The sequence below is a fragment of the Equus przewalskii genome, chromosome 11 (assembly GCF_037783145.1).
Source record: "Equus przewalskii isolate Varuska chromosome 11, EquPr2, whole genome shotgun sequence".
Classification (NCBI taxonomy): Eukaryota; Metazoa; Chordata; class Mammalia; order Perissodactyla; family Equidae; genus Equus; species Equus przewalskii.
The window spans coordinates 8,925,351-9,027,613 of record NC_091841.1 but is presented as its reverse complement, the minus strand read 5'-3'; the positions used below and the strand labels follow the sequence as shown (position 1 = coordinate 9,027,613).

Here is a 102,263-nt window from a genome sequence, read left to right as displayed (position 1 = left end):
TTGAACAACACCGGCGGGCAGCCTGGCAGACTGGAAACGCCCATCAATACGAGATCCAGTATAATGGACGCTCTTTCAAATGGATGGCCGAGCTCACCGAAAAAAGGAAAGAAAATATACTGGGGCCGAAATGAAGCTGAAGTGAGAAATCTGAGAGTCGAAGCTACAACCCGGGCATACGAGGTGGGGAGTTGATACGGAGAAACCCACGGTAAAGCTAGGATATTGAAATGGAAGACTGGGAAACTTCGCTCGACATCAGTAACAATAAACAACAAAAAAACTCGTCTGTCTTGTCCAGAGAGTGGAAGAAGAAGAGACTCATCAGGCTTCACAACGATGTGGGATTTGAATATATGTACCACCAGGATGGCCCAGGAAGCTCCAAGACTAGAGAGAGTAACGTGATGAGTTACCAGCCCAGGTTGTAGCACCCCAACGCCCTGGGAGAAGGAAACATAAATTCCCCTCTGGAGGGTCATGCCCTCAGCACAAGCTGCCCAGGACTGCACAGATAGAACCCTGACAAACATAGGCTCATGATCCAGAAGTACAAAGCACACGAAAAATAAACCAGTCGGCAGAAACTACAAACAGCAGAAATTTAACCCCCAAGAGCTACAGATGATTGGTTCATGAGAAGTAAATATAAAATAAGTAAGTTTATGGTGATCAAAGACTTAAAAGATGCAACTGTCAGCATTAGAAAGAAACAAGATATGTTTTCAAAAGACAGAGGAGATTGAAAAAGTACTAAATATAAAACTTAAAATTAAAAACGCAATGCATAAGTTAAACAATAGATTAGCCACAATTCATAAACTGGGGTGTCGATCTAAATAAATTACCCAGAATGCAGATTAAAGAGGAAACAAAGAGATGGACTATAGGACTGGGAAGTTAAGAGAGAGGATGCAGGAAGAAAGCTCAGGCTACATCCAGAAGGCGGGAATGGAGAGAATGACGTTGAAGCAGCTTCCGAGGAAAGAGTAGCTAAGAATTTGTTGGGCAGAGATGATCACCTGTAATAAATGGGTAATAAGACTAGCAGCAGACTTCTAAACAACAACAACAAAATAGAAGTCACAAGAGAATGGTCAATGTGCCAGGAGAAGCTAGCAGTCAGTGTACAGTTGCATACCTAGTGAAACCATCTTTCAAGAATAAGAAAGAAAGACATTTTCAGATCAACACAAATAGAAAGAATTTACCATCAACAAACCCTTCCCAACAGAATTTCTTAAAGATGCATTTCAAGAAATAGAATATTAAAACCAGAAGAAAGTACTGAGATCGAGTAGGGATGGCAAACGATGAAACTGATAAACTCCCGGCTAAATCAGAACAAATACCGACTTGCATGAAACTATAAAAATAAAAATAACAAATTTGGAGATTAAAAACTAGGCCTTCACTCCCCATGTTCATTGCAGCATTATTTACAATAGCTAAGATATGGAAACAACCTAAGTGTCCATTGATGGATGAATGGTATATACCACAATTTCATATATATGTACGTACACACACACACATGCGCGCATACACACATGCATACACACAATGGAATATTATTCAGCCATAAAAAAAATGAAATCTTGCCATTTGCGACAACATGGATGGACCTTGGGGGCATTATGCTAAGTGAAATAAGTCAGACAGGGAAAAACAAATACCGTATGATCTCACTTATATGTGGGATCTAAAACAAACCGAAAACAAGCTTATAGATAGAACAGATTGGTGGTTGCTGGGGGGTGAGGGGAGAAATAGATGAAAGGGGTCAAACGTAAAAAGAAAAAATGTTGAAAGAATTTTGCAGTGAATACCCATATATCTGGCCATCTTTATTATGCAATTAATATTTTACAGTACTTATCACGTATCGATCTATCCATTTGTTGATCCATCATTTTTTGCTGCATTTCAAGTAAGTTGCAGATATCAGTAGTCACATCTGAATATTTTATTGAATGCATATCATTAACTAGAGACCAATATCTTGCAGTTCCATGTTTCTTATGAGATAAAAGTTGTGCACAATAAGGTGCACACATTTTGTATTTTTTCTTTACAGCAGGGAATAACGACGGTTTTGGCAGGTGATGGGGCAAAAGTCGTGGCAGAAGAAAGGAGCAAAAAATAATGATTTTTCCTTTATACAAAAGCATAGTTCACATATATTCATATAAGCACCTAAAAAAAGAGAAATGAACAAGGTAGAAAGCAAATATACAATAGAAAGAATTAACAAAAGTAATAGTTCATTGTAAAAAACTAATAAAAGTAGTAAAATTGATAAACACCGTTACCAGACTGACTGTTCATGACAGAAAGAAAAGTACAGAGAGCGAAGTTACCAATATCGGGAATGAAAAAGGGGATATTACTACGCGGAAGAAAAAAGAAAGAAAAAGAACGTACCACTGGTATATGCAACAATGGAAATGAATCTCAAAACATTAAGTTGAGCTATAGAACCCAAACCCAAAAGTGAATAACTGTATGACTCCTGATTGGGAAATTTTATGCATGGAGCTAGAAATCAGGGTAGTGGTTGCCCATAGGGGATTGGGGCCGACTCAGGAGTGTGAAGGAACTTTCTGGGGTAATGCAAGTGTTCTACACCTTGAGGGGAATATTGGTTACACAGATGTCTGTATTCATCAAAGCCATTGAATCCTACGATTAAGATCTGTGCCGTTCGTTGTATGTAAACTTTACCTCCATTTTTAAAAATTAATAGAAATCAGTGTTTTAGCAGAAGATCCAAAGACGTCTGAGGCCAGCACTAGACCTTGATGGTATTTGTGACTCTCCTAGGGATTTACCCTAAATAGAATTTTTTATATTTTTTTTACATTCATATGGTTTAAAAAACAAAAAGCATTTAAAAAAACGAACCTAGGAAAACAAAAAATTAGAAAGAAACAGTAAAAATCCTCACTCTTGTCCTCGCTTCCCCTCCTCCCAGTTGCCCTACCCTGTAGGCAACTGCTATGCTCCATTTCTTATGAATTCCTCAGACTCTTGATGCAGAAACTAATGCCCTAAATTTCCACTTACAGTGATGGAGTCCAGGAAAACATGGTATTAAACATTAAATATGCTATCGATAGTCTCATTAGAACTGTTATTAGAAAAGTTAACATTAGAACTGGGGGTTCTGGGGCCGGCCCGGTGGCGCAGTGGTTAAATTCACATGTTCCACTTCTCAGCGGCCCAGGGTTCACCGGTTCAGATCCTGGGTGTGGACATGGCACCGCTTGGCACACCATGCTGTGGTAGGCGTCCCACATATAAAGTAGAGGAAGATGGGCATCGATGTTAGCTCAGGGCCAGGCTTCCTCAGCAGAAAGAGGAGAACTGGCAGTAGTTAGCTCAGGGCTAATCTTCCTCAAAAAAAAAAAGAACTGGGGCTTCTTTTTTTTTTCCACCCAAAGCCCCAGTACATAGTTGTATATTCTAGTTGTAAGTCCTTCCAGTTCTTCTCTGTGGGACACCGCCACAGCATGGCTTGATGAGAGGTGTATAGGTCCGTGCCCAGGATCCAAACTGGCAAACCCCGGGCCGCTGAAGCAGACTATGCGAACTTAACTGCCGCACCACTGGGCTGGCCCCACAACTGGAGGTTCTATTTGACCGGGAGGTCTTCACCCAAACTGGGGTTGTCCTGACTTCTCAAAGCACAATTTCTGGAGGAAGGAAAAAAAAAGAAAAACTAGCCATTAACTAAAATACTAGTCGATAATATCACCTGAGATGAAGATAAAGAAAGGAGTGAGAGTTAAACGTTCTAAGGGCTTTTCCATTTTCAGGAAGAGGATAAAGAAAACGATAAAAGTATGAATGTTAATAATTTAAGAGTATCTGGCAAAGTACTCATTTCCAGAATATATAATGAATTCTTGGGGCCGGCCCCATGGCTGAGTGGTTGAATTCGCGCACTCTACTTCGGCAGCCCAGGGTTTCACCAGTTTGGATCCTGGACGTGGACCTACCATCACTCATCAAGCCATGCTGAGACGGCGTCCCAGGTGGCACAACTAGAAGGACCCCCATAACTAGAATATACGACTGTGTACTCCAGGGCTTTGGGGAGAAGAAGAAAAAAAAAAGAAGATTGGTTACAGATGTTAGCTCAGGACCAATCTTAAAAAAAAAAAAAGAATTCCTTCAAATCTGAGGCTTAACAAATATTTTTTCAATGAACAAGTGAGTAAATGAATGAAATTCAATGAGAACGAAGCACCAGAAAAGCACATTCTCTTTTCTGTCTCTGGAAGTGGTTGGTGAGGTGGTGATGTCTGGAGCTTCAGTAGCCATATTGGGACCATGAGGAAATAAGCTTGAAGGGGAAAAGCCAACACACTAGGGATGGTAAAGTGGACAGATGAGTAGAACCTGGGTTCCGGGTACCACATTCCCCCGGATGGGCGGATAATGGAGCATGTCTGAAAAGGAAACCATATAGAGGAAATGAGAAGGAGAGAGCACAAAATCTGATGGCATCATTTGAACTTCTGGCCAGAGCCATGCTTGAAACCTCTGTCCTTCTCTTTCCTAGTTATGTCAATTCAATAAACCCTCTCCCCCTTTTTCTTTAAATGTGAGCTATGTCTACTATTTTGGGTCATTTGTAAACAAACGAGTCTGAAGTAATATAGTAGCTTAGGCGTTCTCATTGATTGAAAAAAAGAAACATTATTTCCCTAAGAAAAACAAAAAATTGAAAACTTTTGTAATTGTGACGACAGAGGAGTCTTGCGAGGATTCACAGAAATCCATAGGAAAGCGTCCAGTCACTTTGTGCACAAACCTAGACCAGCCTCCCAGCGTTATCGGGGAAAGTAGCTGGAGCTCAGAGAACAAATGGTGGATGTTGTTCATTTGTTGTTTATACTCCATCTTCTTGGTTCCCTAAGAAAGAGAGCCGTGAGAGCAGGTAGCTATTCTGGGAAGCAAGCTTAGGGAAAGGTGAGAAGACTGGAATGAGCAAACCAGGAGGAAAGAGAAAGCCCATCCAGAAGTGCATTATAGAGTGGGACCCTGCTGTGGGCACCCGGGGAGTCCCGTTGGGGTCTCTCTGAGGAGCCGTGCAGAATGTCAGCAGCGTGTGCTGCGTGACTGTCCACCCGCACGGAGGAGAGGAATAGTTACCCACTGCTTCCTGTCCCCCATTGCTCAAGGATCACCCCAGAAGCGGTAATTCCCTCGAGTTCCTGGTTTACAAGTGCCCTGTGGGGTGGCAAGAGAGAAGCTTGGGAGAGAAAGTGACATGTGGTGCATGCAGCTGAGGTGCCGTGGAGCTGCGCGCGCGCGCACACACACACACACCCCACTGGCTGGCTGCAGTAACGGGCAAAGCAGAAAGGTCAGCAGAGAGGATGTGAGCTGGGTTTAGCATGTGTCCTACCCATACGCCATAAAGGGGTCCCTCTGGAGCACCCCCATTAGCAGAGCACAAGCCGGCCAGGGTCGTAGGCCCCTTCTATCTACTCAAACACAAGCTCAGTTCAGACCCAGATTCCCGTTCAACCAGCCTCTGCTGGGAAGGCAGCCTGGCTTGCCTTTAAAGAAGGAGTCATTCTTCAGAGATTCCTATTTCTTCCATTTCTAAATGGAATTTATCACACCCTCCCAAGGGGGGACCTGAACAACAAGGCAATGTCACAACAGAAGTTTTTGGAGAGGATGAACAGAGCTGTCGATATGGCCATTCTTATTTTGACCCTCTGTAAAAGCTGAAGGCATTCCAGTGAAACAAATCCCAGTACCAACATTTCCTGGAAGTGGGAATGGAAAAAAGTGCTACTGAGGGGCTGGCCCCGTGGCACAGCAGTTAAGTGTGCATGTTCCACTTCAGCAGCCCAGGGTTCGCCAGTTCAGATCCCCAGTGCGGACATGGCACCACTTGGCAAGCCATGCTGTGGTAGCGTCCCACATATAAAGTAGAGGAAGATGGGCATGGATGTTAGTGCAGGGCCAATCTTCCTCAAAAACAGAAAAAAGAAAGGAGTGCTACTGAGCCAACGACATTAAAAAATAATTGAAGATGATGATGATGACAACATGAAGCCAGGTTCACAAGACTGGAAAGAGTCAAAGAATCTGGTTGGGAGCTGGTTTGGCAGAGTGGAAAGAGCACAGGATTTTGAACCAAACCAAGCTGACTCTGAATCCTGGTTCTGATACTTTTTAGCTAGGTGACTTTGGGAACGTCATCCCATCTCTTTGAGACTCAGTTTCCTCATCTGTAAAATGGGGGCTAATAACATCAGCTTCCCAGGGTCGTTAGAGCTGGCAATAATGCATGTAAATTACCCAGCTGAGTGTGTGGCACATGGAGAGTGTTCAAGAAAAGACAGGGAGGAAGAACGAATGAATGAAAGGCAGAAAGAAAGAGGAAAACGAATCTAAAGCAAGTAGCATCGTCTACGGAAAGGAAACGCTGATTTCACCGATATGCTCTTAAAAGAGGAACAAGGAAACAGACTTTCTAAACAGGAGTGTCAGCACCAGAGCAGGGTCCTCAGCACACAGCTTATAGGTCAGATCAGAATGCTCCTTTGGGCTCTGAACTAAAGCACCCTTGGGGATGGGGTGGGTGGCCCTTTGCATGCTTGGGGTGGAAAGGCCAGCCTCGGTCAGAACATCCCCACAGCAGCCTGGGTCCAAGAGCCAGCCCAGTCATAGCTGGGACACTGCAGTTTGAGATCATCAGTGAAGGCGACTTCTCGTCAGGAAGGAGGAGGATGGGGAGGAAGAGCATGCTGGAGACAGAGAAGCCCCTCCTGACTCCCACCAAGGAGTCCTCTTCACCATGTCCCAAGCAGGGCCTGTCCTGGGTCCCGGGTCCCCAGTGTGCTATGGGCTCAACATCCTAAGTGTGTGGGAAAGCAACCTGAACATGTACAATTAACTCCATTCTCCTGGTACTTCGCAAATTAGCACTCTTTAATTTGGGGGGCGTACTCTCTCTTATATGCGTTGTTCCTCTGACTTGTTTCCATGGCAACAAAGGAGGCATGAAGGCGCCATCAGAGGAAGGTACAGGCTGTTTGTTTTCTTTTCACATCCCCTGGGGGCTCAGGGCTGTGGATGGGAGCAGTCACGACTCCTCCATTCCATAAATTACTCACAACAGACACTTCCAGTTTCTCCCAGCTTTGTTTAATAGAGGGGGAGAGGGTGGGCCGGATGGAACCACAGCCTAAGGAGCTTCACACTGCCACCAAGAGAGGCAAGAAGAGTTCTCCTTCACAGTCAAGGCCAAGTTGCGTATCTTCCTGGCAAACAGCTCCCCCACCATCAGTCTTCACAGCCCCAAACGGCCCGGGTCGGCAGCGGCTGCCAGGCCCTGCGGCCACGAGGCAACAGTCCGCTCACCTGTGCCGATCCCTCGGCTCCTGGGTCTGACAGGCTGGGGGGTCTTCTGCCACCTGGGATTTGCCCTCGAGTACCTGCCGGACCCTCTGCATCCCTGGGAAGGGCAAGTCATGGCCAGTCAGCGCTGATGGCTGGGTGGGTGGGGACAGACAAGCGGAGGTTGCTGGGGCCACTTGTGGGGCCAGAAGAGGGAAGCAGAATGCAGGATGCAGTCAGGAAGGGGGCTGGGAAGGCAGGCCGCTCACCCAGGCAAAGCCGGTGGGCCTTGTCCGAGAAGACCAGGCGGAACCAGCCGGGCTCTTTACACTCGAAGGCCTTGCCAAAGGACACCAGCACCTTGTGGTCCAAAAAGCGGCGCCAGAGCCGCCTTTCCTCCTCGAAGCTGCCCTCGGGTAGGTACTGGGAGGGTGGAGGGGGGTCAGGATGCAAATGAGACATCCTTGCCCCTCACCTGCTGGAAGGAGGCCTGAACTCTCTCCCCACCCGCCCCTCCACCTGCATACCTTCCTCAAGTCAGCCCAGATGAAGAAGCCTGCCCCACGACTCAGGAAGGGGATCCCCAGGGCCCTGAGCTCTCCCGCGACATAGGTGTGGGCAGCCTTGAGCCGGGCGTGGTTCTCTGGCAGGTACACCTGGTTGATCCAGTCTGTTTGGGCGAAAGAGAAGCCAAAAGATAAATCTCCCGTCAACCCTCCACTCCATCCTGTGAATCTAAGTGCTGAAAAGAAAAACGCCAAGAGCTGCCGAGACGGGTCCTCTAGCTGGGTGACTGGGGGCCCCGGGCATATTCATTATTCGGTATAAAGCATCTTAAATCCAGACACGTGGCCTGACAGCGCCAGGTCCCGCAGACACCAAGTCCCCCGGGAGACAGCCCTCACCAGAGGCCGATCCACTCACAGAGGGATGCTCCCAAGTCACGAGGCTGAGGTTCGGATCCCAGCGCGGGCCCTGACAAGGTGCGGGGCCTTGGGCAACTTCGCCTCGCCGATCCTCTTTTTTTTAATTGATCTTTTTTTGGTATCCAGTTCGATGAATTTTAACACACGGAGAGATCTAAGTAACCCCTACCATAGTCAGGACACCGAACAGGTCCCTCACCCCAAAGAGCCCCCTCCCACTGCGTCTAGCCACATCGTCTCCTTCCTCAGAACCGCTGGCCTGTTCTCTGCCATTACAGCTGTGCCTCTTCCAGAACGCCATGTAAGTGGAATCATACAGTGACGTAATCTTTTGAGAGTGGCTTCTTTCACTCAGCACAATGCCCTTGAGATCCCTCCTGCAGCTGTGGATTTTATTGCTCAGGAGAAGTCTACTGCGTGGACACACCATAGAGGGCTTCTCCATTCATCTACGGAAGGAAATCTGGGGTGTTTCCAGTTCTGGGTGGTTATGATTAAAGCAACTATAAACATTCACATAGTGGTCGTTAGGAGACCATCAGGGTAAGTGTCTAGGAGCAGCACGGCTGGGCCATTTGGTAAGAGTGTGTCTAACTTTATAAGCAACTGCCAAATTGTTTTCAACGTGGCTGCACCATCTTGCAGTCCCACTAGCAGTGTGTGACAGTTCCAGCTGCTCTGTCTCCTGGCCAACGCTTGATGCTGTCACTACTTTTTTTTTTTTGAGGAAGATTAGCCCTGAGCTAACATCTGCTGCCAATCCTCCTCTTTTTTGCTGAGGAAGACTGGCCCTGAGCTAACAACTGTGCCCATCTTCCTCTACTTTATGTGTGGGATGCCTGCCACAGCATGGCTTGACAAGCGGTGCCATGTCCGCACCCAGGATCTGAACCAGCGAACCCCGGGCCACTGAAGCGGAACGTGCGCACTTAACTACTGAGCCACCGGGCCAACCCCTGTCACTATTTCTTTTAATTTAGCTATTAAAGCAGGTGTGTGGTATCTGATCCTCATTTTCCTTATCTATAAAATAATATGGAAAATACAGAAATATTTGCTTCCTAGGATTCTAGGGAGGGACAAGCAAGATGGTGCAATGAGAGCATCTAGCAGGGCTCAATAAATGGTGGCAGTTACAGGTAACCTTTGCCATCTAACCCGCTGTCTGAGCCTGGGAACAGAACAGACCTGCATAGAGAGACTTCCATCAGGAAAATTTCCCCTAGTAGCTTCCACTCTTTCTTCAAGTGCGCACAGCTCATAATAATGAGTTCACATTGAGCAACTGTCAATTATATGCCAGGCACTATTCTAATTGAATGACAAATAATACTAACCCCACAAGACAGGTACCAAGGTGATCCCTGTTTTACAGATGAAGAAACTGAGGCCGGGGGAGGTGAAGGGATGTGTCGTGCAGCCAGGAAGTGACCAAGTAGGGTATGAAGCCAGTTTGAGGCCAGAGCCAACTCTCAACACCATCCTAAATCTTCTCATTGGAGAACCAGCCATGATTCCCGGCCAGTCCCAGACTGGCTACGACCCTCCCCCATCCTCAGGTGACCAGGCCCAGGTAGTCACCACGATCCCGGAGCAGCTGTGCCATCTGGTGCTGGACCAAGCCACTGAGGCCGTGGTAGCGGCAGAGGGAAGCCACCGCAGTGGCCACGTCGCGGTTTTCTGTGTACAGCGTGCCAAAGCGGAGCCCGGACATCCCGAAGTCCTGCAGGAGAAAAGCACCCTAGGCCGTGGCCAGCCCTCCAGGGAGGAAGCGGGTCCCCCCGCCTCTCTGCCCACCCACCTCCTGACACCCCGAGGCCAGCCAGGAACCCACCTTGCTGGTGGCCCACATCACGTGGGTCCTCTGGGGGTCAGGCAGCCTGCGGAGAACACAAGTCCTGGTTTCATCTCTTGAATCACCAACTCCTACGCAAGCTTTAAAGCAGGGTCAGCAAATTATAGCCTGCAGGCCAAGTCTGGCCCACTGCCTGTTTTTGTGAATAAAGCTTTATCGGGACACAGCCACGCTCTTTCATGTACCTACTGTCGATGGCTGCTTTTGTGCTGTGACGGCAGAGTCGAATGAGAGACCACACGGCCCAAAAAGCCTAAAATATTTGCCATCTGATCTAAAAATATTCACTGGCCCCTGATCTAGAGCATAGCTCAGGTGTCACCTCCTCAAACCGATCTCTGAACACCTGCCAGTAGACCAGGCCAACGGGGCTCCCAGACAGATCTTCTCGAGGCTCCCAGACTTCTCCTTTTTAGCACAGATCACGGCCATCATCAAATGACGAGCTGTGTATTTAGCTGCTAAAACGGGGGGTTTTTTGGCTAGAAATACAAGCGTCACATAGAAAGCCTGCGTCTTTCTTGTTCATGGTGGTGTCCTGAGCACCTCACATAGTGTCTGGCACACAGGTGATGGCAAGTCACTATTTCTCTGTGTCTCACTTTCCTAATCCGTGGAAGGGGAGAAACAACCCCTGCTCCAGGAAAGGTGCAGAGCTTTGCGAGGACCAGCTAAAAGAACCAACAGGAGGGCTCAGCAGGGTTGGGAGGTCTGAACCATATCTCTGAATTGAATCTCTGAATGTCAGATTTACAGACATCACAGATGTCTGGCCCAAGTGTTTCCAAAGGTGTTCTTGGCTCAAACTCAATCTAATGCAAAAGCCCAAACAGCCAGAAGTACTTAGCACATGCAAGGGGCACATGAACGAATGAATGAAACTGGAACTACTCAGGGGATGAAAGAAACAGCAAAGGAGGCCAGTTTCTCACCCACCCAGCCCTCTGTCAAGGAATCCTAAGGCCCCTCCTCGTTGCTCTCAGAAACCCCACAGAACAATTGGAAAACCACTGATCTGGCCCAGACCTCCCATCCTCTCATTAGGGGATCTGAGAACAGTGGGATCAGCTGGATGGAAGAGGGATCACCCTGGGGCAGGCCATGCCCTGTGGGCCGAGCCACAGAGGGGCCAGGGCACCGCGGGGGAGTGGGGGCTGGCAGAGTCAGCTCTGTGGGGCAGCCTCACCTTTCCAGGCTTAGGACACTGCGGTACCCAACTGACTCCTCAAACACGGAGAGCATGTAGACTTCATCCACCATCACGTGCAGCTCGTGCCTGGCGGGCAGGTGGCGGGGAGGACAGAGCTTGGTTCGCAAGCCAAACGCATCCCCCAGGATGGGGTGGCAGCGAGTCAGAAATCCAGAGGGATCACGGTCAAGCCCAGGGTTACCAAATTTGTTTTTTCCAGGAACACCCTTCTTTTGTCTACTTTTTTCAAACACACAGGAAGCCGCACACACAAAGCAGGTGACAACGGGGCTTTGAAGCGCATGGGGGAGAGGCAGAGCCCTCGGGCACCACCAGGAGGATGGGTGCAGTTAGTGCAAGACAGTTAAGTACCAGCAGACCCAGATTCAAGTCTGGCTCCACCCCTCTCTCCACGGCTCAGTAAACCGGGATAACGAGAGCATCTATACCTAACCGGGATGTTGGGAGGATTACATGAAATAGAACACATCAAGTGCTCAGCAGGGGGCCAGGCCCCTAGAGCATGCCATAGATGACAGCTGTTGTTAAAAAAGAAAGAGAGAACCAGTATCCCACAGACCCCCACCTCCCCACCCCACTGCCTGGGAGGGGCCAAAGCAGGGAGAAGCCCACAGTGGAGCCAAGAGGGTAGGACCAGTCCCAAAGCCCACATCAGAACCCCGATCCACCCTGACGCTTTGTGGGGTGAGGGTGGGGTGCCTCACCTCTTGGCAAACTCCAGGAAGTTCTGCAGCTCAGCTGGGGAGTAGATGTCGCCCAGAGGGTTCTGGGGGTTGATGAGGATGAGGCCTTTGACCTTTATACCCTGAAACCATTGGTGGGGCGGGAGACGCTCAGCTCCTCCCGAAGGCCAGAGCCGGGCCCCACTGGACAGGGCTGGTCACCGAGCCGGCTCCCAGGGAGTGTGATGGAAACGTGTTCACCACCCACAGGAGGCGAACAAGGACAGAGAATTACATCTGCAGCATCGTGAGGACTATGAAAGAAAACAAACGCAGGAACAGAGCCCAGGGGAAACATGCCCACACGCCAGCAGAGGTCAACTTTGTTGGTGGAATTATGGCAGGGGGCGGGAGTTGCGCTTTTAAAATTCCTACAGTGGACATGAACAGACCACGTAAAAGAAAATTAGGTTGATGGATTTCTGAAAAGTGGACTGGAAAGCAAGCCCTGGAGTACACTGGTCTCTGCCAGTCTGCAGGAGGCCTCAGATCCCCTCGGAGTGAGGGGGACCACCTCCTCAAATCACCACCGAGACTGTGGAACTACAGGCTTCCAAGTCCACCCTTGACCCACTGAATCAGCATCGGGCGGAGCGGGGGAGTGGTGTTTCCAATCAAGCGCCCGGTTGATTCTCTGAACACTGAGGTCTCAGAGTCTTTCTCCAGTGGGAGGACCCTCCATGGGCAGGCTCCTGCTTGACCCCAGAACAGTCCCGCGCTACCACCCTACCCCTCTCCCCCACCCCCATCACAGAGTGCCAACCCTACTCCCCGGAGGAGATCAGCCACAGGACAAGGGGTCCATGCCTCGCTCAGACCCCCCACTCCCAGCCTTGGATTTTGATCCTCAGACCTGAGAATTAGCTCCTTGCAGGGCCATCTCCAGCTTCTCCACTGTGAGCTGGAAGGGGCGTGTATCTGGCCCAGTGACCTGGAGAAATAGCCACAAATAGCACCAGCCAAATTCAGTGACCCCCAAACCTGAACTCTGGGGGTCTCTCCCACCACTGTCATCTCCAGCCTCCTTTCCCCGCCCCATCACTCAGGGACACCCTTTACACTCAGGTTTTGGGAAGAGCCCCAGAGGTCCTCTGACTGGGGTCCAAGGATGTCCATGTTGAGGTCTGCTCTGCCCCATCTCACCCTCCTTTTTCGGTCCAGTTGCCCAGGGGCCGCCCTTGGCTTCTACATGGACCCCAGGGCTCTCAGAACAGGGATCCTAGGAGCCCCCGGGGAAACACAGGCAATGGCAACCGTGGGCAACAGAAGCCTCCACTCCCCTTTCACCTGTAACCCCATATCCCTCAGCGTGGACTTCCACCCATGTCCACCCTCAAATTCAGATGCAGGAAAGTCTTGACCTCCAGGAAGACCCCGTCCTCCCTGGGGCCCCAGGAATTCTTACCTCACTGTCCAGATAGACAGAGACCAGTCGGACGTTGCCATAGAGACAGACGTGCTGTGTGATGGCTCCATAGTAAGGGGCAGGGATCAGGAAAGCCTCTGGGGGCAGGAGTGGGCCAGGGGCTGTCACTCTCTGGCCAGAACACCCCAGACCCCCATCCATGGGCCCCACACCTCTCCAAGCCTTCAATGTCCTTGGGGAACATTCGGGCATGCGCCCTCTCTCAACTCCCGAAAGTCTTTCTGAAGCTTGGATCCACTGAGATCAGTCCCTCTTCTAATAACCAGTAAGTGACATTTACTGATCACTTAGTACATCGTGGGAACTGTGCTAAACATTAAAGTGCATTTTCTCTCATTGGATCCTTACAATCGCTCTGTGAGGGAGGTACTGCGATCATCCTAACTTTACCGACGAGGAAACTGCAGCTCAGAGGGTCCCTCTGAAGCGCCTGACATGTGGGCTCACTCCAAGATAGGCTTGGACGCATGAGTCAAAGCTGCAGGATGATGATCTGGGCTCAAGAAACGGAAAAACCGGACAACACAGAGAACCGCCTAGAGAGAAACCATGCTGCTTCAGGAGGAGCGGGTTCTCTGCCCCCGGTGGCATCAGACAAAAGGCTGAGACCGTCTGGGGATGCCATGCAGGGGTCTCTAGCTGTGCATAGGGGGTTGATGAGATGCTGGTTCCCCCTCCAAGGTCAAGGGGAAAAGGCATTCTTCCAGTTCTGAAGAGGATGCAGGGGTCCAGCTGCCCTCCTTCTCAACCATCCTTTAGCAGCATCCCCCCACTCGCAGCTCTGGAGGGGGCAGCCTTTGTCCCACATTGTTCCCTCCCCCGGCCATGGGGATTGGACCAAAGGTAGACAAACGACCCAAGGGCACCAATCCACTGGCCGGTCAGAACCCCATCAAGTGCTCTCTCTCTCTCAGGCCTTTGCTCTAAGAAGCACAGACGTTGTGAGAGAGAATGCGCACTTGAATGGAAAGGCCATGCGGCATCCGAGCTGGGGCAACAACACTGGGCCACACAAGAGCTGAAGAAGGTCCAGAGAGAGGCCAAACAAAGGGGAGAGACTGCATACCCCGGTAAGAGATGGAGTGTGACGTTGATCCTGTTCCTGATTGTTCTGGAATGGGTAGGAACTCGCCTACTACGTCCTTGCAATGCATCTTCCTTTTATGGTTCAAATCCTGGTCACTATCTCTCTGTGTGATTTTGACCAGTTACTTAACCCATGTGCCTTAATCTCCTCATCTGTGAAGTGGGCGTAACCATTGAAACCACTGCATTGGGTGAGGGTCGAATTCTCAGGCCAGGCCTGGAACGTGGTATGTGGTCAATAAATGTTACCAATATTATGACTGGGCCTCCGTTCCTGGCAACCAATGACCGCTGACCATGGCCAGTTCTCGCCATGACCATGGCTCTTACAGCACGCACCACTGGCGGCTGCTCACTAGCCATTCCGACGTGCTTCCTCGCTACTGAGCACCAGATTTTTTAGATATGATCAGCAGGAAGTCTACAGAAGATGGGCCTTCCCCCAGCCCCAGGAGATGAACCAAGTTTGATTTAGGCCAACCATGGTCCCCTTAGTCCCCTTTGCCAGGGACACCTTTCAGAATGGGTTTATGAGCCTGTTCTGGGCACTAAGATCTAAGAGGGGCTCTGGTGGGACTCTTCTGGCAAAGAGAAGTCCCATTCGCACCTCCCGATAAGGAAGAGACAGGCAAGGCACCACCTCATCCTTTTTCCTGCTTTGGACACGCTGTCGTGCGAGGATGTGACAGCCATCTGTGAGCATGAGGGAAACGCCAAGGTCATCGCAAGAGACAGCCCAGAACTCTGGCATCACACTGACCTCTCCTGATCTGCTGACCACTGGGTTTCCTGTTGAGCCACTTATTTAAGGCCCCTGTAGTCTATTAGGGTCGAAAGCATCCTGATGCAGCCCTCGAGGACAGGCCACTGGGGACACTGCAGGCCCAGGGCAGCCCCAGTGCTGAGGGGCAAAGCCCACTTACCCCCGACCTCACACAGCACCGTGGCCAGAGCAGAGAAGACAGAGGCACAGCCGTTCAGAACAACCACCTGAGGGCGACATATCCATGGGACAAAGATGAATCTGCCCCAGGAGGGAGCAAGGACCTGCAGCCTCTATCCCAGGATGGCACAGAGGGGAGTGTTAGGTCGCAGTTCGACGCCCTCAAGGCTCTGTCACAGCAAAGCCGCAGGAGGTCCCCAAAGGCCCCCACTGACTAAGAGCGGGGCTCATTCATGTGGCTCATTCTTGGGGAACCTCCTTGAGGCCAACTGAGCAAGGAAGAGGGAGCTGGTCACTCAGAGAGTCTTGCCCGAAGGTGTGGAGGCAAAGTGGGGCCACAGAACACAGGGGGCAGAAATTATACCCCAACCCGACGTACCTAGGATGAGGGAGAAAGAAGGAGGGGTATCTCTAATTCCACTCAGAAACAGATCAGAACGGAGTGAAAGGCAGATCGCAACCCACCTCCCCTCTGGCCCGCCAGAAGCTGGGGGACGAGGGCAGAGGGGCGGGGGAGGGCAGAGGAGGGGCTGCTCACATTCTCCGCTTGAAGGGGCACCGGGCTCTTGCAGTAGAAAGACAGGAACCTGGCCACTTCCTCCCGGAGGCTGGAGGGAAGACAGACAGACGGACAGCGCCTGTCAGACACACAGGCCATCCCAAGGCTCCTGTGGGGAATCTTCAGGCAGCTGCCATCACCCTTCCCTGGATCCCCACAAGGGGACAGTGGTCAGCGTCTGTCTCCACCCCCCAGGGCCCGCCTTCCCCTCCCCCCACCGTCACTACCCCCACAAATCAAAACTCTCATTCTCAGTCGTTCTAGAACACCCAACCCCACCTAACTAGCAGACTTCAGGAACATCGAAAGTATACTCTATATGTATACATAGCTAATAATAATAATAATGAAACAGTATTATTATAAGAATAGCTATTATCATAGTTATTATTGCTAATATTTATTGAACATTTACCTTATGCAGGTACTATTGGGAGAGTTTTAGGCATCTAATCTCCAAAACAACCCTATGATGCAACTACTGTTATTATCATTTCCATTCTACAGACAAAGAAACTGAGGCTTGCAGGAATTAAGTCACTTGCTCGTAAGTGGCAGAGTCCACACTCAGGCCCGGGGGTCTGCCTCCAGGGCTCAGCATCTAAATTACCACAAGAACATGCACTTTGGAATCAAGTCCCGCCCGGTCACTAAGCGCTTAGAACAGCATGTGGCTCCTAGTAAGCGCTCATTAGGTATAAACTCTTATTAGCCTTATTTACCACCTCCTATATCAGCAGCAGGAAAAGGCCCCAGCCAACTCCCCCGAAACTGATTCTGGCTCCTTTAAAACTACTGAGAAACTTGGGACAAAGATTCCTCGCCTGAAGGTGCCGCCCTGCCTCAGACCCAAATAAACCAAGCCAGGGAGCTCCCGAGCTGGGGTGGGACCGGCAGACGCCCCAGCTCCCTCGAGATGCTCCAGGAGAGCCCCCCGTTGCCTGGTCTCCAGGACGAGGCCCTCAGCCTACGGCGGGCTTCCTCCACCCGCCACTATGACATTTGAGACCAGATAATTCTTTGTTGCGGGGGACTATCCTGGGCTCTGCAGGAAGTTTAGCACCCTCTCTTGCCAATAAATGTCAGTAGCACCCCCGTCCCAGTGATGACAAGCCAAAATGTCTCCAGACATTGCCATATGTCCCCTGGGGAGCAAAGCCACCCTGTGTTGAGAGCCACAGGCCCATGGCAACTACTCACAAGAGATGCCCCCTCCAGTCAGGGTACTGCAGCAGGGCCGGCTCCACCCGCAGCATGTCGCTCTGACTCAGCTGGGGACAGAGAGGGACGAGCAGGGCTGAGGGCGGCACACCCTCACTGTGAGAGCTGGCACCGCCACCCACGTCCACACAGCACCAGGGCCTCTAAAGCCAGGGCTGGGTCTGCTCATCAGAGAAACCAGGGGACAGGCAGCACAGGAACAGCATCCTCGTGCCCATTTTACAGATGAGGAAACCGAGGCTCAAAAAAGTGAAGTGACTCAGGCAAGTTCCCAGCTAGCAAGTGGCAGAGCTGAGACAAAATCCAAAACTTTGGACTCCTAGTCCAGTGCTCTTTATACAACACTGCCACCTGAAAAACCAGAGGGGTGCATTTGTGGAGGCAGCGACAGGAGACCGTGGTACTCGATTTCTCCACGGGGTGACGGAAGAGGTCCCAGAATTGGGTGCCATCATCTCGGTCTTGGCTCCAGCTCTTGGAGAGACTCAGGCCATTGTGTTCGCAGGCTCAGCTCAACCTCACACTTTGGAAAAGGTGGCCATTTCTAGACCAGCCCCCGCTGCCCAGGCGCTGGGTTAGTGTCTCGCAGAGCATCACACACACAACGTCAAGAAAAGGCAAGGGCCTTGGGCAGTGGGACCAAAAGGAAGAGGGGTGACCAGCCACCTGTCTATAGGCCCGGCCTTTCCCCGCTCTCTTTCATCCCTCGGGGCTGCGCTGTCCAATACGGAAGCCGCCAGCCCCGTGTGGCCACTGAGCAGTGGGGTGCAGCCCGTCTGAACTGAGACCCAGTGGATCTTGAAGACTTGATCCGAACAAAGGATGCAAAACATCTCATTGATAACTTTTTATATTGATTACATGTAGAAATGGTCATATTTTAGATCTATGGGGCTAAATGCAATATATTAGTAAAGTGAATTTTACCAGTTTCTTTTTACTTATTTAATAGAAAATTTTAAATTACATGGGCGGCTCACGTTTTATTTCTGTTGGACGGTGCTGAGCTGCCTGAGCCGGGGCAGCTTTCGGTAGAACCGGCCTTTCAAGCCCATTTCCTACACCCTTCCCCCCAGGGCTTGCGTACTTCACCCTGGGAAACGCGTCCCTTTGGATTAAGGACCGCCCTCTCTACAGGCCCAAACTCTGACCCCAAGGCCCGGGAAGATACATTTATCAGGTGTTTCCAGTGGTTTGCTGGAGATGGCTTGTGCCAGCTCAAGAAATCTGCTTACTAAATTTCAGGAGTTTTGCAAGCAGTGTTAAAACAGCCATTTAAAAAACTAAACTATAGGCGGCCGGCCCCATGGCCTAGTGGTTAAGTTCGGCTCCCTCTGCTTCGGCGATCTGGATTTGCGGGTTCGGTTCTAGGGCACAGACCTACACCACTTGTCAGCCATGCTGTGGCGGCAACCCACACACAAAATAGAGGAAGATGGGCACAGATGTTAGCTCAGGGTTGATCTTCCTCACCAAAAAAAAAAAAAGGAAGCAGGCTCAGAGGAGGGAAGTGACTTGCCCAAGATCACATAGAAAGTTGTCCCCAAGGCAGATGTGGAATCTGGGTCTCCTGATACCCAGGCCAGGGCTGCTGAGGCCAGCAGCTGGCTCTTGTGGGGGAACTTTCCAGGGACATACAAGAGAAGACAGCCCCTCAGAGCTGGAGATGCCACCCGCAGGCGCACCAGGACTTACCCTCTTGGACAGCAGGTCAAAGCAGAGTTTGTTCTCACTGGTGCCCAAGTTAATGATGCCCTGGAGACGAGAGGCACAGAGGCAGTGTGAGCACAGCAGAGGGGGCACCGAAAGGCCAGAGGAGCCCACTGAGGCAGCCAAGACAAGGAGGAGCTCCCCACAACCCAGGCCTTCCAACTGCCCCTGCTCACCTTTGCTCAAGCTCCACCCTCCACTCAGCTCCCTGAACCCAACCTCCCATTTCTAAGGTTCTATTCCAACACCATCTCCTCCAGGAAGCTTTCCTCAACACCCCACCTGGAAGGGATCCTTTCTTCTTCTGGAGTCTGAGCTCTTTATCTCTCCCCCTTTAGAGCACTGGTCGGTTTCTGCCCCAGGTCACAGGGACTGATGTACATTCCTTCTCTCCCCCACTAGATGGTGAGGTCCCTGAAGGCCGGATGCATGCCTGAGACACCACTGCATCTCAAGGGGCTCAGAAGGACTCCATACATGGTTAGGGGACGAAAGGATGCACAAAGTAAATGGATGCTCCAGCTGGAGCAGAAACAAGGGTGCCTCAGAGCAAGAAGAACGCCCGTGCTGGTGGAAACGCTCCCCCGGGAGATCCGGGCGACACCACACGACACCTGATCCCCACCGCACAGGCACGCATTCTCACAGGGGAGGGGCGGGGGAAGGCACAGCTCAAGCTGTCCCTTATCGAGTCCCCAGAGAGACGCACGCACTATAACTCCTGGCCCCTGAGCTACTGGGGGAATGAGCAAGGAGGGAGGATGAACAAGGAGAGCTTGGATGAGCTAAGATTACGACAAATAAAACGCACTGCTCCTGCACGCTCCTCCACCCACCTTCAACTCACCCGCAAATCCTGCCGCTTCTACCTGCAAAGTATGTGCACAGTCTCAGCACTTCTCATCCTCCTTAGGTCTGCTAAGACCCTGGTCCCAGCCACCAGCCTTTCCCATCCACATTATCGCAATAGCTCCCCTGCTTCTTTTCTTACCCACCCTCTCCCCATCACTCCTGTCGGGAGGGGCCTGGCTGAGGCTTGGGAGAGCCCAGCTAGTTGGGGGAGGATCCCAGAGAAGACTTATGGCTGTTCCCTCTGCCTGGAATGCTCTTCCCCCAGAGGTAATTTGTTACACAGCAATGGATAGCTAATACAATCCCTCTTTTTTCAGGTCTCTGCTCAAATGTCACCTTATTAAAGTGGCCTTCTGTGACCACCTCACATAAAACAGCAATATCCCCAGCCCACTCCATCATTCTCTATCCTCTTTACCCTGCTCTATTTCCCTCTACAGCACTTATCACCACACATCATATGATTTTTCGTCTGTTCACTGTCTGTCTCCTCCACTAGACGATAAACTCCATGAGGGCAGGAATCTTAGTTTTGTCCACAGCTGTAACCCTGGCACCTAGAACAGGGCCCAGGACCTGGTACATGCTCAACAAATAAAGATTATTAATGGGTTGTTTGTGTGAGCTCCGCCCTCTGAAGGTGTTGCTAGTAACAACTTACAACAGTCCGGACAGAAAACATTAATAACAATAGCAGCTCCCATTTACTGATGCTCTAGGTGGATGCCCTGTGCTAATAACACCCCAGATCTCGTTTCACTGTGACCCTTCTACACAGCAGGTATCATTAGCCCACTTTAGAGAGGATCTGAGGTTCCAAGAGGTTAAGTAGCTCAAGAACACACGACCCATCCCACTTTGCAGCCTAGTCTTGCAAAGGAAACATTTGCAAGCCTAGTCCTGTCCCAGCTCTAAAGTTGGAGAGCTGACGGGCTGTGGGTCAGAATCCATCTAAGAGCGTTCCACGGTTCTTGAATGCCTCCCTCACAAATCAGGGCCCCCTTAGTGAAAAATGGGCTATTTTCTGATCCAGGTAATAAACTGGGGCCTCCCTGAGCTACGTCAGAAGACCTCTTAGAGGTCCGAGGACCACAACTGCAACCTGACAAGAGCCAGCTGGCGCTGCCCCATCCGGCAGCCTTGTCTTGAGTCCCGTGGGGAGGGGGCTTCACTCACACTGGGGTTCTTATCCTCATCGTACTCATCCATGTGGTAGGTCCTGTAGCCGGCCTCAGCTGAGTCCCAGAACCATTTAATGATGCCTCCTCTAGAGGACAGGTGGGAGCTATTGGAGGAGAACCCGGCGGTGGGATCACCCACTCCGTAGAGCTCCGGCAGCTTCTGGTCTGGCTTTCTAGAACATTCTCTTTCCAGACCATCCCCACAGTTACTGTCCAGGTCCTGTGTGGAGGCTGGGCCCGGACAGGTGGATGGTGCCCTGGATTCCTTCTCAGGGAGGGCAAACATCTACAAAAAGACAAAAGCACTCAATGCAGCAAGCACCAGAAATGAATTGGGAGTCATGGGGTCCCCGCCTTCTCTATCTGCCCGTTCCTTTAAGTTTATATGCTCAGTGCTTTCTGTGTCCCTCACTACTGTAACCATGTGCAATCACCTCAACAAGCAAATTTCATTAAGGATATACTCCGTGCCAGGGGCTGTACTCGCTATCTTTATATGACTTTAATGTATAGGTGCTTTAGCTTGTTTTACTCCTGTGAAGTTTTTCATTCTGCAGCCTAAGGGGTGACCAACGTCCTTTTTCCATGCTTACTGACCTCAATTTCAAAAAGCCAGGTTAAAATTTTCCAACTTGAAGCAGAAAGAGCCTGGAGTCCCAGAAGGTCCCGTGGTAACTGATGTAAACAGGGGTGAAGGGTACAATGAGACTATTTGGTGCTCCGGAGCAGAGATGGGTGGGGACTGAGGGGAGCGGGGTCTCCGCAAGTGTAGACACCCCAGGCAGAGCTCCAGGGGCCGTCTTCACTCCTGAGGGAGGGAGACGGGGGCACCAGGAGCCCGTGGTCTCATCCTGCAAGCCGGGTGTGAGTTCCTCCACTTTCCCAGCCAGTTTCTTCTGCTGCACTGTGGGTACCACCGTAACTACCACACAGAGGAGCAGCGAGGATATAAACACATGAGTTCATGCAGACAAGCCTTAGAGCAAATCCTGGCTCACAGTCAGGATTCTGTCACAACTCCTTCCCGATTTTCCCATGCACAAGCCCCACACACCAAATGACGAGTGACAGCCAGCGGCCCAGAAACCCAGGGCCCCCCCCCTCCCCACCCCCGATTAAATTTTGCTCCGTAAGTCTTCTCTGGGATCCTCCCCCAACTAGCTGGGCTCTCCCAAGCCTCAGCCAGGCCCCTCCCGACAGGCCAGGCCAAGGAAGGGCAGCCCGGTGGAAGCGCGGGGGTGGGAGGCGAAGCCTGGGGTCGCGGTGGGGGCGGCGGGGCTCGGCTCAGCGCTGCGCGGGAGCCAAGGGCGGGCTCGGGGCGTCCAGCCGGGCGGCGACGAGTCCCCAGCCAGACACCCTCGCCCGATCAGGCCTGGGAACTCCAAAATGCAGCAGATCTGGCGGATAATAAAGCGAAAGGGCCTCTGCAGGGCCGCGAGCCGTCCGCGAGAGACGCTCCTGCTGTCCAGGAGGAGGAAGTCTGAGTGGGGCAAAGGGCTGGGAGACGGAAGAGCCGAGACGTTTACAGAGAATCCTCCAGCCGGTGCACATAGCGGGGCGCCGAGGCCCCCCTTCTCTGCAAAGCGGGGATCGCACCTACTTGGCCGAGCTGGCGGGGACGGGCGCTGGCAGTCCTGGACGCGCGTTGTGTCGGTTTCCCTCGCCCGCGCACGCTTTACGCGCGGGCGCCCGACGCCAGGGCACCCGGACTCGGGGACCGCGGGCCTTCCCGGACTGTTCGGGCGCAGCCCGCCCCCTCGCGCCCGCAGCCGCAGGACGCCTCGGTGTGGCCCGCGCGTTAGGGGGCGCGCTCACGGTCGCACCCCGGGGACGGGGGCTCCTCCGATCCTCCCAGTGCCCGGTCCCCCGCCACTGGCCGCTCAGGCCGGAGGAGAAGCCGGAGGAGAAGGGCCCAGGGCGGAGACCTCCACGAGGAAGGGGCGGGCCGCCCGCTGCCACCTCTGTGCTCCCTGGCCTGAACATTCCGGCGTCTCCTCCCTCCCACGTTGGCACGTGGCGGCGCCTCCCCCTGCCTCCCGGGCTTCGTTCTCCGATTTTGAGGCTGGTAGAGCCATAGAGTTTTCTGGGCAAATGTATGCCTGGTGTCGCCCACGGGAAAGCCTTTTCGGATTAAGGCGAGGGCACTCTTAAAACATCCTTCTTCTAGGAGAGTTTTTCACGGGGGGTTGTTAATTTCTCCCTCTTTCCTTCTAGGCATCGTTTGCTGAACTCTGCCGCGGACCCTACACATTCCGGGGCTTGGGCAATGAGTTAGTTCCCCCGTGAGTTAGTTCCTAATGCTCTCCGAGGTGCCTTGAGTAGGAAAATTTTCCTCCCCGCCCCCCCCCCCCCCCCCAGAGGAAATAAGCAGGATCCCAGGATACAAGTATGGCTGGGGAGGTTTGGCTGGCTTCTGACCACTCCACTTGTTATCTTCACTTTGGCCTTGCCACTAACATTGTCACCTTGAGCAGCTCTCGGGACATTTTGGCCCTCGCCTTATGTTCTGTGAAATAAGCCAGTTCTCCCGTTTAAGTCCCATCATTCTATATAATTCAGATAACTAGGCTTATCGAATGCCTGTTTTGAGCCAGATCTCTGCAAAGGGCTGGGATACAGGGATGAGCAAAACAAACAGCTGACTTGCTTAATTGCTTGGGAAGGCGGACATATGGATGTGGTGACTGTTCCCAAAGGGATTGGGGGGTGCTGTGGAAGAAGCATGCAGCCCGGGGTTTAACCCTACGCCCACTTATTATGCACTGGCTCACGCAGAAAGCCCCTACATACACATACATTCACCCTAAACACTTAGGAAGCGATGGTTGAGTTCCGGGGGTCGAGTCCTGGTTAATTAGCTGGCAGGCGGGGTGTTGGAAGCAGAAGGAAGGGTTCGGGGTTAGAGTCAGCGTGGAACATGAATGAACTGCGACACATCCAGCAGCGCCGGAGCTTGCTGGGTCCGGAAGGGAGGCTGCAGATACCGGCAGGGGGCAGTCATGAGCCTTTGTAAATCGTGAAACGGAGTGTGGACTTCTCACTGAGGGCGCTGGATAAATATATTGTAATTCCCAAAGCAAACAAGTTTTTGCAAAATCTAGAGATATAACTCAGAAGCCAAAAAAGGCAATAAAATGTGATAGTAAATAATGCTTGATTAATCTGAAAGAAGGCAAACAGGAAGGAGAAAAATGAATAAAGAGTATATGGCACAAATAGAAAAAAAATAGCGAGGCAGTTGACTTAAATCCAACCGCATCTATAATGACGTTAAACGGAGTGACTAGGACCGATTAAAAGATCATCAGACTGGATACAACAGCAAGATTCAAGTATGTATGGTGTTTGCAAGACATATGTTAAATAAAAAGACAAACGGTTAAAAGTAAGATGGGAAAAAGTGTATCACGCAAATGATAAGAGGATGGTTATTATTCAAAAACCAAAAAAGCAAGTGTTGGCAAGGATGTGGAGAAATCGGAGCCCTTGTGCACCGTTGGTGGGAGTGTAAAATGCTAACAGCCTCTGTGGGAAACAATATGGAGATTCCTCAAAAAATTAAAACTAGAATTACCACGTGACCCAGCAATTCCACTTCTGGATATATTCTCGAAAGAACTGAAAGCAGGGTCCTGAAGAAATACTTGTATACCTGTGTTCACAGCAGCATTATTCACAACAGCTAAAACATGGAAGCAACCCAAGTGTCCAGCGGCGGATGAATGCATAAGCAAAATGCTGTATATACATGCAAAGAAATATTAGTCTTTAAAAGGGAGGAAATTCTGACATGCTACAACATGGATGACTCTTGAGGACATTATGCTAAGTGAAATAAGCCAGTCACAAAAAGACAAATACTGTACGAGTCCACATAAGAGATACTTAGAGAGGTCAAAATCTAAAGACAGAAAGTAGAATGGTGGTTGCCAGGGGCTGGGGGAAGCAGGGAAGGAGGGAATGGAGAGTTATTGTTTAATAGGCATAGATTTTCAGTTTTAGAAGATGAAAAGAGCCATGGGGATAGGTGGTGGTGATGGAAGCCCAGCAATGTGGATGTGTTTAATACCACTGAACTATAGTCTTAACAATGGTTAAGATGGTAAATTGCATGTGTATTTTAACACAAAAAAAGAATCATAAGCTAAACCTTTCGTAATAATATCTGACATAGACTTCAAAACAAAAAGAATTACCAAAAATTCAAAACATTTCATAATGATAAAATCATCAACTAATCAGGATGACAATTTTAAACAGTTAGACCCCTAATAACAAAGCTTCAAAATACATGAAGCAGAAACTGACAGAACAAAAGGGAGAAATAGACAAATCAAGAATTATAGTTGGAAACTTTAGCACCCCTTTCTAAGTAAGAGAATGGATCAAGGGACAGTAAGGATGGGGAGATATAAACATTATGAAACAATTAAACCTAATTGATATTTATAGACCACCACACCCAATAAGTTCAAAATCCACATCTTTTCAAGTGCACCTGAAACATTGACCAGGATAGACCAAATACTTGGCCGTCAGCAAATCTCAGTAAATTTCAAAGGACTGAAATCATAGTTTATACTCTCTAGTCATTAGAAAACTAAAGTAGATATCATTAACAAAGATACCTGAACAATCCCCAAATATTTAGAAACTAACACATGCTAAATAAATCATTGATAAAAAGAAATTACAGGGAAATTAGAAAATCTAATGATTGTACAAACCAACATGTCAAAATTATATATGGCTAAAGCAATGCTTGGAGAGAAATCAATAGCTTTAAATGCTTATATTTTGGGGGAAAAATGCAGCTTAAAACCATTCACCCAAGCTTCCACATTAAGAAGCTAGAAAAAGAGCAAATTAATCCCAAAGTAAATAAAAGGATGTAAAGATAAGAATGGAAGTGAAACAGAAAAGAAACAGTAGAGAAAAAAATCAATAAAACCAAATTTGGCTCTTCGAAAAGATTAATACAATTAATAAACATTTAGATTAACTGATTAAAAAACATTTCAATATTAGGAAAGAAAGAGGAGATAACACTGTGCATCCTACAGATATTAAAGAGATAAGAAGAGAATATTATGAACAATTTTATGTCAATAATAAACTTAGATAAAATGGATTTTCTCAAAAGACACAAATTGCCAAAACTGACACAAGAATTAGAAAATGTGACTAGCCCTATATCTGTTGCGGAAACTGAATTCATGAGTAAAAACCTCCCCGCAAAGAAAACTCCAGGTACAGATGGCCTTACAGGTGAATTTTACCAAACATTTAAAGATTTTTTTAAAAAAGCAATTTGACACAAACTTTCAGAAAATTGAGGAAAACTTCCCCAAACATTTACGAGGTCAGTACTACCCTGAGACCAAAACAATGCATTACAAAAAAGAATATCATAGCACAATGTCCCTCATGAAAATAGATGTAAAATTCCCCAAATTCAACACTATATAAAAGGATGATGCATCGATGACTTTATGGGGCTTATCACAGGCATATGACATTGGTTTAATTTTTTAAATCAACGTAATTTACCACATTAATAATTAAAAGAGAATTATATCATCTCTAGAGGTACAGATCAAAACATCTGACAAAAGCTGAACCCCCATTCCTAGTAAAACTCTCAGAAAACTAAGAATTGAAGGAAATTCTTCTATCTGGTCAAGGCAGCGTGACAAATACTTACAGAAACATTATATTTAAGTGAGACACTGAACTCAATCCTGCTAGGATGGAGAACAAGGCAAGAACGTCCCCTCTCACCACGTTCATTCAACATTGTCCTGGAGGTTCTAGGCAACGCAATTAAAACAAAAAAATAAATGGGCTGTAAATATTCAAAAGGAAGAAGGAAAATCATCTTTATTCACAAGCAACATGATTGCATACATTGAAAATTCAAAAAAATCCCCCCCAAACGACTAGGGCTAATAAAGTGAGTTTAGCAGGGACACAAGATGCTGGCAGGAGATGCATCTTCCCGGGGCCTCGCGTTTCTGCCTTTCTGGCAAGCAGGGACACTGACTGCTCCGTTCCAGGCTATCTTCAAGGAGATACATAGATGATAAGTGAGTGTCTCCCTCCAGAGCAAAGGGTAGGTTTGTTTACTACTCAGTAAAATAAAGATAACATCTCCCTCCAGACCAAATTTCAGGCAGACCTACTGCTCGTTATAAAAGAATCAGCTTCCTTAAGCTCGGCTTTCCTTTGAAAAGCCTTTTGGAGAGGCAAGAAGGGAAAGAACTTGTATTTGGAAGCAGGAACATTTGGAATTGTACCCCCCACCCTGCCACTTAGCCACTCCTGTGTAAGGTGGGTGTGACATGTAAGGATCCTACAGGACGCTGCCTCCAACACCTGGCAAGTGCTCCATTCATTAGGGATCACTTTTTGCCTGCCTTTCTGACCTGCCCCAGACAGTATTCTGCACATATAACCTGCCATAGAATTTAAAAGGAAGAAAAAAATCGAAGAATGTGAGCAAAAAATAAAACAGATCTAGAATTTAAAAGAATATGGAATTCATTAGATATGGAATACAAAAAATAAGCCCATCTAAATAGGGAGCCAGAGAGCTCCCTTTATGCCTTTCTAGGCTTTCCGACCTCCACACCCATAAAAACATTTTGCAAAGACACAATGGCTACCAAAGACTAAAAAGATGCAAAGCTTCCAAAAATGACAGATGCTCAGCTTAAGGACGTTGATGACTGGGTCTCACGAGCCCATTCCTGGAGGAAGCCACTGTTCAGTCACAGCATCAAGCCAATACGCCAGCCTTCTGGACCAGGGACTGAGCATGTGGGACTCCCTGAGCACGTGACTGGCGGAGCCGCTGGTTGGGAGGCAGACGGATTACTCCTTCTGTGGATCCTCCAGTTGCTTCACTCTCAGATCCCGCTTCTGCTCCGCGAGCACCTCATAGAACCGATGCATGGCTACAAGGTTCAAATGGGGACAGAGAACCATTTAGTGGGTTTGCAGCTGAGCCCCAGAAATACCCAGTCATGGTGGACCCCCAGAGCCTAACTCGTTCAGAGATGCTGGCCTTCAACCCTCCCTTCGTCAGGACAGATTTCCAAGTCGACCTGTCGCATCCCCCAGGGCTCTTTCTGAGCTTCATTGTCACAGCAGCTGCCTGCCAGACACCTTCATGACTCTTATCCAATCCCATAGAATGTCTTATGGCCTTGGCCTCAAGTTTTCTATCTGCCTCTAGGGACCCTTTGCTCAGTCTATTCTCCGTGTTAGCCCAAAAGATATTTCTGTAACATAAACGTTTTCTCATTCACTGCTATGTTCCCAGCAGGTAGAATGGTGTCCAGCACATGGTGAGATGTGATAGTTGTTGAAAGGAAGGTCATGTTTCTATAACCTTCAGATGGGAATCTGAACTCTGTTGTATAACATACAGGGCCTTCCACGGTCATCCGTCTGTCTGTCTCATCTACTAGACTGCAGGCCCCACAAGGGCAGAGCACCACTCCCTATTAGCCTATAGTCCCCAGTGCCATGCTCAATAGGCACAGAACAGACACTCAAAAGGTGGAATATACCTCAAGCACCTATCAGTTCCTGTTTACAAAGGAACTTAAAGACAGGAAAGTGGAAAGAGATGGCAGAGAATGGCTGGAGCTATAGGAGGCTAAAGGCCAAAGAGGGGACAACTGAAGCATTGGGTTGGGTTATAGAGGAGCTGATGGGGCATCTTTGAAGGATGCCAGGCTTGGGACGTCAGCATCACTCACCAAGTTTTAACGGGAGGGGTTTATCCGAAAAGATGAGGCGGAACCAGCCAGGCTCCTTACACATGTAGGTCTTGCCAGGGGACAGTATCAGCTTGTTGCCCAAGAAACGGTGATGGAGGAGCAGCTCTTCCTCAAAGGTACATGGTTGCAGGTACTAGGGAGGGCAGAGGGGCGGAGCTAAGCCCAAGACCCATCCAGCAGGTCTTGCCCAAGAACACGTGTCTTCACTCCCAGAGCTCACCTCTTTCAAGTTCATCCAGACATAGAGGCCCGAACCACGATTGAGAAAGGGGATCTTCAACGCCTTCAACTTGTTGGTGATGTACCTGTGAGCTGCCTTCAGCCGAGAGTGATTAGTGGGCAGGTACACTTTGTCAATCCATTCTGGAGGGTGGGGGGAGAGAGCTGTCACAGATTCACAGCAGAGATCTGCCAGAGGGTTCCTTGCCAAGCTCCCTCCACCTGGGCTTCTGGCCAGCTGTTTCTATCCAAGATTGACCCTGTATTATAGTTGAGCTCAGGGCATCCACACCCAGCACACCCACCTCTTACCTATGACTCTGGGGAAGACTGAGCTTCTCACTAGTCTAGTAGGAATATTCTGAGTTTACACCCGTGAGGCAAGGAGCTGGGATATCCCCTGAACACGGTTGATGCTGCTGTTGTCAACTGAGCAAGTAGCAGGTACGCACAGCTCCCCTTACCTCCTGCCCCAGAGCCTCACGTAGTGGACTTTGAGGAACCTAGACACGCATGGGGACGACCTTAGTCCAATTGCTCTCGGCATTGGCGGCACATTAGCACCACCTGGGAACCTTTTAAAAGTCCTGATGTCCAGATTATACCCCCAGATCATCTAAATCAGAATCTCTGGGGATGGAGCCCACACATCAGTATTGAAACTCCCCAGGTCATGCCCATGTGCACCCGAGGTTGAGAACTAGTGTTCAAGGAGCTGGAAATCTGGTTTCTGCCAAAAGCCACGGGCCTGGCACCATGTAGGGAAGCAGCCAGTCAGATTTCTCATATCCACCCCTTTCCCCATCCAAAGCTGAAAGCAAATTGTTTTCTAGACTAGATTCTCTTATATTAGTTTCTTTCATTCTCTCCCAGTTTTTAATTTAAATCCTCTAGCCTGGCAGCTGCTCTGTTACAGGGAGCTAAAGAAAAGGGGCCTTATCTAAGTTTGGGCAATGGCATTAACGGGAGAAGTGCCCTCGGAAGCCAGCATTCACTGGAGACCCACAGAGGAGTGGGGATCCAGGGGCCGCGGACGTAGCCACACACCTTGCCCAAATGGCAGCTCTCCTTCGGCCACCTTGGAAGATGATGTTAAGTCATATTCGAGGAATTGAGGCATTTCTTTGTAATCTTTGGCTGAAGCAATCAGGGCGTTGGGAAGGGAAAACTGACCTTCACATAAAGATTGATTTCTGAAGTGCCCACCTTCAAGTCTTAGGATACAGCTGGCCATCCCTGTTCTAGGCAGAACCCCGTGAGCTGCCAGACAGCCAGAAATGAAAGCCCATCCTACGTTTTAGACCAGCACCTTCTCTTCTAGCCACACCCTCCTGCACCATCTGAGTTGCATCCTGCTCTCCAGCAAACTTTCTGTCTTGCCACCATTAAGCCTGAGACAGTGAACAGGGCCTCAGTGTGTCGAAGGCATGTCAGAGGCCTAAGAAGACCCAGGAATTCCCACTGGCCAAGAGATCTGGTCAAGAGGCCAGCCCCAGGGATGGGGCTCAGTACCTCTGTCCTGGAGCAGCCGACACAGCTTGTACTGGGTGATCCCAGAGATGCCATTGAGGAAGCCAAAAGAGCTCACAGCGGAGGCCACCTCCTTGTTGTGGGTGTACAGAGCACCAAAGCGGAAGCCAGAGATGCCAAAATCCTAGAGGAAGAGAATAGCTGGTGTCTGCCTTCTGCTCCTGGCTCCCCTCCCCTCCCTACCCAAGGACAGGCAGCTGGGGCTCACCTTACTGGTGCCCCAGATCATGTGGGTTCTGTTGGGGTCAGGCAAACTGGGGAGCAGACAGAACAATCAAGATTACAGAGAAACATTTGAAGGGTGAAGACTTGGGGTCTATGAGGGGAAAAGAGGAATGTGGACTTGATGTCCTTCCCAGACAAAGGGCCTGTGGGGCCCAAAGTTCAAGAAACAGTTGTCCCAGTTAAGCCAGGAAGTCAACAAAAGGTATCCTCAGGGGACTAGAGGGGACAGCTCCAAAGTGCCCACTAAATGAAGTCCCGGACCCTCAGCCTGGCTCAGGGCCTTCTTATAGCTGGTCCAAAGCCACCTTCTTAGCAGCTGGCTCTTCACGCAGTGGGCCACCCATGGTTTCTAAAATGAGCTCACCTACTCATTACTCCCCTGCCTTTGGTGAGGCAGTCCCTTCTGCCAAGCATGCGCTTGCTCTGTTTGGCTGCTGGGATCCTATCCTAGGGCCAAATACCCTTAAGAAAGTTCCACCCTATTTCTGTCCTTTCCCTGTGCACTGCTTATCAAGACGTTCCCATCCCAACCTTTGGAAGGGCTTTGTCTTGACTTTGACAGTGCACGTTGTACGCTGCCCTCAAGTCATCTTGTGTACAAATGGCTCTTAGAGAAGACACTTGGGAGGAAAGATGATGCTTTGCTCGTTTTCACACTCCCAGTGGCACTTAGCTGAGGTCCTAGCATGTAGCCAATTAGGTTTATGGCACATGAGCTCACCCTGCAAAAGCAGAAACCTCGTGGTTCTCATTCCCAACTCCAGCTGAGACCAACTCACCTTTCCATGCTCAGAACACTGTGGAAGGTGACGGAGTCATCAAACACAGACAGCATGTACAGCTCATCTATGATCACATGTAGGTTGTACCTGCAGGTTGGACGGAAGAGCGAGGACAATATCCGGTTCTCTCTGATCTTAACTCACTTTCTTTAGGCTCTTCTCTAGATACAGATCAGAGACGCCTGCTACCTCAGCAGCCCATCCAACCCTTCCAAGGGCCATGATAAGGCAAAAGGGGCAGCACACCAGAAGGGACCTTTCGACCTGGTGTGGGGGTACTAGGAAGGAACAGGACCCCAAAGATCCACATGAGAACATCCTACCTAACCCTCAACCATCAAGCAGAGACCAATGAGAAGGGGCTTGGGGGTCCAACGGAGTTTTGGTCTATTATGCTCAGGAGCTCTCACCCAAGGTCTGAATTGAAGTGCTTATCACATCATCCCATTTATTCTCCCAGCAGCCCTCTGGAGCAGGAGTGTTACCTCCATTTCACAGATGAGGAAACTAAGTCTGAGACATAAAATTAATCCCCTGAATTAGCAAGTAGGATGTGACTCTCATCCTGTCGAATTCCAGCGTTCTTCCTCTCGTCTCCGTGCTCTGCCGTTCATTGGTCTGGATTAGTTATGAAGTTTGAATAAATGTGTTTCTTCTAGAAAGTGGAAGATTATCTACCCTAACGATTCGGGCTATTTCAAGACTCCAGAGATAACTGATGATAACGTGTTCTTAGGAATGTGACATGAAAACTCTCTGGGGACACGTCTGCAACCCACAAGGCCTGAGAGTCTGTCTCCCTCGACACCTCAGGCCAAGCAGTTTGAGAAATGGATGCTGGGAGAAGTGGAAAAGCAACAAAACCATATCATGATTGTTATGTAGGCGTCTGTAGCTGGGCAAGGGCTAGGTAGGAAATGGCAAAGGGTTGGGTTGAAGTGGCAAGCATGTGGGTGCATTTTCCTTCATTTCAATTTCACTTCATTGTACACAACTTTCAAAGTATACTCTGCAGCAAGAATATTTAGGGTGAATTATTTCTGGGTAAGGGGTAAATGACTTCTTGACCAGGAGTGACGGGAACCGTTTTTAGGGACTTTGTGTAGTCTCAAGCGGTGGACTCATACCTCTTGGCAAATTCCAGGTATTCCTCCAGTGAGTCTCTAGAGTAGACATCTCCCAGGGGATTCTGAGGATTGATTAGCAAAAGGCCTCTGACCTTTTTCCCCTAAAAAACCCAAACATAACCGAGTAAACACAAGTCCTTCCCATCTACATCAAGTCCAGCCAAGGATCAGGTCAGGACGCCCAACATAGGTCACCCGATAAGGCCTAGGTAGGCTCTCGAAGCATCAACCACCACACTGCCCATAGAGGGGGAGGAGGTGGGGGCGCCATAGACAGGGCTCAGGGCTCCTAGGGGACAGGCCCCTGGGCTCGCTCACTGCCTCTTCTGAAGGATCCCACACCATCTTGGGGAGCAGGTTGTACCAGAGTCTCAGTACTCAGCTCCTGTCAGGGGCAGCAGCGCCCATCAGGACACATGGTACCCTCCTTACCTTAAGCGTGGCCTCAAGCAGGGCCTGCTCCAACTTGTCCACAGTGAGCTGGAATGGACGGGCGCTCCCATCAGTGATCTGGAAGACCAACACTGCCTGAGAGCTGCCCATCCGAAAGCTTCTAAGCCCTGACTCCCCGTTCCCATAACCCCCGAGCAAGCCTTCACCTCCATACCCAGAGCGCCAGGCCCACGTGCCCTCTTCGACCTGATTTCTCCATCCTTCCCCTACCATCACTTACACGGGAAGAAAGCAAAGCCCCCTACACCTTCCAGATGCCCCTAGAACATTCCATTGCCTAGGTGGGCTGAGCAGGGGAAAGGGCCCCATTCTGACCTCACTGTCCAGGTGGACAGGCATCAGCTCAACTTTCGAATACAGGTACGAACCCATGACGAGGCCACCAAAGAAGGGGGTGGGGGTCAGCAAGGCCTCTGGAAGCACAGGGAGACAAAGCTGTCCGTCCAGGGTCTCTCAGCTAGAAGCTGCCAGGCTCTCCAGACCAGCAGCAACACCACAGATGGCGAAGCTTAGGTTGACAGTCCCTCCTACTTGGAGATTAAGTAGGGGCTCTTAATCTTGCTTTGACTTAAACCTTAAACTTGCTTTCCGGCTCAGGCTCTCTGGAAGTTATCCATTCTTAGAAACGTTATTTGGGGAAAACACTCAAGTTTCCTCTTTGGGAGTACACCAGAGAGGGAGGAAAGGAAAAGATAATGTTGTGAATGGCTCGGGATCCAGGGTGCAAATCAAGCCAGGCTTGTTAGCAGCTGGAGCACTGGTCGTTCAGCGAGTCTTGTCTGCTCCAGGCCAAGCCCTGGAGGCTAAGGTCCATGCACAGGGCGCCTCTGGTCTCTCTGTGTGGCTTGGGTTCCCTGGACTGGGTGATCTAGCTTCTGCCCTTCCCATCCATTTGGCCTCATCGATGAGCTAACCAAGGAGCCCCTCCTTTGAATGAAACTGGCCATCCTGGTAACTTCCTCCCACACAGCCAGAGCTCATGAAGACCTGAGACTCTCGTTTGGGCATTGTTAAGAGGGAGGTTGAGGACAGATCTCTCCCCCTTATTTGATCTAGAACTAATTAGCCTTTCTTTTTTTGAGGAGGAGGAGGAAAGAGAAAATCTATATAGTCTAAGCCAATTGACCAGGACTTTCTGTACTGGAGTTGAGACCAAAAGCACAGCTAATAATAAGTTGGCTCCTATTGTCACCATTCCTGAGGCATACCTCCTTGAGGACCGTCACTTGTTCCTTCCATATTAAATGAGGACCCAAATCCCTTGCTCCTACAGAAATAGTAGGAAGAAGTTCTAATCAGGGTAGAGGTCCCAGCGCTTGCGAGGAAGGGCCTTGAGTCAAGATGCTCTTCTTCCCGAAGGCCTAGTGCCCTCGTGCTGCTATTCCCCTGAGGGAAAGCAGCGCGCATTGACTTACCACCTGGATCACACAGAACCGTGGCCAGCGCGGAGAAGACAGAGCAGCAGCCACTTAGAACAACCACCTGAAGAAGTCATGCAGAAATAAACAAACCGGTCCCCAGGTAAGAAGGGGTGACCCTCATCTCCCTCCCCCTGGGAGGGGCAGGCCCCAGGAACCGCCTCAGCTGGGAGCCAGTGGCCCTCACTCTGCCCTGGCCATGAGGGTCTCTGCTGATTCCCCCTGTACCTTCTAGAAAATGCAGAGTCCCCAGCCATCCAGCCCTTGCCCAGGGGGGCAGCAAGGCTGGGAAACTGACTCACGTTTTCCGGATCAAGGCGGGCAGGTGACTTGCAATAGTAGGTCAAGAAGCGGGCCACTTCTTCCCGCAGGCTGTGGACAGACCCAGAGGGAGCTCGTGGTTCCAAGGCCCAGGGCCCCTTCTCGTTCAGGGTTAGACTTCAGTCTTTTCCAAAGGGCAAAGTGTCCAACCTTATTTTACGGGGCTGCCGACCGAGGCTGTCAACTCCCCAGGTGACACAGACAGCACGTGTGAGAGTTTGGACAAGAACTCAGGCCTTTTGGGTAACAGGGCAGGGCTATTTCTACTACGCCAGGCTGCCTCCTGACGATGTTTTGCTCTAGGCATTTTCTAGAAGTCATTACCCAAAGAGACAGACAGGCGGCCAATGAAGAATCTGGCGCTAGGAGTGCTTCCCCGGATGAGGACAGGTGCCTATGGACCAGGAGACCACAGATCTGGAAATTACTTACAATGGTTGCCCTCTCTGGTCAGAATATTGCAGCAGGGCATCCTCAAGGTGGTTCATGTCACTCCGACTCAACTGTTGACAAATAGAGCATGAGGACAGCCAGACCAGAGGAGCCCAACATGCCTCATCCTACTTCTAGGATGCATACGGGTGTTTGCCCTGCAACACGGCCTCCGAGAAGGGCAGTGGGGCTACATGCTGTATGCTCCTCGGGGGTGGAGGCCCCAGTCTTCTTGGCACACGTTACACAAATACATAACTCACTCTGAAGTGTTTGAAAACCTACACTTGGGCCAGAGGCTCCCTTGGCAGCCTACCCACCATAGCCCCATCTAGAGAATAGCTCTGAACACAGTCAGCAAGGCCAGGAGGTTAGATGTGTTGTTCTAGAAGCTTTTTCCCCGCTCCCTTCCCCCAAACCCCTAAGTCCCATTGGTGCAGCTACCACATGCTGAGGAACCTTCTAGCGGGACCGGGCCGGAAGGTGGGGCCCAGCACAGCCCAGAACTTGGCTTACCCTTTCGGTCATCAGATCAGTGCACAGCTTGTTCTCACTGACACCGAGGTTGATGAAGCCCTGGAGATGGAAGGAACCTGAGGTCAGTCCTCTTGCCCTGCCCGATACGGACCCCTTTAAACGTGCCAATAAGGACTCATCCTGTGAAACAGAGATCTCTCAGCCCCGTGAGGCAATTCCATCCACATTTGGGCAGAACTCCACCTGCCTGACCCAAGAGCCTGGATCCTTAAGCCGCAGGCCCTGCCTCGCACCCATCTCTACTATTTCTGCTTCCTTGTAAGGGCCCTTCAAGTCCATGGAGGAGGAAGGGTCCCTCCGAGTCCGGTGGAGGTATCTGACTGACCGGGCCCCGAGAAAAGCAGACGGCCACCGAGCCCACGTCACTTAGCTGGAAACAGAAGGGAAGCTGTGAGTCATGCTGTCCTCTATCCTCCGGCTGGAGAGCTGTTGTGAACCTCCCTTGCTGGAAGCTTTTTGTTGGTTCCCTATCACCCTTAGGATAACATCCTGATACCTCGCAACGGACTACCCCCATCTACACCTCTTGTTACAGCGCTCGTTGTCCCTACTCTAGCCACACGGGCCTCCTTTCCCAATAACTCTAAGCCCTTCCCGTCTCAGAGCTTTCACACATGCTGTTCCTCCATTCTGGAGGACCCCCCTCCCACCATCACCGTATGGCTGGCTGATCCAGCCTTTAAGACACCTTCCCAGGCCACCCAGTGCAGGCATCCCCTTAGTGCTCTTGGGGACATTATTAATGTTCATTTCCCAGTGGCGGACTACATTCATCGCTAGACGGAGTTCCATGAGGGCAGGCTGACTTACCACTGTGACCACAGTGACTCCTAGTGGGTAAGAGCTGGGGTTTAGATAAAGCATGCTGGGTGGGGAGGTGGACCCAGACCCAGCTCTTTAACTTTCTTGGGCATGTCACCTTGTTTCTGGGCCCATTTCCTTATCTATAAGAAGACGATAGCACCTACTTCACGGAGCTGGGAAGAGTAAGTGCAAGAACACAGTGCTTGGCACAGGACTCAGTAAATCCTGGCCACTGGGGCCCTCAAGTATGTCCCCCCCCAATCCTCACCATGGTGTTCTTGTCCTCATGGTATTTGTCTCCTTGGTAGGTCTTGAAGTCCTGGAATTTGGAGCGCTCGAAGGCAGAGATGTCAATCCCACGGTTGGACAGGTCATGGCTGACAAATGCAACTTCCAGATGACTCAGTTGGTGAACTAGCTGGTCAAGCTGCCTGGACAGCTGTGCCTGCTGCCCGCCTCCAGCATCATCCCTAGGGCCCAGGGTAGGGCGAGGCGCTTGGAGCCCCAGGCCCCACATGGCCCCAGACTGGAGGAGGTTGACCACCCGGCGCAGGAAGGCTTCCTGCTCGCCGGTGGCCTGATTGTGCCTCTGCTCCTCCAGCGGCAGGTCCAGCTGTGGGGGCCTGGTCGTCAGCTGTGTGATACAATCGTCTACGGTCTGCCGCAGGTGCAGCAGCGTCTCCATCAGCTGGGTGTGGCTGCTCTGGTTTCCGATGACCTGGTCCCTCAGCTGGTCACAGGGCAGGACGTCTGATTGGTGACTCATACCCTGGGCCTTTGTTTTGGCCTCGACAGGCTGGCTGGAACCTGCAGAGAAAGAGGGAGACCATGCATTGCAACAAAAAGGCTGACCCCTCCTGACCCTGAGGTCCGGGCCTCATCTCAGGCTGGTCACTGCCTCCCCCAACCTCCACACCTTTGTTATGGGCCCAAATTCGTTCAGGACAAGTTACCTACTCGTTCAAGGGCGATGCCTAAGGGACCCCAAGCCCAGACACTGGAGCACTGTCGTTAAATGACATTAAAATGAGTTCTCAGGAAGAGCCTTAGGGCCCACTTTGAGAAAAAGGGGGAACTGGACAGGCAGGCTCTGGTTCTCCAGCCCCTGCTTCCACAGAGCAATCCCTGCTTTAGATGGCTCTAAGAAGGAAAAGGGATCAGCTGCGTAAAAAATAAAGAAGCCTGAGTAACTCATTCTGCTGGAATAGGGATTAGTAAACGGCTGCCCGGGGCCAAATCCAGCCTGTCGCCTCTTTTTGTAAATAAAGTTTTATTGGAACACGGTCATGTTTGTTTGTGTGTTATCTGTGGCTGCATTTGTACTATGAGAGCGGAGTTGAATCACTGAGACAGAGACCGTATGACCCAGAAGGCCTGAAATGTTCACTAGCTGGTCCTTTACAGAAACAGGCTGCCAGGCCCTGTTCTAAAACATCAGTCCTTCTTTCACCCCATTTTTCCCGAGTTGGCCGCGCCAGATGTTCAAATCTCAGTCCTTCCGTCCTCCTTCCTTGCATCGCTTCCTGCAAACGCTTTCAACCTGCTCTCTGTGACAGCGGCCTTAGACTTCCATCACTAGGAACCACGGGCTAGACGCGTGGTGCTTGAACTTTATTGTCACCAGAAACACTGGGAGGGCTTGTTCGGCCAGATGGCTGGGCCTCACCGCCAGACTTCGATTCAGTAGGTCTGGGGTGGGGCCTGAGAATTTTCAGTTCTAACAAGTTCCCAGGACTACACTTTGAGAACCTCTGACTATTCAGACCAACCTTCCATCTGAAAAGAAGTCGAAATGCTGCATAAGAGCTAAGAGACACCTCTTTAAAGCCTCAAAAACAAAAAAGAATCAAACAAAAATCAGGTAGCAAGTAGCCACAAGGTAAGAAAACCTGAGGCCAACAACTGCCTCTAATTCTCTGTAAGACAATCCTCACACCCCCAGACACTGGCCCTCTTTTCCTAAAAATCTAGATTTATACGTCTTCCACCAAACACCATGTTCTAAGTCACACGCCTCCCTTACTTCTTTCACAGTCCTGTGGCACCACCATTTCAACGTGCTGGACACTCTGCCCAACCCTTCAAACCATGCTCAGTTCGCTTTTGACGTTCTCACAGCAACCTATGCTTCTCCTCCGGTCACACTGAATATTGTTACTTGTTCCGTATCCGCCCGGGTCAGCCTTCATCATTCCATCCTTAGCACAGCACCTGGCATATAGGAATCAGCAGGAGGGACACAATCCTGAGGATATTGCCAAGACAGTGAAGAGATCAGCCATGACTGAGAACTGGCCGTGGAAGATGGAGCAATGGCGACATCAAGCCCTCCGGCCTTCCTGCTCCTTGACACGTGCCAGCCCCCCTGGTGTCTCATACTCTGACCTAATTCAGATTCTTCCTTCTCGGTATGGTGAGTATGATAAGGATGGTAGAGCCTTCTTTATGTGCATAGGAAGGAAGGTGTTTGGGGATCGAGATCTCTAAGTACAAGTCGCGAAATTGAAAGCTCAGGTAAGAGGAGCCTTGAGAAGCCTGGATTCTATTCTGTAGTTGCTACTGACCAGTTGTAGGATGTGGCAAGAATTATCTCCCGCCTGGGTATCAGTTTTTCCATACGTAAGATGAGAAGCTACCTCAACTCAAGGTGATAAAACTGAAGCTCGAGGATGACAAGTAACTTCTGGGGTCCCACAGATTTAAACCGAAGACCTCCCATGTTAGCCCAGAAGCAGGAAGAAGACGGAACTAGCAGAAACCCAGCCCCGGTGTGGACGGCAGCCTGGCTTCGCATTGCGTAACGCCTGGGAAGTCTCAAGTTCTGACGATGGATTAACTTCCTCCAACGATACTGCCATCCTGTATTGTTGGTGACTCAACGTCCCTGGGCAGAAGCAAACAAATACTCTGCAAGGGGTTACCTTAGACTTTGGATTTCTCAAAGGATTATTTTCCAGATACAGTGTTCCAGCACACAGAAAATCCAGACACATGAATAAAGAGCGCGAGCTGAAACCAGCACAGAGAACACAAAGACCAACTGGACTCCAGCTACGAGGAGTAGATCGTAGCCGCCCTTTACAGATGAGAAAACCAGACTCAAAGGAAGGAGGTGAACGCGTGAGCGCACAAGTGGGATGGAAAAGGAGCTTTAAAACCAGTCTGCTCACCCCAGGCCCCGCCACCCTCTTAACCATCCCTCCGTGAGGCCTCTTCCTGGAAGGGTGCACATGCCCTCAAAGCTTGGCATTCTCTTTTGGGGATCCATAAATCCATCAGTGGTCCCACCCCCCTGGGAGTCTAGGAGCCCAGGTGAAGTCTAAGTGTTTGGTCCAAAGCCCCCTCCTCACTCCACATCTCTCAGCTCCCCCGACCCTGCCACCCGCACATACCTGTGTCTCTCTTTCCACTCATCCTTTCTCCAGTCTAAGATCCTATGCCGGATGAAATTGTCCTTGACCATCAGGGCTCAGAGACCTCTCCAGAACCCTTCTCTCCTCACTAGCTTGCTTACTGCTTGGAGCCTGTAGGCTCCGCTTTTAAGCACAAAGTGCTTTCAAGGGCAATAACAAGATCCACCTTTTCCTGTCCCAGGGCATCTCCCCCGGGAGTTCCTTATTCCCTAAAATGGCCTTTCTTTGCACCATGACAGAGAAAGGCTCAGCAACACCCACACCTGGGAGAGCCACGCATTGGAGCTGTGGTCCTCAAACTTGAAGGACATTGGCATCACCCAGAGAGCTAATAAAGAGCAAGAGGCTCTCGGAAGCAGGCGAGGACCTGGGCCTGCGTGCTTGCTCAACGTCTGAGAACCACTGGAGCGAGCGACTCCCAATTAAAGCCCTCATGAGCCCCTGACTTTCCCCATTTCTGGGGAGACCACGATTGACAGCAGGTTGAAGTGTGTTAACGACAACTTGACAAGGAAGCCCTGGAGCAATGGCCAGGAGGACTGGTCCCAATGCCCCTAGCTCTACTTGTGTGTCCTTGGCAAACCCACCCAGCCTTTCTGGTCTTCAGTCAGTTTCTCCTTGTTCCAGGCGGAGGTCATGAAAGCTGCTTCTTGGAGGGCAGTGTGAAGGCTCAGTGGGAGGATGGACGCCCAGATGGGGCAGCAGGTAGAATTGCACGTGACTGCGCGTTCGAGCTTGTCAGTTTCACGCTGGGCCCCTCCTGTCCTGCCTTCCCTGGGGGTCAACAAACAGGAGCAAGGCCAGAGGCAGCCTGTGGTCCAAGAATAAATACCTGTCTTGTGACTGTTCTCCAACTTTAGTTTGCTTAAAATACGCATGCCTGGGCTCCACTCAGGGATGCTGACCCAGTTGGTCTATAATTGCGCCCAGGAGTCCGTATTTTACAGCATAATGGCAGGTGATCCTGGACTAGTCATGGAGAGACGTTGCCCCCGTGGACCCCACAGGGAGGGGAACCATGAGCTGTGGGCGGGCACTTCACCCCAGAGGGCTAGGACCTCACATACGCCCCAGCCTGCACTGCATGGACAGCCCATCTCTTCTGTCATTTATTTGTTCATTCCCCATTCGTTAAAAAACCTAAAAACCATTCACCAGAGATATACTGATGGCCAATAGGCACATGAAAAGATGCTCATCATCGCTGATCATGAGGGAAATGCAAATCAAAACTACACTAAGATATCACCTTACACCCGTTAGAATGACAAAAATATCTAAAACTAACAGCAACAAATGTTGAAGAGGTTGCGGAGAAAAAGGAACCCTCATACACTGCTGGTGGGAATGCAAACTGGTGCAGCCACTATGGAAAACAGTATGGAGATTCCTCAAAAAACTAAAAATAGAACTACCATACGATCCAGCCATCCCACTACTGGGTATTTATCCAAAGAGCCTGAAGTCAGCAATCCCAAAAGTCCTGTGCACCCCAATGTTTATTGCAGCACTGTTTACAATAGCCAAGACGTGGAAGCAACCTAAGTGTCCAGCAACAGACGAATGGATAAAGAAGATGTGGTACGTATATACAATGGAATACTACTCAGCTGCAAAACAGAACAAAATCATTCCATTTGCAATAACATGGATGGACCTTGAGAGAATTATGTTAAGTGAAATAAGCCAGCGAGAGAAAGATAATCTGTGTATGACTCCACTCATACGAGGAATTTAAAATTAGGGACTAAGAACAGTTTAGTGGATACCAGGGGAAAGGTGGGGTGGGGGGTGGGCACAAAGGGTGAAGTGGTGCACCTACAACACGAATGACAAACATTAACGTACAGCTGAAATTTCACAAGATTGTAACCTATCAATAACTCAATAAAAAAAATAAAAATAAAAAATAAAAAACCATTCACCAGGTGCCTCTGATGTACCAAGCACTGTGTTAGACCTGGGACTATCAAAATGAAGGAAGAGCTCCCTCACTTCAATGAGCCCCAGGACACACTTTCCAACGGAGAAGTCTGATCACATCTTTCATTTGCTCAAGATCCTTTAATCCCCTTGACCTTATGGGGTTGTAAACTCAAATACCTCCAGGGACACGACGGTAGCAAACATACAAAGCTGGCTTAGGGACTGGGGAGGCTGTCGGCTAACTGAGCCTGCATGCCCTCCTACATGCATTCAGGCAAAAAAAATAACAGTAAGCACTGTTGGGCAAAATGGTTTTACCAGTTAATTTCAGCCCTCCAGCCATCAATTTGCAAAGTCTGAATCCACACTCCTTTATGCGGCATATCAGACCTCTAGAATAATCCATCACAGCCTACCTCCCTGATCTCATTCTTTGCATACCTTTCCCACCCTCTCCCCTCCAACAAGCCCAAACACTGAGCCTCCCAGAACACCACGACCTCTAATTCTTCCAGGCCTTGGAACATGCTGTTCCCTCCACTTGGAAAGCAGACTAGTGCTTCTCCTTCACGTCTGTGCTTGCATGTCACCTCCTCCAAGGAGCCCTCCCCCCTGACCCCTCAGGCAGGGATAGGGGCCCAGGCCTTATGACCCAAAGCCCTTGGCTCCTGCCTACGGTGTAAAGCACACTGGGCAGCCGTGCTGCCAGCCCCCTGCTCTAGTGGGGCTCCCGTGCCTAGACCACCCCACCTCAGGTCTCTGCTTGCCCACCCCCCACCTCCTTCAAGTCTTTGCTCAAATCTCACCACCTCCCGGGGCCCACTGTGACCATCACCTAATTCCACCCCCCCCCCCACCCTCCTGTATTGCGGTTCCCTCTCCTTCATTCTACCTTTCATTTTTTATAGCACTTTCTCCTTCAAACATGCTATACAACTTATTTGTTACATGCATTGTTTATTTGAAGTCCCCTCTTCTAGAATGTAAACTCCACGAGGGCAAGGGTCTTCGGCTGTTTCGTTCCCTGAAGTTTCTCAAATGCAAAGAACCATGCTTGGTCCATAGGGCAGCTCAGTGACATTGGTGAATGAATGAATGGATGGATGGATGAATGAAGGAATGAAGACCATCTTGCAATCATCTGACGTCTGCGTCTCCCTCTGGACTGTAGGTTCCTCAGGTTCTACCCTAGTTTCAAGACTCAGAGGGGGTTCTTGGTTAACGTCTGTCGAAGGTTCCTTTTGTAACTAATCCATGAGTGACCGGGGACGGAATGGAGGAATCATCAGCGGTGGGCACCAGGCGGACGCTGATGGTGGAATGAAGGTTTGCCCACAGGAAACCCTCGGTTCCCACAACCTGCCTCAGCCGGAGCCTCTCCTAACAGCGGGCCCCCTCCCACCACAGCAGCTGTGACACGGCTTCGCCAAGAGGGGTCGCTCCGCCCTCACTTTCCTTCCTGGTGCGGACCGGCAGTAACTGCAGATGCAGAAGCCGTGGGCGCGAGGAAGAAAGGGACGGCCCGCCACGGCCCGGTCCCCCTTCGAGGGCCGTCCGCGTGGGGCGCGACCGAGGCAGGGCTGGGGACCCAGCCGCTGGCGCTGACGCGGGACGCAGCCCGCCACGGTCCCCTTCCGACTCCCTGCGAGCCCCGTGCTCCTAGGGCTCCCAGGATCTCCCTCTTACACACAGGACCCCAGGCTCAGAGAGGTTGGGTGTCTTGACCAAGGTGGCACAACTGGAAAACATCAGGGGTAGGATTAGCATCCAGATTTGGCAACGCTATTGTCTGTTCCGTGTCGTCGTCGTCGTCCCCCCACGCCCCCCCCCAACCCCCCAGCCCCCACCCCCAGCTCCTTTTGGCTTCTCTGCTCCAAAAGCAAAGCTCTGACGATGATCCTTCGAGGTTCTGGAAAGTCGCCCACCTAGGTGCCCTCTGACCTTAACACCCGTACCCACCTAGATTATAAAGACCTTGAAGAGGTCTTTCTAACCTCTTTATTTGTGCCACCTTTAGCCTATGGGGGTTGAGCATACAGTAAGTGTCAAATAGCTACATTTTGTTTACTTATTTACTGTTTACATGGGAAAACAGATCCAAAAAGCAGCTCTCTGCTTCCAGGGATCTTTAAAGCAAACTTGAAAACAACATCTGTGTCCTGTTGGGCAACAGAGACTAATGAATTAACATTATTCATTCATTGAACAAATATTTATTAAGCACCTGCCATGCGTTAGACACCGTGCTAGGTGTTGGCGACACAGAAAGCATCAAAATAGGTACCGCCCTCTTGCCATTTACCTTCTAAAGCTCGTGACAGAAAATGAACAATATATACAATAAATATAGTTCAATAAGTGCTATGAAGAAAATTCAAGTTAGGCAATGTTATTGTTATATTGTTATTATATAACAAGGGGGTGTTGTTTAGATGGAGTAGGAAGGCAAATACCCACAGGAAGTGAAGGAGCAAGCTATGTGGTTCTCTGAGGGAACGGTGTTCCAGCAGAGGGAACAGCAAGTGCAAAGGCCCTGAGGTGGGAGCGTGCACTTCCTGTATTTGAGGAAAGAGTCTCGTAAGAGTTTGTAAACCTTGATAAGGACCTTAGCTTTTATTGTGAGCATGATGGGAAGATAGTATACCCAGTACAGAGCTGGGATGTGAGGTAGTAACTGCCTTGTGGAGCTGGCTGGGCGTCCCCACAGCAGTCAGGATGCCTCAGGCTGTGTGATGTACATTCCTGGCTTGGATTCACTTGTTCTCATTGCTGGAGTAGAACACCTTGGCTCCTTGAAAGCCCAGGGTCTTCATCTGGGGTTCCTGGAGCCCCAGAACAACATTCTCAACCAGGGGCCACATCAGAGTCACCTCAGAAGCTTTTCCCCAACCGATGCCAAGTTCCACCTCTGCCTTGCTGACCAGTCTCTGGGGTGGGCCACGGGGATGAACGCTGCTCATGAAGAACCACCGTCTCCCAGGGGCTGGGGCTGGGCCTCAGGGGCCCTCTCCTCCCAGCCCAGATCTTATCCGCATGTACATTTGGTGTTAGAGGGATGGTAAGGACCACAGCTTTCATGAGACTCCCCCAAAGATGGAGAATCTTATTCTAAAGCAGACAAGGTGGGTCTGCCAGGGAAATCACAGCCCACAGCCCCGTGTGTTCACTGCCCCCCTCACCCTCCCGTTTTTCCCCTCGCGCACCCAACCCAGCGATCCCGCCAGTGCCTTCCTTTCTGGCTCCTCATCTCATTGCTTTGTGAGATTCATTTTGATGGCAGCGTCTCCCTTCCCTCCAGCTCTCGGTGGCTGCCAGCATTCACTCCCTCTTTAAATATGAATAAGCCGTTCTCGCCAGGGCTGTGGCTCCCTGAAGTCAATCTTTTCTGGGCTCTTTCTGTTTGCTTTTCCCCAAGGTCTTCCTGCTTCGGCTGTCAAAGAGGAGTTTGTTCCAGCCGCTCTGCTCCCCGCTCCCCCCCCCCCCTGCCCAGGCCCGGGACCCGGCATTTGGTACTGCTTAGGGCACAAAGAAAACATTACTGTTTCCTTTTCCATGGACACTATCTACTCTTGGCAGCCACACTTCAAAGCCGAGGGGCCCCTTTCAAGAGCCCTGGTCCTGGGAAGGAACCTGAGGGACGTAGGCCCTGGGTGTGCTGGGGGAGGGCGGGCAGGAGACGGCAGCAGTGGGGTGACTCAGTGGCCTGGCCCCCAGGGGGCAGTGCTGCCCGGCTTTGGCAGGCACTGAACTCATCTGCTTGTTGTCTGGACCTGTTCGCCGTGATCCCTGGAGATGTCCCTTTCTCCGTATGGGGTGTGGTGTGAACTGTATAGAGTTGTTGTCGAGGGTCTGGGGTTCAAGTCACAAGTTCAAGTCCCAGTGTGGCCACTTACAAACGGGGTGGCTATAAGTAAATCATTAAGAGTTTCTCGGCATCAACTTCTCGTTTATGAAGAGGCCGAGGGAGGATGGGTTGAGAGGATTATGTGAAATAACAACTATAAAGTTGAGCTTTCCTCTTCCAACTTGTGTCCAGCCATCCACCAAACCATTCCTCCACCTGGTCATTTGCATTTTCTTTCTTTCCATTTTTATGGAGCCCTACTGTGCGCTCGCCAGCCTCCCGAGACTGCAGCAGTTATGAGGAATATTCTGGAGGGAGTCGACTTCTCACACTCCCACCCAGGAGACCTCGGTCATGACGAGTTGAGAGTTTCCAGAGGACTTTTTCTTCCCGTCACACATTTGCGAGTTCCTTCCAGCTGGGAAACTTCCCGTCAGGGCGTCTTCTCCTTGTCCCCTGAGAGGCTGCTCTGACTTGTTGGGCTTCTGTTGACCTGGGTCTTCTCCAGACCCAGAATCTGCAGACTTGTCCCCACCACTTCCCTTCTTCCTAAGAATTCTTGAGTAGGGACAAGGTCCAAGTATCCCCCCTACCAACCCACTCTGCTAAGTTCTCCTGGAGGCCAGAGAGGGCTCCTTTCACCCCCAGAGCCTTTCCGAGGGCAATTTCATCACCCCCAGCCACTGTTTATCGGGCACGTGTATTAAGGGACATCAGACACTATCCTGAGCTCTTAGCAAGGTTATCATTTCACCGGCCGCAGCCCTGTGGCAGCTGGTAACACTGCTGGCCACAATGAATGCCCTGGTGTGGTCCCCTCCCACGCCGACTCAGGGCTTGGCCATGTGACATGCTTCGGCCAATGGGACACCAGCAAGCATGATGCAGGCAGAGTCTGGACAACTGCTTGGGCTCGGGGGTTTGCCCTCTTGGAAGGCTTGCCCTCAGAAGCCAGCTGCCCTGCTGGAGGGAAGCTCAGGCTGGACTATGGAGCGGTGAGAGGCCACGTGGAGGGAGAGCCTGGAGGACGCCAGGCATCTTCACATTCCAGTCCCAGCAGAGAGCCTGTCTGATTTCAGCCACATGAATATCCTCGCAGTAACATGCAAAGCTGAAGAACCGCCTCACTGAGCCCATTAACCCACAAGATCGTGAGAAATAATAAATTCTTGTTTTAAGCCCAGAAGTTCAGGGGATGGTCAGTTACACAGCTATAGAAAAATGGAACAAACCCCAAGACCTGCAGACTATTACTATCATGCCCATTTTACAGAGGCTGAATCTGAGGTTCAGAGAGCTTGAGTGCATTTTCCAAGGGTTCCCAGTAAGCAAATGTGGTGGCTGTGAAAATGAACCACTTGGATCTCCTGCTGGAGGAACCTGCATGGACTGGCATGCAGCTTGGCATGGATCCAGCTACTGTTCCCTGGATCCACCACTGCTTTCTCACTGTCGTTCGCTTCCTGCATCCCCAGCTGCTCCCAGCTAATGATCGTGCACTGAGGCTGCTCCCAGCCAATGACGGGCACCTAGACCTTCCAGCCAATGACTGGGCACCTAGACCTCCCAGCCAATGACTGGGCGCCCAGGCTGCTGCTCCCAGCCAATGATTGGGCACCCAGGCCTCTCAGCCAATGATTGGGCGCCCAGGGGGACCGCGCAGGCCTATTCCTGGGGGATGCAGAATTCCTCCATCAGCCTACTTTGGCTTAAGGAGTCCCCACCGGCCTGGCTGACCTTTTTCGGAATTGTGTTGAGGCACAAGACTATTCGTGCTCCAGTCTCCCTTCTCTCTCCTCCACCATGATCACATGTTCTGAAAGCGCTCCCTGCCGCCTCCTGCTCCTCCCGTTGATCCCTCACAGGTGTTTCCTCCAATAAATATGTTGCGGTTTGAATCCCATTCGGCGTCTGCTTATCAGAGGACACGAACCAAGCTAGCGAGAAGGCCCAGACTGAAGCCGTGGAGCCTCTGCCCGATGATTTCCTTCATTTGTCTCCAGACACTTTTCCTCTCAGGAAGAAGAGCCATCTTCAAAGGTCGCTACCATCCCGACGTCAGAAGCTCTAAGGCCACAGATGAGGAAAGTCCCAAGACAAGGCAAACAAGGGGCAGGAACCTCCCCAGACACACCTGGGGTTGGGGGCTGGGGGGTGGCAGACAGACTCCTGGCTCTTCAGGAACTGACACGACCCAGGAGCCCCCCACCCCCCACCCCGCCCCCGCCCCCGGGAGGAACAGCGGGAGGAAGTGGACATGTTCACGTTTATTTTCTTCTCTGCCCCAAGCCCGTTACACACAGTATCTCATTGAATCCTCCCAAATACTGGTAAGGCCAGTATTACCATCCCTACTTTACAGCTGAGGACACGAGCTCAGAGAGGTGAAGCCACTGGCCTAGCATCACACAGCTCCCACGTGGCAGGGCTGAGACGTAAACCAAGTGGAGGGAAGCTGAGCAGTCAGAAGCTTTCCAAATCCTGGGTGTAAATCCCTGCTCTTTCAGGTGTCCAGAAAGACTTTGGGCAAGTTACTTAACCTCTCTGAGCCTCGGTTTCCCCATGTGTAACACCCGGACACTAATGGTCCCTTCTTCCTGGGGACCTTGTAAGCAGAGAGAACGGAGTCTGCTGCTAATGCTGTTCTGCCCCCTACCCCCATCCCCACACCTGCCTCCAGGCCAGCCAGTTTTCCATTACACCCCACTATTTCCATCGTGCTGTTGACACAAACAAGATAAGGACTTTTTATAAAAACCCAAACCTGAGTCAATGTCCAGGACTGATTCATAATCGGGTGTTGCCTTCATCCCTATAAAAAAACCAACACATCAACAACCAAAAACCCTGATAAATTAGCAAGGGATATGAAAAACTTGAAGGCTCCAAGCCAGGACCCAAAAAAAATTCCCCTGGATTCTTTCCCCATGAGGGGAGGTTTTCCATAGGGACAAAGCCGCGTGCTTTGGCTCAGGGATCATGCTGCTTTCTCCTTGAGAAAGTTCCTGGGATAAAAATAGCCAAGCAGCAGACAGCCCGTCTGGGGGCTCGGTGAGGAGGAGTGGAGGGATGGGGGGAGGGATGGGGGAGGGATGGAGCAGAGGGGTGGGGGAGGGATGCAGCAGAGGGGTGGGGGAGGGATGGAGCAGAGGGGTGGGGGAGGGATGCAGCAGAGGGGTGGGGGGGAGGGATGGAGCAGAGGGGTGGGGGAGGGATGGAGCAGAGGGGTGGGGGGAGGGACGGAGGCGAGGGATGGAGTCGAGGGATGGGGGGAGGGATGGGGGAGGGATGGAGCAGAGGGGTGGGGGAGAGATGGAGCAGAGGGGTGGGGGGGAGGGATGGAGCAGAGGGGTGGGGGGAGGGATGGAGCAGAGGGGTGGGGGAGGGATGGAGCAGAGGGGTGGGGGGGAGGGATGCAGCAGAGGGGTGGGGGGGAGGGATGGAGCAGAGGGGTGGGGGGAGGGATGGAGCAGAGGGGTGGGGGAGGGATGGAGCAGAGGGGTGGGGGAGGGATGGAGCAGAGGGGTGGGGGGAGGGATGGAGCAGAGGGGTGGGGGGAGGGATGGAGCAGAGGGGTGGGGGAGGGATGCAGCAGAGGGGTGGGGGGAGGGATGGAGCAGAGGAGTGGGGGGAGGGATGGAGCAGAGGGGTGGGGGAGGGATGGAGCAGAGGGGTGGGGGGAGGGATGGAGCAGAGGGGTGGGGGAGGGATGCAGCAGAGGGGTGGGGGAGGGATGGAGCAGAGGAGTGGCGGGGAGGGATGGAGCAGAGGGGTGGGGGGAGGGATGGAGCAGAGGGGTGGGGGGAGGGATGGAGCAGAGGAGTGGGGGGGAGGGATGGAGCAGAGGGGTGGGGGAGGGATGGAGCAGAGGGGTGGAGGGGAGGGATGGGGGAGGGATGGAGCAGAGGGGTGGAGGGGAGGGATGGGGGAGGGTTGGAGCAGAGGGGTGGGGGAGGGATGGAGCAGAGGGGTGGGGGAGGGATGGAGCAGAGGCGTGGGGGAGGGATGGAGCAGAGGGGTGGGGGGGAGGGATGGAGCAGAGGGGTGGGGGAGGGATGGAGCAGAGGGGTGGGGGCAGGGATGGGGGAGGGATGGGGGAGAGGGGTGGAGAGGAGGGGGCCTTGGCTGCCAGATACCTGTGTCCTTGAGAAACGGCAGGGGGAGTGGGGGTCTGCATTTTGGGGTCTGAGGGGTGGCGGGGAGATGGGACTTCCTGGTGAAGAAGAGGAAGGAATGGCATGTCAGGACTCCCCAGGTCCATCCAGCCAGAGAACCCTCAGGAAATACCGTTCAGGGAGCGAGGAAAGGAAGGGCAGGGGCTAGACTTTGATAGACCAGGAGGAGAGAGCAGGGCCACCAGGCCACCAAGCATGAAAGACTAGGAGGAGCACCTTAGAGCATAAAACAAACAGACAGACAAAACCCCGCCAAGGCCCAGGGGACCTTGGTTTGAGGGTCTGACATGAACCCAGGCCAATGGAGGCACTTCCAAGAGGCCCATGTTCCACAGAAATTGTCCCCTTGCCCTCTCAGTCCCTGCCCCAGGGACCCCAGTTTAGACTCCGTCCTTCTCCTTCCTAAGTGGTCCCTTGGCCAGCCCAGGATCCGATGCTCCCTGGATGGTCGCTGCACCGAGCCGCCAGCAAGCAGGCAAGTGGAATCAGGAGGCTCAGAGGAGCTTGGGGTCACAGACTCTCTGAAACTAGGAGGAATCTTCAAGATCCTCCAGTCTCTTCCTTAGGACTCATTGTGCAGATGGGACGTCTGAAGTCCCAAGAGGACAAGCAGCTTGTCCAAGTCATACAGCGAGTGTGCCAACTCCCAGTCCAGTGCTGCTGCACTGCAGAGTGGCCACTGATCCCGGCTTCCCAGAATGTCATCGGTCCAGGAAGAATGACTGAGTACCGACTGTGCACCAGGCACTGTGGCGGGTAGGTGGCAATGGCTCTTTTATGTCAGGTGCTCACAGAAAGCCTCTCTGATAAGGTGACACGGGCAGATCTGAAGGCAGTAAAGGTAAACCACAAGGATATCTGACAGGAGAGCATTCCAGGCAGGGGGAACAGCCAGTGCAAAGGCCCTGAGGTTTAGCATGTTCAAGGACGAGCGAGAGGCTAGACAGCTGGAGTGGTGTATTTGGAGATGAGGTCAGAGGTGGAATAGGATGGCTCTGTAGGCCACTGGATGGACGCTGGCTTTCCCCCATGAGGCAGGAAGGCTTTGCAGGGTTTGGAGCAAGACTTGATCTGATTTAGCATTTAAAACAATCCCTTTGATTATAATGTGGGGAAGATGCTGCTGTAGAGGGTCAAGGGTGGGACCAGATAGGAGGATACTGTACTAACCCCAGGGTGAGGTGACAACGTGGCTCAGGGTGGTCCTGCGAGGATGATGAGAAGTGGGTGGATTCTGGGTAGACGTCAAGCCCACGGGACTGGATCAGACGAGGGGTGGGAGAGGAAGAGAGGCATCAAGAAGAATGCAGGACCTTGGCCTGAGCAACTAGAAAGATCAAGTTACCATTTACTGAGGTGAGGAAACCATGGGAGGGGTAAATTTGTGGGGAGATCAGGACTGAACATGTGGATCCAGCCTCAGAGCAGCACCAGTTCCCTGGGGGCCTCTCATCAGATCACCTGATGCATTTCTTCTGAAACAGCCCACACCCGAGTTCAGCCCCAGGCTGTGTGGCTGAGAGGGACATATTCCATTGGCCCAAATTCCCTCATATCGGATCTCCACGCCCCAACCTAGCCTGAACATGCCTGTTCCAAGTGATTCACCCATTTCAAAAGTGTTTTTTAAACAAATTCCTTCATTTCTCTTCTGCTTCTTGGTTTACAAAACATTCTTTCCTGCATTATTCCACATGACCTACATCACAAGCCTATGAGATATGTAGAGTGGGCGTTATTATTCCTACTTTATAGATGAGGAAACTGAGGCACAGAAGGGCTAAGTCCCTTGAGCAAGGCTGCACAGCCGCACTATCCAGCAGTTGGGGGCAGAACCCTTGCCCGCTGCCCCCTGGGTGTGGGCTCCTTGTGCCACATTCTCTGCTCTCTGAAGCTGGACTCAAGGATAACCACAGAATGCTGGCAGACCTTTGGAGCAGCTGTGATGAATTTGGTCTATGGCTGAACCGGATGATACAGTAGCCACTAGTCACATGTGGCTGTTTAAATTCAAATTTTAATTAGTTAAAATTAAATACAGTTAAAAATTTAGTTCTTCAGTCATACTAGCCATATTTCAAGTGCTCAGTGTGGTTGGTGGCTCCTGTATTGGACGGCACAGACAGTAGAGCATTTCCACTATTGCAGAAAATTCTACTGGACAGTGCTAGCCAGACAAGCCTTCCCGCCCTCCCTCACCCTAAATCCCGGTGTCAGAGTGGAGAGCGTGTGGGTAGAATGTGGTGTCATGCCGACTTCCATCACCCCAACTTTTGCCCTGAGAACATACTACCTGTACCACATCCTACTTAATCTTTGTTTTTATATTGACTGACATTTTCAAGTTGAATGTTGATTTATGCCTTGTCCTAAGCACAAAGTCATGGGTTTGGTATCCAAAGATACACACACACATAAACATGCAATGAAAGTCATTGAGCGATTGTCTACGTATTACCTCCCATCACCTTGTGATTGGGAAGCACTGGTATGGTAGAGCGGCATGGGCTATGGCAACAGAAAAGGACTGTTTTCACCATTTCAACTTCACCATCTAACCAGCTGTGTGCCCTGGGGCAGGTTTCTTCACCTCTCTGAGCTTCAACTTTTTCACCTGTAAAGTAAATGTTCCAGTAAAGGACCAACTGAGTTCTTATAAGAATCAGGTAAAGAGGTTTATGGTGAGAGCCAGCACTGAGCCTGGCACATAGTAACTGCTCACCAAATGTTAGTTCCTTTTCCCACCTCCTTCTTTTCCCTCCCGCAGGCTGGCCCACTCAGGGCCAAAAACTTAAAGTAAAAACAGGAATGGAATGTTCAGAGGGGGCTATGAAAAGTGCCAATATATTCCTGGGAACCTAGAATTCCACATGCATGCACAGGGCTGGGAGCATATCCTGGAAAGATCTAAGACGGCATAAATCTCTCCTCTGGCTGACCTGACCTGCTGCACAAGAAGGAAGTGAAGGCTAAGGTCAACTTGTATACTCTCTGCCAGAACATTGAACACACACCCCAACATGCACATGCAGAGCCCCTTGGCAAAGGCTGAGAGACTTAATGATCCAGGCATTTAAGGAAATCTTTGTCCAATTGTTAGCTGACGAGCAGGCTAACAAGCAGAGACTTCAAGGGCCACACATGGTAGAGATTACAGACTTTACAGAATTGGTCCAGCAAAGCCACTCAGCAAACAAACAGCAGCAATAACAAACCCTAGTGAGGGGACAGAATCTGATTTCCAGAGTTGTCACGTTATATTACTTTAAATGTCTACATTTCAACAACAACAACAAAATTACAAGAACGCTACGAAATACGAAAGTATGGCCCATACACAAGAACCAAAAGCAGTCAATGAAAACTCTCTCTAAAGAAGCCCAGATATTGGATTTACTAGATGTTGTAGTCTGTTCAGGCTGTTATAACAAAATGCCATAAACTGAGTCGCTTATGAACAGCAAACATTTATTCCTCATAGTTGTGGAGGCTGGGAGTCCACGATCAGGGTACCAGCACCGTGGGGTCCTCTTCCAGGTTGCAGACTTCTTGTTGCATCTTCACATGGCCCAAAGGGGTAGGGAGCCCTGTGGGGTCTCTTTTATAAGAGCACTAATCCCACTCATGAGAGCTCCACCCTCCTGACCTACGCACCTCCCAAAGGCCCCAGACCCTAATACCATCACACTGGGGACTAGGATGTCAACGTATGAATTTTAGGAGGACACAAACATTCCTACCATAGCACTGGACAAAGACTTTAAGTTAGCTATTATAAATACGGTCAAAGAAATAAGGGAAGCCAAGTATAAAGAACCGAAAGAAAGTTTGAGAATAATGTCTCACCAAATAGAGAATATCAATAAAGAGATAGAAATTATATATATTTTTAAAAAGAACCAAATAGGAATTCTGAAGTTGAAAACATAACTGAAATGAAAAATTCATTAGAGAGGCTCAACAGTATATTTGAACTGACAAAATAAAGAATCAGCCAACTTGAAGACACATAAATTGAGATCATCCAGTCTGATTAGCAGAAAGGAAAAAGAATGAAGGAAATTGAACAGAACCGCTGAGATGTGTGGAACAGCATCAAGTAAGCCAATACGTGCATAATGGGGATCCAAGAGGAGAGAAGAGAGACAAAGAGGCAAAAGGAATACTTGAACAGATAATGGCCCCAAAATACCCAAATTTGTTGAAAACCTTAATCTGCACATCCAAGAAGTTCAACAAACTCAAAGTAGAATCACTCAAAGAGTTCCACACCTAGACACATTATTGTCAAACAATCAAAAGACAAAGAGAAGATCTTGAAAGAGAAGGTGATTCATCATAGACAAGGAATCCTCAATAAGATTGACAGTTGACTCCACATCAGGAACCGTGGAGGTTAGGAGGCAGGGGAATGACACATCAAAGTGCTGAAAGAAAAAAGTAGTTGAACTTGAATTCTATGTCTGACAAAACTATCCTTCAGAAATGAAGGAGAAATTAAGACATTCCTAGATTCAAAACAAAACAAAACAGAATTTGTTGCTAATAGACCTGCCCTAGAAGAAATGCTAAAGGGAATCCTTCAGGCTGAAATGAAAGTGTACCAGCCAGTAGCTCAAATCCACGTGAAGAAATATAGAGCACCAGTAACTATATAGGTAAATAGAAAAACAATATAAAAATTTTTTTTCGTTAAACTGTTTTCTTTCACTATCTGATTTAAAAGATCTTTCTGCTTTGTGCAGTTGCATACAGCAATAATTACAAAACTGTTGGTGGTCTTATAATGTATAAAGATGTAAGTTGTATGACAATAACAGTAGAAAGGAGTGGGGAGGTAATGAAGCTATATTGGAGCAGAGTTTTGTAGGCTATTGAAATTAAGTTAGTACTAATCCAAACTAGATTGTTTTAATTAAGGTGTTCATTGTAATCCCCAGGGCAACCACTAAGAAAATAACTCAGATATATAGTAAAAGAAACAACAAGGAAATTAAAATTGTATGCTGGGAAATATTTATTTAACACAATAGAAAGCAGTAATAGAGGAATACAGAAAGAAAACAACATAAGACACCTAGGAAACAGATAGAAAAATGGTAGGTGTAAATCCTGCCTTATCAGTAATTACGATATGTAAATGGATTAAACACTCAAAAGGATAAAAATCTTGATCCAATTCTATGCTGCCTACAAGAGACACACTTTAGATTCAAAGACACAAATAGGTTGAAAGTAAAAAGATGTAAGAAGACATCTCATACAAGAGTACCTACAAGACAGCTGGAGTGCCTATGCTGAAATAAGACAAAACAGACTTAATGACAAAATTGTTATTGGAGACAAAGAAGGGCATTGTATAATGATAAAAGGATGAATCCATCACAAGAATAACAATTACACGCACTCGTGCATCTCACAATGAAGCCCCAAGATACACAAAACAAAAAGCGACAGAAAAGAAGGGGGAAACAGGCAATTGAAGAATGACAGGTGGAGACGTCAATAATGGACATGCCGACTAGGTAGTGATGAGCAATGGAAGTGAAGACTCGACAAAGACTATAAACTAGTTAGACCTGAGACAGCTACGGAACTCTCCACCCAAAAGGAGCAGCATACGCGTTCTTCTCAAGTCCACATGGAACATTCTCTAGGACAGATCCTGCTTCAGGCCATAAAACACATTTCAGTAAATTTAAAATGATTGAAATCGTACAAAGTACATTCTCTGAACACAATGAAATGGAATTAGAAATTAATAACAGAAAAAAATTCGGGAAATCCACAAATATGTGGAAATTAAACAACACATTCCTAAATAATCAACGGATTAAAGAAGAAATCACAAGGAAAATTAGAAATGCTTTGATGTGAAAACACAGCATACCAAAACTTATGAGATGCAGCTAAGCAGAGCTTAGAGGGAAATCTACATTTGTAAACATCTATATTAAAAAAGAAAAAAGATGTCAAATAAATAACCTAACTTTCCACCTGAAGAAATTAGAAAAAGAACAAACTAAACCCAAAGCAAGCAGGAGGAGAGAAACAATAAAAACTAGAGCAGAGGGGCTGGCCCCATGGTCGAGTGGTTGAGTTCGTGTGCTCCACTTCCGCAGCTCAGGGTTTCACCTGTTCGGATCCCGAGCGCAGACCTAGCACCACTCATCAGGCCGTGCTGAGGTGGCGTCCCACATAGCACAACCAGAAGGACCTACAACTAGAATATACAACTATGTCCTGGCGGGGGGGGGGGGGGTGGGTTTGGGGAGACAAAGAAGGAAAAAGAAGAAGAAGAAGAAGAAGATTGGCGACAGATGTTAGCTCAGGAGCCGATCTTTAAAAGAAAAAAACCCATAAAACTAGAGCAGGAATAAATGAACTAGAGAACAGAAAAACAAAAGAGAAAATCTAAAAAACCAAAACCTGATTCTTTGAAAAGATAACAAAATTATAAGGGAATACTGTGAACCATTGTATGCCAACAAATTAGATAAATTAAACTAAATGGACATATTCCTAGAAAGACACAAACTACTAAAAGTGACTCAAGAAGAAATACAAAATCTGAACAGACCTATAATAAGTAAAGAGATTAAATTAGAAATCAAAAAACTTCCCACAAAGAAAAAAGCCCAGGCCCAGATGGCTTCACTGGTAAATTATACTAAACACTTGAAGAAGAACATTACAAAGTTTCCCAAAAAATAGAAGAGGAGGAAACACTTCTTGACTCATTCTATGAGGCCAATATTACCTTGATCCCCAAACCAGACAAAAATAGCATGAGGAAAAAAACTACAGACGAATATTCCTTATGAATATAGATGTAAAAATCCTAAACCAACACTAGCAAACTGAACCCAGCAACATATAAAAAGAATTACACACCATAACCAAGCGGGATTTATCCCGGAAATGCAAGGTTGTGATAACATCCAAAAACATAGATCAATGTAATATACCATATTAATAGACTAAAAGACAAAAGCCACATGATCATCCTAATAAAAACAAAAAAGCATTGACAGAATCCAACACCCATTCAGGATAAAAACACTTGATTAACTAGGAATAGAAGGAAACTTCCCCAACCTGATAAAGGGCATCTCTGAAAAACCCACAGTTAACATCATTCTTGATGATGAAACACTGAGAGCTGTCCTCCCGAGAACAGGAACAAAAAAAAGGATGCCCGCTCTCACTATTTCTATTCAATATTGTACTGGAGGTTCTAGTCAGGACAACTGAGGAAGAAAAAGAAATAAAGGCATTCGTATTATTTTTTAAAAAAGAAGCAAAACTATTTCTATTTGTAGGTGATATGATCTTATATATAGAAAATATGAGGAAAATGCATGCACACACACACACAATTAGAGCTAACAAAAGAATTCAGCAGGGTTGCAGGATACAAGATGAATATACAAAAATCAATTGTATATCTACAAGCTAGCAATGAACAATTCAAAATGATGTTAAGAAGACAGTTCCATGGTTATTTTGCAATTCAAAAGAATAAAATATTTACAAATAAATTTAACAAAAGGAGGGTGAGACTTACGCACTAAAAGCTACAAAACATCACTGAAAGAAATTTAAAAAGACCTAAATAAACGGAAAGACATCTCATGTTCACGGATTGGAAGACAAATTGTTCAGACGTCAACCATCCCCAAATTGAACTACATGTTCAACACAATCCTTATCAAAATCCCGGATGCCTTTTTTTTTGCAGATATCGACAAGCTGATCCTAAAATTCATTTGGGAACACAAAGGGCCTCACAGAGCCAAAACAATCTTGAAAAAGGAACAAACATGGAGGACTCACATTTCCCAGTGTCAAAATTTACTAAAAAGCTGCAGTTATCAAGACAGTGTGGTACTGGAGTAAAGTTAGATGTATACATCAAGGGAACAAATTTGAGAGTCCAGCAATAAATCCTTGTATTTATGGTCAATTGATTTTCAATGAGAATGCCAAGACAACTTAATGCGGCAAGAATACTCTTTTCAACAAAAGATGTGGAACAACTGGATAATCACCTGCAAAAGGATGAAATTGGACCCCTACCTTACACCATATGCAAAAATTAACACAACATAGATCAGAGACCAAAATGTAAGAGCTAAAACTATAAAAGTCCTAGAAGAAAACTTAGAAGAAAATCTTTATGTGCTTAGGATAGGCAATGGTTTCTTAGATACAGCTCCAAAAATATAAGTAACAAAATTTATTGGACTTCGTCAAGATTAAAAACTTTCTGCTTCAAAGGACACTACCAAGAAAGAGAAAAAACAGTCTTCACGATGGGAGACAATATTTGCAAATCACATATCTGATAGGAGTGTAGTATTTAGAATATGTATATAAAGAACTTTCACAACTCAATAATAAAAGAGAAGTTATCCAATTTTAAAAATGGGCAAATAATTTAAATAGACATTTCTCCAAAGAAGATTAAAAATGGGCAATAAGCACATAAAAAATGATCAACTTTATTAGTCATTAGGGAAATGCAAATCAAAACCACAGTAAGACACCACCTCACACTCACTAAGAGGGGTAGAGTAAAAAAGACAGACAATAGTTGGTAAGGATGGAGAGAAGCTGGAACCCTGATACTTTGCTAGATTGTAAAATGGTGCAACCACTTTGGGAAATAATTTGGTAGTTCCTCAAAAAGTTAAATTTGGAGTCACCATATCCATACGCCCCAACAATTCCACTCCTAGGTATGCACCCAAGGGAATTTAAAACATATGTGAAGACAAAAAGTTGTAGACAAAGGTTTATAATGGTATCACTCATAATAGCCAAAGAGTGGAAACAACCCAATTCATCAACTGATAAATGGATTTTAAAATTGTGGTATATCTAGAAAATAGAATGTTAGTCAACACTAAAAAGGAGTGAAGGACAGCCACGTACTGCGGCATGGATGAACCTTGAAAACACTAAGCTAAGTGGAAGACTGCCATAAAAGACCACATATTGTATGATTCCATTTATGTGAAATGCCCAGAATAATCAAATTCATAAGGACAGAAAGTAGATTCGGGGTTGCCAGGGGCTGGGGGAGGCGGGAACGGAGAGTGACTATTAACGGCTACTAGTTTCTTTCTGGAGTGACGAAAATGTTCTGGAATTAGATAATGGTGACTGATGGTTACATGGCTTTGTGAATATACTTAAAACTGCTGAATTGCATACTTTTAGAGGGTAAATTTTAAGATCTGTGACTTATATCTCAATAAAACTGTTTTATTAAAAAAGGAGTAGTTATTTTTTTATTATTATCCTGGCCCCAAGCCTGGAAACCCTTCTAAAATGGGTCTCAAAAGACTGAGGTTGCTGGTGTCCCCCACCAGGCGAAGGACCCGTGCGCTCCGGCCTCACATGCCAACGCGAAGAGGAACTTGAGTCTGGGCTGGGTGCAAGCCAGTGGGAGAAGCTCCTGTCCCGATTGCCAGTAGACTCCTGGGTCTGGAGGGCAGCCCTGAGTGGGGGCGGGGTAAGTCGGGGCCTGCTGCCACCCAGCTCTGTGTCTGCAAAGCTGGTGTGAGCAGGAGGAAGCTAACACTGGCTGTTCCAGACCCCCCCTGCCGTGAATTCACATCCCAGTGTGGCTGAACTGACTGCGTGGAGTCGCGATGGTCCCTGGGAGCTCAGCTCCTCCCAGGTACCTGCGTCTTCGGTCTCCTTAACCAGGTCTGGGGTGGCCCAGGGAATCCAAGGGCCGGCCACTGTCAGGTTGTTTCCGCTAATGGGGCGGGGGACAGGCAGAGGCCCGGATGCAGGGAGTGGCCCAAGGCCCCCGGTGGGTGAGCCCCTTGAGTCCCTGATTCTAATGTTTTTCACGAAATGTTTTTCCTAAAACAGCTCTCCCAGGAGACCCTGCTGGCGCCCTGGGAGCCACCCAAAGCTTTAAGGCAACATCATCGCTCTGCGGCAGTGGCTCATACCCAGCCCGACCACAAGCTGCAGCCCCGCCCCTCCCTCCCCTCCCCAGCTCCCAGGAGCTTCCAGAAACCACTGCACCCACCCTCTCGCTTTCTGTCCCCTGAGTCAGTCATCATGACATGCACCCTTTATCAAGCTCAGAGGCAGGCCCTTTACGTAGGTGATTGGCTTTCATCTCCTCCACGACCCAGGAGGACAGAACTCTCATGATGCCCACTTTCAAGGAGGAAACTGAGTTCTGGAGAGGTTGTCACTTGCTCAGGACCCCACGAAGCAGTGGAGGGAGCAGCTCAACCCGATCCCTTTACACTCTCTTCCTGACACTTGGAGCCTTGCTCAGAGAAAGCAGAGCTGATGCCCCAAGGCCGGGAGAATAGTACAACCTCCCTGGCCAGGGGGCAATGGGCAGCCCAGGGGCTTGCCCCCGCTCCTGCAGCCCTGGCACACACCTATCCCAGCATTGTTTCTGGGGCTTTTGCAATAGGCTATGTAGGTTGGAAACAGGGAGTGCTAGTCAGGTGGACCACAATGTGAATGGTGCCTCCTGGAGTTGTGCAATGCACATCTCACAGAGCTGTATGTGTGAGCCCTGACTTTTGATCAGGACACCCTACTCCCTTCTTCTAATCTAGTGAATTCTGCGCATCTTGCAAGGCCTGACTCAAATTCTCCCTCCTCCAGGAAGCCCTCCTGGACCAGTCCAAGCCACTTTGATCTCCCTTCCTCGGGTCCCCTACAGATAGACGCCTTCCCCTGGATATTAGGTAGCTACTTCTACGTGTGTGTGCCTGTGTATATCTGAACATCCTTGATGAGCTCCAGGAGGGCAGAGGCTGACTTTGAAATTACTCCTTTCTCCCACCTCACCTGACAAGATGCCAAGGATTCTATAAATACTTGCACGTTGGCAGGTCTCCACATGACCGGGGAAGAGGCAAAAACCCCAGAAATGAATCAGAGATTTTCAGAGCTGGAGGAAGCTCTAAGACACCACGCCCTCCCTATTTTACAAGTGGGGAAACTGAGGTTCGGAGAGGGAAGTGGTTTGCCCGGAGTCACAAGGTCAGTCAGTGTTCTGACTCCCTCTCCAGTGCTCTGTCCACTAACCACCCTGGGTCTTGGCTCTTGGCCCTGCTCCTCCCCCAGAAATGCTGCCTCAGGTCTGTCTTTGAGCCTCCATGTTCATCCACTTGATCTCCAGGGAAGTCCCAAATCGTGGAGCCCTGCATTTTCAGAATTAGAAGGACCTTTGAGGCCTGGCCCAACCACCCTCAGTTCCTGAGGGCAACCCACCCTTTGCACGGAGCCAGCCTCCCCACCAGAATGGATGCCAGCCTTTCCCGGTTCTATTAAATCCACCATTTGTGAGGGAGCAAGCTGCGGGGGCCCAATTTTCCCTGAAACCTCAGGGCAGAGCGACTAGAAGAAGATTTAGGATCCTTTCCAATCTCACCGTGGACTAGCTGAGCGTCTCTAGAACGTCCGCTCTCCCATGTCCCCTCCCCCAGCTCAGCTAGGACAGAAGCGGCTACTCCCAAGGGACCTCAGTTGCTGGAATTCAACCACCTCCCTGGCCTGCGCCCGGTGACTAAGCTGGCCAGCCGTACTGCAGCAGCCACCACCCAGCAACCTGGGATTTTTCCACTCCAGAAATACTGCAGGAACCTCCCCTGGCTTGGCCCACCAGAGGGGCAGTTGGCTGAAACTAAGCCAGCTGTATCAAAGTCCCATTTTCCTGGGGGCTTCAGGTCCGGCTTTATCAAGGCACAGAAGAGAAATCCCTCACCTATGGTGTGGAGGTTTTCATTGGTTGGAAGAAGTTTTGGGGGAAGTTAGGGCCACACAAGGTAAAAAACCTAGCAGGCTTGACCGAGGGCCTCTTTTTCAACCCAAAGAAGAATTTTTTTTTTTTTTGAGGAAGATTAGCCCTGAGCTAACTACTGCCAATCCTCCTCTTTTTGCTGAGGAAGACTGGCCCTGAGCTAACATCTGCGCCCATCTTCCTCTACTTTATACATGGGATGCCTACCACAGCATAGCTTTTGCCAAGCAGTGCCATGTCTGCACCCGGGATCTGAACTGGCGAACCCCGGGCTGCCGAGAAGCAGAACGTGTGCACTTAACCGCTGCACCACTGGGCCGGCCCCAAAGAAGAATATTTTTATTGGATAGAGAGTTGGAGCTTCTGCAGTAAGATCAAAAAGGAATGAAGGAAACAAACGAATACAGTTTGGTACTTACTACATGGCAGGTATTTTCACCTCTTATGTTTCACTCAATCCTCACAACTAACTTAGAAATTAGTGTGATGTCCCCATTTTACAGATATGAAGACAGGCTCAGAAAAGTTAAACACTTACTCAAGGACGGATGAGTGGGATCACAGCACAGATGTGCCTCTCGCCGCAGCCCAGGCCCTTTATAGCCTGCCATGCTGCTGGGCGGTAGCTCCCACCTGGAGAATGTTCCCGTCGCAGGCTGGTTGCGGAAGTATTTTTGCACGAGCTGGTCTGAGGACTGGACGTCCAGACAGGTATGGTCTGTTTCTAAGGAAGCTTCAGGTCTGGGTTCTGCCCCCCGCTCAGGGAGGGAAGTTCCTCCTTGTCTGGGAACTGCACCTTCTCCACCTGTTTCGTGAGGAAGGAATGACTGGAGGCCCATAGGGTGCTCCCAGGTCCCAGGCTCATGTTCTCCCAGTTAGGTGGCCCTGGTTCCCATTGGAGGAGAGTGGGGGGGAGGAAGTGCAGACGTGGAGGCGAGAGCAGAGGCTTCGGAGCCAGGTCGATCTGGGTGTAAGTCCTGAGTGGCTTTGGGCAAGGTACTTAACCCTCCCAGCCTCAGTTCCCCACCTGTAAGTGCGCCTGGCAAAGGATCTGGTATGCAGTAAGCACTCAATACATGTGTTTAGAAAAGGAGCCATTAGCCCATCACTAGGCGCTCATCAAGCATCTGTCACATGGCTGAGATCATTTGTCCCAAGCAGACTGTTCATGCCTGGGATTACGGCGCTGACTGTGCCCGCTGGCTCCTGGGTGCCCCTGCATTTGTGTCACTCCCTCCCTGAGAGGGTGGAAGGCAGAATGCAGTCAAGTCTCATTAGCCCTGGAGGGAGGCTGCAGAGACCTGACACATGCAGCAACCTGCCTGTGAGCTCTCAGGGTTGGAGCAGAAGCTCAGGCCAGGGAAGAGCTCTGAGGGCCCAGGTCCCCCCTCCCAGGGATCTCTCAGTGGGGCCTCCCCCTGCGCCACGGGACTCATCACCCCCGTCCCCAGGGCGCCCGAAGATGAAGTCCAGGCTTGCAGAGGAAGACTGCCTGGAGCTGCTCTGTGGTCGCTAGCCTCCAAGACGTCCCCCAGTGACCCCGTCTCCTGGGATTCACCCCCTTGTGTCGTCCCCTCCCACCCTGTGCTGTGCGGCCCATAGGACACAGCAGCAGCAAGAGCTTGTCACTCCTGAGATTGGGCTGTAGGCCTCAGCCCCAGCCTGGGCTTCTCTCTATCTCAGTCTCTCTCAGCTCATGGCCCTGGGGGAGCCAGCGGACTTGGCATAAGGACGTTCAGGCAGCCTGTGGCCACATGGTGAGGAACTGAGGTCCTTGTGGCTAGTGACCACATGGTGAGCCTGGAAGTGGATGCTGCCCCAGTCCAGCCATCAGATGAGGGCAGCCCCTGCCCACAGCTCGACAGCCACTTCAGGAGAAAGCCTGAACCGGAACCACCCGCCAGCCACTCCTGGGACCGTGGCCCTCGGAAACTGAGAGAATCAACGTTTGCTGTCTGGAGATGCTGTTTTGGGGTATTTTGTTTCACAGCGATAGATAACGAATACGTGCCCCTCCCCCGCCGGCGCCCATGGGGTCAAAGCAAAAAGGGCCCCCTCCTGCTGTCTCCCCATCAGCAGGGCACTCCAGTCTTTCAGGCCCCAGCTCCCTGGGCAGTAAAGATGGCGACAGAGAGGCCTTCTTCTCAGGGTCGATATCAAGACCCCCGGAGACGAGTTCAGAGCCGGGGTGGTTTACTGGGAAGGGAGCCCGGCTGTAGGCTGTGAAAACCCACATCCAGCTGTTACCGGCCACCAGGCCGGGCCCCAAACGCCACTTTTTACACCCAAGTCTTGTTGCCACCGAGGGGAACCAGGCCGTCCTGTTTTATCACTTTTGTTTTTTGAATTAAACTGGGTTTGGTGATGGTGGTTGTTCTAGAATCACTATATGCTTGTGATACAAAGTTAAAACAGCTCAAAAAACTAGGAAATGAAAAGCCAATGCTTTCCCTTACTCTCCATTCCCAGCTCCACACCGCTCGTAGACAGAATCGTTCTTAAGACTAACTTACGTTCATTTACTTCAATGTCCTGTGCACGGACAAGCACATTCATTTGCTTGTGTCTGTTTTTAGCCCAAAAGTGATAGTAATGTACACACTGTTTTGCGCTTTGGTCTTCTTCACAGTGTATCTTGGACTTCTTTCCTTATTAGTGCACATGGGTCTACCTCATTCTCTTTCCTTCAATCATTTGACGATTATTTATTGAGCAGCTATTACGTGAAGGACTCTTCACTCACCACATATTTCATGAGTATTCGTACGTTCCAGGCACTGTTCCAGCCCTCAGCACTACTGACATTTCAGGCCAGATGATTCTTTGTTGTTGAGAGGACGTGAATTCAAAACAGGACACTGAGAAGGAAGTTTCCTGAGTCAGGAGGAACCAAGAGAGTGTGCTATGGAGAGAGCTGTCTTGCAGCTTTATAATATTCCACGGTGTGGAAGGGCCACCATTGGTTAGGCCATTTCCCTCTTGCTAGACATTTAATTATTGTGATTTTTTGCCAGCATAAATAACACTGCAATGAACATCTTTCTCCATCCTTCTCTGCACACAAGTTCAAGTATATCCATGGAAGAGAATCCTGGAAGGGAATTTGCCACTATCAAGGGTAAATGTCTTTAAATTTTTCATCTATCTTGCTGAATTGCCCTGCAAAAAGTTGATCAAATTTATATTCCCAAAAAGAGCATATAACAGAGCCTGTGGGGCCAGCCGATTTGGATCCTGGGCACGGACCTAGCACTGCTCATCAGGCCATGCTGATGTGGCGTCCCACATAGCAGAACTAGAAGGATCTACAACTGGGATATACAACTATGTACTGGGGGGCTTTGGGGAGAAGAAGAAGAAGGAAAAAAAGGTTGGAACAGACGTTAGCCTGCTTCTCCACACCCAGCCAGCTCCACGCCTCTTTGGAAGGCTGAGCACAAAATGGCTATAAAGGGCGGGCTGTGTAGAGCGACAAACGCCAGCCCCGCTGACCACAGGTGACCCCTCCCTGAGCCATCACCTCCCCCAGGGAGCCCACAGGATCATTGAGGAGACGACCTTGGGGAGATGGAGAGAGGAAAGACCATAAGGGAGGCTCTCATCTTTTCTCCTGGATCCTCTTACAGCATCAGCACCAGGGCGATGCTTCCCTCACAAATATTGAGCAGGTTTTTACTCAGCAGAAGGTTCCAGGACGCTTGGTTGGATATATTTGTACTTTGACAGGTAATCAGACGAACGCTCACGGATATTCTTTAACCCCCCCAACCACACACACAAGCCCGGGGTTTGTGAGGGTCCCCATCACCCACGTGTGAGCTCTGAACACATCCTCCCAAATGGACAGTCTTGAAATATTTCCTCAGCATCTGTTTCCTGGGGGAAGAGAAAAACTCATTTCATAAGTGTAAAAAGTATTTACTTCTTTTTTAATGCTTAAAATTCCTTTATTGATTTATCCATTCACTCAACAAATATTTATTAAGAACTTACCGTGGCTGAGGATAAGGACAGAGAGAGGGTAAGTGGAAAGATAGAGCTGACTTATCTGGCTACATGGACAAAGTCTCCGTTAAAATATGCTTCAAACTCCTTCCTAGCTTTGTGCTAAGTGCAGGAGACAGACCGGGGAGCAAAACCAGATGTCGTCCCTGCTTTCAAGGACTTTATAATGCGGCGGGGGAGGCAGCCATTACTTAAACAAGCTCGCTAATAAATCCAGAGTTAGGACCGTGATAAGTCGGCGATGAAGAAGTGCCAGCGTCAGAGCCGGTGATGGGGGATCTGCCCTGACTGGTTGGGGGGTTGGGAGATGGAGGTCAGAGAGGACGCGCGGTTGAGCAGCGGTCCAGGCAAGAGGTGAGGGTAGCATGAACTCAAGAGGCAGCTGGAGAGACGGGGAGGCGCGAAGAGTTCTGGGAGCCACTTAGGAAATAAAATCACAGGGGGCAAAGGGGCGGGAAGCGTGGGGGCCTCCCGGGTCTGGCTCACAGGGGAGCCTTCTCCAAACGGTGGAAACCTTGGAAGAGCCCCAGCTTACAGGCCTCGCATGCAACACAATATTTTAACTTATTTGGACTTTTATTTCCCAGCGTTTCCATCACGCGATTTGCCTAACCTGAGTCACCCGCCCTGCCTAGGGACAGAGGTAACTCGCATGGGGATGTTTACAAATTCCTGTTAAAAATACAGCACAAACTCCTCAGTCCTAGCTTTCATGTCAGCCAACCCTTGCTCCGTCGTCTGTATTTCTTGTTCCCTCTTCATTTTTCTTTTGCCATTTTCCAGACCAGACAACATCTCAGGGGACACGGGAAGGGTTCTGAGTTTAGATAACAAAGTTAACGCGCTCCTCTTAGTTATCATCCCCGGACCCGCTATGCTTCGGCTTCAGTCTTGACTCCTGGGATGGGTGGGCGCTCTCGGAGTGTTGCTCTGCGACCCACCAGCGAGTTACCCGTGAACACAGCGGAACCAGTCCGCAGGGGGAGCTCAGGAGAGAAGGGCGGGGCTTCCTCTCGCGTTATCCACTTCGACACGAGAGGGCTTCACTTAAATTTCACCAGTCATATAATAAATCCCCTCCGAATCTCGAGTCAACGTGGACCGTATGTCCACTTGATTTCAGCGACAGCCAAGCCTGTATGTCCAGCTCCCAGAGCAGTGTCTGCACATATCATGTCAGCAAATACCTGTTGCATGAATGACCAAGAGGATGTTTGGTCCTCTCTCATTTATGTGTAATCCCCCCCATGCTAGTTCTTCCATCACCAAACACTTGATGGGAGCAGGCGATTCTCGACTCACATCCAGCATCACTTAATAAGAGAGAAGAGTTTCAGCACAGGAAGGACGGAGGGAAGAGAGAGCTGAGGGCTGTGGGGGGCGACCAGTCCATTCAGCGTAACAAGGACGCCTTGCTGTGAGCAGGCAGAGTTCCTTGATCCCAAGGGACTTTGTTCATATTTCCATAGTCTGGACATCTGAACGGGGCTTCCAATTTACACGCACATTGAAAAGGCAGCATTTGTTTTGATCCCTCAGAGAGCTAGGATAAAGTCAATGGTTGATCTTACCGCTGACGGAAATATATAGGAGATTCATCCTACAAACACTGTTCCCTCACTCAGCCCATTTCACCCATCAGCCCCACAGGACGTCTTTGTCCTCCACTGGGGATGCGGGCATGCTGGCCCTCCTCGTCGCCTCCACTGTCGGCTCCCCTGACCGCTCCCACGCCTTTAACGAGCCCCGCTTGGCTGCACCAGTGTGTTAAGAACAAGGGCTCTGGGGGCCTATGACTCAGCCGTAGAGGGTCCCCACTCCCCCTGGCGGCCCTGGCCTCCAGCCCCCACTGCCCAGCAAGGGCTGCTTCGAGAGGGGCTCTGCTTCAGAACTCACCGGGAAGCAGCGAGAGCCCCTCACGTGTGCACACCCAGAGGGGCCTGAGTCCCCCCAGACCTCAGAAGCCAGAGAACAGGGAAGGTGGGGTGTTTAGTCTCATCCAGAGGGAAGGCGCAGTGTCAAGACTCAAGTGTATTTTTGAGGCACCAAAAGTCAGCCCTCTCCTCTCATTTCCCTAGGCATTCAGGGCTCCCCCTGAAGCCTGGCATAGCACCAGGTCATCCTACTGATGGCCGGGCCCATGTGGCTCAGTCTCTAATTGGTACTGGATTTGAATAGCACAATTCCATAGCTCACAACTAATTTAACAATTTTTTTTTTTTTTTTTTTTTTGCTGAGGAAGATTTGGCCTGAGCAAATATCTGTGCCAGTCTTCCTCTGCTTTGTATGTGGGTCACCACCACAGCATGGCCACCGATGAGTGGTGTAGGTTCACATCCAGGAACCAAACCCAGGCTGCTGAAGCAGAGCACACAAACTCAACCACTAGGCCACAGGACTGGCCTCCAGTAATAGATTTCTTTTTTTTCCTTTTTCTTGTTTTTTCTTTTATTTTTTTCCCCTTTTCTCCCCACAGCCCCCCTGGTACATAGTTGTATATTCTTCGTTGTGGGTCCTTCTAGTTGTGGCATGTGGGATGCTGCCTCAGCTTGGCTTCATGAGCAGTGCCATGTCCGTGCCCAGTATTCGAACCAACGAAACACTGGGCCACCTGCAGCAGAGCGCGCAAAGTTAACCACTCAGCCACAGGGCCAGCCCCTAGATTTCTTTTTTTTTAACTCAAATTTCTTAAAGGATGCTTAAGATAACCCAATTCATAAGCTCTGTGCAACACTTTATGTAAGTTTTCTCTTCTCCCAATTTTGTGTCGCACTCTTTTTTTTTTTTTTTTGAGGAAGATTGGCCCTGAGCTAACATCCATGCCCATCTTCCTCTACTTTGTATGTGGGATGCCTACCACAGCATGGCGTGCCAAGCGGTGCCATGTCCGCACCCAGGATCTGAACTGGCGAACCCCAGGCCGTGGAAGCAGAACGTGCGCACTTAACCGCTACGCCACCGGGCCAGCCCCTCACACTCTATTTTCTCTGGTGCCCTCCCCTAGCTCCCCTAATCCTTCTGCACGTCCCAGCCGAAGCCGAGGGACCTGTCCAGTCACTAGGAGCCCCCACTGTGTGAGTGGGGAGGGGGAGAAACTGAGCCACATTAGACAAAGGTCTGGGGACGCTGAGACCCCATCACTCTTGTCCTGTTCAATAACAGTTTTTAACTCGCATTTATGAAGCACCAGCCATTGTGTTTAATTTTATAACAACAACAATAACCATAAAAGCCAACATTTATTTGCTAAGAATGTGGACTCCGGAGCCAAACTCTTTGGCTTCGAGTCCTGGCTCTGACACATACCGGCCACGTGACCTTGGACCTCAGCTTCCTCATCCATAAACAGGACCGATACCAGCACCCACTTCCGAGGGTTGTCAGGAGAGGGGACTCGCTGAGCCCAGCAATGTGCTGGGTGCTGCCTGGTACCCGCTGGGTGTTTAGCCCGTGTCACCAGATGCCATTTAAACCGCAGACCTAGGAGACAGAAGCTACCACCACTGCCATTCTGCAGATGTGGAAACCGAGGCCCAGAGTTGCTCAATATCTCGCTCAGATGGACCCCAGGGCAGGTGGGAGGACCACCCTTCACGCGCATGCGTTCCCCGCCCCTGTGCTCGCTGTCTCAGCAACTCCCTTTCCAGACGACGGGAATGGGGCTCAGACGAGTCCTGCGCACCCCAGCGACAGAGGCAGGATGGCCTCAAGGGTGCTGACACTGCTCTGACAGCCCCGGGAGGTCGCCGATAACCAGGCTCCCAGCCCTTGGCCACGCTGCCCACGGCTGGTGGGTCAGCTCTCAGCTTCCTGCAATCTGGCTGCGTCCCAGGGAGGATGTGCCTCACCCCTGCAGGGGTCAGGGTCCCCACCCCCCACCCAAGTCAGTCCCTAAGCATCTGCTCGCGGCCCGGAGCAAGAGGCAGCTGCAGAGGCTGACTCCCCTGGGGTGAAGAAGCATTTGGGAGATGCCCTTTGGGCGCTGAAGTCAATGAGACAGAAGCCTGGAAACTGGGCTGGAGAACCAGCCGCTGCCACCCCCTCCGGCTGGACCAGTGCCGTGTACACACAAGTGCTCACACAAGAACATTCTTCTTACACTCAAGCGCCTGACCCACCTCGAGGAAGAGCTACTCTCTGCACACTGTGTCCAGAAGTCGAGACAGATCTCACTGCGCCCTTCAAACTCCCACTCACACTGTCTGTGGCCAAAGGAACGAAGCTGAGCATGTACAGAATGCCTACTGTGTGCCAGCCCTGGGCTTGGTCATTCCATCCTTCCATTGTCTCATCTAATCCCTGCCACAAACCAGCAAGGTATGCATGATTATCCCCATTTTCCAGAGGATGAGCCTGAGGCTCAGAGAGGTTGAGTGCCTAGCCCAAGGTCACACAGCTCCTACGTGGCAGTGACAAGGTTCAAGAGCTGCCTTTCCCCCTTACACTTGGGTGCCTTTTCTTGGACTGAACCCAGGGCCTTGTCTCTGTGAGGCAACAGGGACTTGGTTTCAGGGACCAGCTGCACTCTGGGGTACCGAAGAGGTCCTAGGTGGCCCGTGACTGCACAGCCACCTGGAAGTCTATTTCTAGGGGGATCTCAAAGCCCCCAGCTTTTTCCCAGACACTCCCAGAAGCAACGGCTCCACATTCCACCTCCGAGAGGGCCAGCTGGGGCATCTTGGGCCTCGGGGCCACTTTCCCTGCTCACTCTCTGGCGCATCTGGCTGGGAGGGGGCCTGGAAGCCAGGGCTGTTTCTCTCCAACTCATTTCAAATCAAACTCAGCCCCCAGAGGATCATCAATCTGAGGACGAAGGAGCCTGTGACATCCCTGGGGGGGCCCAGATGGATCTGGCAAAAGCCAGAGGGGCCTTGAGCAGGGCCTGCCGGCTGCTCCCTGCCCCAAGGGGCTGCGGGTGGCACGGGCTCTGGCCTTGTATGGGCAAAATCATCCTGCCAGGCCTGCCTCGGAGTCAGCTTTATCTCTATTTTAGGCCCCAAGGGTGGTGTGGGGCTCTCCCCTTGGCTCTCGCTGGCTCACACACCAACCAGGCCTGCCAGGACCCTGGATGCAGCCTGGGACAGGATGGTGGGGGGGGGGGGGGGCGGGTGTTAGCTTGAGTCTCTGAACTCAGAAAAGAGATCGCTGAAAATAATAACAAAAGTAATAGCAACAACTAGCTGTTATTTTTGCCAGGCATCATGCTGAGAGCTTTCCACACATCGTCTCTGTAAGACCTTAGAGAGGTGGGCGACAACATGACCCGCTCTTCACCAAGCACCTTCTAGGAGTCAGGGAACTTGCCCAAGGCCACATAGTCAGTGGGTGGCTGCAAAGCCAGACACACTGGCTCTCAGCCACTCAGATGAGCTCAGCCAGCGGGCACCAGGGCAGGGGGCAGGGTGAGTGGGGGCCTCGGCTGAGGCCAGGGTTCGGAGAAAAGACGGGGCTGGGGGACACACTGCGAACTTGGGCCCAAGGACCAGCCCTACCCAGCACTTCGGCATCTGGGCAGACTCCCTGTGCTCTAGATCTTTGGAATCAGATAGACCTGGGTGGAAAGCCAGCTTGGCCACTTAGCAGCCATTTGGCCTGGGCAAAATCCGCAGCCCTCTGAGCTTTGGTTTCTGTATCTGTGAAATGGGGTTACTGGGTCTACCGTCTCTTCCAGTTGTGGCGAGAATTACATGTTGTCTGACCACCCATCCAGATTTGCCTGGGACTGGTGGGGGTTCCGGGGACGTGTTAAAATAGGGAAGAACCTGGGGGACATCAGGATGAGTCATCACCCTGTGAAATCTAGTATGCAAAGCACGGAGCATGAGCCTGGCCCAGAAAACACTTGATGAACAAAAACTGCTTTTGCATTAACGGGCCCGTCCTCCGCTGGGCTCCCCTCATCAGCCCTGCTCACAGCAGGGGATAGCCACCCTGAGCACCCCTGCCCCCGCGAGCCCTGGAGCAGAACAAAGCCCGGGGCTGCCCTCAGGGCCCCCTCCCCTCACTGGAACCCCTTTGTCCACAGAACCCTCCCCTCCCCTGCGCGAGGCAGGCTGGGTGCCAGCGGCGATTACAGCATCACTTATTCACTGAAGCCTGCACGTGCAGACCCCTCCCCCGCCCCCATCAGCGGTAATTAGCCCGCTAAGGGGGTTTGAAAGTCCTCAGCCAAGGCGGGGAGGGGGTGCTGAATGGGACAATCAGCCTCATCAGGAGGGGGGCTGGGGGCAGGGAAAGCTGGGGAGTCTTGGGGAGGCTGCCATTGAAACCGCCACCCCGCCCCCTCTACAGCTGCCGCGTACAATGCAGGGGTGGGGGTGCGCCTGGCGGGAATCGCGAAGCGCAGGGCAGATTGGCACCGGGAGAAACGGTGGGCGGGCAGGGAAGGTCTTTGAAGACAAGGCCACCCTTGTCACCACAGTGTGCCCCCATAAAACAGACCTCCTGCAAGTGTCTGAACATCTTTCGCTGGAGGTCCGCCCTCTGGAAAGTATGTATCCTTTCCCTGTCCGGAAGTTGCGTCTAAACGGGAGAGAACTTTTGCAGAACAGTGTTTCTCCTACTGTAAAGTGCTTGCCAATTACCGAGGTCCCTGCTGAAACATAGATGCTGGTTCAGGGGGTCCAGGGAGGGGCCTGAAATTCTGCGCATCTCACCAGCTCCCAGGTGCTGCCAATGGCCTTGTGGGGACCTGAAATTGGCCACCCCAAGATATGTCTCTTTGGCATCAGGATTTTATTTGAGGCTCATTGCTTTTGATAAACTGGGACAGGCAAGGAGGCTCTGAGGAATGGAACTTGCCCTTTGTTAGGACACGTTTACACTTGTAAATCTCTATCTGTAAAAGGTGCCTCCCTCTCTGTACCAGGAAGAAGAAAGGTGATGACCTACTCTCCAAAAACTCTTAATCAATACCAAAGGCAAGGACATAAAATCTGCATTTTATTGTGCTAGTCTGGTAACCTCCTGTAACTGAGTTCCCTCCCCCTCCCAACGTTGGCATCTCCTTAAAGATTAAGCATCTTTCTTTGGGCTGGGAACCGATTGCGGCGCTCATCTGTGACCCTCCCCAGCCCGAGGCAGCACACCTGCCACCCCGCGGCGCTCACTGGGACAGCAGACCTATCTGCCATTTCCATCAAGCGCCGTGCTGACAGAGCGGCCTCATGACTGTTGTAAAAGGGACATTTCAATCACATGTGAAACACCCTGTTTGGGGGCTATATAACCACTCTGTGCACCCCACTTCTTCGGTGCCCTTTCTTTCTTCGGGAATAAAGGCCCTGGGCCATGGTTCCTCATAAAGCTTTGTTTAATTTTCTCTTGCTATTCTGTCTCATGTGAATTTAATTCGTTCTCCGGCCAGACGAACCCACATTTGGGGAGAGGAAATGTCTTCCTCCCCTACAGCCTCGTCTTGTACGACACTTTGAGGAGCCAGCTTCCAGTGCATCTCAGGGGATGGGGTGGGCAGAAGGGAGAGGAAGACCCTGGGCCATTTCTCTGCTCTGTGACCGTGGGCAAGCCCCCTCCATTCCCAGAGCCTCCATATCCTAAAGCAGAAAAGAGGAGACGTCAGCCAGCATCACAGGGCTGGGGGCCCCGAGAAAGGGGAAACGGCTGTGAAGGCGCCCGTGTGAGTTGCAGAATGGCATTTTCAGGGACAGGGCCCAACCTCAGTGAGGCCCCGACACCCCGAGCCAGGGTAGGGCTGGGGATCAGTCTGAGCTCACGTTTCAGAACAGGCTGGTGAAACTGCTTCTCACCTCTCCACCTCGGGGTCCATGGGTGTTCTGAGGGTCCCCGAGGAGGGCACACGGGTGGGCAGACACCAGGAAGAAGAGCCTAGCCCTGGATGACCTGACCCGTGCCCTTACCTTGACCTGCTCGCCTGACTGACCTTCTGCTTCAGGTTCTCTCAGCTCCAAGCCTCTGCGCAGCGGCCCCAGCTGCCTGGGAGACTTTCCGCCCCTCCATCTGACTCACTCCTGGGAGCCGCCGGGCCTCAGTTTCCCCTCCCACCTGCAGGCTCTGCCCCACCCCTGGTCCTCGGGACCATTCAGCACTAGAGGTCACAGGTAACCAGGTGGTCTTCACTCAGGGTCCCGGATTGATGCCTGACCGGATGGGACCGAGGTCACGGGTGAGACCCAGCCCTTAGTGTGGGTTCTTGAGCTCGCGGGTGAAGGAATTCAAGAGTGGGTCACAGAGATTACACAAGTGTATTCAAAGACAAAAGCCGGGCTGATCAGAGAAAAGCTGAGGAAGGAAAGCAGGCCGGACTGACCGGGTGGAGACTGACCCGCCAGCCCCAGTGGGGGTCTGGGGTCCTGATTTATAGTGGTGGAGGTGGGCGGCTGGGGACTGATCAGTCCGAGGCAAGGAGACGGGGATGTTCGCAGCGTGTGGAGAGACAGTTTTGGGTCTGCCTTCTTCCCTGGCTCCGGATGCCTGGGTCAGGGCACCCAGCCCCTCCCAGGACAGGAGCCTGGCTTTGCTCCCAGGAACCCTGGCCTTGTCTCTCTAGACCACACCCGGGGAGCAGCTCCCCGCTGCTGGCTGCAGCCCAGAGCAGGAGGGCCTGGGGTGAGGTCTCCCGGGGTGAGGCAGCTGCCACCTCCTGGGTAACGGTGCCCCCGGCAGAGCCCAGACCCACAGCCCGCAGGCAGCAGCCAGGTTTGGGGCTCTGGAAACCTCCTGGGCCGCCCCTCCGTGCAGGGAACCTGATGGGCGGGTGAAAATTCAGAGGGCAGAATCCGGCAATGGCGGAAAAGATGCTGAGAAGCGCCTTCCAGGGCCCTTCCCCACTGAAACCCAAGAAGTTGCACTATATTTTCATTTTTCTCTTTCTTTCTCACTCTTTTTAAAAACAAATTTCTAGTAATTGAATTACTTTTCTGCAAAACGTGATAACTTTTTACATATTAAAATGCTTGTTATGAAATAATTTGGATGAACCAAAAACACTTACCCGGGTATGCCCAACCAGCTTAGGCAATAAGACCACCAACACGGCCGCAGCCTCCCTGCCCTTCTGTGGGGTCACAGCGTTTCCTCCCCTACTCCCAGAGGGGCCACCACCACAGTGCCCCATGCAGACCCCCCAGCCCGGAGCAAGGCGAGAGCAGCTGCTTCCTTTTGAGGAGTAGCTTCTCCACCAGGGACCTTGCCAGGGGCTTTCGCATATTATCTCATTTAATCTCCACAACAAAAAGCACTGCCAGGTTAGGTGACTATTCCCCTGTTACCAGTGAGGATTCTGAGGCTCAGGGAGGTTAAATATCTTGCCTGAGGTCACACAGCATTCAGACCCCTGGAAGGCAGATTCCCAAACTGACCTTTTCCAGATGTCTCTTAGGGCTTGGGAGTACCCCTCCCACCCCAAGGAAGGCGGGGTGGTGGCCCCTGGGGGTGACCGCCTGACTACAGCCTCCGGAAGCCCAGTCTCTTGGGGAAACCAGTGGTAAACCATGAGTTGGCCCCAGGGACGACTTTGGCCCCCAGGGATGACATCGGGCCTGGGTGCAAACAGAAGCTGGAGGAAACATGTTTGCCCAACTGCCAGAGAGACCCCCACATCATGAGGTTTCCCTGAAAACCATCTGGGGGCCCAACTTCTTCCCAAGGCTGCGTCATTCCTGGGGGTCATGCAGGCCAGCTCGCTGGGGAGGGGGTGGCGGCGAGGGGGGAGGAGTCCCAAGGGCTGAGTCCTTCAAGGCCAGGCTCCAACAGAGCCCAGAGCAGTGGGGGGAGGCTCGACCCCAAAGCTGGCCACCCCTCCTGCCCCTACCCGAATGGTCCCCGCAGGTGGTCTGGGGCCACAGGACACGGGAGGGAGGAAGGCCTGTGTCACCTTGGCCCAGGAACAGGGACAAAGGAGAAGGGACAAACGCTTTCCCCACCTCTTTGCCTGCCGATGAAAGAGACGACCAAACAAAGACTATAATTGCAAAGCCACTTCCCTCTCGTGACCAGCTGCCACCAGGGCCCCCTCCCTGAGCCATTAGGACTGGGAACAAGGCGTTCTGGCTCTGAGAGGACCTGTCACCAGAGTGCAGGGGGTGAAGAGATGCCGGAGAAAAAGAGACTCCGAGCCTCTGGGTCCTTTCAACTGGAGGAGGGGTGGCGGGAGTGGGGGAGGGAGCCTGTGGGGGGTAGTGCTGTGCCTCTTTCTCTCTCTCTCACACACGCACACAGACACACACATGTGCACTCAATCGTGCTCATCCCTTCACCCACTCCTCCCACCCTCCCACCCCAGCCGTGATTTTATTTCCTATCATTCCTCCTGTCCACTTACAGTTGATATTTATAATTCAGCTCCAAAGGCGGGTGGGCAGGACCCCTCCCATTTTCTTGAATGGATACAGGAATGCATGAATGAATCTCCATTTCACTGATGGACAAACTGAGGCTAGCCTCTGCCCCTGGGAAGTCACCAGCAGACTTCCATTCCTTTCCACAGACTACCCCCAAAATCTTATAAGGTTTCCCGATTTTAATAAGTTGGTATTTCTCCTCTATTTTTCTCGGAACCTCAGAAGCCTGTTGCTGCTGTCTGCTGGAAAAGACTGAACAGAAACAGCCAGAAGAGATCCCGGGGGAAACTTGCAAACCAGCCGCCACCCAAAGCTGGGCGGCTTGCTCTGCTCCTGCATGCGGGCACGGTTCCTGGTTGTGATTTCATTTTGTATGCATATAATGAGTATTATTCGCCAATTTTTCTGCTGGTGAACTGTTCCTGGTTTCCACATTTCTTGAGACGATGGATCTGTTTGTGTTTCTGCCTCCCCCCGCAAGGCTGGGAGCTCCCTGAGGGTGGGGATGGTATCTCACACATTTCAGTGACCCCATGCCCAGGACAGGACCAACACAAAAGAGGTGCTTAGCAAGTGTTCGAATAATCACGATCGTGGGTACCACATCCCCAAGAGGCAGCGTAGTGGAAAGGTTATAAGGAGATGCTCCAGAATCTCATTGCCTGGGTTTGAATCCAGGCTCAGTTTTCTTAACGTCTCAGTGCCTCCGCCTCCCCATCTGAGAAATGGGTTGATAGTATTTTCTTCATAGGGGTCAAGTGAAGGGTGAAGTGCCCATGGCAAGCCAACTCTAACTTGGCTCACGTGGAGACATGACAGTGACAATGATGTGGCTCACCTGCGTTTATGTAGTCTCTGCTATGCGACAGTGCTGGCTAAACCATTTACATGCCTTGTCTCATTAAACCATTACAGTCCTCTCTTCGGTGAGATCTCCCGTCATCCTCTTGCCTCAGATGGGGAATGTGAGGCTCAAAACAGCTAAGAAACTGCAGAGCTGGGATTCGAACCAACGTTTGCCAAACTCCCGATGTCATGCTTTTAACCGCCATGCAATGCTGATGGCAATTTGGTGATGGAGAGATACTGTGGGGTGGCTGACCCAGCACCCATTCTCCCTTGCCTGTTCCCCCCACAGAAGCTGGAGAAGGGAGACGCTCTCTTCCCATGAGGCGAGGCTAAGAGGATGGCAGAGCACTGCCGTCAGTGCAGTCGGGCCCCTGATCCAAAGTCTACGGCTGCCAAATTCTAGCCTCTTGTGTGGGATAAACAAAACCACCCTTGTGTTAGCCACAGTTCCCTGGGGTTTCCGTTACATGCAGCCAGAAGCCTTCCTGACAATCCGTTGGCAACAGGTAACCTGTATCTCAAGGTGTTCACACACGTTTCAAGGCTGGGTGAAGCTTAAATAGATTCTTCTCCAAACCTCTTTGAAACAATAGTCAAGGGATGTTTTTAAGGCATAAAACTACAAGGATAGAAAGAATAGGAGAGGAAAAAACAGCTTGAGGGGCTGGCCCGGTGGCATAGTGGTTGGGTTTGCATGCTACACTTTGGGGGCCTGGGCTTTGCAGGTTCGGATCCTAGGCACGGACCTACACACTGCTCATCAAGCCGTGCTGTGGCAGCATCTCACATGCAAAATGGAGGAGGACTGGCACGGATGTTAGTTCAGGGCCAATCTTCCTTAAGCGAAAAGAAGAAGATTGGCAACAGATGTTAGCTCAGGGCGGATGTTCCTCACAGACACGCAAAACCCAACAGCTTGAAAAAGTCCACAGTGGGGGAAGCAGCCAAACAGGTTGCAGCTGACTTAGCAGCCTCCAGAAAGCTGAATCCTAAGCCAGCACTTGGGGAAAAACAGAGAATTCACCTGATTTGCACTGCAGAATCCACCCCTCCTCCCTCCCAGGATCAGGAACTGACAGCTCCCAGGAGATCTGGAATGACGAGGTGGAGGGGGATAGAGAAGGGGACGGGTTGAAAGTTTTTAGAAAGTAGAGTCCCAGATCTCCTTTTCCGTTCCTTGCAGTGGGCACCTCCTTCAGTCCTGCCCCTCCCGCCCAACCCCATCCTAGCAGAAGATGGGAGGAAACTGGGAGAATCTTCTCTGGAACTCCACCAGCCCCAAAAGAAACTGACACCAGGAGTTTTCACAAAACAGCTCAGCCAGACCACCCTACAGTGAAGAAGCAACATGGCGCCGTCTGTTTTGCTAAAAAAGAAAAAAAATCCTGATGCCTGGTCCACCCCAGAAATTCCAGTGTAATTGATCTGGGGTGTGGCCCGGGCACTGGGACTTTAAAATCTCCCCCCCATGGGTATAACGTGAAGCCAAGGCTGAGGACCTCTGTTGAGGGACACGAGTCTCCCCCAACAAGGCCCGTCTAAGCTGCCCTAGCTGAGTACTCAAGACAGAAGCTTCTGGAAACATCTGGAATGAGGACCCAAACTTTACCTCTAGTCCACACTTTCCTGGGGGACGGAAACTGTAGCTCCACTAGATGCCTTAAAAGCACCTCAGACTCAGACGCAAACTCATGATCTGTACTGTCGAAGCTGGCCCTGTCGTCCCCATCACAGGGACTGGCACTGTCATCCACCCCTTAGCAGAATCCAGCATCCTAGGCTTCGGCCTTGACGAGCGCTATAAGCTGTATCTTCTGAACATCTCCACATCTGGCCACTTTCGTCCATCTCCATCTGCCCCAGCCACACCAAGCGGCCATCCACTGTCACGGAACACGACAGCCTCCTCCTGACAGGTCTCCCACAGCCGCCTGTGTCCCTCCAGCCCCTTCTCTACACCCCAGCAAGCAAGACCATCTCAAACCACCAAATCCAGTCACCTTATTCCTCTGCTAAAGCCATCCGCGGTGTATCAGTGTCCCGGGGCGGCCATGAAAAAGCACCACCCACTGGGCGGCTGGAACAACAGCAATCACTGTGTCACCATCTGGAGGCCGTAAGTCTGAGGTCAAGCTTTCGGCAGGACCGGCTCCTTGTGAGCTGTGCGGGCCTATGGGTTCCACGCCTCCCCCGGCTTCTGGTAGCCTCTGCCATTCGTCGCTCGTAGATGACTCTCCCTGTGTCTTCACATGGTCTTCCCTCTGTGTGTGTGTTTGTGTGTGTGTCCCAATTTCCCCTCTTTATAAGGACCCCGGTCCTACTGGATTAGGGCCACCCTAACAACCTCATCTTAACTCGATCATCTGCGAAGACCTTATTTCCAAACAAGGCCATGTTCACTGGGAGTTAGAATGTCACCATCTTTTTTTTGGGAGGGGGGACATAGTTCAACCCAAACTCTTCCCACAGCCGTGCTGGTTCAGCAGGGTCTGACCTGTCCACCTCTCTGCTTTATTGTCCCTCTTGCTCTCTGGGCTCCTTCCTCTTAAAGGCGCTGGGTCCCTTGCTGCTCACCTACCGCTGTCCGCTCAGACAGAGACCCTCTCCTTCCTGCCTCCTCACCTACCAGCTCCTCCTGGCCCTCTGTCAGCCCATCCCGCCCTCCTGCCCTCACTGCCTGGCCCGCTTGTGTTCTCTGGACGCCCTCCCCTTGCCCTCCACACCTGGCTAGAACATCGACATTGCAAGGAACCATTTATGCTCTGTCTTTTCCACCGGAGTGTCAGCTCCCTGAGGACAGACACGAAATCACTCTGCTGACAGCGGTCATCCTAGGGTCTCCGGCACGCCCTCGATGTGCGTTGATTATCAGCTGCTTGGTGAGAATAGCGGTCACTGGAGATGTCCTCCTTCAACAGGAGGCAAAGCCGCCTTCTTAGGGCCTGCGGAATCCTGACCCCACAACTCAGCAGCCGTGTGTCTGTTGGGCGGGTCACCCAACCTTCTTGAGCACAGACTCCTCATTGGAAAAGGGACCTAATGACACCATCCCCGCCCCCCGGATACCCAGCGCAGAGCCAGCACCCTCAGCAGGCTCTCATGGATGTTCCTTCTCCTCTGCTGAGAAAAAGCGGGAAACTAGGGGTCAGGGCAGAGGCGGGGCTCCCGGCGGCTGCGGGCCCAAGCCCCTCGCCTGTCTGGGGTGTATTTCACTCTGTCCAGTGTGGGAGTTGGACTAAATCAGTGGGCTCAGCTCTAACAGATGCAATGCCCCCTTTTGATAATAAATATTTCGTAACACCCCTTTACCTCCCAAAATGAAACTCTTAGGAGCAAGAAACTACCCACTCACTAAATTGAAATACACACACACACAGAGACATGCACGTGTGTGCGCGCACACACACACACCGCTGTACCTCTAATATAAAGGAGAAATAAAAGGAAAATATTTTATAGTAAAATCACGGGCATTTCAACACTATTTGAACAGTGTGACCACACTGAAGACCCGATGAAGTGGTCAGAGGCTGGCACACATTCGAGAGATAGAGAATGTCACAGCCGCAGGTGCAGACCACTCCAGGGGGTTAAGTCGGCGACTCGGACACCTAACAGTGGTGTGGTCAGGGAGGACTCTATTTTCTGGGATGGCAAAAAACTCCTGGCCAAGTTCTGAACAGAACAAAGGAGATTGATCTAAACAGCAGTTGCAATCCAGAAAAAATGAAGTGAAAAGAAAAGAAAAATGCAAAACATACTTTGTATTTAGATGTACAACGGAATTATATTCTAGGCTTGGATGCTTCAAAACAGATTTTCCCCTTACAACAGTGGTTCTCAGAGTGTGGCCCCCGGACCAGCAGGATGAATGTCGCCCAGGAACTGTTAGAAATGCACGTGCTTCAGCCGGCTGCAGACTTGCTGAACCGGGAACTCTGGGGTGGGACCCAGCGATCTGTTTTTGGGCCCTGCGTGTTCAAGTTGGAGAAGCACTGCCTCCAGGAATATGCAGCTGGGCACATAGAGGTTGTGCGGGATGCAGGACAGTTCTCGCACGTCTCAGAATCTGTAGCATCCTTGGCTAGTGCGCCCCCAAGTCACGGCAGCAATGCCAGATGCCCCCACTAAGTTCCAGATATCCCCGCTGAGGACCACTGGACTGGATGGTCAATAGGATCCTCCTGGTTTGGGTTTCCTGAGATCCTTGGCCTTGGAGTGGGACTGGCTGAGAAGGGGGCAGGCAGTGAAGTGGGCAGGAGGCAGGGGGAAGCTGAGAAGCTGGCCAGGCTTTCTGGCTGAGTGATGCTGCTCATCCCAGCGGGGGTTGGCCGGGGGCCTGGCTTCTGCTCCAGCGGCTAGAAGTGCTGGGTGGAGGGAGGCACAGATTTCAAGGAGCTTTTCAAACTGCAGCTGGACGCACTTGGCTGTGGAAATAAGCCTGGTCTCAGCTCACTGTGTGGTGCTAGCGCCGCAGACATTTCTCCTCTAAGCAGCTGTGACCATCTGAGAGGCCAGGACGTTACTCAGGACACAGCCCAGCCCACTCCTGTCAAAGGAAGAAGAGATGCAGCCTGCCCGGGTCTGGATCCTATGGCTGCAAAGCCCTGTTCTAGAACCCTGAGAAAGCCCTCAGGCCCCCGAGAAGAGTGCCTGACGTGAGCCACCCCTAACCCCCGTGGGCTTCCCCGAGCTGCCCCCATCCCTGCCCTCACCAATGGTCAGCCTCTATCTCTGTCTGCCCATCAGCCCAGGAGGGGCTGTAACCCATGAACTGCTCAACTTGTTTCAGTCCAGCATGGTCTGGCAAGTGGGGGCAGCCAGGCCAGCGGCCCAACCCCCTTTCATTGCGGCTTGGGGGTCTGCCCCATGATCTATACACACAGGAGTTAGAAAAACAAAGATTGGTGGCTGTATTGGCAGAGATGGTCAGTGTTGACCAAAATCCATATTCCCTTGTCCCAGGGCACATAGCTAGACTCTGTGTCCCACCTCCCTTGCTCTCAGGCGTGGCCATGTGACAGTTCAGGCAATGAGACATGAGCAGAAGCAACATGTACCAATTCGGAGCCAAGGCTTTCAAGAGCAGCTGTACCTCCTCCACATTCTCACTTTTCTTTCTGCCAGTTGGACACAGATGACAAGGACCTAAATAATGGTGGGGCCTTAAGATGGAAGCAGTCAGGATACCCAAATCACAGTGGAGGAAAGCCACAAACAGACCAGGAACATTCATCTCAGACTTCCGTGTTTGCATCTCAGACTTCTACTGGGTCCACACCATTATGCAGTTTGTGGCCCATCTGTTACCACAGCCTACACGAGCGAACACACTCCATGACACCAGCCTGGAGTGACCCTCAGGACGTATCTGCTGCAGCTGGCATGGGGTGGCATCTGCCAGGGCCTTTCCCTTCCAGTGGAGCATGAATCTCCAACACTGAGCCCACCTCCCACTTGGGTAAACTGAGGTAGACCATTGGAGGTATCTCAGCATCCACGCATGCGTCCATCAGACGCCCACGGGTGCCCACAATATGCCAAGCCAGTGCTAGGCTCCGAGGTCACTGGGTAAATTCCTCCCTGGGTGCCGAGGGGACAGACAGTAATGACACACCTCGGGAAAGGCGGTCCCGGAGGCATGCACACCTGGAAGAAGAGCCCAGATGGAGAAGGGATTGGTCCTGTCTGGGAGGCTGGAGAGAGTGTCCCAGGAGTGGCATGTAACTAACTGCGGTTGAAGAGATCAGGAGGGGGTTGTCAAGAAAGCAAGAGAAGAGGAGAGAAATTCCAAGAATGGGGAACAGTGTGTGCAAAGGCAAGCGGTATGAAAGGTGGCCCGAGTATCGTGGAGACGGTATCATGATGTCACGCTAGAGACGGGGCTGGTGGGGGGTCGGGGAGGCGTCTCCTGGGCCCAGATCATGGAGGGCCTTGAACGCCATGCCCGAGTCCAGCATGAGCCTTGCAAGGTTCTGGGGAATGGAACAACACCATCCTCTCCATCCTCATCCCAGAGCTACCCCTCGCGAAATATTTCCTGTGCTATGTGTGGGGAGCTGTGTGCCCTACGAGCCACATCGCACTTAATCCCCACAGAGCCCACGAAGCAGTTGTCTCTGATCCCATCTTGCTGATGACAACAGTGAGGCTCCCAGAGGTCAGGAACTTGCCCAACTCCACCCGGCAGTGGGGCTGGGACTTGAACGCACTAGGATATAAGCTTCACACTTTGTTTAGGTTACTGCTGTAGCACATAGTAGGCCCACAAAGATTTGTTGAGTGAATGAATGAATCTATCTGATTCCAGGACCCTGTGACACTCATCAGACTTTTTCTTCAGAAAGACGCCCCTGGCGTTAGCAGGGTGGAAAATGGAGGTGGCAAGGCCAGTGAGAAGGGTCGGCAGCACTCCAGGAGAGTCTGGACCAGGACGGGGGAAGAGGAGACGGAAGGGACGTAAAAGAATTGAAGTGGGCCGACTTTGTTGACCAATTAGATACGAAGAGCTAACAGTTATTGAGCAATTACTATGCACCAGGCACTGTCCTGAGCACTTGACCTGTATTAACTCCTATCTCTTCCCCGTGGGCCCAGGAAGCATTACGTACTCTCTTACCTCCATTTCACAGGTGAGTAAACTGAGGCACAGAGAGGTGAAAGGTCACAGATCTAGTAAATGAGGGACTTGGGACTCAAAGCCAGCCACCCCGTGGTCAGAGCTCTGGGCAGAGATGGGGCAAGAGCGGCTCCCCGGCTTCCGGTGTGGCTACTGAGGGGTGTGGGGCCTTGGCTTCCCCTGCTGGCCTAAAATTCAGACAGGCCAGGCCCCAAGCCAGGGGACTGCCTGAGCTCCTGGCCCGGCCAGCGTTCTGGGTGGCCGTGTCTCTCTGCAGGCCCCGAGATGACTGTGAGGGAAGCTGTGTGTGGGATAGAGATGACTCCACCCAGCCCTGCGCCCCAGCATGATAGGTGCTCTGGGTCACTGAGGATGCTGAGGCCTGGCACAAGGCTCTGCAGAGCTGGGGACTCGGCTGGCGGGGCCAGCTCCACCTCCCACCTTCTCAATATTGCAAACTAGGGACCAGCCCCCGCTCGAAGCCCCTTCGAGTGCCTGACCTGCACCCCTGCCGGGTAGGGGCTGTGCTGCCTGAGCTGGGAGCCAGGATGTGGGGGCTCACAGGGCCCAGCGCACGAGGAAGGGAAGGGCTGCGAGCAAGGGGCAGAGGAAGGACGAGGTCCAGCTCGAGCCCATCCTGTGAGCAGAGACCCACAGCCACCACATGGCCCCCAGCAGGAAAGGAAACAGGAGGCTTCCCAAAATAGAGCAGGAGCGTGCGGCTGGGCTGCATTTCCCTGCTCCCACCATCTGGCCCGGCCGGCCGGAAGAGAGGCGGGGGGAGGGCAGAGCCCGAGTGTGGATGGGCTCGGCTGCCTGTCAGCCTGAGCCAAGCAGGCGCCCCCCATTCGCCCAGCACCCCTCACTGCCAGCTTTCTGTTCATCTTCTGTGGACTCTTACGGCACCGTGCTAAGGCAAGGTTCTTGTCATTGGAAAAATGAGGAAGCGGAGGCTCAGAGAGGTGAAGTGACTCGTCCAAGGCCACACAGCTGGCAAGTGACAGAGCTGGGTGGGCCTGAGCATCCCCACTGCCTTGAGGCCGGACAGCAAGGCCTGCGGCCTGTACACCCTGGAACCTGCTCTTCGTCTCCTGTGTTTTGGCCAAATCTAACCTTAGACTGGCTCCCCCTGAAAGCCAAGTTTGTGACCCACCAGTGAGCCCAGGGCGCAGCGATCCGCGCCTCCCCCGCCCTGTGACTGCCTGCAGGGGCCCCGGCAGTAGGAAGCCCGGTAGGGGACAGCGGTTTGGATCCTCTGTGCAGGCCCTGCTGGGGTTGTGCCTGGGAGGGAGGAGGGGACCCCAACACAAACCTTGCAGACTCCATAGGCCCATCTTCCACCCCCAAATCCAGGACCCGGCTCGGCCCTCTCCCGCCTGCTCCCACCGTCACCCACACACCTGCCCGCACCGGCTTTACGACTCGAGGCCCTTCAGCACCTGCTCCTCTCAGCTGCCTGGAGCGAGCGGACGCAGGGAGCGATTCCTCCCCACTTTACCCAAGAGGATGGTGAGGCTCTGAGAGGCGAAGGGACAGCTCTGAGGTGAGGCAGCCAGTCACTACTTCAGCCTGTGGCTTTCATTCAGTCACTCAACAAATATTTGTTGGGTGCCCGGTGTGCCCAGGAATATAGATGGGGGCCATGCGTGCATGGAATTCAGTCTCTGGACTCCCGCTCCAGTGCTCTTTCCTCTCCCCAGGCTTCCTGCCTGCACCTGTCTAGGAGGGGTGGCTTCATCCCCGATGGGGAGCCTGGGTGCCAGTGCCGGACCCAGCAGGCTGCATGGTGGGGGTGGGGGTGTTGGGGCTGGGTGTTACCCCCAAGGCCGCCCTGCCGGGACACTCAGCCCAGAGGAAGTACCAGCGGCACCTAAGGCTGGGGGTGCCCTTGGTGTCCTGTGAGCAGACCTGGGGCCAGTCTGGACACACAGCAGCCTGGAGGTGCGCCGACAGCAGTGGCCTCAAGTCCTTCACCGAAGGAGGTGGGAGCAGGGAAGGAATAAAGGCGGAGGAGGAAGAAGACGGGAGGGGGCGAGAAGAGAAAAAGAAGGAAGAAAGAGGGAGAAGGAGAGAAATGGTGAGACTCTAAGAAAAGGAGGGCAGAGGGGAGAGGAGACACTGTGGCCTCGGCCTGGCAGCCCAATTCTGAACCCCAAGACGCCCAAGTCTTTCTCCATTCTTCTCTCCAGAGCGGAGAGTGCAGGGCGTGTGGGGCCGCCCAGAGCCTCCTGGGACACAGCTGCAGAAGCAGTCCACATAGACGGGGCTCACCCGGGAGGGCTTCCTGGAGGAGGGGAGCCAAGACCTGGGTGATGGAGACAGGCAGGGAGGCTGTGGCTCAGGGCAGCCAGCCTTTGCAAGCGCATACCCTGAGGCTGCGTCTCTACGGGGCTTCCCTTTCAACAAAGGTCTGGGTGAAGACTATCCCAGCTATGACCTTCTTCCTGGCTTCCAGGGCTCCAGAGAGGCTGGAAACAGGAGGAGCCGTTGGGCTCAGCACCAGCTCTCAAAGCAACAGCCACCATTTTCTGAAGACATACTGTGCCCCTGGTAAGCCCGTACCAGACTGTGTGGCATTTAGAAAATACTCAGGAGTTGTTAGCTGTTATTATTTATTATTGCTATTGCTGTCATCTTTGTTATTACCCACACAACACTAACTTGGTACCAGGCCTTGTGCTTGACAATGGAACTCAGAGAGGAATGGAACAGAGCCTTGAACTCCAGTTCCTAGTCAAATGCGTAGAGTAGGTGAAGGCCAGCAGGGAGTTCTTCACACTTTAGTATGAATTATTTTCATAAACTACTGTCCTTGAAAGAAGAAGGGGACTTTCCAGTGAGAAAATCAAGTCCTTAGGAGAAAGTGGTTCACACCACGCTGGCCTGAGGCTGGAGCATCAGGGGAATTCATCCATCCTGTTTTGTTTTGCTGGAATGGGGCTGGGGTTGCAGAATTGACCCCTGGGACAGAAACCAGGGAAACCAGTTTCCATGCAGATTCTTCCAGGGTCTCCTGGTTCTTGGCCCAAGGAAATTCCCTGCAGGAGGAGGGGGAGAAGCATCCGCTCGCTGGAAGCGCCTGAGAGGAGAAAGCCCAGCCTGCCAAATGCACATCATTGTTCTCACCACATCCCGGCCCGGACCTGCTTCAGCCAGACCTCTGCCCTGCCTGGACCGTGAACTTCAGAACGCTGGATTATCTTGATTCTGTTCACTCGGGAAGAGATTAGAGCTGTTTTGGGAAGTTGGCTGGACCTCCTGCTCTGTCCACCCCACCCCTCCCGCCCCAGTTACAGTTACAGGGCCGGGGGGCGGGGGGGCGGCTGGGCCACATCCACAGCCTGTGAGGAAGCTCAGCTCAGAGAGAGGCAGAGTGAGTCTGGGAACGCGGGTGAGGAGGGGGGAGGCTGGGGAGCCTGGTGACCCAGATCTCACCTCCCGTCCACTTCCCTCCATTCCAGAACCAGCAGGGGCTGGACGCCGACCACAGGCCAGCAGGAAACCAACAGGGGTCTCCTCACTGTGAGCGAGGCGGGGACCCGGCTTCACGCACAGCCTGCAGCCCGCGTGGTCCCACCTGGACCGTGACCCCAAGCCCTTCCTCATGGGCTCTGGGTGTTAGTGCCTCCGGGCCAGCAGCCCTCCCATTTGACACAGGAGCAAACCGAGCCGCAGGACGGGGCAGACCTGACCAAAGCCACACACCGGGCTGGTGGCAGAGGTCATCTGACTCCAGGGTCTCAGGAAGTTCAGAATGAAGGAATGAATGAATAAAGGTATGAACATCCTGATGCATGTGCCCCCATAGCAATGACGGGGAAGCGAAGATCCCTTAAACAGCTCTTCTTAAAGAAACATCCCGGGACCCAGGACACTAGGGAGAGGGTCCCGGGCCTGCAGTGCCCACATCACGCCTGTACGTGAAGTGTGGGCATCGCCAGAACTTACTTTCCTGAGTCCTGGAACCACACTTTCTCCGGTTCTTCTAAGGAACTGTCGTGTCGCCTCTTCCATGATGGGAGTGATGAGGGAACACATCCCTTTACTTAGTTAACAAGTTTCTTGGGACCTATCATATGCTGGCCACGGAATTTTCACTGTAAACCATCCAGACAAAGTCACTTGTGGGGAGATAAGTAACCAACAAGCAAAGAGATAAATGATCAACAAGCAAAGGAATGCATGGGGACCAATTGCAACTCCCGTGTGATGGAAGCAAACGGTGGTGGGACACACTTGGTGGAGAAAAGGGCTGGGCGGGGGTCTACATTGCTTCTCCGAAGAGAGGGCATTCGGCTGAGCTCACAGAATGAGAGGGAACCAGCCTGGAGAAGGAAGCTCGAGGAAAAGGGCTTTTCCAGGGAGAGGAAACAGCAGATGCAAAGGCCCTGAGGTGAGCAAGAGCTCAGCATTGTTGCCAATGGAGGCCACCACCGGTGACGAGCTCTGTGGGAGAGCAAGGGGAAGCCCCAGTAAGCTCTGTGAGGTTGGCCAGGGCAGATCCCACAGCTGGGTCTTATTCCGACCAGGGTATGGAGCTTGGGTCTTACTCTGAAAGCAGTGGGGGGCCAGGAAGGGTAAAAGAGTTGATGGGATCCAATTAGGGTTGGAGACGATGGTCAGGATGAAAGGTGATATTACTGAAAGGTGGCAGTGTTGATCTGAAAGACACACACTGTTTGAAGAGAGCTTTAGGTGGTCGAGATGATGGCTCGCTGAAGAGGTCGATGACCATGAGAGAGGGAGGAATAAGAATGGCTCCCAGGATCCTGGCTTTACTGACCAACAGATGCCACGTGATACGATTGGGGAGGAAGAAATGAAACGCTTGGCTTCGGACAAGCTAAGTGAGAGATGCCGCTGGACACCCCTGGAGGTGTTAGGAGGCAGTTGGCTATTAACACGATGACAGTGACCGCGATGCTCATGTATGATCCATGTCTCTATTGTCCTGTTTGCCCCGGGCCTTCCACCAGGCTGTGCCCTTTGAGGGTAGCGACTGAGCCTGGTCTTGCTCCTAACCCTGTGCTCAGCCTTGAATCCGGTGCTGCGCTGGGGCCTGGCGGGCGAGGACACAGGGAGGACTCAGTAAATATTTGTCACATGCACAACTGAATAAACAGAGGCCGCTGGGGGTGTAGATGGAGGTGGAACTCAAGGCCCCAGCGATGGTCCCTGCCTGAGGACCGGTCTGGGCTGGCGCCCTGGGGAACGCAGCCCCTGGCTTCTGGCTCTCCCATCTCTCTCTTTGTCTCCTTCCCTCTTGCCAGCTTCCTGCCAGGAAACACAGCCCCGGGCATAAATCATTAACTAGAATCGCCTCTTACAGTGGAGCTCCTCTTCATGCTCAAAACACTCTGCCTTCTGTTATCTCGAATGATCTTTGAAATCACCCTGGGAGCCGGCAGAGGCTGCGCAGCGCCCGAGCTGCTACCCACAGGAAACGGGGAGAAGCGTTCAAGACGATGCTGGCTGAACCAGGACCAGAACCCCAGCCTCCTGTCACCCTCTTTCATGAAGAATCTGGGAGTGTTCTGAAGGACACTACATTTAAAAGAGAACCGCAGAGATACCCCTAAAAAGAAGGATTGTTAGTGGTGGCACTGCAGGCCTGTGACACCCGGCTGAAGGAGAGCGCAGGGCTGGGGCAAGTCCTGGGCACCCGGGCCGAGCGGGGAGCCTCTCTCCACACAGTCCTCCCCTGCCTTCAAACCAGATTCGGGGGGGGGGGAAGCCAGTGTCCCTCTACGTTGTTCCATGTTCCACCACGTTCCACGATGTTCCCGGCTCACCTTCTACCTGACACCGCCACCAAGAGTTCCAGCAGAAGACTCCGTGGAGGAAGATGGAAAGAACTCACTGGCCTGCCTTGGCCAACTCCCTTGCTCTTACTGGGCCTCAGTTTCCCCATCTGACAAATGGGAAGTTGGATGAGATTTGATAGGTCCCTTCCAGCCTGGCCGTTCTCTGGGTCTCTCTCCCATCTGTGAGCTTCTCCCGGGAGGATCCAAAGGCTGTGATCTGACGGCCACTACACCTGCCCAAGGCCACCCCTCTGGTGGCCTCGAGCAGAGGGGTCCCACAGGGGCCCCTGGTCATTTCCAAGCAGCCTGTGCTCAGGCCAGCAGACACACGCCACCTGCTTGGAGCAATTTCCCTCTGTTGGGCAAGGTTGTGACAGGAAAGGGACAGGACCTGACCTCTGCTTGGAAAACCAATTGTGCAACACGGTCCTGCGAAGGGGAGGCACGTGGCCGACGGGAAAGGCCGCCTGTGGGAGCCAGGGCCTTCCTTGAAATTAATATCTTGGCAAGACTCACAGAAAAACGTCCTTTTGGACGTCACTAACTCTGGGTCACTGCTAATTTATTCATAGCCTGGCTGCAGTGTCGTGTCCCAGCAGCATCCCCAATACCCAGCTTGGCTGGGTCATCGTAAGGTGCGCGTGGTGATGCGGGAACCTGCCCTCTGGCTTCTGCACGCTCAAACCCCTTGTCCGTACTTGGAGGTGGTGTGGGCCTTCAGTGCCTTCCCCGGAGCAAGCAAGTAACATATTTTCAGTAACAAAGAAAAGTCATTTTGTATCAAGCCTAATACATAAAGCAGATAATGTTGTTTGGGGCTAGTAGGGGCAGAGGTGGAAGAGAGATTCTAAGGGCATACCTTTTTAAATAACATAATTCTGAAGGTCATGAAATATTTGCCTTGTTGTTTGGAATAAATGCACAATATTGGACTCCCACCACGTGCCAGGAACAGGGCTGGGAATTTTACATGTCTTCTCTCATTCTCACAGCATCTCTGCAGGGCAGATTTTTCAAAATTTTTCTTTCCTTGATTTAAGGCTATTCAAGTTTTTCTCTCTTCTTGAATCCATTTTTGCCATTTATGTCTTGGAAAGAATTTTTGGTATCTAAAATTTCAGATTACTGGCACCAAGGGGTTCACCACTTTGCCTTCCTCGTTGACTATCTGTTGGATCTCTGGTTAAGGCCGCTCCTGCATTCCTGATTTGGGGAATGTGCATTCTCGCTTCTTGTCGGTTTCACCGGATTGCGGAACCCGCCCCCGCTGCCCCGTCCCCACACAGAGCACTGAGAAGCTGGAATCCAAACCACATCTCCCTGCCCCCCACCAGGACCCTGATCCTCTGTGCTTTCCCCTCCCCTCTCGCATGCACTCCATTCGCCGCAGAGCCTGGGGCTCCTCCCTCCCTGCACAGGGTCTGCTCAGAGACATCTGTGCCTCACCATGGGAAACAGCTCCCCAGCCCATCACCTCTTCTCTGCTTCTCTTCTCTCTTCTCGGTATCGCCACCCAATACCCAGACAGATCCTGTTATCGTCTGTCTCCCCGACCAGGACGCACATTCACAAAGGCAAGGACCACATGTCCTCCACCAGGCTCATAGTCAGTGCTCAACAGATATTTCCGGATGAATGAAGAAACGAAACCTATGAAATTCTTTTTTCTTAAGAATGTGCTGTCATTCGAACTTGGCCTCCTGTTTCTCTCTACTTTATTCCAAGTAATTCAGTCCTTCCTGAAGCACCTTTATTCTAAGACCCATGAACCTACGCTCTCCTCCTATTTGCCTTCTCAAGTCCCTTGAGGGCTTGGAGGGGAGGAGATAGGGTCGCCGCCATGGAGAGATGGAGCCCATGGGGCACAGGAGGTTGTAGGTGGACGCTGCGATGCCTGCTCCCATCTCCCTTCAAGGCTGAGGGACGGACCTGTCCCCTCTGTGGTCAGCCTTCTTTGGGGAGTGCCTCAGCTGAAGAGCACCTCGTCCCCAATGTCCACGGCCCTTCCAGGGCAGCTGCACCCACAGGCTGACCGAGGAAGGGGAGAAAGGCCCACCCCTCAGCCCCCACTTGGGATCGCACTGCAGGCCACCCCATCCTCGGAGTGACCTGGCGGGGCGGTGGCCCAGCTCCGCCCCCCACTCCAGCTTGCTTCCCTCCCCTCCCGCAGTGGAACCTGAGAGCACTCCCTAATTACAGCCCCACACACATCTCCTTCTCAGAGATGGTTCCTGGGGGACCTGACCTACAACAGGATGAAGGACTTCCAGATACTCCAGCAATTCCGTGGCCCAGGACCACACCAGAGCCCAGGACCCCCAGCTCGGAGAGCTCAGGCTACCACGTGCCAGGTCCAGGCCTGATCGCTGGGGACTCATGTGTGCATCTCTACTCCCTCCCTGATGCGGGAGTCAGACACACACCCGCGCGCACACACACATGCACACGCACACATGCACACGCGCACACACACACACACACACCCCCCAATAAAGAGAGCCGATGGTTTAAAGTGGCAATAAGTTGTATGGAGAAGAGTTTAGAAACAGGGGGAAGTGGTCAAGGTCTCGGGGCGGAGAGGCAGCTTATATTGGTGGGCCCGGGAAGGCCTCACTGAGGGAGATGAGGGTGCCGCCATGGTCCACACTTCTCCAGCTGTGGTCACGCCGGGTGGAGCTCAGGCTCTGTCACCCTGTGAATTAGGAAGGGGTCTGTTGGAGCCCCCTCAAGCCCACTGACGGTTCCGCTGTGCTCCAGTGAGCTGAACATGCCACCAAAGTTGACCAAAGCTTTCTAAGCAAATGGATGCTGGCTGCTCCACACCTTGGCCAAGACCCAACCATTGATCCTCTCCTTTGAGCTCCTTTCCAGGGAGAACACTTTGATCGGAGGTGGAAATAGGAAAGGAGATTGTGAAGGTGCCCCATCAGGGAGAGGAGCTAGGGCGGAGGACAGCCAGCCTGGCCTCCCTCAAAATCTTGCCCCAAACTGATTGTGGGCGCAGACACCAAGGCTATTCCCGCCCCCAGCTGGGCATTCTGCCAAGACATCCCCGGAGAGGCTGGTGAGCAAAGCCTCCCTGGAGCTGAGCTTCGGGGCTGGCCTCCGGGACCTCGGAAGGCAAACTTCCCAGAGTAACAGCAGAAACAAATTCCTTCCTATGTAATACCCAGGGACCGTGGGGCCGTGCAAGGAGGAGTTGGCTAAAATTGGAAGGGTTATATATAATGTTGCATTGGGAGAAAGGAGTTTTTCTTTAACTAACAAGCTTTGATCAAAAATGTCCCAATAAAAAAAATGCAAAAAACTTGGCTACTGTAGCAGATGCCGTCCTCTCCTGCCTGCGTCCTATACACCCTGACTTGGAGCTTCCTCCCGCGAGCAACTGCGGTTCTCCGCCTGGTGGTTTCCTCCGGCCACAGGGAAAGCGTTTGTCCCGTGTTTGGGGCAGGTCAGAAGTGCCAGCGAGTTAACGCCCTCTCAAAGCCAGTCTCAGCCAGGGATGCAGGGGACTGATGGATAAAGACCCTGCTTGCTCCCCCTCCTGGGATCCACATGAAGGCATTTGCTACCTATCTCCCAGAGTCCGCAGGCAGATTGAGCCCAGCTGCCCACAGCAGGGACCTGCTTGTAGTGTAACCTGTGTTGGTTTCCTATCTTGCTTTCTCACCTCCTTACTCTTTCCTGGGATCACACCCCACCTCGACTGTACTCAAATCCTCATCTCAGGGTTCACTTCGTGGGGAAACTCAAGCAACCGTATGGATGACCTTCCATAAGGAGGCCGCGTGGTGGTGCCTGCGCTCAAATCCCGGCTTCACCCTCAACTATGTGGGTGACTTAAACTTCTGAGCCTCAATTTCTTCACCTGTTAAATGGGCATGATAATAACTGTACCCACCTCAATAGTTTGTTGAGAGGATTGGATGAGATAATTCATGGAAAGCAATTTTCACAGTACCTAGTATTGGTAAAAATGCAAAAACTGCTAGTTCTAATTAATAGATGGCCCAAATGACAGACAACTTGGAACTTGGGGGACAATATTTACAACAAACGACAAGCAAAGGATTACTATCCCTAATACACAAAGGACTCTTAAAATCATTGAGAAAAAGAGTAACCGAGCCTGCAGAATAGGAGATACATACGTGATTCACCGAAGAATAAATGACAGTACTCAATACGCATATTAAAAGATGTTCAAGGGGCTGGCCCCATGGCCGAGTGGTTAAGTCCGTGCGCTCCGCTGCAGGCGGCCCAGTGTTTCGTTGGTTCGAATCCTGGGCACGGACATGGCACTGTTCATCAAACCACGCTGAGGCAGCATCCCACATGCTACAACTAGAAGGGCCCAAAATGAAGAATATACAACTATGTACTGGGGGGCTTTGGGGAGAAAAAGGAAAAAATAAAATCTTAAAAAAAAAAGATGTTCAACCCAACTTCACTAAGAAAGAAATATTATGGAAATCATAATAATTCAATCACGGAAAAATTGTCCAATTGGCAACATTCTTTAAAGATCACTAACATCCTATGATGATGAGGGTGCAGAAAAAACAGGCAGCTGATGAAAACACAGATTGCTCTAATTTTTCTGCAGGGTATTTGCGTAGTTGTCATTCAAATTTCAAATTCACAAACCACTTGTAGGAATTTCTCCTGCAGAAATTCCACACTTGTGCAACAGGGTGAGAAAATTCATTACCACATGTGGAAAGAAAAAAATTTTAAAAACCCAAATGATGGCCAATAGTTATATCAAATAACAGAATTCTAGGCAGCCATTAAAAAGAATGAGAGATTTACACATGCTGTGGAGATGAGACTTATTATGAGATAGAAAAAGAAATTGCACAATTCTATAGACAGCAAGATTCTATTTCTGACTAAATAATACTTTTATATAGGCTTGTAAATGTTTGTAATTGCACAGATAAATCTGAAAATAACATACACCAAGTAGCAGTGGTTATTTCTGAGGCTCAAGACTACAGGGATTTCTGTACACCTAAGGGACACATTTCTGAGATAATCAGAAGAATCTATGCCAATCTCCTGTCCCGTTTCTCTTGAGCTAGCGCAACACCGGCCAAGCAGTGCCCGCCCACCCAAGACCACAGGGGACAGGCCGTGTCACTCTAGACACCAACAAGAGGCCCGGCCCCTACAACGGTATCATTTTAAGTGAAGAAAGCTCATAAATTAGTACATGCCCCTAAGATGAGGATATAAAGCTATTAATATCAAGGGAAAAAAAGCTGGAAGAAGAAAAGAGAAAATATTAATAGGAGTGGTACATCGGGGACTTCTGTTTTGTTCTTTCTACTTTTTTATTCATTTTGTATCTCTCATTTTCTACCATGAGCAATTATCTCTTTTATAATTAGAAGCAGAGCATATGAATTTTCAGAGAGATGGCATCAGGTTGGGGTGGTCTCAACCTCCACGGCAGAGATTTACTGTTTAGGAGATAAAGTGAGAAGGTGCTAGATCTTAAGTTTGCATGAGGGAAGCCATCTTAGGGAAAGGAAGCCATATTGTACCTATGACCCTGACTAACTAGTCTCTGTGAACACATTCCAGTCTGCACACGGCCTACATGATTAAGCACCTGTCTCTTTTACAAAATACATGAGCTGCTAGTTCTATGACTCTTGCTTATGTGTATATCTCCCCGCTGTGATAAGACAACTTTGTTCTCTGAGTTCCCCAGGAACATGACGACCGCCAGACAGAAAAATTCAGCATTGGTACCCATCATGAAGGACAGAAGAAACAGAGCAGTCCAGGCCTGCTGTGAACTCCCTGTGTCTTGCAGGGGAAATCCCAGAGGGATATCCCCGTCTGAGTCTGGGCGCCGACTAACGAGAGACACAGTGCAGGACTCTCTGGAATCTGTTGGGTGCACCTGTCTGCTCTGTTTGGGATCCCGTCTGGGTGTCTGTTCTCTTTGGGCTCCTGTCTGTGTGTGAGTGTCTGTGTGTTTGTGATCTGAAATGAGGGAGAACTCCACCTGTCCCCAAAAAAAGCCCTCTGGGCTGCCTCTTGGCTAAATGGGCTGACTTCCGCTATGAGCCCATGTCCCAGAAGATGGTTTTCTCTTGTAACACCACATGGCCACAATATTCTTTAGATTCCAGAGAGAAAATGGCCAAAATGGGACAATCTCAGCTTACCCAAACGGGTGTGTTTGCATATGCAATAAAAAAAGCTGCTATAAAATTACACAACCAATTGGAAGCCTATTTTAATCCGCTGAGGCTTCTAAATGAAATCAGGAATACTTTAGTCCCTCTTTAAAAGAAAATAATCGAACTTGCTATCAAAACAAAACCAAATCTCCTCTCTCGCTGAGCTTTCCCACTTCAACTCCCCTGAAATGCCTGATCTAAAATTAAGCAAGTGAAAATAAGTAAACTTCTGAGATAATTTGGAATTATAATGGTCATTCTGGGGAGCCTCTGTTTCAGATGAGTCCACCTTAAGGGGACACCCTTAAAAGAGAGAATTCAAAACTTCTCACGGTGGAACTCAGTCTTTGGTTGATATGGAGTAACTTCGGAAAGACAAAAGGATTTCAAAAACAGCGGTAAAAAGGATCCTTACAGCAAAAAGAAAAGAATCCTTAGTAGATATTTTTGGCCATCTGAGCAGGTCCACCCACCAGAAAAAATAGTTTGGACCCAACCATTCTTCTGAGTTTTGTACCTAAGACCTGATTACCATTTTGAACATCTCTATTTGTGTCTATCTGTCTCTATACGTATTCGTCTGCCTCCAGATGATATAATTTCTAAAGGATCTCCATTTAATTGGCTTGGAATAAACACTTTTATAAGTTATTTCTAAATGTAATAGAAACTAGCCCAGACGTCTTTCAAGTTAACATGATATGATCTTGGGTTGTTAGGTTTATTGGTTTAATTGAAACAAATGTTTTCAGAGTTATCAACATTGGATATGTCGCAAACGTTATCTCTGATCCAAAATTTGTCAGCAAAAAATAATAACTTAAAATAATAACAGTTTCTGTCTGATGTCTCATGAGGGTTTTGTAGGCAATCTAAATATAATTATCAGGAACAAGTAAACTAAATAGATGTGAAAAAGATAAAGGTTTTTGGAGGAACTTTTTAACACTAATTATGTGTTATGGCATATGTACTTAAAGCAACTCAAATCATGCCTATCTGCTTTAAAGTCACATTAAATTTTTGTGAGTAATCTAAACATAATTGTTGAAAACAAACAATTTAGATAAATAAAAATCGGTAAGAGTTTTTGGGTACAATAATTATATTTTATAGTCTGTATACTTGAAAAACAGCATCCAAAATCTTTTTTGGTAAGTTAAATAATAAAAATTTGTTGAGTATCTAGGTCATTTCCACCCATAAGATAAAATATTAAGAACTGATTACTAAGCATTGGTTTATCTGCCTTTGGTTTCTCATCTCCAAGAAACTGAACGATGCTTGAGTTTGTTGATAAACATGTTTTGTGCATGCTGAGAAATTTTCTCTGAGAAAGCACATATTTCTAGAAACTCTGTATACGAGGAAAGTAAAATGTATGTTCTCAGTAAAGAAGGTATACAGAATAGAGACATTTTTGTTTGTTTTGTTAAGAAAAATAAATTTGTCCTAAAGTACTAAGAAAGAGAAAGGGAAAGAAAGCATGGGACAAAACTGAATGCAAAAAGTAAATGACAGAATGTTTGTGGAAGTAAAACTCTGAGGAGCTTTATGCATGGTCAAGCTGGCTAAGAATGAAATAAATTTAAGTAAGCTGGTGCAAAATTAAAACTTGGTTTTCTCTCTTAAAGGGATAATTCTCTTAAACTTTTGGTCTGCTCTTGATAAAGAGGTTATAAAAAGTTTTTCTTTATTTTTGAGTAAATCTACCTAAAAGATAGAAAATCTATGTTTTGGGGCCAGCCTGGTGGCACAGCAGTTAAGTTCACACGTTCTGCTTCTCGGTGGCCTGGGGTTCACCAGTTCAGATCCCGGGTGCGGACATGGCACTGCTTGGCAAAAGCCATGCTGTGTTAGGTGTCCCACATATAAAGTAGAGAAAGATGTGCATGGATGTTAGCTCAGGACCAGTCTTCCTCAGCAAAAAGAGGAGGATTGGCAGGAGTTAGCTCAGAGCTAATCTTCCTCACAAAAAAAAAAAAAGAAAGAAAATCTATTTTGTTAAAATAATTTCCTATGTTCAAAAGGACTGAGGTCTCTCTATTAAGATTTTTTGGACTGTTTTAACTCTCTGTTTGCCTTATTGTTTCTCTTGTCACCTTGATAGAACAAGTAACTAAGAATTATTTCCTATTTGACCAAGTGTTTTAAAACTTTTTGACATTTTTGATGAACTTCTGCCAAAGTTAAAGTCTTTCTTTTGACTTTAAAAAAAAAAAGAAACTTTAAGAATTTCCAATCAGCCTTGGGACTTCTCAAAGAATTTGTTCTCTCTTTCCATAAAGAGGATGATATTAAACTAATTAGACTTATTTGATATGTTAAATTACATGGGAAGCATTACCAAATAAATGATAATAAGCTTTCTTAGGTTATATTGGGTGGGTAAATGTTATTAATATAAGTATTTAAAAAATTATATAACATTCCAAAAATTTTGATCTGTCCTCTTGTCAGTCATAATTCTAGTTTTTATCCCAAAGTGGTGTATGTTACAGAAATAGCCAAGTGTCTTTGTCAATTGCCATTTTTGAATGTTTTGCAATTTTCAGACAGTGGTATTACACTGATGTTTTTGCAAATATGTTTCATCTTTAGAGAGATTCATGGAAAGGACTCTGACACTTGCTCTAGAATGCAGGTTTCTGATAAACTTTCAGATTATAAAACTGAGCTGGGTAAAAAATTACAGAACTATAATGGAGAAACTGATGGCCTCATGAAACTGCTAACAGAAGATCAAAAGTTGATATGATAGGACTGACTAAATTCATGAGGATTATTATAATATATGATATTTCATTTGAAATGTTGCTGATTTTTTACTGTTTTGGTTTTTTTCAAGTTTAAGGAAAACTTTTTCTCTTAAGCTAACTATGACTTATAACAATTTGGTAAACTAAACTTTTGTAAACAGAATTGAAACACTTACATTTCTCCCTACCTAATCCTTCCAGAATTTGGGAACTCTTAATGAATAAGTATTATTTTCATGGCAATACAGTTATTTGCATAAGTTCAATAAGAATCTGTTTTCCTTATAGCAGGACACACTGATTATATTACCAAGGCTTTGACTGGAATGTCATATTTAAGAGAAACATGCATAAACTCAGATATGACCATACAGCTTTGAGAAGCAAAGATTGGACTTTATTAAATGAAACCACTTGGAAAATTGGCCTGGTAACTTGCTTACAGGATTCTCAACCTTACCAGGTGAGTAAGGAAAGTCACTTCCCTGGCAGGTTGGGGAACCACAGGATATTTTAAGGACCTACAGAAGAGAGAAATTCACCCAAATCTGTAGGTATTGCAGGCGGAGTCTGATAACAAGTCTTTAGTTTGGCTTTCTTGGCTTCAAGAGGCCTTTGAATTTCAACCTGAGATTCCTTGTAAAAAGTTCCAGCAAAGCAGATTTAAGAGAGCAAATATGATCAGTTGCTATTCTTACTGTACTTATGTAAATAATTGGGCCACGTTTTTTTTTTTTTAAACTAGATCTATTTTTCAAACCAATAAGTCTTAATTTGGCTATCTTTGGTAAAAATGAGGGTGATTTTAGAGAGAAAAAAATTACGTTTAAATAGAAATGATAACACACATTTGTGGATGTTGGATTTTGGTTCTGATAATTGTCTTTGAGGTTTTTGCTTTCTTTCTGTAAACTGGACTGTACCTGAATTCTTCTAGTTTCCTCAATATCTGGTGCAGATCTCCAAATTAATGTTTTCAATTTTTTTCTGTCCTTTTCATTTAGAATCATTGAAAACTAAAACCACCCTTTCTCCTGAAGCCCTGAAAACTAAAATAGGATGACACTGATATAAAATCTTATTTGATATCGGAAACTAGAACTTAGACCTGACTCTGCAGTACAGGTCCTAGAAACTGCTTGGCTGGAAGAGGAATTAACTTTCTTTAATGAAGGATTAACGTAGACCCTAAACCAAATTAGTCAGGTATATCATAAAGTACAGATCACAATAGACAACAAGGGAAAGAAAATTGTCCAGTTGGTCAATGAATATAAACGTACATGTGCAGGATTCATGGGTGGCATGACCTGCTTTTCCTCTGCTCTCTCAACTTCGCTATCTACCCTCATTGGAACCATTGCCCTGGTATGTGCCATCATTTCCTTTTCTTCCTTTGTTGGAAATATAGAAAATGTTGCCAGTGTCTCCGACGATGTCAGTCCCCATCAAAACAATCAGGAGACTGAATAGTCTTAATAAAGGTCAGAACTAACCCTCAGTTCCAAGAAAGAGTGAGAGAATTTAAAAGGCTTGCTTAGATCCACACTGTCAGTTTTAAGCTTCCAAATTCTTCCCCCTTGAGCAGGAAGTAGTCAGAAGATGTCAATGGCCTTATTCCCAAATACTTCATATGATTATGAAGTTACAACAGACAGTGGAGAAATTGTAACAGCTGGATCTTAAGTTAACATCAGGGAAGCCATCTTAGGGAAAGAAGCAAGATTGTAACTATGACCCTCACTGACTAGTCTGTGAACACATTCCAGCCTGCACTTTAGCCTAGATGATTAAGCACCTCTCACTTTTACAGATTACATGCTCTGCTATTTCTACGACTCTAGTTTACGTATATCTCCCAGCTATGATAAGATGATAACTTTGTTCTCTGAGTTCCCCAGGAACACGACGACCTCCAGAAAGAAAAATTCTGTGTTGGTACCCATCATGAAGGATAGCGGAAAGAGATAATGCGGCACCTTGAAGTTTGTCTCATCGGATAGTGGACATCATAAACCCCTCCTTCTCTGCCCATTTCCCCTATAGAACTGCCTCCAGATTCTGTAGGATTTCAAGATGGTTCTTGAGGACACTAGTCCACTGTCTTCCGATACTGCTGGCTAATCGGATAAATTTTCCTTTCTCAGCCACCAGCTAGTTTGCAATTGATTGGCACCAGATTGCAACAAGTAGAATGAGCTCCTTTTTGCTCCACTACATTTTGGAAAATGGCCTCTTTATACCAATGTGTGGACCAAACAGAGGATACATTAGGTGGGTCTAAAGCTTCTCTGAGTGCCTGCAGCTTTCTTTCTTTGGATAAAAGGCAAGGACTGTCACAGGCTACCAGGACCTCAACTCCCAGCCCCCATGAGATGGCACTGTGTCTCACAAAGCTTCAGTCTGGATTAGGTTTTTTGTTTTGTTTTTCGGAAGATTAGCCCTAAGCTAACATCTGCCACCAATCCTCCTCTTTTTGCTGAGGAAGACTGGCCTTGAGCGAACATCCATGCCCATCTTCCTCTACTTTATATGTGGGATGCCTGCCACAGCATGGCTTGCCGAGCAGTGCCCGGCCTGCACCCAGGATTGGAACCAGTGAACCCCAGGCCGCCGAAGCAGAATGTGCAAACTTGATGGCTGTGCCACCGGGCCGGCCCCTGGATTGGGTTTTGATGGAATAGAAACCATGAGCAACGTTACTTTGGCCAGATACAAACCACCCAGAACTAGTTCATGAGGTCTCCTCCCTGGCCCCTTACCCAGATTTAAGGGAAAACAGTTGGAAATATCCCTTCCCCAGAAATAACAATAACAACAAGTAGTACCAAAAGGCTTTCCCGATTCAACCCCAAATCACTCTTTCCCACTCAGGGTTGAGGTTGAGCCAGATAATTAAAGAAATGAAAGCTCCTTACCAGACCAGTTGACACTGGAGAATGGAACGGGCACAGGGCCAGCAGAAGAGATATCTGCGCTTATATTGGGAAAAACCTCACCTTCTCCATCACGAGTTTCATCCATTTCACGTAAGGTTTTGAGGCATCAGCTAGATGAGGTGTTTCATCAACCCCGGTGAATATCGTCTCAAGCAGGGAAAGAAAAACAAGTCTCCCCACCTCGAGAGGATGAGGTGATGAGAGATACGGCACCTCCCTGCTTGAGTGGGAGTAAAATCCACCTGCAGGCTGGGAGGAAGGGATGTTCGCAGGGGTGAGGCCAAGGAGTGGCTTAATGTACTGAGGCCCCATGTGGGTCAGGACAAGTCAGAGCAGCCTCTTGAGTTGACAGCCCCTGTCATCTGCTGAGACAAGTTAGATGTGAACAAGGGACATCCAAACACCATCCATCATCTTCACCTCAGGCAGGACTGATGCACACGAAAGGCATCTCAATGCTGTCCTTGCCAGCCATGCTCCCTTCCCACCCAGACACACACCTGGCTTATCTGATAGCAGCTGCTGGCTTGGTGATGGCTCACTGGAGATGTCACATCCTCCCCTTTGGAGGTGATGCAAGAAGGGCCCCAAGATTGACAACCTAAGCCAGAGATCACACCAAATCCGACCACCGAGCTAGAAGCCCTCTGGGCGTTGTGGGACCTGCCATACCCTTTACTTTCTTTTAAAAAACTACTTCTTACTCTTAATTTCGAAATACAGCTAAAACCTCATCTATGCTTTCGCCTCTTCCCACTTTCATCTGAGGCAACCACCAAGACACACGCTCCCACGTATGTTAGTCTTTTACTTCCAGGATGCATATACATGTCAATAAATAGCGTATTCTATGATTTTGAGTATCTAAGTTTTACTGTAAGCATCCGTTTGTCATTTGTCTTACTCATGCAACAAAATACTTGCTGTTTACC

At 50.3% G+C, this 102,263-nt stretch overlaps 2 protein-coding genes and 1 long non-coding RNA gene across 11 annotated transcripts; 1 reads left to right on the top strand and 2 right to left on the bottom strand.

Annotated features, from left to right (window-relative positions):
• Positions 1-7,157: 7,157 nt before the first annotated feature.
• Positions 7,158-23,037, bottom strand: ACCS (1-aminocyclopropane-1-carboxylate synthase homolog (inactive)). 8 transcript variants are annotated; one of them, XM_008528589.2, is made up of 16 exons: positions 22,657-23,037; positions 21,654-21,731; positions 21,052-21,342; positions 19,009-19,068; positions 17,293-17,363; positions 16,072-16,141; positions 15,514-15,580; positions 13,484-13,581; positions 12,932-13,009; positions 12,061-12,161; positions 11,333-11,422; positions 10,126-10,171; positions 9,873-10,014; positions 7,893-8,035; positions 7,635-7,788; positions 7,158-7,520 (listed from the first exon to the last, which is right to left on the bottom strand). In XM_008528589.2, the coding sequence occupies exons 3-16, from the start codon at positions 21,340-21,342 to the stop codon at positions 7,498-7,500; spliced, it is 1,434 nt and encodes a 477-aa protein (XP_008526811.1). In that variant the 5' UTR covers positions 21,654-21,731; positions 22,657-23,037; the 3' UTR covers positions 7,158-7,497. The 8 variants fall into 8 exon arrangements, with proteins under 8 accessions (XP_008526811.1, XP_070420977.1, XP_008526809.1 ...); XM_070564876.1 differs by having other exon boundaries at positions 7,158-7,483; XM_008528587.2 differs by lacking the exon at positions 21,654-21,731 and having other exon boundaries at positions 7,158-7,483; positions 22,657-23,033.
• Positions 23,038-26,918: 3,881 nt separating this feature from the next.
• On the bottom strand, positions 26,919-101,695 carry ACCSL (1-aminocyclopropane-1-carboxylate synthase homolog (inactive) like). 2 transcript variants are annotated; one of them, XM_070564873.1, is made up of 15 exons: positions 101,392-101,695; positions 36,960-37,498; positions 35,867-35,926; positions 35,351-35,421; positions 34,900-34,969; positions 34,595-34,661; positions 33,495-33,592; positions 33,159-33,236; positions 32,727-32,827; positions 31,597-31,686; positions 30,801-30,846; positions 30,575-30,716; positions 29,064-29,206; positions 28,823-28,976; positions 26,919-28,012 (listed from the first exon to the last, which is right to left on the bottom strand). In XM_070564873.1, exons 1-15 carry the CDS (start codon positions 101,414-101,416, stop codon positions 27,930-27,932), a joined length of 1,767 nt encoding a protein of 588 aa, XP_070420974.1. In that variant the 5' UTR covers positions 101,417-101,695; the 3' UTR covers positions 26,919-27,929. The 2 variants fall into 2 exon arrangements, with proteins under 2 accessions (XP_070420974.1, XP_070420973.1); XM_070564872.1 differs by having other exon boundaries at positions 101,311-101,560.
• LOC103556454 (uncharacterized) lies at positions 83,567-90,372 on the top strand. Its single transcript, XR_011524085.1, has 5 exons — positions 83,567-83,645; positions 84,986-85,175; positions 86,088-86,182; positions 86,663-87,005; positions 87,094-90,372. It is a non-coding gene; the product is annotated as an uncharacterized lncRNA (long non-coding RNA).
• Positions 101,696-102,263: the final 568 nt, after the last annotated feature.

Coding starts and splice junctions, on each gene's coding strand:
- ACCS (XM_070564876.1), bottom strand. CDS start 21,342: ATGTTTGCCCTCCCTGAGAAGGAATCCAGGGCACCATCCACCTGTCCG. Junction 15,581..16,071: donor TGCCCCTTCAAGCGGAGAAT/GTGAGCAGCCCC, acceptor TGTCGCCCTCAG/GTGGTTGTTCTGAACGGCTG. Junction 11,423..12,060: donor TTCCTGGAGTTTGCCAAGAG/GTGAGGCACCCC, acceptor CCTGCCCGCCAG/GCACGAGCTGCACGTGATGG.
- ACCSL (XM_070564872.1), bottom strand. CDS start 101,416: ATGGATGAAACTCGTGATGGAGAAGGTGAGGTTTTTCCCAATATAAGC. Junction 33,237..33,494: donor CTGTCCACCTGGACAGTGAG/GTCAGAATGGGG, acceptor TTGGTCTTCCAG/ATCACTGATGGGAGCGCCCG. Junction 28,977..29,063: donor TCTGGATGAACTTGAAAGAG/GTGAGCTCTGGG, acceptor TGCCCTCCCTAG/TACCTGCAACCATGTACCTT.